At 33.7% G+C, this 112,129-nt stretch overlaps 13 protein-coding genes, 3 long non-coding RNA genes and 3 pseudogenes across 28 annotated transcripts; 7 read left to right on the top strand and 12 right to left on the bottom strand.

The window, feature by feature from the left end:
• Window positions 1-4,662: 4,662 nt before the first annotated feature.
• On the bottom strand, window positions 4,663-6,736 carry LOC109130012 (uncharacterized; annotated as a pseudogene).
• A 352-nt stretch (window positions 6,737-7,088) lies between these two features.
• Window positions 7,089-8,195, bottom strand: LOC104758444 (putative B3 domain-containing protein At2g27410 pseudogene; annotated as a pseudogene).
• A 991-nt stretch (window positions 8,196-9,186) lies between these two features.
• LOC104759952 (putative CCR4-associated factor 1 homolog 8) lies at window positions 9,187-10,083 on the top strand. Its single transcript, XM_010482813.2, has one exon. It carries the CDS (start codon window positions 9,202-9,204, stop codon window positions 10,081-10,083), a length of 882 nt encoding a protein of 293 aa, XP_010481115.2. The 5' UTR covers window positions 9,187-9,201.
• A 2,378-nt stretch (window positions 10,084-12,461) lies between these two features.
• On the bottom strand, window positions 12,462-12,940 carry LOC104759951 (DEAD-box ATP-dependent RNA helicase 34 pseudogene; annotated as a pseudogene).
• A 2,055-nt stretch (window positions 12,941-14,995) lies between these two features.
• Window positions 14,996-16,014, bottom strand: LOC104758443 (stress-response A/B barrel domain-containing protein DABB1). Its single transcript, XM_010481307.3, has one exon. The coding sequence runs from the start codon at window positions 15,835-15,837 to the stop codon at window positions 15,193-15,195; it is 645 nt and encodes a 214-aa protein (XP_010479609.1). The 5' UTR covers window positions 15,838-16,014; the 3' UTR covers window positions 14,996-15,192.
• A 2,044-nt stretch (window positions 16,015-18,058) lies between these two features.
• Window positions 18,059-19,094, bottom strand: LOC104758442 (cyclin-dependent protein kinase inhibitor SMR9). The gene has a single exon (XM_010481306.2). It carries the CDS (start codon window positions 18,841-18,843, stop codon window positions 18,475-18,477), a length of 369 nt encoding a protein of 122 aa, XP_010479608.2. The 5' UTR covers window positions 18,844-19,094; the 3' UTR covers window positions 18,059-18,474.
• A 2,434-nt stretch (window positions 19,095-21,528) lies between these two features.
• Window positions 21,529-22,708, top strand: LOC147924803 (uncharacterized). The gene is made up of 5 exons (XM_087496961.1): window positions 21,529-21,675; window positions 21,763-22,027; window positions 22,106-22,205; window positions 22,384-22,508; window positions 22,620-22,708. Exons 1-5 carry the CDS (start codon window positions 21,529-21,531, stop codon window positions 22,706-22,708), a joined length of 726 nt encoding a protein of 241 aa, XP_087353087.1.
• A 2,346-nt stretch (window positions 22,709-25,054) lies between these two features.
• LOC104758441 (putative plastid-lipid-associated protein 9, chloroplastic) lies at window positions 25,055-27,102 on the top strand. 3 transcript variants are annotated; one of them, XM_087493846.1, is made up of 6 exons: window positions 25,111-25,332; window positions 25,417-25,565; window positions 25,662-25,944; window positions 26,102-26,316; window positions 26,691-26,783; window positions 26,905-27,102. In XM_087493846.1, exons 2-4 carry the CDS (start codon window positions 25,483-25,485, stop codon window positions 26,234-26,236), a joined length of 501 nt encoding a protein of 166 aa, XP_087349972.1. In that variant the 5' UTR covers window positions 25,111-25,332; window positions 25,417-25,482; the 3' UTR covers window positions 26,237-26,316; window positions 26,691-26,783; window positions 26,905-27,102. The 3 variants fall into 3 exon arrangements, with proteins under 3 accessions (XP_019094706.1, XP_087349973.1, XP_087349972.1); XM_019239161.2 differs by having other exon boundaries at window positions 25,055-25,565; XM_087493847.1 differs by having other exon boundaries at window positions 25,082-25,565; window positions 25,674-25,944.
• Window positions 27,103-36,218: 9,116 nt separating this feature from the next.
• LOC104758440 (uncharacterized) lies at window positions 36,219-39,704 on the bottom strand. 2 transcript variants are annotated; one of them, XM_087495761.1, is made up of 9 exons: window positions 39,132-39,704; window positions 38,187-38,909; window positions 37,994-38,089; window positions 37,823-37,906; window positions 37,473-37,707; window positions 37,228-37,388; window positions 36,874-37,149; window positions 36,541-36,767; window positions 36,219-36,358 (listed from the first exon to the last, which is right to left on the bottom strand). In XM_087495761.1, exons 1-8 carry the CDS (start codon window positions 39,516-39,518, stop codon window positions 36,714-36,716), a joined length of 2,016 nt encoding a protein of 671 aa, XP_087351887.1. In that variant the 5' UTR covers window positions 39,519-39,704; the 3' UTR covers window positions 36,219-36,358; window positions 36,541-36,713. The 2 variants fall into 2 exon arrangements, with proteins under 2 accessions (XP_087351887.1, XP_087351888.1); XM_087495762.1 differs by having other exon boundaries at window positions 37,823-37,893; window positions 39,132-39,680.
• Window positions 39,705-40,112: 408 nt separating this feature from the next.
• On the bottom strand, window positions 40,113-43,202 carry LOC104758439 (protein DETOXIFICATION 42-like). Of its 2 annotated transcripts, none has more exons than XM_010481301.3 (12): window positions 42,758-43,202; window positions 42,553-42,674; window positions 42,230-42,454; window positions 41,961-42,145; window positions 41,746-41,881; window positions 41,561-41,657; window positions 41,373-41,473; window positions 41,119-41,282; window positions 40,964-41,035; window positions 40,757-40,873; window positions 40,452-40,669; window positions 40,113-40,350 (listed from the first exon to the last, which is right to left on the bottom strand). In XM_010481301.3, the coding sequence occupies exons 1-12, from the start codon at window positions 42,826-42,828 to the stop codon at window positions 40,308-40,310; spliced, it is 1,551 nt and encodes a 516-aa protein (XP_010479603.1). In that variant the 5' UTR covers window positions 42,829-43,202; the 3' UTR covers window positions 40,113-40,307. The 2 variants fall into 2 exon arrangements, with proteins under 2 accessions (XP_010479603.1, XP_010479604.1); XM_010481302.2 differs by having other exon boundaries at window positions 42,553-42,669; window positions 42,758-42,961.
• Window positions 43,203-43,318: 116 nt separating this feature from the next.
• LOC104758438 (protein DETOXIFICATION 42) lies at window positions 43,319-47,246 on the bottom strand. Of its 5 annotated transcripts, none has more exons than XM_087494526.1 (14): window positions 46,802-47,246; window positions 46,375-46,504; window positions 46,099-46,243; window positions 45,883-46,004; window positions 45,562-45,786; window positions 45,288-45,472; window positions 45,065-45,200; window positions 44,891-44,987; window positions 44,715-44,815; window positions 44,444-44,607; window positions 44,281-44,352; window positions 43,998-44,114; window positions 43,705-43,922; window positions 43,319-43,608 (listed from the first exon to the last, which is right to left on the bottom strand). In XM_087494526.1, exons 3-14 carry the CDS (start codon window positions 46,167-46,169, stop codon window positions 43,566-43,568), a joined length of 1,551 nt encoding a protein of 516 aa, XP_087350652.1. In that variant the 5' UTR covers window positions 46,170-46,243; window positions 46,375-46,504; window positions 46,802-47,246; the 3' UTR covers window positions 43,319-43,565. The 5 variants fall into 5 exon arrangements, with proteins under 5 accessions (XP_087350652.1, XP_087350651.1, XP_087350653.1 ...); XM_087494525.1 differs by having other exon boundaries at window positions 46,099-46,299; window positions 46,802-47,014; XM_087494527.1 differs by lacking the exon at window positions 46,802-47,246 and having other exon boundaries at window positions 45,283-45,472; window positions 46,375-46,668.
• Window positions 47,247-60,058: 12,812 nt separating this feature from the next.
• LOC104758434 (uncharacterized) lies at window positions 60,059-64,516 on the top strand. Of its 5 annotated transcripts, none has more exons than XR_015587269.1 (7): window positions 60,059-60,952; window positions 61,783-61,821; window positions 61,917-62,491; window positions 62,739-62,834; window positions 63,896-63,962; window positions 64,107-64,177; window positions 64,270-64,516. It is a non-coding gene; the product is annotated as an uncharacterized LOC104758434 (long non-coding RNA). The 5 variants fall into 5 exon arrangements; XR_015587267.1 differs by having other exon boundaries at window positions 61,899-62,491; XR_015587268.1 differs by having other exon boundaries at window positions 60,945-61,250; window positions 61,899-62,491.
• Window positions 64,517-67,464: 2,948 nt separating this feature from the next.
• Window positions 67,465-69,461, bottom strand: LOC104758433 (F-box protein At1g30790-like). Its single transcript, XM_010481297.3, has 2 exons — window positions 68,391-69,461; window positions 67,465-68,171 (listed from the first exon to the last, which is right to left on the bottom strand). The coding sequence occupies exons 1-2, from the start codon at window positions 69,270-69,272 to the stop codon at window positions 68,142-68,144; spliced, it is 912 nt and encodes a 303-aa protein (XP_010479599.1). The 5' UTR covers window positions 69,273-69,461; the 3' UTR covers window positions 67,465-68,141.
• A 2,945-nt stretch (window positions 69,462-72,406) lies between these two features.
• Window positions 72,407-73,886, bottom strand: LOC147924802 (uncharacterized). The gene is made up of 2 exons (XR_015587712.1): window positions 73,248-73,886; window positions 72,407-72,902 (listed from the first exon to the last, which is right to left on the bottom strand). It is a non-coding gene; the product is annotated as an uncharacterized LOC147924802 (long non-coding RNA).
• An 8,743-nt stretch (window positions 73,887-82,629) lies between these two features.
• On the top strand, window positions 82,630-83,487 carry LOC104759949 (uncharacterized). Its single transcript, XM_010482811.2, has one exon. The coding sequence runs from the start codon at window positions 82,630-82,632 to the stop codon at window positions 83,485-83,487; it is 858 nt and encodes a 285-aa protein (XP_010481113.2).
• A 2,849-nt stretch (window positions 83,488-86,336) lies between these two features.
• LOC147924801 (uncharacterized) lies at window positions 86,337-88,003 on the top strand. The gene is made up of 5 exons (XR_015585868.1): window positions 86,337-86,447; window positions 86,549-86,602; window positions 86,730-86,782; window positions 87,476-87,537; window positions 87,815-88,003. It is a non-coding gene; the product is annotated as an uncharacterized LOC147924801 (long non-coding RNA).
• Window positions 88,004-93,715: 5,712 nt separating this feature from the next.
• On the bottom strand, window positions 93,716-96,461 carry LOC147924800 (uncharacterized). Its single transcript, XM_087496960.1, has 6 exons — window positions 95,480-96,461; window positions 95,043-95,397; window positions 94,874-94,962; window positions 94,602-94,666; window positions 94,193-94,520; window positions 93,716-94,059 (listed from the first exon to the last, which is right to left on the bottom strand). Exons 1-6 carry the CDS (start codon window positions 96,459-96,461, stop codon window positions 93,716-93,718), a joined length of 2,163 nt encoding a protein of 720 aa, XP_087353086.1.
• A 4,606-nt stretch (window positions 96,462-101,067) lies between these two features.
• Window positions 101,068-103,114, top strand: LOC104758432 (alpha/beta-Hydrolases superfamily protein). Its single transcript, XM_087494063.1, is given in 10 exon segments — window positions 101,068-101,228; window positions 101,399-101,531; window positions 101,662-101,698; window positions 101,803-101,872; window positions 101,975-102,088; window positions 102,197-102,329; window positions 102,417-102,499; window positions 102,573-102,718; window positions 102,721-102,771; window positions 102,773-103,114. Coding segments are annotated over 10 exon segments (840 nt in total). The 5' UTR covers window positions 101,068-101,182; the 3' UTR covers window positions 102,800-103,114.
• A 5,037-nt stretch (window positions 103,115-108,151) lies between these two features.
• On the bottom strand, window positions 108,152-111,270 carry LOC147924799 (uncharacterized). The gene is made up of 4 exons (XM_087496959.1): window positions 110,988-111,270; window positions 110,692-110,793; window positions 108,369-108,502; window positions 108,152-108,283 (listed from the first exon to the last, which is right to left on the bottom strand). The coding sequence occupies exons 1-4, from the start codon at window positions 111,268-111,270 to the stop codon at window positions 108,152-108,154; spliced, it is 651 nt and encodes a 216-aa protein (XP_087353085.1).
• Window positions 111,271-112,129: the final 859 nt, after the last annotated feature.

Below are 112,129 nucleotides of genomic sequence, written 5' to 3'. Positions count from 1 at the left end.
TCCTACATTATCTTCATTGTCTACCTTCCGACTCTCGTACTCATCATCTTTCTGTCCCATTTCCTCTGCCATGCCTACGAAATCATCTACAACGACTTCAGGGGTCTTGGGTGTTGGTTCTGGGATTTTTGGTTTAACTTCCTCGAACAAGGTTTCACCAGATTTAGCTTCGATCTCAACGCATAGCCGGATGAGTTCACTCCTATGCTGTTTGAGAAAGTTCTGAAACTGCCGACCATTCGAAACAATCACCGGTGGCATATAACATCCGCTTTTTTTATATCTATCTAACATATAGCTCAACTTTATGGCGGAAGTTCTTTCACAGAAACCAAAGTCATCGTACACCATAGCAGTAAAGTCTTCAAACTTCGTTTATTTATCGGCAACTATAATCCTGGACCCTTTTGTAGTATCAACATCAAACAACCATCACTTTTTGTCTACCCTCCACCTCCCACACGCCAAAATGATATCTTGCTCTTCCATGGATGAACCGAGAGGAAAGATTTACGAAATAGAGTAGGAAAAAGACGTTTGCTCCGGCCGACAAACAGAACACGATTGATGAATCTGCTACAAACTTTATTACATGAACACCATAGATCGGAAGAACAGGAAAGGTGTTTAGATCTTCATCCAATAAGTCTATCGCATCGCTAGACTGTCTTTGCCAGCTCAAACAAATTCGTGTTATTCTGGTAAGACTTTACAGCTGTCAATCTTGCTTACTAAATCTACCACGGACAAGAAGCCGACCACAACACTATGAAAACAATTTCAAAAAACAAACAAAGTATACCAAAAATATCTGTAACGAGAGAAGGCTGTCGCATAAATCTGTCGCAACAGGCCATTAGTCTACCATAAATATCTTCTCACCCTTTTACGTTTGCTGCTACACGCGCTAAAAACAAAAGTCTATCATCAAAAGGAAATTCCTCTACCAACTTAATCTAACGAAACGATTTCATATACGTCGACCGATAAGTGTACCAACACTACAACTAAGTGTACCATCTACGTCGATGGTAAAGTGTACCAGCACTACAACTAAGTGTACCAAAAATATCTGACGTACACCTTTAATCAGTCCACCTGTATAAATCTACCATCAAAGGATCGGTAGGCTTAGTCCCAGTTTCCAATGTTTTTTTTTTTTTTACTAATGGCATTAGCCGTAATTACGTTTTTTCCCAACACTGGTTTCAGGGGTATTAAGGGTACAGAGTTTATTCTAGTAATTACCCACAATTGTGTGTTACTTTTGTAAAAAGGAAGCTTTTATGTAATATTCTAGTAACTCACCCTTATAAATATGATATTTTGCTTTAAACTTTGAAATGAGAAATATCTTATAAACAATAATTTTACATGAGAAATATATTAATTTAGCCAACCAAAATATGAATATAAGTTTAGCCAACCAAAATAAATAAAAAATATTAAAATTTAACCAAAAAAATTTTCTCTTGAAAGATAAATAAGTTAGTAGGAGGAATGAATTAATGTACAATTATTGGATAGGAGTTACATTTGAGTTAAATGGAGTTACATGTCTTTAATTATAAATAAATATTTTAATTTTTTATAACCTAAAATAAAAGGAATACCAAGTGGCTAAATCAAAATTCACGTGATTTGGTTGTTTGTTGATATAAACTCAACACTTGCACAATATTTCAAAATAAAAAATATTACTTTTGAAGTGACAAACTAAATTAGTTTTCTTATAAAATATATGAATTCTTCAATCTCAATAATTTTTAAAACCCCAAGGATAACTTATATTTTGTTTGGTTTTCACTCATCAATTTAATTTATAGTGTTAGATTTCATACTAATGGTTTCATCTTTAGAGAATTTAGTGAAATGATATTTTGAAAATTATATTTTATTTTTATATTTAAGTTCCAGTTGAATATGTTTTATTTTTTGGATCATTTTTTATTTTTATTAAAGACACAAAAAACCAATTGTTTAATTATGTTCTTTTTGTTTTCAAAAACCTCAAATCATAAAAAAATATATATTATATTGATCATTGCAGATTTATCAATTGGATCACAAAACAAAATAGTCTTTATAAATAGATAAATGGATAATTATATTGATCTTTATAAATTATTAAAAATGATACATGAATAGTGAGATAACCAGATACATAATAGATAATTAGATATGGATCATTTCAATTTTATGATATTATTGTGTGGTAAATATTGTAAGAAAGTATGAAAATAATGACTTATAAGATGTTAATATAAAATAAAAAATGGAGATAATCCTTTTAAAAGATTAATATATATATATAAGATATACATATCATACAAACTCTAAAACTAAGATTTTACAATGATATTTGATTTGATTTTTTATAACCCATACAACAACAATAACAAAAAAAATACAAAAAAAAAAAGATTTGAGAGTAGTGGAAGAAGATGAGAGAATGAAAGAGTGATAGACTAAGAGGATAAGATAATGAGTATTTATAGGAAGAGAAATGATGAAAAATTACATTTAGAAAATTGAGAGTTACAATTCTAATTTATTGTTTTGTTTTAATACAATTGATTAATACAACTTAGTGGAGAAATAAAGTTAATGCATAATTTACAAGGAGAATTTATATGATTTCAGTTTTATATTATGTGAGCTAAATGTAAAAATTAATTGTTTTTAAATTTGTGTTTTAATATAAATTTATTATTTTGTTAAAATTGCATTGCCAAGTGTACCAATAAGGAGAGAGTGAAACCTTACTTTTATATATATGATTTATAATTTTTCATCATAACTTTTCCTTCTAATAGTCATGCTTTTTGAACTCTCTTTATATTTGTCTCTTCATCACTAACTAACAAGTTCGTTGAATTTTTTTTTCTATTTTATGTTGAGTCTAGATAATTGAATATATTCTATAATCTAACTAAAATTTTAGAAATGATTATAGCAATAGAGAAATTTTATACAACTTAATATTGAATTTATAGTTCTGTCTATTTATCTTAACTTTCCGTTAAAAATTTTAATATTTAAACATAATAATAACAATCTGAATAAATGAGAACAACAGTTGCGACTTTTCGTAGTATTTTTTTGTAAAAAAATTGGTTTTATTTGTTCTTTTTTAAAAACTCAAACAGTTGTATTTGTTCATTGTAGAGTTGTATTTTTCACTATATTTTATTCATATTTTTTTATCACAACTTTTCGGTTTAATAGGTGTGTCTATTTGAATAGTCATATCTTTTGAACTCTCTATATATTTGTCTCTTCATCAATAACTAACAAATCATTGTTCGTTGAAACAAATTTTTCATTTTATGTTAAATCTAAATCATTTGAATATTAATATCTATTATTCAATGTTATTCTATCATCTAACTAAAATTTTAGAAATGATTATGTAATATAGAAATTTCATAAAACTTAATATAGAATTTACAGTTGCGTCTATTTATCGTAACTTTTTGTTAAAAACTATTTTAATATTTAAAATTTATTTTATTTCGTTCTTAAGAGTTGTATATTTTAATTTTACTTTTCCGTTGATACTGTTTCACTCATTATTAAATATATTTTTAATGATATATATTTAATAGAAAATTACAATACTCATTATAACCATTAGTTCAATATTCTCAGTAAGGATCACTTTGTCATAATGATTTTATTTTAATTGTAGCTCTTTATCATTATTATTCATAAAAATATTTAATATTTTTAAATTTTAAAACAATATGTTTTGCAAAGTTGCATATATTCTACATAACATTTTTTGTTATAAGTTTTCATTTTGATGATTGTGTTTTTAGCAACAGTTTATGTATTCAAACTATTCTATTACATTCAAATAATTTCATAATGTATAATTTTAAATTTTAAATTAATTTTTTTTTTCTAAAATACTTCCCCCCGCGATGTCGTGGGGGTCTGAGTCCTAGTTATAGACAATAATAATCTGAGTTTGTAGCATTGTTTTATTATGATTTTGAGTTTTAAGATTTATGAGATCAAAGTGATGACAAATATACATTGAGAAAATTGTTCAATCTACTTTTATATATTTTGATAATCAAAACAAACAAATAAATAAAGATGTCCAAAATGCAAAAGTCCATAAGGAATAGATAATCTCAATTGGTTAAAAAAAAAAAAAAAAAAAAAAAAAATCCATTACGGGCCTGTAGCAGCAACTAATCTTCATGCCTATGAAGGGAATACCAAAGATTGTAAAGACAAAGGCTTGGGATGGTTAAAGATAGAGAGATAATTGAGGAAGGTGAAATCTCACTTGAAGAACTCATGGGATGTTGGTTATGAGGAATATGTGAATAGTCAAATAGTCTTTAACCTGATTTTGCCACTTTAAATATCTGAACCATTGAATGTTACACCATTTTATACATTTTCCAAAAGAACGTAAGAGCTTTTTAAGAGATAGGAACATGTTTGCATTTTGGATTTAGAAAGACACATAAGAGGGATTCTCTACTCATGTTTGCATGCGTAATAACAGCTCATCACTAAACTGTGTCAGGTGGTTTGTCTTCATAACAGTCCTCAAGGGATTAAACTCTAAATCTTACCAAAACGTTCAAGATGAAACCAAACCAATTGGAGTAAAAACAAGAAGACAAAAATTGAAACAACAGATGTCAAGATGGTTGTTTATAACTCATCTGAAAATTAAGTTCTTACACTCTCTGCAAACAGAAGAAGGAGGAGTATATTGGACAGATGAATCAATAACTTCTTTAGTTACTGTTTCATCTGACGACATTTACAACAAGTGTCATCAATCTCAAAATCCCTAATAGCCAAAGACTAAAAAGCACTAAAGTTCTCCAAGAAAAATTGCATCTTTAGGCCAAACAAAATGGAGAATTGTCAAAAATGTAGATCCTTTATGTACGTGTGATCCTTCTGGCGAGCATGATCAGTCCATAGATACATTCACCGGAAGTAGAAACACTAAAGGTCGCCGCCGTGGCTAGCTTCCGTAGGTGGGACGAGAGCAAAACAGAGTTTACCACTTCCAGATCGGAAAGACCAGAGAGGAAAGAAGTCGTCAACCTGAAACCCATTAGCAGCAACCACATGGTTCCAACCAACAACAAAGACATAATTCCAGTTTCCACTCATCTTCCACTTCCTCGATTCAAGGGCATGTTTTTTCATCTGAGGATCAACCAAATCAACACTCACACCTTGTTTACGAAGCTTCATCGCTTGTTCATCTATGATCCTTGTCTCTTCCTCTGTCAAAAAGTCTGGATTTTTAACTTGCTTGAAAGGAACTGAGAGACGTCCTTGAATTCTACCGAGATCAGTCTTGTACAGTTTCCTCGTTGAGATCAGCTTCGGATTGTATCCCTTCTCTTCTCTCCTCATCACTTTCAAAAGCCAATCCGGTGGACTCGTTTGAATTGGTTCCGCCTCTAGAGGACGAACGATTCTGTGTTTCTTGCGACTTATGATCTCCTCCGTATTAATCTGAGGTAGAATACCTGAGCTAGCTGGTAACTTAGTAGAACCCATGTGAGTGATTGGGAGAAACTCACCGTTGCCAACCATGACAGCATCTGATCCTTCATAAGGGCTTACTTGTTGCAGGTTGTGAGGAGAGTTGGTGACATGAACCGTGGAGCCAGAATCAGGAACCCATTCATGTCCAGAATTAGCAGAGACATCAGTGATTCGCATCGCCATTAGAGCAACTGGTAAGTCTTCATGTTGATAGCTACTGTTGTATCTGTTCCAACATTTGAGTGCTGCATGACCCGGCTTTCCACAAATCTGACAGACAACCTTGTTCTCTGTATTGTAGCCTCCAGACGAGCTAGAACCCTGAGTGATTTGCTGGTGAAAGCCTCTTCCTTTTGTTGAGTAGAAGCCACCTCGTCCGCGAGAGCCACCAGACCTTCCATTTCCTCTGCCTCTACCGGAATGACTGGTGTAAAAGGCCATATGAGGTGAGGGTTCTTCACTGGTCGTATAGCTGGAGAGTCTATCAGCAAAGCTTGTCAGCCGAGACACAACATCATCAAAGGTAGGTGGAGGGATTAGATCTATCATTCCTTCAACTGAAACCTTAACAGGCTCATACTCTCTGCCTAACCCTCTCAACGCAGCAAATATCTTCATTTTCTCGGGAACAAGACTGCCTATGGACGCAAGCTGCTCACAGACATTCTTGATGTCTCTCAGGTCATAGACTTATCTTTTATCTCAGACCCTTGTAGTCTACCTTGCAGTTCGAATAGGCGAGAAGAAGATACCTTGTTGAAATGATTCGCTAAAGCTAACCACACGTCTTGTGATGTCTTGGTGCCAGACACTTCTGCTAGAATGTCTTCAGAAAGAGAACCAAGCAGCCACGCTCGCACGATTTGGTCTGCTTGGAACCACTCAGCATAGTCTGGATTTGGAACGGTAGTGGCTTTGCTCGTTGGATGAGTCACTGGAATGACTTCAGGCGGAGCTGGAATAGACCCATTCACAAACCCAAGTAAGTTCTGCCCAGAAAGAAAAGATTCAAACTGAGCTTTCCAGGATATGTAGTTCTTTTGTGTCAACTTGAGTGTGACACAATTTGTGATGTTTAGCGCAGGGTAAGAGTAGAGATCCATGGATTGATTGACCATGGATATGCTGTGCTCTGATACCATGAAGAACTAAATGAGGAAGATAAGCAACATGATTTTGTCTTTCATTATTTTCTTTAAGGTTCAACGGTTACATCACTATTCATATATATATGGGTGAGATTAGGTTAACATGTAGCCTCACCCTCTAAACATTGAAACCTATTGGTCAACACAATTTCCTTATTGGGACAGCTGTTCATGTTGCTTTTGCTTTTAGGAAGTTTCTGGAATACTTCCTTCTTCTTATCTTGTTTCTCACTTGTGTGTTGTTTTGCAGTTGGGCTTGCTATCTCCTTGGTGGGCTTTGCAGCTGCTGGACTCGATTCTGTCTTCTTGGGCCGCCAAACCATCTTGTTGGGCTTAGGTCCATCAGCTGACTTCACCTTGTTACTATCGGAAGAGGAATCGATCGGATCTTGATTCTTCAGTCTCGATTCTCTTTCTTCTTTCCTCAAGCTATCCGAGTGTGAGATCGCAGATCCTCTAGTACATCCTACGTGTGATCCCTCTGGCGAGCATGATCAGTCCATAGATACATTCACCGGAAGTAGAAACACTAAAGGTCGCCGCCGTGGCTAGCTTCCGTAGGTGGGACGAGAGCAAAACAGAGTTTACCACTTCCAAATCGGAAAGACCAGAGAGGAAAGAAGTCATCAACCTGAAACCCATTAGCAGCAACCACATGGTTCCAACCAACAACAAAGACATAATTCCAGTTTCCACTCATCTTCCACTTCCTCAATTCAAGGGCATGTTTTTTCATCTGAGGATCAATCAAATCAACACTCACACCTTCTTTACGAAGCTTCATCGCTTGTTCATCTATGATCCTTGTCTCTTCCTCTGTCAAAAAGTTTGGATTTTTAACTTGCTTGTAAGGAACTGAGAGACGTCCTTGGATTCTACCGAGATCAGTCTTGTAAAGTTTCCTCGTTGAGATCAGCTTCGGATTGTATCCCTTCTCTTCTCTCCTCATCACTTTCAAAAGCCAATCCGGTGGACTCGTTTGAATGGGTTCTGCCTCTAGAGGATGAAAGATTCTGAGTTTCTTGCGACTTATGATCTCCTCCGTATTAATCTGATCATTGTTCTTGAACAGGGTGACGCAAGAAGAAGACGAAGGTTCCGATTCTGATGCATTAGGGTTTTGTAGTACCGATCTTTGTTGTTCGATCACACGTGTCCATGGTGTTACCGTCTTGCGAGAAGAAGGTGATCGGTGAACTCTGTTCTTTCTCGGTACTTTATCGCCAAAGATTCTTGCTTCCATCTCTGTTTCTTCTTCGCCAGTGGTATTTGATTTGTCATCGTCGTGAGGACCGTACTCTTGATCGTAAACCATGGCAGCGACATACAACAATATGTCGAGTTTGGACTGTGAAACAACCCTAGGATCATCGGAGTTATCCATTGTCTTTCGATTCTCTGGAAGACAAGACGAAACTTTGAGAAGAGGGATTTTTTTCTGTACCGTTGTATGCACGCTACGGGAAGAAGGAAGAACTAGAGAGAGAGAGAGAGAGAGAATGAGAACGACAATGAGAGCGTAAAAGGAAAAGAGAAGCGTTGTTGTGGTGTATCCGTGTATGTAAACATATATATAGATGACGTCATGTTTGGTTCTTCAAAGATCACACTAAATCTACTAAAAGAACTTCTAACCCTTTAATTAGTTATATGACCGTTGTGTGATTTTCCTAAAATTTTAATCATGTGGCTATACTAAGAAAAAATTACCAATGTATATATTAGTAATTTTCTTTATATTATTTTGTTGATTTGTGACATTTAAATTTATTTCTGTTGATTAATATTTTTAATTATGGTGTACTACTGTATTAGATATTAGTATTAAACACAATTCATTTTATTTACACCATTTTGAGTAAATTGTATCACAATTAGAGTAGATTTCGATTCCGGCTATTACTTTGAGGAAACCTTGGACGACTGCTGCAAGATGAGCACTTGTGCCTCCGATTAACCAAAACTGTTCATTTCTCCACCATTCTTCCAGTTCGATTCCTGAGCAAACTTTTTCTGAGCAAATGCAAGACTTTCAAAAGTGATGACATATATTGAGAAAATTGTTAAATGACTTTTCTATCTTTTAATAACTAAAAATAAAAAAAAAATAAAGAAATTCTACTGAGAAGAGTGAGCTATCTGTTTCTAAAATTCTATAATGGAAAAGAAATTCTCTAATTGTAACAAAAAAAAAAAAAAAAAAGTTTCGAACCTCCCTATCTGTTTTTGTAAGAGAAATTGGTATTCATGTAATTATCAGAAAAAAAAAAAAAAAAAAAAAAAAAAAAAAAAAAAAAAAAATCCAAACGGTCATATAAAGTGGGGAATAATAAAATCAACAATACTGGAAAAAGGAAATTTTCCTTTTTTCCAAAAGTAATAAAACTATATATATTGTTTTGTTCTCTCAGATATTAGTATTTTCTCTTTGCTCGTAAAAAAGAAAGAAAAAAAAAAAGAAAAGATGAGTACGATGAAAAATTGCCGTGAGATTTGGAGTTGGAATCGTAACGAAGAGATGAGTTCGATCAAAGATTGTCTAAGAAACTACCGTTTTATAGCGTTTGATACAGAGTTTCCAGGTAGTCTAAGAGATACACCACAACACGCTTCGGACGATCAACGGTACACCGACATGAGCTTCAGCGTAGACAGGACGAAACTGATCCAATTAGGTCTAACTCTGTTCGACAGCAACGGAAGAGTCGGTGGAACTTGGGAGATCAACTTCTCTGATTTCGGAGATGTTGAAGACGCGAGAAACGAGAAATCCATCGAGTTCCTAAAACGCAACGGTCTAGATCTGAAGAAGATTAGAGCCCAAGGAATTGAAATCGAGGGTTTTTTCAGCGATCTCTCTTGGATTCTGAAGAGGACGAGGAACATCACTTGGGTTACGTTTCACGGGTCGTATGATCTCGCATATATGTTGAAGTGTTTCACCCGAGGAGAGTCTTTACCCGTGACTCCTGCGATGTTTGCAAAAGCCGTAGCTAGAACCCTCGGCTCTGTTTTTGATCTTAAAGCTATCGCGGGTAGATACGAAGGGCTTGGTTGCCGTTTAGGTTTAGAGCATCTAGCTGATGCGTTGGGACTTGACCGTGTTGGTACTGCTCACCACGCCGGTTCAGACAGCGAATTAACCGCTAGGGTTTTCGTTAAGATGACTAAGATCTTCCACGATGTGCAAGAGGCTGAAGGCTTTGTTTATGGACTCGACTATAGAATCATCTCTGATCGTCTAAAGCACAGACAACAACAGATCCACCTTGGGATGATGACCAGATGCTACGGTCCACCACCACCACCGCCGCCGTTTCCGCTACTAAATCCGATCTTTGTTCCTGGGTTTCCTCCTTTTGGTGATTTTGGCTTTGGGCCTAGCTTATGTATGTATTAAATCTCAAGGAAAACACTGCTTCATTAGTCTTTACCTTAACTTTGATGTGTTTAGTGTTAGTCGACAACACATCTCCTCATGTAAATTAGTAGTATTGTCTCAGTTGATGTATCTGTTTGTATCCGATTTTGATGAAAAGATGAGTTTTTTTTTTTAATTGTTTAATTCCACACTTTTGTCTTTCTTTCTTGACAATGAAGTCTCTTTGAGAGCTAAAATTTTTATAACTATCTCAACTCTCAAGACATGTTTTGTGTAATAAGATAGTAGTTAAACATAAAACAAGACAAGAAGTTTCTCTGCAACCAGATCACTCACTCAGGGTATATATGGTTTCTCCCAAAAATCAAGAATACAAATGTATTAGATCAAGATGTGCTTACTAGTTACTCCACCCCTTAAATTAAAGTACTAGCTGCCATACTTAGATCAAGATCACCATCCACGTCATCACATCAATTACTTTGTCTTATCCCCTGAAACCGGATTAAATCATTGTGAAGGCAAAACTAGGTACTTAGTGAAGTGTCATGTTGTCAAGTACTCATAGCCAACACAAACAGTCCTTCACAGCATTAACATCAGTTTTATTCTCTCTCTCTCTCACTTTCATGTAACTGTAAGACGAAGATTAGACAAACCAATCAACCATTTTATCTGATTTGGCAGACGAATCACAGAAACTGACAAAAGAAGCTTACAATTACCATCAGTCTCATATACATAGATACATTTTATGTTCTTTTGAAGTTGATTAGGAGTAAGGACTAAAAAAATAAAATATGTTTGCCTAAAACCATTGCCTCTGTAACTCTGTTCAGACCATAAGCATGTTACAGTGATTGATATGTACCAATTATTTCTCTGCAAAACATGATTCCCTTGCTAGCTTCTAGGATTTACTCATGTGCACTGAGATCAAAATCCTCTGAATCACTTGAATCAAATGCAGAAACTGAATCTTCTTTGCTTCATAACCTGAAACCCTTTTGATTCAACCTTGCCCTTACAACAATCTGTTTCAATAAACCAGAGCCTGAACATAACCTTGTTCGATTTCCTATCATGTCTCATATCAGCAAAACTTTGTGATAACCATGAGAAAAACATGCACAGCTACTTGATGCACTTTTTTTTGCTGTAACCTCAACCTGCAATGCTTCTCAAGCATGCGAAACTTCGCAACGCCAACTTGTAAGCTCCTGAGGCAAAACCCAGCCTTGCAACCACTCCAAGAAGTTAAATGGTTGCGGACCTTGCTTTTCCATCTGTGCCATGTAGTTTGTTCTGTGGCTTTGTTCTGTGGACATACTAGATACTCAATGTCAAAGCTTGATTCAACAGCCTTCTGTTGCAGAATGTGTTGAACTGTTTGCAGATCGAATGTAAATTTCCAAGAGTCTAAACTCTTTTCCTTCTGCATCAGAAGAATTGATTTGGTATTGTTCATCACATAAACAACTTCAAGAATAGTCTCAGGAACTAATAAGAACACGCCAGTTCCATTAGTGGACTGAAAGTTCTGAAATAGCCACCACAGAGGTTCTGATTTGTCCTGCAACTTATAGTTCTGGTGCTTCCTCACCCATCTAACAAACTGATCACAGATACGCTTACCCCACAAGCCAAACACACAAAATCTCATCGCTACTTTTAAACCATCCAGTTTTATGTAAAGAATCATAGTAGCTTCAACTATAGCCTCTAATGATTGGCTATTCGCATCCTTGTTCTTCCAACAGTGTCACACTAAAAGTAGACATTCTTACCATCTGTAGAGATTGACACATGATGTGAAGCTTGGTCGAACAGCTCCCACAGTTCTCTGTTTATATTTGAATATCCAAGACTTAGAACACTTCTTTGGTTTCCTTGTGACAGTAGCTACAATTGATTTCTCTCACCAAGATAAAACTTGTCTTGTAAATATGAAACTTCTCTGGATGTTCGTATGGGTTTAGTTCTCCATTTATGCCAAAGCCGGTACAGTAAAATACCACAGAGAAACTGTGTCTGCTTGTCGCCTAACTGATTTGAAACAGTCACAATTGGCAACAACTTCCCGGTGTATAGAGGAGTAGGAGCAAGCAGTCTAGCGTCAGAAAGCCATGTCCCTTTCTCGACATGCGGAGCACTCTGCATTTGTTTTCTCACTGACAAATATACACTCATGTCCACAAGTGGGAAGTACCATCTGTAGAGATAGACACATAAAGATATATTCCATGTTTGAGAGTTTTTCCTGCAACTTCTCATGCATATTTGTATAAGCTTCCCAAACATTGTCCCCTTGTAAAATGTGCTCCAACACAGCCTTTATCCCACAATCTGCAGCCTTTATCCTTCTTCAACTTCAGGCTTCATTGAAACGAAATCTTTTAGACAAGATCAGCTGGCATCTCGCGGATTTTAGTACCGTAATGCTTCTCAATATCCTTAAGATCAAAACGACCAGGAGAATATTGCAAAGTACCGTAATGCTTCTCGATATTGTCCGAAGATTTTACAAAGTTAATGGCTACACCTTCACGACCAAAACGACCAGCTCGTCCAATACGATGAATGTAAAGCTCCGGGTTGTTGGGTATATCATAGTTGATGACATGAGAAACCTAGTAGAATAAAGATTACTAATGTCAACTTCAAAGTTTTCTCAGTGACACTGATAGTTAAAAAGAGAGAGAAAGAGAGAGAGAGAGAGATATCATACTGTTTGCACGTCGATCCCTCTTGCCCATACATCTGAGGCGATTAAAACACGGCTTTTAAATGACCGAACCTGGTTCATGATTTCATCTCTCTCCTTTTGACGTTTGTCTCCATGCATTGATGAAACTACGAAATTGCTACTCCTCATCTTCTCAGTAAGCCAATCCACCTTTTATATATATATACATAAGGTTCTTATTGCAAGCTTGGAGTTTGAAGACGAAATTGTCGGGAGAATAACTGAAGAAAAAGTGTCTGGAATGAGAAGAAAGGGTTTTAGGTAGGGGTTGTTGGTTATTGTATAATTTTATGGTTCAATTCAATTCATCAAAATAAACCGGCCCTTTTTAATAACCGGGTTTAGAGTTCGGAACTCGCGTACCAATCTGGAAAATTAAGGATTGGCTAAATTAATAAAGGTTTTAAAAAGTTGAGGTATTAGCAAATGATTGGCTAATTAACTAATTCGAAATCAGTACGTATTACATTTACAATTACTCTTCTAAGCTGATCATGTCAGAATAATTAACGACCAAAATAAGCACCTCGCTAATTAGCCTATTATTATGATTAAAATTTTGAATAAAATTCGAAGTTATAAGTTTCTGACGCCGTTCACGTATAATTTAAACAACTAATCTTTATTGATATTTTTGAAATTTAAGAATTTTTTATATCAAAATATTAAAAGGAAAAAACAAGATATATTATAAATAAATAAATTTGTTAAAAATAATATAAAATTAAACGATTAATCACATAGCTGCAATGTACGTCAGGTCGTCAGCATTTATTTAAATTAAAAAAATTGTAATTTAAATTTAAATGAATAAATGCTATTATGTCAAACAAATGAATATCCTTTTTAAAAAAAAAAAAAAATCAGTTATCAACACAAAGAAAAATACGTTAATGTTAGAGTTAAAACTTGAGTTTTGTTTTCGATTAATTAATAAAAAAAAAGGAAAATCACTAAAAAACAAAACACCAAAATTTGCAAAGAGAAGTTAATCTTATGCTATGCAACATGCTATGCTAAATTTTTACTAGATTAAAAATCTGAATATGGTGACTTAAAGATGATGGTAGTTTTAGAAAGGAAAAATATTTTATTGTAAATTCCATGATTGTTTTTTTCCTTTCTAAAACTACCATCATCTTTGAAAATAGACAATAGCATTGTTGGCCATCATATCATATTTGCATCATTAGAAAATAGACAATAAAATAAATAAACTGGTCAAAACATAGTGATTGATGTAAAGCATGAGTCTTACGGTTGATACAATTTGAAATGGACAACAATCCTCATAAATTATGAAAATGTTTTAAGAAAAACACAAATATTCAAATGTGTACATCTTTTGTTATATTAATTTATTAATTTTTGCCAAAATATATCTTAATGTATATTTCATAGAAATTGTTTTACGAATGGCAAATAAACAAAGAAATTTTCTAAATACATTTAAAATATATCTAAATTTCAAATCGACATACTATTCGTTGATAGATTATAATTCTGAATGAGTGGATGCCATGGATGAAATGAAAAAATGTTTTACATATATCCTAATAACTTGACAACCATTTGTCCATACAGCGAAAAAGTATTCCCTAAACTATGGAAATGCTCTGACAAAAAAAACAAATATGTCGAAATTGATATGTATTTTGTTAATTTAATCTCTCAATTTTTGTCAAAATCAGTTATTGTTATTTTTCCATGCTCTATAGAATCAGTTATTGTTCCATTTCTCTGTAACTTTGAATTAATGTCTCTGTGCAATGGTGTTCATTGGTTGAATGAGTTTCATATTCTCTTTTCAGGTTTGGACCCTCTGTTTTCTACTTAGCAGTATGTCTCTCTGTTTTTTAGTCAAACCAAGCATGGAGTATTGAAACTAAAGCTCTTGTGAAAGTGACGTTCTTGTTTGTCTTATCGGAACCAAAACATTGAAACCTTGTGTTAAACCTTGTGTTGTTTCTTTTTAACACTATGATAAAATCAAACTTTCTGTTTCATGAAATTTAATTTTTTTCTTAAGAATTCCATTAGCAATTTAAACCATTGGAGGAGACAATACTTAAGAACTCCTACTCAAGTTTTTAAGTTTGTTAAAAACAAAATTTATGCTTAAAAAATGGTATGAACCCCATTTGGAGTTCTAACCAATAAAGATGGTCTTAGACCTAGTCCAACTGATAAAACCAACCAATTAAAGACTTCAAAAGTATTAAACAGGGATCTCACTAATGGGCCAACAATGGGTTTCATGAAAAAGCCCAATAATGTGTTTTTTTTTACTATATTCATTTAATGCATACGGCGACGAACCACTGTAATACGCCGTCGATTTTACAACCGGAGACTAAAGCCGTCATCATCTTAATCACAACTCACACAGAAGCAAGTTTTGGAGGCACTACGAACTCAACAACAATGGTATCATCGAGATAATCACGAATCTTATCATTTTCCAACTTCACCGGAGCCTCGATTTCGCCCAAATCCATAAAATACGAAATCGAACTGATTGAGAAACCTTTAGCTCTACCCGGAGAGAAGTTTTCTCCAACAGTGATCTGATCGCTTCCTTTAGATTTCTCCTTAATCACTTCCATAATCTCCGATTTCGCCTCTTCCGTGACGTTCTCTTTCACCTTCACAAGCGTGATTTTACCAATTGAACCAGGAGGCGGAGCTAGGATTCCGGGAACTTGATCGGCGATCCAATCAACGGCCAAGACGTCTTCACGGATCGATTCCGATTCCTTGACGACGCGGACGTGATCGGGATGAATTGCGTAAGCGTCGAGGTCTTCTTTAGATCTGTAACGGCTATGAAGGACGTGAGTGAAGGCGGCAGAAGCAGCGGAGGTGGAGCTAAGGCGGTGGATTGAACCGCATGAGAGGTGAAGCACCTGGTCGAGATTGATGAGTTCGTTGATGCCGTTGACCATGGAGCTGATTTTGTTGGAGTCAACGTCATCGTTGTTCTTGAGCTTGAAGAGGACGACGTGCTCGACGATCGAAGAAGACATGGCCACAAACCACGGATATGGGATTTGGCGATTTGGTTTCGTATTTGTGATTTTTCTAAGAGAAACTTATCTTTATTGGGCCTTAATGGGCATCTTCTTAAAAAAGCCCATAATGTGTGTTTGGTTGTGAGTGAAAATGAAACCTTGGATTCTTGAAAAGTTTTTTAATCAGCTTTTTTTACATGAAACGTACGATTAGCTTTATACTTTATTTGATTAGTTGATTTGATATATCTAAGCAAGGAGTATTATATAGTTTTAAATGATTATTATATTTGTATTTAGTTAAAGTTTATTTTTTGGGACGACGTATAATTAAAATAATACAAAGACAAAAAGAGAGAAAACCAAAAGAAATTGATGGACGTAAAATCAAATCCTCATTCCAATGTGTTTAATTTTTCCTCCACTTTACCTAATTCGTTTTTTGTTTGCAAGTGTGTGTGTGAATCGTGTGATACTGATATCCTTCACGACACACGTGCGAGTTTATATTATACCCACCACTACCACCTATACGTAGGTTTACCTTAATTAATTACTTTATGATATAAGAAATATTATTGTAACGAATGGAAGAACTTCATTAAGTATGATTTAAAACTAGCTAGGCCACCTTAGCTAGCTTAGCCATATGAGCCTACATATAATAGCCACTCGGGACTTGAGAGTGTACACGCAGTCCCAAATACGCAGTTAAAATATGTTGAAAGTTTTGCTTTTATTTTGTGAAAGTAATATTTTGGGTAAAAGATTATTAATTCATAAACAAAAAAGTAAACTATAATGAATAAATGAAATATAAAATAACAGAAATATAAAATATTTAGAGAGAGTCTAAGGACATCTCCACCAAGGAGTATTCATCAAAATATTCATAATAAAAAATTAATATAAAGAAGGGAGAGAATAAAAAAGGAAGAGGATCGATGTTCAGATTACTTTAGGAAAAAACGGTATTAAGAATTTTATGACAAGCGTCATTCAATTACTGGTTAATATTAATAAAAATTAAAAATATATAAGTTTAATTAAAATACTAATTTTTTTTTTTAAAGTAACCTTGTATGGTTTCGTTAATGATGGTCTAATGGAACAGAATGAAAAAAAAAAAGAGAAAGAATCTAATAGAATGTTGAAAAAATAAAGTAAATCGTATATAGTATTAAATCGATTTACTTTTTATAAAACTTAATAAATATTGTAAAATGAAAAATTGTTTTAAATTATATTGGCAAACCGGTTTTTTTTCTTTTTGTGCAAACCGTGTTTATGATTGCTTTTCTACTGAAGATTCTCCCATCGATGTTGTACATACATTCTCAAGTGACATATCCATTGACGTAGGAAACGAGTAGATTATGCACGGAGAGGTATAAGTTTTCTATTTTCAATCATGAGATTCGTACGTCATGTTATGATTTATCCACATTATTGAGTTCTGAAGATTTTATAGCAATAATTCGAAAAAAAATAAATGATGGCCAAACGAATTATTAAGTTACGTAGATTATATGTATATATATTTTTTTTTTGGGTGCCAAATTGCATAGATAATAGCACAGATGTTGTGTCGTCTTCTTACCTACTCTATTTATAGATATAGTTTTGGATTTAGACAATATTTTATAACATATAATTATTAATTTTGCTCTTAAAAGGAAGTGCGAGAAAAAAAGAAAAGAGAAAATGATGAGAAAAGCCGCACGAGTCCTTTCATTGGATTCCCTTCCCTTCGAAGATGTTATGGTCTCAGCTCCGACCATTTTGCCATCCCTTCGTTAAACATATATCCTTCCCCAAAAAAATTACACAAACAAAGTTCAATTTATATAGTTTACACAGCACAAATAGTTAGACGCAATTTTAAAAAAGTTTCAAATAGATTTGAAGAATTATATATTTCTCAACTTTTATAAGCTTTAAATCAAATAAGAAACAGTTAAATCTTTTTGTAATAACTTTGGATTACATCCAAAACTTTTGTATACATATTATTCTTCATCCACTATTTTTTTTTGTTTTTTTGGCTTTGGTAACTTTTTTTTTTCTTTTTATTATATCCAGCTTAAAAATATTTTGAATTTGAGCTCATCACTGACTCGGGTAAAAAATGGTATCAGTTCATCAATCTTTTATGTAACCCAATAAAAAGGAAAGCAATAGATTCAGAAGTACCATTTATGGAGTTAATTTGTTTGAATGAGGGGAACCAATAAAGTATGTATAAACGATAATCCAACTCGTAATAAACTCAAACAAAAATTACAAACAACAAAAATGCAAAGCTAAGAAGCCTCAAATGTTAGGAAGCACCAGTCAATTACAGAAAACAAAAATACATAACAATCAACTATAAAAATAAAAATAAAAAAGAGGTAGGGTATTTGATTAATTATACCCTACCACAAATTCAAACCCACCTAACTCAAAAATTATCCCAAAAAAAGGAACAAAGAGAGGGAGAAAAGCAAAATAAGAAGAAGAAGAAAAGAAGCGAAACATCACACTACACTCTCGATAATATACTTCAATATTATTGTATTTTAATCAAACTAGAAACTTTGAGATATTGATAATACTATATATATATAATAATAATAATAATAATCACAAAACCCTAATCATACACTTAGCTTATTTATTGATTTGTTGACCAAGTGCGAAAACGAAGAACATCTCTACATCTGGAGATGCAAAGAAAGCTATTTGTCTTCTCCTCAAAGCACAGTTTTGTCCCACTTTCTGCTTCTTCGGCGCCGGCGGACACGTGAGCATCTCCGGTATATGTGACTTCTTAGACTTCGGTGTACAACATCCACTCTCCGGTTGGAATGAAGATGGCGTGGCCGTTGATGTGGGTGAAGTAGTAGGTGAAGATGACGTCGAAGTGACGTCACTATTGATGATAGTACTACATGGAGGAGGAGATGGGTTCTTGTAATGGATTCTTTTACTTCTTCTTGTGGTTGTTCTTCTTATTGGTTTCTTTCCTTTTGATGCCATTTTTGAGACGAAAATAAAAGAGAAAGAAGAGAAGAGAAGAGAGAGAGAGGGAGAGAGCAAAAAAAGGAAGGAAATGGGTGAATGTGAATCTATATATGAGGAGTTTGTATAAAAAACCTTACTTAGTGGGAAGTTTTACTTTAAAATTTTGACTGGAAAAAGTTTCAATGAGAGGAGAAGAAAAAGCCAAGAAAGGAAAAGGTAAAATAAAAGAGAGATTGGCTTAGTATTTGGAAACTAAAGAGAAAGGGTTTCTTTTTGATATCAATGCATGTAAGTCACTGTGAAAGTGTGAAATGGGTACGCTTTATTTTCTTCTTTTCGTTTAAATATTCATATGTTGAACAAACATAATATCATAAAGTAATACTAGTCTTCTAGAATTATCAATTATCTCGTTATTCACAGTCGTTTAACACTTTTTGCTTAAGTCCATTTTTCTATCCATTTTTGATTTTTTTTTTTTATAATCAGAATGCTATTTCTATGATAAAACTGAATATGAATTTTCTGATAATTTAAAATATATATCAGCAACTCATCCTATTGTGTATTATGTTTGTAAATGATGTTTGAGAAAAAAGGTTATTATTTAATTGGTTACGTTGTCCCATAATAAGCTAAAGGAATCTATAGATGCAACATATCAAGAACAAGATAAAGGGAAAACAAACTAGCATGTAGATCTCCTTTTAACATTTACCAATATAATCTTTTCAACCGAATTATGTATAGTATTAAAATAAGAAGAAGACCCTTTTCTCATAAAAAGATGGTATCAAATTACGGAAGAAATTATTTGTTGTGAATTATTGTTTCAGATGCATTTTATGTTTGCGGTAAAAGACAAACACTAAATATATGTGCCATAAAGTAAGTGATATCTATATTAAAAGTCTAAAATGCATGTGAGACGTTAATTACATATAAACAACATCATTGTTTTACGTTGATATTGTGTATAAATATTATTACCCACACATATATTATATATATAGGCATGCTGTCACATGCATATACTATTTTCAATAATAAATACAATTACATCCACATCTAAAAAACATTTAAGCATGTATGTATTACTTAATAAACTAAAAACAAGACAACAACAGTCTCATTCAACTAAAAATGGGAAAAACATACTTCAAGGAAGAGAGAGGTGCCGAGAGAAGAGTCTCACATTTGATGATTAAGATATTTTTTTGGTCTTCAAAACACTACTTCTTGGAATTATTAGGTGGTAAGTACTGTAATCGTTTATGTACTTAGCTTTAAGATATTTTTGTCTTAATAAAGAACTGAAGAACACAGGCAGAATAAAAATATAAATTTTAACACGAAACTTTGATGTGTAATACAGATTCACGTGGGACGATGTTATTCAAAAATCAAAATCAATCCATATATATGCATGGGGTTTCCCGTTTCTACATACACTCTCCAACTAACCCTATTATTTTTAACCAACTAACCCTTTTTGGGTTTAGTTGAGATCCTTGTCTCAGCAGATTCTTTTTGAAAATGTGGCTGCAGTAAGTATAAATTTATACAACGGTGGCAATCGTTCGTTAGTAATATTAACTTTTATAGGAGAGAAATCATTATACATAGAACAAACAAAAAAAGAAAAAAAAAGGCTATATCCCTAAATAAAGTACACAGTCGTCGAGGCTGGATCTTAATCATGGGATCCAAAACATAGGATTCACTGTGCACGCACATACGGCGGGTTAGATTCTCAAAGGCCATACATACATACAGACAAACATATTACCACGGATAGGATAAGTAGTCTCTCTCTTTTAGTCAGCCTCTATGTTTTTAGGTAATTATTTTGTAGACGTCTCTACAGTATTTGTCTTGTTTCTGATATATTAAGGAAGTTTTTTTTTAAAAGCGGTGCACTGATTTTTTTGGTGTATTTTGGTTTTTGAGTTTGAGTTTTGAGTTATTTAGTTTTGAAGTAGATTTTAGTATTCCACAAACTTGAATCTATACTATTAAAGCAGAAGTACTCCCTAGAGTAAAAATGGACCATGACTTGGTTTTGGTAGGTTTTTCATTAAAAATGATTAGAGAATCACAAAATTTAATCTAATTAACCTATAGTTTTGATTTTAATAAATGACGAAAATGCCCTCGGTCGATCACTTTAAAAAAAACGGGTCGGGACGCGGATCCTTAAAAAAACCGAGAATAGAAGGAAAATAACCAGCGGATCTGTTTGTACTCGAGAATAATATTTTTCGGATCCAGTCTATTATTTCATTCAAGAATAGTTAATTAAGATCCCAAACAAACCCATTCCTTATAGGCAAACACCCTGATTTCATAAATTTTAATACCGAAAAATTTGAATATTTACTTAATTACCGAAACATATCATAACAAATTTCCTTTTAAAATCTTATAAAACAAATATTCATGTTACCAGATTTTGTTTAATTCCTTGATTTCCGAGGTTACAATTATGAACTAATCTTTTACGATCAAATTTTCAAAGGAATATTCGTTTAAAAAGAAAAACGAATCAAGCAAGTAAATATATTTTGCATATATTCCTGATGTCAAATCTTAACTTATAAGTGATAACCTAAATCAAAGAATTTCACTATAAATATATTGAGAACTTTCTATTGGATTATTATACTAAAATAATACATTTTTACTTCGTTACACCAAATGATGGCTCTACCCCTTTCTTACACTCCTTTGAAAGATCTAAAACCATACAAAAACGCTTGGCGTATTCAAGTCAAAATTCTCCACAGTTGGAAAATGAATACCGCTAAACTTGGTGAATCACTCGAACTAATTCTGGCTGACGAAACAGTATGTATTTTAAATATCAATTTATTATTCTTTTGCTAATAGATTAATATCAATTCATTCTAAGAGTATTTTTTTTGTTTTATATAGGGTGACAAAATAGGAGCTTATGTCAGAAAGGATCATATCAATAAGTTTGAATCTGAATTGAAGCCTGGATCTTGGAAAGTTATATCAACTTTTGGTTTGAATCTCTGTACAGCCTACTTGCGTCCTTCTCTTATAAAGTATAAGATCAGTACCATATATGGTACCACAATTTTTCCTTCTGAAAATGTATCTGATGATCATTACTTATCATTCACATCGTTTGATAGTATACTTGCTGGAAATCTTGACAAAAATCTCCTGCTAGGTAATTTCATAATACATATATTTTGTTACTAATATAGAAGGATGATTTTATTAATAGTTGTATTATTTATATCTACAGACGTTATTGGTCAAGTAGTCAGTTCTGGAGGTTTAGAAGAAATCACAAGTCGTAACAACATTACCAGGAAGAAAATTGAGTTTGAGATAAGAGACACTGAGTAATATTATAAATCTAAATATACATTTTTAGATTTTCTTTGTTCATAACAAAAAATATATATATATATATTTTCATGTTTATACGTTATACTATTTAAAATCTAAGAGATATAGATTTTCATGCTTATACGTTATACTATTTTAATATAATCTATGTTTGTTACAATTCTTATTTAGGGATAAACGATTATCATGTACTCTATGGGAAACCTATGCTGAAGCTTTAGATCGTGCTATCAATGATTCAAGTGATGGAATGGTTATGTGTTTCCTACGCTTTGTTAAACAAAATAGCTATAAAGGTAACAGTACGCATAATATTTATACATTTAATTTGTAGGGCACATAATATTTACCAAAAGCTATTTTTATAAAACATTTAACTACTGTATCATATTTATATTTTATTTCAGAAAAACGGTACATTGAGAATGCTTTCGATTCTTCTATCTTGATGATCAATCCTCAGTTACCAGAGATGGAGGCTTTTCAGAACATGTAAATTCAAATAGCGTTAAAAGTATTAATCAACAATATGTTTCATTATGATTTACTATTCCTCTTTTTCATTTTAGTCTTCCTGCGGATCAATTGGCTTTAACAATTACCAATTCTGGTGGAAAGAGAGTTTATAACCCGTCTCTCTCCAAGAGTGGTCTTGACTTTCCTTTGCAAATGATCGCTGACGTACTTGCTGAAACAGAGGTATTTTACATTTATTAATAGTCTAACAATATATTAACATAATCTGTTTTGGAAAATGTATGAGTTATAAGCTTAAGGATGTAATATTATTTTGATAGGTAGGAAAATGTAGAATCGCATGTACTATTTCAGTAATCGATACAGATTGGGGTTGGTTCTACATTAGCTGTCGAAAGTGTAATAAGAAGGTTGATAAAGAGGACCTGACAATCTCTTGAAAATGTTGGTATATACTTGCCTAGACCCGTTTTCTCACATGGTCAGTTATATGTAGCAATGTCAAGAGTTAAATCAAAGTCTGGATTGAAGATGTTGATAACAGATAGTGAGGGAAAACCTCAAACAAAGACAACCAATGTTGTTTTTAAAGAAGTTTTCCAAAATCTTCACTAGGAAATGGAATGGTACTTAATCCCTAAATTCTTGGTATATTATAATTTCGTTTGATTAATATATATGCTACTAACTCTATATTTATTCTAATTTGGTCTACAGGGAAAATACAAGACACGGTTGAATGGGTTAATGAAGGAATATGGTATTTTCATGACTATATGAGTCATTTCTACTGTTACTATTATTTTATTTTATTTTATTATTGTTTACTTTGGATATTAAACATTCATAAAACACAAATTATTATTATTGATTAGAATCTTAGAACACAAACCAACAAAACTATAGTCCAATATTGTTTTGTGCATAATCGATTACGAACCTACGATCCGATATTGTCGAATATATACCCTCTTACATAGCTACTATTCAATATACTCTTTGTCTGTCTGATTTTGTAAGCAGCTATATTATGCAAAGTATGAGATTATATAAAGCGACTGAATTAGTTTATTACCGATTACGTTTTTATTTTAACTTCGAAAATAAAATAGATAACCTAACTTAGACAAGAAAAAGGTTAAAAAATATTTAACCCCGTGTTGTAGCACGGGTTATCCCCTAGTATATCTTTAAATCTTGGTTTTCAGTTCTGTAATTTGTTTTGTAAACAAACGATTTTTAAGCTTTCTATAGTAATTTTTAGTTTTTGATTCCATATCTGAAAGGAAAAAAAACAATGTTAGTGTCTACGGCAAAAAAAAATTCTCAAAAACTTAGAAATTAGATTTTGGATAAAACGATCCAAATTTAGATTTTTTTTATTTCTTTTTGGAAAATCACTTTTCTAAATGTATTTCAAGCTATATTTCATTTTTCACAGAAGTCAATATATCATTCTTTATTTATTTGTTAAAATGTGAAAAAGAAAGACTAATTTGGGATATTATCAGAAATTAAATTTTTGTGGTGCAGTAGTTTTTTTTTTTTTTTTCACTAATCATATACCAAAATCAAACTGAGTATCTTCCGTTTTTCAAAGCCAATGTTCACATTTTTCAACAAAATATATCCAAAAACCTAAATCAAATCTAGGTTATACACCAAAATTAAACAAGGATCCTCCCTTTTTCATAGCCGATGTAATAGACTCCACACAGACAGCTAATGGTGATAGTGATAATGAGAGTGTTCTAGACGACGGTCACATCTGAGGGTTGCCAAAGGAATTGGATAAATCAACTGTGTAAAAAAAACGACCAGACGCATGAAGGCCTCACATTGACAGTTATATGCTGCTTTCACCAACACAGCTTCCATTCGGTTGTTCCAAAAGGCATGGTCTGCGATTAGCTTCAGTGTGATTCCGCTTAACGTGGGGATTTTGATGAACTCGGCGTGCGCGGCCGGAACAATGGTTTTTACTGTTTAATTTTTAGTATAGATTTAGTTTTTCGCCAACTTGAATATATTTTTAAATTTTGGTTTTTATCTACAATTTGAATTTTTTTTAAAACGATTGGTAAGCTTTCTATTGTAATTTTTAGTTTATGATTGCACATATTTGAAAACAATAAACAAGAATAAAAAAGAAAGAATTACTGAAATATTATCCAAAAGTTGGTTTATTACCCAAATCTATAAATCTTTTGAAAATTACTAGAATGTTTAGTGCCCTGGGTGTAATTACAATTTACCCCTTGGGTTTTGTTTTTCGAATTGGAGTAAAAAAAAAAAAAAAAAATACACATCAGCAAATTAAAATACACATCATATATGATTTAACACGTCACTAAGCAGTTTTTTTAAGATCCACATTTGTTTTTTCTTGTTTATATCAAAGAGGAAAACAAACAGTTTTCCACTGTTCATAGGAAAAAAAACACCTCTCTCGTCGTCTCTCCTTGATTTTGTTGTCATTGTTCTTGAGCGGACAAATAAAAAGAAAAGCTTCTTCGTATGAATCCCACACACAGAGATCTAATTATTGTTTCCCGTTGGTAAAAGTTAAGACTTTGTTCTCTTTCTTGCTTCTTCGAGTCGTTTCATATTCCCTTTCAATTTTTTCAAGTTTTATGTAATTAGGTATTTCTCGTTTACTCTCTAATACAATACGATTCTTGGTCTGAACTTGTAAACTATTCAACCCAATCGATTTTATAAAATCAGGAGATCTACTTCAAGTTAACGGCGGAAACATGGCGATGAGAGACCTTGTTAACGGCGGAGCCGCTTATGCAGTTCCCGGTTCTTCTTCTTCTTCTAATCCTCTCGGAGCCCTTACCAACGCCCTACTTGGTTCATCTTCCAAAACTCAGGTTAGCTTCCTGATCATACCGTATTTCAATTTGGTATGAATCTAGTTCGTGAATCTCTCTGCTCTCTCGTCTTCTGCTACCTAACTCATACTTCAGATTTCTACGCAGCAAAAGAAAAGAATCAATCTTTGATCTTCAAATGGCACTGATACAACTTGGTTCGGTTTCTGGGACCTCTGCGGTTCAATTGAGCTTCTTATCCTCCGTATCACCACCATTGACGACGAAGGTTTCCCTCAGTTTTCAGCCGGAGAAGAAAAGTTGGAGAAACCGGAGAATGATATGCAGAGCTATGGTTCAAGAAGCTGTTCAAGGGATTCCTTTGGTTTACGCTAGGGAAATGGAACGTCTCTCTGCTAAGGAGTCTTTGATTCTCGCCGTAAGTTTCTCTCCTTTCTTCGAATGTCTTATAAAAATTGAAACTTTCTTAGAAATTGGTGAAGATTAGGTTTGAGTTTTAGTATTTTGGTATTTGAGATTATTTAGATTGCTTAGATACGTGAAAGTTTGTGTTTTTTGATTTCTCTCTGTTACAGTTCAATGATGCTGGAGGATTTGAGGATTTAGTTACAGGGAAGATCACTGATATACAAAGGATTGATGTGAATGAGAGAATAACTTCACTTGAGCGGCTTAATCCAACTTCACTTGAGAGATTCCGTTTTAGGTAAAACTAGTTGATTTCTCGCCAGGTGAGAAATATCTGGTAACTTACCATAGCCAAGAACGAAGCAACCCACGAGATGCAAGTGTGAGTGCATCTTTGCTTCTCTTCTTTCCAACTTTTATTTGTATATCATTTCTATACAAAGGATTCTGATTTCTGTCAAACTCTCAGAAAGTAGAAGTTAAGGTCTTTGATCTTTACAGCAACCATATAATCCGCACTACCTGAAATCAGTAGAAACCATCAGCCAGTTAAATTCATGTTCATTTTGCCTCTAAACCATATCTCAAAGTTTCGTTCTTTAATCGAAGTTCTTCTCTCTAAAACTGTAAATATTTGAGTTGTATATCGAATCATAAAAAGGGAATGTTGCAGCTGAATTGTGCATTGTGCCTCTAAACCTGATCTCAAAGTTTTGTTCTTTAACCGAATCTCCTTCTATTTTATGCTACGCACAGGCTCCACAACTGCACGCAGAGGTTCACAAACATGGCCTAGGCTCACAACCAATGGGTGTTGTTGAACCTGCTGCAGCGTCTAGCTCATCAAAGGTATTATCTTTTTATATTTCATTCTCATCATCACATTTCTTTTTTCCAGAATGCATCCACCTTATAAGATAATGTGAATCTCATGATATATCATGTTGTTGATGTAAATTCCCCAAAACAGGTAGTGAAGAATAAGAAAAACAGTGATGCAAAGTCCGATTTGATGGGATGGGTGATTCTAGCCATTGGTGTCGTTGCTTGGGTCGGTTTCGCGAAAGCTAATTGTGCTTGTATAGAGTATGTATCATCATCATGCTAGTTGTGCTTGTATAGAGTATGTATAAAACCATAAATTAATTAAGAACACAGCTTATACAAATTGCCATCTTTCTATATAACACTGAATTGAGGCCATATGATACATATCTCTGTAAATTGAGGCCATATGATACACATTGAATTGAGGCCATATGATAATATTGATAAATATTAAAAAAACATATATGTTATGGCTGAGTTATGTACTTCGTACGGCTGAGTTATGGCTGAGTTATGTACTTGTTACGGCTTCGTTTGGTCTTTCGTGTAGTGCTTCGATATTACAAAAAGTGTTGTTGGAGAAATCCAAACAACAATTCTGTGCCTGCTGAGATCCACACGCGTAATAAATTTATAAAGTTAGTTTTTTCACAATATATTATACAAATAATTAAAAAATTGAACTCAAAATTCGAATAAAAAATAAAAAAATTCCGACGAAGTGACTAAGTGATAGCTGAGTTATTGACTTACACGGCTGACTTATGAAATATTTGTAAATTTATATTATTATAACTTAATATTTAAATGTACAATTGAAATATGAATATTACAATTATTATAATCAATAAAAAGTAATAATTACAAAGAAAGATTGATTTTTACACATTCTCACCAGAATGTGTTAAACATACAACACATGACGTTTAGGGATTAGGGTTAGGGTTGGGGTTTAGGGTTTGAGATGTAGGGTTTAGATGAGTAACATTATTTGTTTTTTGGTTTTGGTTCTAATGTGTTTTAATGTGTTTGGTTTAAGGTGGTAAATGGATATACTAATATTATTACCATTTGAATATATTTTTAAAAAATCAAAAACATTTTTGGTTATTTTCGGTTATGGGTTGGTTAGATTAAAATATAACCATAAATAACTCAAAATATATTGTAATTAAGTAGATTAGCCTAATATAACCAAAAGTAAGCCGAATATAACCGAAATTAACCAAACATACCAATTCAAAAATACCAAATTGGAAAAATTATTTTTTTCGGTTCGGTACGGTTTCGTCGGTTATTTAGTCATTCTAATTTGAGGGTTGGCTGAGTTATGGTAAAGTTATGGCTGAGTTATGCAACAGATATATTAATTTATTATATACCTTCTCGAAAATACAAAAAGTGTTGTTGGGGAGACACAAACAATAATTATGTTTATTGTTAAGAACCACACACGTAATAAATGAGATTTTAGCGATTTTTTATTTAAAAGGAATTCAAAATTTGAATTTAAATTTTTTTTAATAAAAGTATTTCTCAAACAATTGACTGATATGGCTGAGTTATCGACATAAACGGCTGACTTATGAAATATTTGTAAATTAGAATTATTATAACTTAAAATTAAAATATAGAATGAAAAAATGAATATTACAATCATTATAAGCAATAAAAAGTAATAATTATAGACAAAGATTGATTTTTACACAGTCTGATCAAAATGTGTAAAACATTCAAAACATGACATTTAGGGGTTAGGCTTAGGGTTAGGATTAGGGTTTGAGGTTTAGGGTTCATATTTCTAACATTATGAGTTTTAATATAACAGTTTGGTTTTTGTTATATTGGTGTTTGGTTTAAGGTGGTAATTTTGGATATACAAATATGATAACCATTTGAAAATTTAAAAAATTTTGAAATTAATTTTCGGTTATTTCCGGTTATGGGTCGGTTAGATGAATATATAACCATAAATAATCCAAATGTTATCCAAATTAGGTGGATTAACTTAATATAACCGATAACAAGCCGAATATAACCGTAATTAACCGAAAATAATGGAAAAGAAAATGTGGTTCGGTTCGGTTTGGTCGATTATTTAGTCATTCTAATTTAAGGGTTGGCTGAGTTATGGTAAAGTTATGGCTGAGTTATGCAACGGATATATTAATTTATTATATACCTTCTCGAGAATACAAAAAGTATTGTTAGGGAGACACAAACAATAATTATGTTTATTGTTAAGAACCACACGCGTAATAAATGAGATTTTAACGATTTTTTAATTAAAAAGAATTCAAAATTTGAATTTTTATTTTTTTATTAATGAAAGTATTTATCAAACAATTGACTGATATGGCTGAGTTATCGACATAAACGGCTGACTTATGAAATATTTGTAAATTAGAATTATTATAACTCTAAATTAAAATATAGAATGAAAAAATGAATATTACAATCATAATAAGCAATAATAAGTAATAATTATAGACAAAGATTGATTTTTACACAGTCTGGTCAAAATGTGTAAAACATTCAAAACATAACATTTAGGGGTTAGGGTTAGGGTTTGAGGTTTAGGATTCATATTTCTAACATTATGAGTTTTAATATAACAGTTTGGTTTTTGTTATATTGTGTTTGGTTTAAGGTGGTAATTTGGATATACTAATATGATAACCATTTGAAAATTTAAAAAATTTTGAAATTATTTTTCGGTTATATGGGTCGGTTAGATGAATATATAACCATAAATAATCCAAATGTTATCCAAATTAGGTGGATTAACTTAATATAACCGATAACAAGCCGAATATAACCGTAATTAACCGAAAATAATGGAAAAGAAAATGTGGTTCGGTTCGGTTTGGTCGATTATTTAGTCATTCTAATTTAAGGGTTGGCTGAGTTATGGTAAAGTTATGGCTGAGTTATGCAACGGATATATTAATTTATTATATACCTTCTCGAGAATACAAAAAGTATTGTTAGGGAGACGCAAACAATAATTATGTTTATTGTTAAGAACCACACGCGTAATAAATGAGATTTTAACGATTTTTTAATTAAAAAGAATTCAAAATTTGAATTTTTATTTTTTTATTGATAAAAGTATTTATCAAACAATTGACTGATATGGCTGAGTTATCGACATAAACGGCTGACTTATGAAATATTTGTAAATTAGAATTATTATAACTCTAAATTAAAATATAGAATGAAAAAATGAATATTACAATCATAATAAGCAATAATAAGTAATAATTATAGACAAAGATTGATTTTTACACAGTCTGATCAAAATGTGTAAAACATTCAAAACATAACATTTAGGGGTTAGGGTTAGGGTTAGGGTTAGGGTTTGAGGTTTAGGATTCATATTTCTAACATTATGAGTTTTAATATAACAGTTTGGTTTTTGTTATATTGTGTTTGGTTTAAGGTGGTAATTTGAATATACTAATATGATAACCATTTGAAAATTTAAAAAATTTTGAAATTATTTTTCGGTTATTTCTGGTTATGAGTCGGTTAGATGAATATATAACCAAAATAAATAATCCAAATGTTATCCAAATTGGTTCGATTAACTTAATATAACCAATAGCAAGTCGAATATAACCGTAATTAACCAAAAATAATGGAAAAAATAGTTTCCGGTTCGGTTCGGTTTGGTCGGTTATTTAATCATTCTAATTTGAGGGTTGGCTGAGTTATGGTAAAGTTATCGCTGAGTTATCGTTTAGGGTTTTCTCAATAATATTAAAACGTATTTTTCTTTCTTTCCTGGGTCTTTTGTTTTGTCAGATTCCTAATAAGTATTAAAACGTCTCTCGATGTCACAAAAAGTGTTGTTAGAGAAGCGCAAAAAATCACTAATTCCGTGCTTGCTCAAATCCACACGTATAATAAATTCATCAAGTGAGCTTTTTTCACAAGATATTATTTTCTGGGTCTTTTGTTCTGTCAGATTCCTAATAAGTATTAAAACATCTCTCGATGTCACAAAAAATGTTGTTAGGGAAGCGCGAAAATCACTAATTCTGTGTCTGTTCAAATCCACACGCATAATAAATTCATAAAGTGAGCTTTTTATCACAAGATATTATTGCAAATAATTAAATAATTATTATTTGAATTTAGAATTTTATTTTTCTATAAGTATTTCTCCAACAACTGAATATTAAAATTATTATAACTCAAAATTTAAATTTAGAATGGAAGTATGTCTATTATTAGGTTAACTGATGGTTTGACACCAAAATATCGCTTTACGGCTGAGTTATAATCATTACAGGAAAACGAAAGGTCATGTGACGGCTGAGTTATAGTGAGTTATGGCTGAGTTACCACAAGAAACAATCTGAAAGTAAATGGATGATATATATGACTTTACGGCTGAGTTACAATATTTACGGGAAAACGAAAGGTCATGTGACGGCTGAGTTATAGTGAGTTATGGCTGAGTTATCACAAGAAACAATCTGAAAGTAAATGGATGATATATATGACTTTACGGCTGAGTTATAATCTTTACGGGAAAACGAAAGGTCATGTGACGGCTGAGTTATAGTGAGTTATGGCTGAGTTATTACAAGAAAGAATCTGAAAGTAAATGGATGATATATATGACTTTACGGCTGAGTTATAATATTTACGAGAAAACGAAAGGTCATGTGACGGCTGAGTCATAGTGAGTTATGGCTGAGTTATCACAAGAAAAATCTGAAAGTAAATAGATGATAACATGTGTTACTATTGACTTAAGTTGAGTTATGGACTTAACTCAAATTTTATTCAAAAATGTTACCAATCACTAACAAAACTAACTTTTTTAATTAGTTATTTTATTTCTCCTAAATTATTATTTTTTATTATCATTTGAAATGAAAATAGACATAGACCTAAATTTTATTCAAAGATATTACCAATCACTAACAAAACTAATTTTTTTGAAGTTGAGTTTGAATAATCATGTGTTATTGTGGATGTACAAGTTTGATGTATATCCTTTGTAAAATTGTTAACTCAAAAGATTATTCAACATCATGGAAATTTTCATGAGTTAAAGATGTGGTAAGTTGAGTTATCTATTTTTTTTAATTAAAAAAAAACGAAAATTCAGTTATATAATACAAAAAAATTATTTTCTCGTTTTTATTTAATTCATATATCAAGAAAAATAATTTTTACTGTTTTTCTTTTATTTAATAAAATTTTTAATTAGTTATTTTAAAATTGTTAACTCAAAAGATTATTCAACATCATGGAAATTTTCATGAGTTAAAGATGTGGTAAGTTGAGTTATCTATTCTTTTTAATTAAAAAAATGAAAATTCAGTTATATAATAAAAATATTATTTTTTCGTTTTTATTTAATTCATATATCAAGAAAAATAGTTTTTACTGTTTTTCTTTTATTTAATAACTTTTTTAATTAATTATTTTATTTCTTCTAAATTATTATTTTTTATTATTATTTGAAATGAAAATAGACATAGACCTAAATTTTATTCAAAAATGTTACCAATCACTAACAAAACAAATCTTTTTTGAAGTTGAGTTTGAATAATCATGTGTTATGGTTGATGTACAAGTTTGAGGTATATCCTTTGTAAAATTGTTAACTCAAAAGATTATTCAACATCATGGAAATTTTCATGAGTTAAAGATGTGGTAAGTAGAGTTATCTATTTTTTTAATTAAAAAAAAACCAAAATTCAGTTATATAATACAAAAAAATATTTTTTTTCGTTTTTATTTAATTCATATATCAAGAAAAATAATTTTTACTGTTTTCTTTATTTAATAAAATTTTTAATTAGTTATTTAAAATTGTTAACTCAAAAGATTATTCAACATCATGGAAATTTTCATGAGTTAAAGATGTGGTAAGTTGAGTTATCTATTTTTTTTAATTAAAAAAATGAAAATTCAGTTATATAACAAAAAAATTATTTTCTCGTTTTTATTTAATTCATAAATCAAGAAAAATAATTTTTACTGTTTTTCTTTTATTTAATAAAATTTTTAATTAGTTATTTTAAAATTGTTAACTCAAAAGATTATTCAACATCATAGAAATTTTCATGAGTTAAAGATGTGGTAAGTTGAGTTATCTATTTTTTTAATTAAAAAAATGAAAATTCAGTTATATAATAAAAATATTATTTTTTCGTTTTTATTTAATTCATATATCAAGAAAAATAGTTTTTACTGTTTTTCTTTTATTTAATAACTTTTTTAATTAATTATTTTATTTCTTCTAAATTATTATTTTTTATTATTATTTGAAATGAAAATAGACATAGACCTAAATTTTATTCAAAAATGTTACCAATCACTAACAAAACAAATCTTTTTTGAAGTTGAGTTTGAATAATCATGTGTTATGGTTGATGTACAAGTTTGAGGTATATCCTTTGTAAAATTGTTAACTCAAAAGATTATTCAACATCATGGAAATTTTCATGAGTTAAAGATGTGGTAAGTAGAGTTATCTATTTTTTTAATTAAAAAAAAACCAAAATTCAGTTATATAATACAAAAAAATATTTTTTTTCGTTTTTATTTAATTCATATATCAAGAAAAATAATTTTTACTGTTTTCTTTTATTTAATAAATTTTTTAATTAGTTATTTAAAATTGTTAACTCAAAAGATTATTCAACATCATGGAAATTTTCATGAGTTAAAGATGTGGTAAGTTGAGTTATCTATTTTTTTTAATTAAAAAAATGAAAATTCAGTTATATAATAAAAAAATTATTTTCTCGTTTTTATTTAATTCATAAATCAAGAAAAATAATTTTTACTGTTTTTCTTTTATTTAATAAAATTTTTAATTAGTTATTTTAAAATTGTTAACTCAAAAGATTATTCAACATCATAGAAATTTTCATGAGTTAAAGATGTGGTAAGTTGAGTTATCTATTTTTTTAATTAAAAAAATGAAAATTCAGTTATATAATAAAAATATTATTTTTTCGTTTTTATTTAATTCATATATCAAGAAAAATAGTTTTTACTGTTTTTCTTTTATTTAATAACTTTTTTAATTAATTATTTTATTTCTTCTAAATTATTATTTTTTATTATTATTTGAAATGAAAATAGAGATAGACCTAAATTTTATTCAAAAATGTTACCAATCACTAACAAAACTAATTTTTTTGAAGTTGAGTTTGAATAATCATGTGTTATGGTTGATGTACAAGTTTGAGGTATATCCTTTGTAAAATTGTTAACTCAAAAGATTATTCAACATTATGGAAATTTTCATGAGTTAAAGATGTGGTAAGTAGAGTTATCTATTTTTTTTAATTAAAAAAAAACCAAAATTCAGTTATATAATATAAAAAAATATTTTTTTTCGTTTTTATTTAATTCATATATCAAGAAAAATAATTTTTACTGTTTTTCTTTTATTTAATAAAATTTTTAATTAGTTATTTTAAAATTGTTAACTCAAAAGATTATTCAACATCATGGAAATTTTCATGAGTTAAAGAGGTGGTAAGTTGAGTTATCTATTTTTTTAATTAAAAAACGAAAATTCAGTTATATAATACAAAAAAAATTATTTTTTCGTTTTTATTTAATTCATATATCAAGAAAAGTAATTTTTACTGTTTTCTTTTATTTAATAACTTTTTTAATTAATTATTTTATTTATTCTAAATTATTATTTTTTATTATTATTTGAAATGAAAATAGACAGAGACCTAAATTTTATTCAAAAATGTTACCAATCACTAACAAAACTAATTTTTTTGAAGTTGAGTTTGAATAATCATGTGTTATGGTTGATGTACAAGTTTGAGGTATATCCTTTGTAAAATTGTTAACTCAAAAGATTATTCAACATCATGGAAATTTTCATGAGTTAAAGATGTGGTAAGTAGAGTTATCTATTTTTTTTAATTAAAAAAAAACCAAAATTCAGTTATATAATACAAAAAAATATTTTTTTTCGTTTTTATTTAATTCATATATCAAGAAAAATAATTTTTACTGTTTTTCTTTTATTTAATAAAATTTTTAATTAGTTATTTTAAAATTGTTAACTCAAAAGATTATTCAACATCATGGAAATTTTCATGAGTTAAAGATGTGGTAAGTTGAGTTATCTATTTTTTTAATTAAAAAAATGAAAATTCAGTTATATAATAAAAATATTATTTTTCGTTTTTATTTAATTCGTATATCAAGAAAAATAGTTTTTACTGTTTTCCTTTTATTTAATAACTTTTTAATTAGTTATTTTATTTATCCTAAATTATTATTTTTTATTATCATTTGAAATGAAAATAGACATAGACCTAAATATGATAAGATTTTAAATGTTATGGCATGCATTTAGTTAATTTTTTAATTTGCAACGTAACAAAGAAGTTTAGTTAACAATGTAACTCAGCCACAACACGAAAAACATTACAGTAATTAAAAAGCAAAAAAAATTGCTGCCAAACTCAGCCGCTTCATGAACTGAAAATATGTAACTCAGCCGTATCGTTTGATAAGTCAGCCGTAACTGAAAAACATTCTAGTAATTAATCTTTTGCCAATAAGTCAGCCGTCAAATGGCTGACTTGTCGATAAGTCAGCCTATTACGGCTGAGTTATAGTTTTTTACCATAACTCAGCCGTAACTACATCTCATAAGTCAGCCATTTTTCATAACTCAGCCAGTCGGAAAATGGCAACTCAGCCGTGTCGTTGTGATAACTCAGTCAAAATTTTGACAACTCAACCGTGTCGTAGCGATAACTCAGCCAAAATCTTGACAACTCAACCATCAGGTGAAAACTCAGCCATTACTACAGCTGAGTTATGCGCATAACTCAGCCAAATTTAATAAGTCAGCCATAACTCTTGGCTGACTTATAAGCGTAACTCAGCCAAATTTTCATAAGTCAGCCGTCCGCTCTTACTCAAATGTTTTTTTGAGTAACTCAGCCGCAACATACCTATAATTCAGCCGCAACATACTCTGTATCGCGTTACGGCTGAGTTATGGTACACGTCAGCGATTTCTGACGTGGCGTCTGACGTGGCAATGGCATTTTTGTAATAACGTTTTTTCCGGTAACATAAAACAGGAGTACGCTGGGTATTTTGAAAATATCCGAAATATTCTAGTAATAAAAACTTTTTTTGTAGATTCTGGTAATATTACCTAAAATGAGTAACATTTGAATAATTCACCCAATAAAAAACTATGTTACTGTTACGGCAAAAACGTTTTCAAAACACCCTCAAATATTCCTGTTTTTTATTTTATTTGTTTTGGTCATCAAAAGTCAATATATTATCCTTTTCTATATGTTAAAATGCGAAAAGGAAAGATTAATTTGGGACATTATCAGAAATTATTGGTATTGTCGAGAAAACAAATTTACTGATACAAAATTCGGATGTTTTTGATACATTTTTTTTTTTTATAACAAAAAGATGTTTTTGATACAATAAACTCAGATGTTACAAACAAGTGAAGTCCTTTCAAGGCAATAATAAAAACAAAACAAAAATGTGTTGGTTCTAATCTAAACTGTGGCACAAGTAATAATAGTACAACTCTTTCTCACTGCTTTCACCTGCACACACAAAACTAATTTAGTTAAACATACAGAACAGATCATCATCAGTATTTAAAACACATCAAAATCTCTATATCCTATTATGATCAAGTGTTCGGTGTACACTGTTCCAGTTTTCAGTTACGGCCATTTCGAGTAACCAGAAATGAAAGAACAAACCCGAGAAAGTAAGCAAGTACCTGTTGAATCATAGGTGTGTCTGGTACTGGAGAGATAATAGATGATCATGATCATAAACTATAGGCTCAGTCTCTGTTTGCTATATATGCTGGACGTTGAATCAAACCTAAATCACTATTGATATGTTCAAATGTATAGTCTGTAGGATTGGGAAAAGTAATATTTCTGTGGTTTAGTAGTTATCGCCAAAAGACATGGACTGGCCTAATACGGTTTTGATGCGAATCTGCAAAGCAAAAGAGATTGAAAGGACATAGTTGAGTCATTAACAAGTAATAGAGAGTAAACAAGGCAATCTAAAAGAGTCCTAAGGTTTCCTCTTTTTTTTTTACCTTAACATCGAGGCAAGCATCGTTGACCATGTTCTTTAACTGGGGAATGATACCCGCACTTCTCAATTTCACATGCCGATCATATGCACCGGGACTTGAAGGACTAATGAGGTTTATAATAGTCCAGACTGTTGCTGACCGTAACTGGCTCTCATCACTCTGCAAAAACTTCAGCATAAAATTCTCTGATCCAGTGGCTTGAGGAAACAGCTGCTGCATAACTGCTTCTTTATGTAACTCAGTCCCACTCGCTACATTCGTGAGCACATACATTCCCTGGGGGAAGAAAAACATTTTACATCAGAGATTTTGTTACTCTATTGATATGGTATACATTTTTTTCATCTTAGTCACCTGTATTGCCATATGAGCTTGTGGACCTTTCCTCAGTTGCCTCCCAACAGTATCTAAGATAAGACCATCTTCATCAAATACAAACTCGATTGAGCTGATACACCCATCAACAAGATTACGGAGGAGGGCCAAAGCTTGCTCTTGCACTGGAGGCTCAGAATCTGAGTGCAATGAGTTTGTTTTGTTAGTCCACATAAGAAATTTCATAAAAGATTAATCATATGATTATGGTCTGATGAGATTACCACTAATGAGGCAAGCAAATCCTTGAGCATTGACGTCTGAAATAAAGAGTTCTTTACGTTTATTGTCGGCAAGGAACATGAGGTTTCTTAAAGCACGTAAAGCGCTACACCGAGCATCTGGATCCATTGATTTTGACAACTCAATAAGCTGTTTTATCCCTCCGTACTCTATAAATGAAGACTTTGGTGACGAAAAATCCAATACTATATTGCTAAGAGCACCAAGAACTGCAACCTGGTCCACAAAATACAGGTACATTCACATTCAATTAGGTTGTGCCGTATCCTTATAAAGAAAAAAAAATCACATCCGAAACTAACAAAATGCGGCATCTTATGCGACACAGTACCTGGACAGACGAAGATGGATCATGCAATAACTGAACCAAAGGAAGCATAACATGATCGCTGTTGAATCTTCCTGCACTCAAATTCTAAATGACATGTGTCAGGGGGATTCCCACTTAATACAAAGGCAGCTGAAATACTAATAACATGCAGAATATATAATGTTAACTAACCTTGACTGATCGAGAAGCGTTTCTTATACAAATGCATGCGGCAGCTCTTACATCAGCATCTTTGTGTCTTAGTGCATTAATCAGCAGGTCTAACACCTAGTAGAAGGAAATAAAGACAAACCAATTTAGCATACTAAACAAAATATACTAAACTAACCGGATATACAATCAGAAACGGCTTGTTGAAACACACCTGCAATGACACGAAGCTACACCTGCAATCCTCAAGCTTTGAGCACAATTCAGCTAGAGACAAAAACAAACCCTGAAGACGTTTAGGCTGGAGCTCACTATCTATCTTCAAGATGTCAACAATATTCTTAATCGCATTGGCCTCGTAAGCTAACTTTTGTAAATCCTCTTTTCCCGCAATCAGACAAGATAAACCCAAAGCAGCATCATCTCCAGATTGACCAGGGTCGTTGAGCAGCTCAAGCAGAGTAGTTATCAATCCCGATTTGGTTCCCATGTTCACGAAATAAGAAGGAGAAGTGTTGTATATAACAACTAAGCAGAGACAAGAAAGCAGCCTCGTTCTCGGATACCTATCCTTTGTTAACTCAGTTACAGAATTCAAATATCTCCCAGACTCAAGTCCAACAAAATCCGAAACAGCTTCAGGGTTGTTCTTCAAAACCGTGGCTAAAGATTCAAGACAAGCTTCTCTTTGGCTTAAAGAACCATCAAGAAGGATAACAAGCTTCTCCAAGACACCAGCTTCACAGAGAACCCGCTGCTCTACACTTGTTCCACAAGCATGAGCAATGATGCTCGCACCAAGCCCACTAACATTCTCATTCTCACTATTCAACAACGAGAATAGAAACTCCATGTTTTTCTCTTGAAGAAAATCGTACTTTGGAGCTTGATTAGATTGAAATATCATTCTAAGCGAACGAGCCCCCGCATCTACTACCTGAAGAAACGAAACAGAAGCAATAAGGAACCAATTCACATAATTCAAAGGCCAATGCTTTACTAGTTCCTCAGATGCAGACAATTCAAAAGGTGAAAACTTTAAACTCCTAAATCGTTCAAGCTTCTTGTCAAGAACCACGTAGTAATTCTAATCTCATTTCCCAATCTAGACTTTAAGAGAAAAAAAAAAAAAGTCAATAAATGTTTGAAAAGATTTAACCTTTTCGTCAGGATTAGTGAGAAGACGAAGAAGACGAGGGAAAACACCGGCATCAAGAACAGCTTGAACTCCGGCTTCAAACCCACAAGCGAAACTCCCAAGCGCCGCCGCAGATTGGACAAGGATGTTATTGCATTTGTTCGAATCATCTGCATCAGCGAGAGCAGAAGCTATGGCGGGAACAGCTCCGAGTTTGAGGAAAGAGAGCTTCTTTGTACGGTTTCCGATAATCTGGTTTTTGACCTCACGAAGGGCCTTAAGCTTGACTTCAGGGTCAGATGAAGCCAGACGAGAGAATACATCGGCTTGACGATTATTATTACCGGAGCCGGATGCGGATGTGGAGATAGAGGAGGATGAAGCGGCGGAGGTTGTGGTGGTAGGCATGGCGGAGATTTAGTTTCTCCGGCAAATCGGAAAACAAAAAAAAAGAAAAGGCTAATTGAGATTGGAAAAGAAAGGCAGAGGAGTTCCGTAAAGGTTTCAGGTTTTTTTTTTTTTAATTTCGTTTAATAAAAAGATTGGGTTTTTACTTTTTGTTTTTAAACTAATAATTGAGAGTAGCTATGAACCAATCATGTTAGAGAAGAGATTTTTCTAAACATAGGTCCTATTTAGTTTTGTTTTTTTCTTCTATTATTTGGGAATTAAATAGAAATATACATTTTTTGTTTTAATCAATCAATTCAGATTCAATGTTTATATAAGTTTGGGTAAAACAGATTTATGTATTTTATGTAAAGCCAAATTATAAATATTTAATATTTATTATTATGAATTTTATCAGTCTAGTTAATAAATAAGTAATATGAATAAAACTACTACTGTTTTCATAAATCTGATTTGTACAAAATGATATTTGCTATGACACAAAAATTACGAAAAATGTCTACATAAACTCCAATCTAAAATAGAAGTGAAAAAAAAATATACTAAGGTAATTCGAATATTTTATATTTAAACTAACCATAATTGATAAAATTTATTCAACAAAAAGTTTTTAAATTAAAATCAAATCTTAGATGGGGGTTTACAAGTGTAACCGTAATAATCGCATAGGATTATAACAGTTGTATATCCTGACTCAAAACTTTGTATATTTTTTTGTTTTATCTAATTACAATCTCATCAGAAATAAAAAATTTAAGACAACTTGAACATGCTCATCCCTTTAACTCAGCTCCTAAGAAAAGACCAAGGTCCAGTTCCTGTCCCAATCCTGTAACAGTCACGTTTACATTCTGTTATTAAAAAAATTAAACAGTTTTTTTTTTTTAACCTTTTTAACTACAAGAAACAGAGAGTTTCATATTTTTTTACCGCCAGAATCCAACGGCTGCTCTAAGGCTCATGTAGATAGTGAGACCAAACCAAAGTCCAATAAAACCAAGAGTCGATGAGAGGAAGAGCAAACACAAAATGCTAACTATAGCCACCACTACTAATGAAGCTGCGGCGTAACCGAAATCGGATGCTCCAAAGTTAACTCCATCAAATACAAACGCTAAAGCATTGATCGGTTGTGTTCCTGCCACAAACTTTAGTAAACAAGAACCGGAATTAGTCACAGTGTTATGTCATAATCTTTGTTTGATTATAGAGTTAAGGGGATGTAAAGTAATCACCGGAAGTCCTATGCTAATAAGGTGTAACACTTTATCATCTTTTGTAAATACTCTTGCTCCAAAATGCAACGCTGCTCCAAGTATAGCCGCTAGTAGAAACCCGAGAACCAATCCCAACTGTCACAAGATTTAGTCCTTCAGTGTTCGGTTTAGTTTCAAATTGGTCGAAAACAGAATCTTTTTAAGCTTAAACAAAATATGCAGTACCTGCAGTACACGAGAAGCTGTAGCTGCAGCTCTTTTGTAGTCTTTGTTGGCAAACGCGCTCGCTAGTATTGCCTTCAGAGAAGAAAAGCAGTTGTTAATACTTTAACGCGCTTAATCGAAAAAGGTTATGAATGGAGTGATCATGTGTTAAAAACCTGGCCAGCTACGGCAAACCCATCTGCAAGAAGTGAAGTAGCTAACCAAACCTGCAAGCAAACTTGGAAAGCTGCCATGGAAGTTGATCCTTCTCTTGCAGCTAGTGACGCAGAAAGAGTCACACAGAATGTTACTGCGATTACTCTCATTAGTAATAGCAAGCCTGAGAGAAAGAATCACATAGAAATAAAACAAATGGTTATATTTCACCAGAGATCTCACTATGAACACACTTATTAAGTTTATGCAATACCATTTTTCATGAATCTACATAGTTGAAGATGTTTGGTACTCAGGTTGAAGATATCGACTTGATCCATCAGTTTCCACAAAAGTATTCCACACATAAGGTATCTAAATATGAGCATAGAAACCGCTAGTAAATTTAAAGTAAGGGTTATTATAAGATTAACCAAGCTTCTGATTGGAAATTAAACTCACTGTGACATAACATGAGCAATGGCTGCTCCTGTAACGCCTAGGCGGAACACGAATATGAATATTGGATCGAGTATTATGTTTGTAGCATCTCCAATCACTGCATATATATGAGATAATTTGTAAAAATGGATCATCAGTTTTGTTCTGTTTCAAAGACTTTGATCATATTATACATGAGGCATTACCAGTTGCATATAACGGAGTTGTTGTGTCTTTAAAACCGCGGAAAACACCTTGTGTCGCAAGTGAGAGAAGAACAGCGGGTGCACCGAGTGATCTTAGAGATAGATATCTCTGAGCAGGTCTCAGCATTGGAGAATCCTGTAATAATTTAAAAGCATTCTTAGTAATTTTTTAACCTCATAACATCAATAGAGATCCCGAGAGATCGATACTTAACGTGTTTAACTCCCATGAAACTCAAGAGAGGTTTCGCTGCGGATATAAGAAACACAGCTTGAAGAAGGCCAAGAATGCTTCCAATGATTAAAGCAGATGAAGCTGATGGAATAATTCTTTTCCTTATTGGAGATTGACTGACGTTAAAGATACTGCTACTGGTTTTAGATTCATCTGATATAGAATCTGAACAAAAAAAATCAAACAACCTAGTAATCTTTATTTACCTCTGACAATAAAATAAAAGCAGAGAAGGAATTGACTACATACCTTTATTGTTTTCAGGAATCAATTCTTGAGCTTCCTCCTTTGTATTGTTAATACCAGCTTCTTCAGTACACTCTTTATTATCTTGAACAGAGTTTTGCTGAGAACTATATGCATCTTCCTCTGCTACAAATGATGTTGTGATGCTAACGAGTGGGAAAATTGCGATTCTTGAAACTTGGTTGAACAAAGCTATAGAAACTCCAACTGCAGCAAGCTCCACAGGACCTGAACTCATCATAAGTTATAACAAGAACCAAAGATTTAAACCAATAATTTCAATTATGAAAAAAAAAAAAGACAAATGAAAGACTTATTGTTCTTACCAATTTGGCCAATGAAGGCTGTGTCAACTAGAGATGCGATAGGGTCAGCTGTTAAAGCAAGTGCTGCAGGGTAAGCAATTCGTGCTATCTCCAAACCAAGCTCATCAAATTTCAAAACTGACCTGATACATCAATGTAAACCAATTCTAAGTTTCTTTCTAACAATGATTTCAAACAGAACTACACAAAAAAAAAAAACGTTTACCTGAAATCATTAAAGAAGATGCAAAGAGGGTTTCTTGGAAAATCTGTGTTGTAGCCATTTTCAGACATCATTAAGAGATTATGTAACTGAAGCTTTCTTGAGTTTTCTGAGTTTCACAAGTACATAAAATAATTTGTCTACAAAAATCAGACAGATTTATATACATAAATCATCTCAGTTAGTTACGTACTGTTACTGTAACAGTGTTACACTTCATTAAATGCCCCCAGGAAAAAAGAGAGCTTATACAATTCATGTTCAGGAAAAAAAGAGAGTTTAATGATGAAAGTAATATTATTAAGTCAAACTCTAATTTAGATTGAATAAAAAAGCCTAAAACCTATCCCCATCTTCAAATAGAGAAAATGAATAGGGAAGTAAACGAAATACAAGTAGAGAAATTTGGTTACAACAAATTTTCTATCACTGAAAGTTTGGTTAACGTCAATTACCAAAGAAAAAACAAAATTAAAATTTGAAGTCAAAGTGACAGAAAACAATTTTATGACAAAAGAGGATTTTCAACGCGTGATAGAGAATATGAAATCTGTACCAATAAAATTTGATTTCAAATTAGTTTAAAAATTTTATATCCGTTTTAATTTCTATGTAATTTACTACATAATCTGAACTACCTCTAATTTTGGGATACAACTTGAATACACTTACAAGAGCAGCAGTAAAATCGCTTAGCATTATTTATATCTCCAGACTCATACTCTTTGTTTTTTATTTATTTAATTACAACCTCAGTAAAGGTTTTAAGAACAATTAAAAACATGCTCCTCCCTTTAAAATTCCTTCTTTATCAGCTTCTAAGAAAAGACCACGGTCCTGTTCCTGTCCCAATCCTGTAACAGTCACATTCTGATTTATTAAATCTTTTTTCCTTTTACACCTTACTTTTCCACTACAAAAAAACATAGAGGTTTAGAGATTTTTTTTACCGCCAGAATCCAACGGCTGCTCTAAGGCTCATGTAGATGGTGAGACCAAACCAAAGTCCAATAAACCCATGAGTCGATGAGAGAAAGAGCAAACACAAGATGCTAACTATAGCCACCATTACTAGTGAAGCTGCTGCGTAACCGAAATCAGATGCTCCAAAGTTGACACCATCGAACACAAACGCTAAGGCATTTATTGGTTGTGTTCCTGCCACAAACTGTAGGAAACTTTAGCCATATATTATCACATAATCTTGACCTGATTAGTGGTTTAATAGGAACTGATTAATTACCGGAAGTCCTATGCTAATTAGGTGTAAAACTTTATCGTCTTTTGTAAATACTCTTGCTCCAAAATGCAGTCCTGCTCCAAGTATAACCGCGAGAAGAAAGCCGAGAACCAATCCCAACTGTCACAAGATTCAGTCCTTCAGTTTTAAAATGAATCTTTATATGTTTCAGTAGACATATTAAGTGGTTCAACTAAATACACAAATCTTAATTAAGATTTCTTGTTTACTGTTTATTGTTTGTTCTCATGTAAACACAAAGCATAAAATTATAAATTGTGTGTACCTGCAGTACACGAGAAGCGGTAGCTGCAGCTCTTTTGTAGTCCTTTTTAGCAAACGCGCTCGCTAGTATTGCCTTAAGGATAGAAACATTTGTTAATGCTTTGGATCCGTCGCTATAATCGAAAAAAATGATGCAATGAGTAGAGAGATCATGAGCTAAAAACCTGGCCAGCGACAGCGAAACCATCTGCAAGAAGAGATGTAGCCAACCACACTTGCAAGCAAACCTGGAAAGCTGCCATGGAAGTTGATCCTTCTCGTGCAGCTAGTGACGCAGAAAGAGTTACACAGAACGTTACCGCAATCACTCTCATAAGCAAAAGAAATCCTGAGAGAGAAAAAATCACCCAAGAAAACAAGAACCAACGGTGTTATTTTATCAGAGATTTTTTCACTGTGAACACATTGAATATTTCAAAAGTATTGTTGCAATACCATTTTTCATAAATCTACAGAACTGAAGATGTTTGGTACTCATGTTGAAGATATCAACTTGACTCATCAGTTTCCACAAGAGTATTCCACACATAAGGTATCTGAAAATGACAATGAAAATTGAAGTTCAGGTCATTTTGAGATTAGCCAAGCTTCACATGTGAAACTAAACTCACTGGGATATAACATGAGCAGTGGCTGCTCCTGTTACGCCTAGACGGAAAACGAATATGAAAATCGGGTCGAGAATTATGTTTGTGACATCTCCAATCACTACAAAAAAAAAAGTTATAAAAATGATTGTTCTGTTTTTAAGGATTTTGAACTTTGTTATATGTAAGTGGCGTTACCAGTAGCGAATAACGGAGTTGTTGTGTCTTTGAATCCGCGGAAAACGCCTTGTGCCGCGAGTGAGAGTAGAACAGCAGGTGCACCAAGTGATCTAAGAGATAGATATCTCTGAGCAGGTCTCAGCATTGGAGAATCCTGTAAGAAATTTAAAACCATGCTTAAAAGATTTCATCAATATATCTCATAACATCATATATATAGCCAGAAAGATCGATACTTTACGTGTTTAACTCCCATGAAACTCAAGAGAGGTTTCGCTGCGGATATAAGAAACACAGCTTGAAGAAGGCCAAGAATGCTTCCAATGATTAAAGCAGATGAAGCTGATGGTATGTTTCGTTTCTTGGCTGGAGGTTTACTAACACTAAAGATACTGCTAACAGTTTTAGATTCATCTGATGAAGAATCTGAAATAAAAATGAAGAGCTAGTGATTATTACGATCAAGAAAACAAATAAACAGAGGAGTGATGATGTTGCGTAGAACAAATAAGTACCTTTACTGTTTTCAGGAATCAATTCTTGAGTCTCTTCCGTTGTATTGTTGTTAGTACCACTTTCAATACATTCTTTATGATCTTGGACTGTGTTTTGCTGAGAGCTACAAGCATCTTCCTCTGCTACAAAGGAAGTTGTGATGCTAACGAGTGGGAAAATAGCGATTCTTGAAACTTGGTTGAACAAAGCTATAGAAACTCCAACTGCAGCAAGCTCTACAGGACCTGTAAATAGACAAGAACTGATCAAAGATCTAACCGATGATCTCCATTCTTGAAACAAAAAATAAGCAAATGAAAGACTATTGTTCTTGTTGTTACCAATTTGGCCTATGAAGGCTGTATCAACTAGAGATGCAATAGGATCAGCTGTTAAAGCAAGTGCTGCGGGTAAAGCTATTCGTGCTATCTCCAAACCAAGCTCATCAAATTTCAAAACTGACCTGATACATCAATCAATGTAAACCAATCTTAAGTTTCTTTCTGATCATGATTTTTACTATATACCAAAAAAAAAAAAAAAAAAGAAGCGTTTACCTGAAGTCACTAAAGAAGATGTGAAGAGGGTTTCTTGGGAAATCTATGTTGTATCCATCTTCAGACATCATTAAGAGATGTTACTGAAGCTTCCTCTTGTGTCTCCAAGCTTTACAAGGTACATATAAGAATCTGAATGCAGAATCTAGCAAAGTAAATGATTCTCGGTTAGGTAGGTGACAATTCATTAGAGAGATGCCCCTAGAAAATAAAAGAGAGAATTATTTCATTTTCAGGAATAAAGCTGTTTGAAGGCTATCCACACATCACAATTACCTTAGTAATTCAAATTATTGATGACTTTAAGTCAAACTCAAACTCCAATTTTGTTGTCGTCTCCAGAAATCTAGAGGGTTCCAGAAATACCAAAATTTGTTCTAATAACAATTCTGCTTTGGATCAAAGGCTGAAAAATATTAAGAAATTAAAGAAGAATGATCAGAGAAGAGATTAGAGAAGAGAAAGTTGGTTATAACCACAAATTGTCTATCACTAAAAGTTTGGTTAATGTCAATCACCAAAGAAAAATCGAAGAAAATTGATTATAATGACGTTAGAAAGGTACCAAACAATTTGATGAAAACTTTACGAAAGAAAACAAAGAGAAAAGGAATTTAACTTTTAATCCAAAATGTGTAGAATTCGAAAAGGTGATTAAGAACGAAGATAACCAAAAAATGTAACGTAAAAAGAATTAACCTACCTTTTTTTCTGAACCAAGAGAGGTCAATAATGTATGTCTCTTTCTTTTTACTATTTTTACGATACAATTTCCCAGCAAAACTTTCACAAAACAATTTGCCAGAAAATTACAAACCAACAAAAAGAAAAAGAAAAAACTCAGCGAACTAAAATACTCAGTTTTTTGTTGTTGTTGTTCTGTAGCTGTTTGGAGAATGTTACACTTTGTTTAATTGAAGTTTGAACCAAATGAAAAGAGTTTATATAGCAGCCTTGAATATAGGGTTTTGGTAATAAATCTCAATGAATTTGAATGATATGATGAAAAGTATGGAAACAATCAAGGAGTATGAAAGTTGACAGTAACCAAAAAAGAAAAGCAAAAATCAAGGAGTAGAGAAAATATGGAATACGAAAAATAAATGGTTGAGACTACGCCGATGCGTGTAGGACGGAAGGTGGAACGTGTTTTAAGTTGAAACATAGGAGAAGATATTAGAGATTTTTGTTTATTTTTTAATGTGAAAGATGTACTTAATAAATAAAAATCGATAAGATGTTCATCATTTTATTCCACCTGTATAAATATTTTTTTAGGATTATACAATACTGACTTAATGAATTTAGATTGTACATCTTGGTAGATTAGATAGAATATAAAAAAGATAGTTTTGTCTTATCAACGTTAGATAAAATAATGTTTGAATATGATATGCAAACATTTAATTTAAATTAAAGTAAAAATGATGTCTTTTTAGAATATGTACACTTTTCTAAACAATATTTGTTGTATATACCCTCCTAGGATATGCACTAAGACGTTTAAATTAATTGAGTTTAGACAAATATCAAATGCTCTACTTTAGAGAATTTGATTGCACTTTCTAGAAATAAACCTTTCCCATATGTACCTCTAAGGCTAAGCTACCTATGTGTAAGTAGATTTTTGGTTTTTTTTTTCTTTCTAACGGTGGGATTTAGATTTTTTTTTTCTTAAGTAATTTGTTTATAATTAATTCTTTGAAAATTAGGAAATTTTTTTTTCAAAGATATAACAAAAAAAAAAAGTAGATTGACGTATTGATGTTTTTATTTATTTTTTACATGGGATGAATTTGTTTTGTTGTCGTATGAAATGTATAATATTACAAAATTCATACTTACGTCAAGGAAAGTGAGAAATCGAGTTTAGTCTTCCCTTTTAGCATAACAACTGCATAAATAGAAGACGACGGAAATCGAACAATCCCTTTAATTAAACGAAGGACCATATACATGAGAGTAGGAGATAGACAAAACAAAGACCTCTACCCATGAGAGTCTTTTAACTCTTAACTCTTGTTGCCACCTTACTCTCTTCTATACATAGTACTAGTAGTAACAAAGAAGCTCGAAAAGGGTAAGAAAACAGTGGTCACCCCAACAATCCTCTTAAATAAAGCTACAAAGAGATATTATTGTTGACATAGGAGCATAATAGAGAGACACGAAAACAAGTTTTGAAAACACAACTAACACCATCACAAATAAGTATCATCTACGAATCCTTCAACTCTTAACTCTTCTTTCCATGAGGAAAGCTCAAAAGGATCAGAACAGAAGAGTGGAACATAGACGATCTCTCCAGCAGCAGTGAGCAAAGCTAAAGCCCCACAACATTAAAGTGGTAAAAGAAGGAAAGACGCAAGTCTTCTTTGTCGTCCAAACTTGATTCTTGACATCATCAAGAACCCACAAAACAAAACAACCACCATCAATAGAATCATACGCAGGTAACTTCCCAAGGTAGTTTGTTAGGACACCAGAAAAAAAATTCAGGTGTATTAATGAGACGTAGCTGCTCGGACAGTCAGACCCAACATGGAAACTACTCACTCTCATACTAGCGTATATGATATATATATCCATGGTTCCCAAGCTAGATTCGCAGTACACAACTCCATCAATGCATAATCCGTTTTAGCTACAATCATAGTAAAGAACACTGCTTTGATGCGTTGATATGCTCAAATTTACCCTAGAGCTACTCTTTCAAATTAAGAGATCACTGCAGTACTTAAGGGTCGAATTCCACAAGGACTCAAGACTACACAATAAATTATAGAGTTTTTCAATTATGCTAAACAAATTGATTTAAATAAAGAAAAGCAATGCAAAATATTAAATAAAAACTGTTGTAAATTCAATGGATCAAAAAGCTAGGTCTAGAGAATTTCTCAGGAAATTATGAATTATAAATCAATCAATAAATTAGGATTCAAACAATTAAGAACATATCTAGAACTCTAAACACTTTTGTAAAATAAATCAGTTCTCACTGCAAATATTATCTAAATTTAAAACCAGAAAATCCAAATCTCTTTGTAAAATTCTAGGTTAAAAATCAGCAATAAAATCAGGTTTAGATTGTTCACAAAATTATTAAATCAAATCTCTTTGCAAAAAATAATTTTGCTCATCAAAAGGTTTTTGTCAGGAAAATCAATTATATTCTCATATCAATTTATTTTCCTAAAGTATTAATTCTAGATGGTCAATCAAGGATTAATATGAAGAACAACCTAAGATGAAGATCTAGCAAGATAAAGAATCCTAAATAATCAGATCTAATAATTCATAAAATCCCTGTGAAAAACCCTAAACCTAACAAGCAAACTACTCAGACATAATCAATGAAGAACAAGACATCTTTCTGAATAATAAGCAATAGAGATTAAAAAGAATAAGAAGGAGTTCAAGAAATTCTTCTCTCAAAGCAGATCTGATCTCTCTCTCTCCAAAAGCTCTCAAAAATCTCTCAGGGTTGCAGGAAAAATAAAACTTGCTAGAATAAAACTTGATAGAATGAAACTTGAGGGTTTGGAAAACCTAAAAACACTATTTATATGTCCTAAAACACGTCAGGGACTTATGTTGCAAATGTGGAAAACTTTGGGGCAGATTTGTAAATTTTCCAAAACTTGGGTCTTGAGTCGGCATAGATGAGTGTCGATCGATGCCTCCTATCTTGGTGTCGGTCGATGCTCCTGCTTTCATCCGAGACCAAATTGATTCTTCAAGATTTATGCTCCAAAACATCCAAATTGCTCCATTTTGCTCCTTCCATGCTAAAAACCTGTAAAGACTCAAAAACAATCTAGAAAACAAATCAAAAGACTCTAAAAGACTCTTTATATCATGGTTAAAAACCACAAAAACCATGATATATCAACTCCCCCAGACTTAGCCTTTGCTTGCCCTCAAGCAAAACATAAGCTTAGACATGTGAAAGAGGTTTGAAAACTGGGAACTCACTCAACTGCATAATGATTCTTATTTGCACTCTTCATTTACCTGACTCAAGAACTTACTTCTTATACTCAACCATGATAAGCATCAACATTCCTTACTCAAATCCCACAATCCTTTGGAATCTCTGAAATCTCCATTGTCATCTCATTAGTCAATATTAAAGCACAAATAAGGTGAATTCTTACCTTGGGTGTATTGATCAGTGACACATGGACTCTCTTCAGGCCAAGACATTCTTCTTACATCTCCTTTCCTCTCCCTTTTCTCACTTCCATTTTTTTCTTTTCTCTCTTTTCTTATTTTTTTTCTTCTAATCAAAGGTGTAAGCGAATACCGGGATCATCGGTAATTTACCTACCTCTCGCTTCCAAGCTTTGTGTGATCATTTGACTCAAGAGTAGAATAATGAGGTCACAGGTAATTTACCTACCTCTCTAAACTGATCAAAATCATTTCATCTTTTATTCTCTTTTTTTTTCTTAAAGCACTGAAGGGAAGAGAGAGGGGAGACATACTTTGAAAAATTGCACTGTCTTGTATGGCCTGAAGAAGAAGTCTAGTCCACTGATTTCCAACCCCAAAGTAAGAGATTAAATCCGGTTAAAATCCTGATAAAAGTTGAGACAACGTTAGATCAATCAGATATCCATTGAATAAGGGCTTTCAGGATTGTTGATAAGGCTCATAGTCTTTCTAAGCTTCAGTTCTGAGATCAAGCATAAACAAATAATCATTAGAGTGTTAGCCAAATAAGAGAAATCATTAGTCAAGATCATAATTCCCAAAGATAAAAAGAAAAATTTTGAAAAATTTGACTCAAACTTTATGGTTTTGACTGACACAACTGAAACTCAAAAACAGAAAACATAGTTAGTAACTAACCTCCCCCAGACTTAAACAACACTGTCCCCAGTGTTATCAAGCAAGAGGAAAGCAAAAATAAAATAAAATAAACAAAAATCAAAATCAAAAGAAAAAGAAAAACCTACCAGTGGGTTGCCTCCCACTAAGCGCTTGTTTTCAGTCATTAGCTTGACTGTGTTGGAGCTCATGCATCCGGAGGATCAGAACATGGCATTGAAATCCTCTTCATCCAAGGCGGTGTATAAGCGTTAGGTGCATGAGGCTTGCCAAGGATGTTAGGAACAGGACCAGGGCGGGACTTAGGTATGGGAGGGTATCTTTTCTGTCCTGCAAAATCATCAACAGAAGAAACAAGCGCTCTACGATAATCTCGTGGCTTGGTTAACTGAAAAACAGTTTTTATCTCTTTGAAATTCTTGTTGATGATAGGAGGAAGTTTAGGAGAAGAAGATGCATACCTTGGCCTTACCTGAGGGCTCTGGAGTGTGGAGTGATGACTCTTCTGTTTGGGAATAGGTTTCTGACTTGGAGCATCAGTTTTGGACAAGCTTTGTCGCGGTCGTGGAGGGGTGTCGATCAATACCCTCTTGGTGGCATCGATCGACACTGAGCCTGATGCTCGCGTTGAAAACTTTTTCAACAGAAAAAGTCTGTCCATCAATAGTAGAAGCCCTCCTCAGCTTATCCATCTCGAAATTCAAACTCAAACCATCCACATTTAGTGCTATGTGTCCCTTCTTCACATCAATGATGGCACCAGCTGTAGCCAAGAAAGATCTTCCTAAGATGAGAGGATCTTTAGGCTCTTGATCATACTTCAGCACCACAAAGTCAGTAGGAATCATGAAGTTGCCAACCTTAACTGGAATATCCTCTAAAACACCTTCAGGAGTTCTTCGGGAGCGATCAGCTAGGATTAGAGAAATCTGAGTTGGCTTGAATTCTGTCATCCCAAGTCTCACAGCAACAGAATGTGGCATCAAGTTGATGCTAGAACCAAGGTCACAAAGTGAGTATGCAAACCTTCCTGTAGAGATAGAGCAATCAAGAACAAAGCTTCCAGGATCTGGTAACTTCTTAGCAGTCTTACATTGAATGATTGCACTCACTTCCTTAGAGACAACCACCTCCTGCTTCTTCTCTTTCTTCCTCTGTACAGGCTGGTTCAACAGAATTGCACTGACATCTTTTGTAAGAAGTGCTCCTTCTTCAGGGCTCAAACCATTGGATACCATTCTCCTCACATACCGCTTAAGAGGTGGTGAAAGCTTTACTGCATCAATTAAAGGCATCTCAATCATTACCTTGTCCATCATTGCTTTGCATCTAGCTTCCTCCATCTCTTGCTTAGACTTTCTTGGCTTGGGAAAAGGAACCTTAGGCTTGTAGACCCTTTCAACTGTTGGAACCTGAGATTTCGCAGCTTTTGGTTCCGTCTGAGATGAGTGTCGATCGACACCCAGGTGGTGTCGATCGATGCCATCATCTGAAACCGAGAGATTGGCCGATTTTTCTCCTTTTTCTGCAGAAACAATCTCACCAGCATCTTCATCTCTCACTGATATGGCATTGCAAGCATGTCTAGGATTTGACTCAGTTCTTGCTGGAAGATAATTCTCTTGCCGTTTTACAGACCCAGCAGTCTGTGCAACTTGAACCTCCAGCTTCTTAACATGAACATTCAATGCATCAATCTTCCCATTCAGCTCAGTGTAGACATTGTCAATCTTCCCATTGAATGTCACTGTCAATTGCTCCTGTCCTTGCAAAAGCTGCTCAAGCATGGCTTCCATTCTACTCTCTGAAGAATTCTTAGGAGGTGGAGACTGATAAGATGAGTTCCCATATGTCCTTGTATAGCCATTGTTCTGTTGTTGCTGCTGATACTCTGGCTTGGAAGTGTAGCCTGAAGAGTTCCCACTGTAAGGCCTATTGCCTTGCTGATTTCCAAACCGCTGTCCCTGATTCCCATACACATAGTTCACATCTTACTCTTGGTGTCCTTGATCAGGTTCTGGTTCATATGTCTCAAAGCAGCAAAATGAACAGATTTCTTTCCCATAAGGAGATTATGCACTGAATCCAGCTTAGCATTAACAGAAGCTAACTGGTTTGAATCAAATCCTCCATGCAATCTCTTCCTTTCAGCATCTGCTCCCTTAGTGCTATTGCTAGAAGCCAAATTCTCAATCAAAACTTCAGCATCTTATGGCATTCTTGTCTTAAAATTCCCATGACTTGCAGCATCCAAAGCTAACTGATACTTCCAGTCACACCCTCTGAAGAAGATACTCAACAGTTGTACCCTTGAAAAACCGTGGTGTGGACAGTCCCTCTGATAAGCTTTGAATCTCACCCAAGCTGCCTTGAAAGCTTCCTCTGGTCTTTGCTTGAAAGTGGATAACTTGACTCTCAACTCATCTGACATTGCATCATCATAAAAATGGTTGAGGAAAGCCACTTTGACTTGTTGCCAAGATGTCAAAGATCCAGCTGGCAACTGCTTCAACCACTGAGATGCCTCTCCTGCAAGTGAGTATGGGAAGAGCTTGCAGAATATGAAGTCCTCAGTTACTCCATTAGCCTTGATACTAGTCACCAGATCCTCAAAATACTCAATGTGATCCAAAGGCTTCTCATTGGGCAAAGCAGAGAAAGGTCTCTGCCCAACTAGTTGAAAGTACGCAGGCTTCAACTCAAAATCATTCCTCTGAAAAGGGGGAGGAACAATAGCAGACCGGTTCTCATACACCAGATCATCCCTATTGTAGTCAGCAATGGTCCTGATCAAGTCCCGGTTGTTCTCCTGTCGTCGAACTGGGTTCTGTACGTGGTTGGCAGCTCCACGCACGTCTGCAGGTGGGTGTCGATCGATGCCACCTGGTTGGTGTCGATCGACACCGTCGACACCATCAGCTGGTTCGTCGACAACAGCAATTTCAGCAATCACATTGCCCTCAGCATCAATCTTTTGGCCCTGCTCATTGCGCAAGTGGCCCTCTTGATCCCTCAAAGCACCATCCTCATCTCGCATCAGAATGATTGGGTTAACCATCTTCAGAGATTTGGCTGCTTTTCGGTTCTCACGCTCAAGTTTTCCCAACTCTTGGTTTGAAAGCTTCAGGATTGGACCAGTCTTGTTGCTCCTTGTGTTAGGCTTATTAGGCATACACCTGAAACACACAAGAGAGAAGAAAACAAAAGCGTGTTAGTTTGAAAATAAAAAGAAAAAATCTAGACAAAATCAAAAACTCAATTCTAATGGTAGATCAAAGAGTCCCCGGCAACGGCGCCAAAATTTGATATGCTCAAATTTACCCTAGAGCTACTCTCTCAAATTAAGAGATCACTGCAGTACTTAGGGGTCGAATTCCACAAGGACTCAAGACTACACAATAAATTATAGAGTTTTTCAATTATGCTAAACAAATTGATTTAAATAAAGAAAAGCAATGCAAAATATTGAATAAAAACTGTTGTAAATTCAATGGATCAAAAAGCTAGGTCTAGAGAATTTCTCAGGAAATTATGAATTATAAATCAATCAATAAATTAGGATTCAAACAATTAAGAACATATCTAGAACTCTAAACACTTTTGTAAAATAAATCAGTTCTCACTGCAAATATTATCTAAATTTAAAACCAGAAAATCCAAATCTCTTTGTAAAATTCTAGGTTAAAAATCAGCAATAAAATCAGGTTTAGATTGTTCACAAAATTATTAAATCAAATCTCTTTGCAAGAAATAATTTTGCTCATCAAAAGGTTTTTGTCAGGAAAATCAATTATATTCTCATATCAATTTATTTTCCTAAAGTATTAATTCTAGATGGTCAATCAAGGATTAATATGAAGAACAACCTAAGATGAAGATCTAGCAAGATAAAGAATCCTAAATAATCAGATCTAATAATTCATAAAATCCCTGTGAAAACCCCTAAACCTAACAAGCAAACTACTCAGACATAATCAATGAAGAACAAGACATCTTTCTGAATAATAAGCAATAGAGATTAAAAAGAATAAGAAGGAGTTCAAGAAATTCTTCTCTCAAAGCAGATCTGATCTCTTTGCTCTCCAAAAGCTCTCAAAAATCTCTCAGGGTTGCAGGAAAAATAAAACTTGCTAGAATAAAACTTGATAGAATGAAACTTGAGGGTTTGGAAAACCTAAAAACACTATTTATATGTCCTAAAACACGTCAGGGACTTATGTTGCAAATGTGGAAAATTTTGGGGCAGATTTGTAAATTTTCCAAAACTTGGGTCTTGAGTCGGCATAGATGAGTGTCGATCGATGCCTCCTATCTTGGTGTCGGTCGATGCTCCTGCTTTCATCCGAGACCAAATTGATTCTTCAAGATTTATGCTCCAAAACATCCAAATTGCTCCATTTTGCTCCTTCCATGCTAAAAACCTGTGAAGACTCAAAAACAATCTAGAAAACAAATCAAAAGACTCTAAAAGACTCTTTATATCATGGTTAAAAACCACAAAAACCATGATATATCATGCGTCTCCATGAGTACGAAGATGGTTGACCACTTCCCAACCTGCATACACTATGTTTAATAGGTGAGCCAGAGCACTTAAGCATCTCCAGGCGCAATACCTTGTATTAATAGTTGCTTGGGTCGTATCCCAAGTACATATAACATTTATAATCAAAGCTCTTATCGCCCAAGTTTATAACTTGTTTAGTGGTTGGATTACATACCACGAACCGACACCGGAGGGAAGAACAGAGGAAGCCACGAACTGAATTACTCTGGACTATGTGAAAAGCAGATCTGACTGTAGTCTGTGGGCATCGTCAAAATGTTCTTTTTGGCTGCTAACATTGACGATGATGATGGAAAGTAACAACTTTGATGAAAGTAAAGAGAAGAAGAGGTCGAGACAGAGACAGGGACATGAAAGCGTCGGCGAATTGTCGGCTAACGATTATAGAACACCATGTCTTCGACACTGATTTGGCGCCCATACTGTGGTACTCGAAAGGCACCTTTACCATCTTAATAGCGGTATACAGCTTTTTAGTTTGGTACTTTCGTTTGTTCTTTAAAAGTAGATCATGGTAATTTGTTTTCCTCAATTGTTTTGTAGCAGTTAGTCTCTTATTCACCATGGTGTATAACTGCGGATCAGTCCAAGCGCTTATCCAAATTACTTCGGCTTATAAAAGTAAGTTTTAACCTTTTTTTTTTTTTGGTTTGATTTCTGGTGATTTTATGTATCATGGCTAAAAAAAACTCGAAACCGTGATGTTGTGTATGTCATCTCATTCGGGAAGAAGGAATCTATCGCACTCACAGAGCTCTGGACACTACTTTCTTTATTTGTCATCAGTTTTTAATAATATTTATATTTATATACCATTGTATTTTTGGAAAAATACAATTAACACCCAAAATTAAATTCTTATATTCTCTTTCTAACTTAATTATATAATTTAATTACATTTTCATAAAATCTTCAAAAAGAATTTTAAGAATTCTTTGTTTATATGATATGATAATATAAGATTGATGTTATAATAATTCTCACAGGTTAAATTTTAATTATTATACAAAATTTTTATATATTTTTTTCTTATAATATAAATATATATATATACTATACAATCAAATTTTAGATTTCAATTACCGATAAATATAATAAATTTTGTAGATAAAAATTACAGTAAAAACGTTTAATAATTATTTTATACTGCACTATGTGGTTCCTAATATATATATATATCTATATGACTTATTAATATATATATATATATATATATTTTTTTTGCTATGAATCAGGTTGATGATCCTAAGGACATCCAACATCTTCTTGGGAGTGGAGGAGTTCTTCCCGTTTGTCTCCATTCACTGACTCAGGGTTCAAAAGACACAACAGAGGTAATTAAGTTGATTGATTAGTTTTGTGTTAACCCTCTTTGAAATCTGATAGATATAGTTTTAAGGATTGTTATATTTTGTCGTTGAAAATTATGTGAATTTTGAAGGACATTTGAGGTTTCTAGGGTTAATTTATGAATGATGAGGAATAAGAGAATCTGAAAAATTCTGATTAGATTCCAAATGTTACTTATGATTAAAGTTGGTTTTGTGTTGTCGTTCTTGTGAACTTTGGGAATTTAGAAGTTGAAAGGTTTCTTATCTAAGCCAAAACTATCAATTCGTGTCTATGGTTTTGTAATGAACTCTGATGATGTGGATTTGTCTAATTCTCGACTTTGACAGTATTTTAGTGGAAGATGGTTTTTTTTTTCCTTCTTTCTCATATGATTTCGTGCTAATCCAATGCCTCGAGGTTAGGAATCCAGTTTCTTATTTTACAATTAGCTTGGTTGATCAATGTGTTTAATCGGATGCGATAATTTTCTTAAATTTGATCAAATAGTTTGAGTGTACGATTGAATTTGGTTTGGATGCGTTTAAGTTTGGTTGGGTCAGTTTTTTTTTCTTACTAACCGTTGTCTTTTTTCTTTTGTTGTCATGATAGCGTTCCTTGTACATAATCAGAGCATCTTATTAAACAAAGTTGGGTTTCAGTATGTTACAAGTGAGGCCGAACTCAACCTCCCCAAGGTATATAGTTAGTTCAACAATTTGGTATACTGTTTTCCTTAGTTTAATTGCATATCAATTTAATCATTTTGAACCATATTTATCTCATTCACAGAGTTTGTCGAGCATTGACACATTGTCTCCCTCAATCCTTACGTGATATGACATTTGCATCTCAGATTCCGGTATATTCAAACTCAAAATGTTTAATTGGTTTTGTTTGGCAAGCAAGAGAAGATTAACACCCAAATTTTTTTTGGTATTTTCAGATATATAGTGGTGTTGCTCTAGAGAATTTGCTCCAAGCTGTTTTTACCAAGGATCAACAATAGAGTCGGCTCATTTACGAAGACCTCTCACCTCTTATTTCCTGCTTTTCTATAAAACTGTAAAGAACAATAACTACATATGCTAAATGCCACTTTCTAGATATAATAAATACAATAATAGCCAAAGAGATTACAAAAAGACTAATCATATTAATCATGAGTGTGTTTTCATGCAGCTGTTTACTTGTTTTGAATTGGAAAACTGGTTTGGTTTTATTTTAATTTTTATTACATCCGGTTTAGTTTTTGGTCTTTTTTTTACACAAGTTTAATTTCGATTTAACTTTGGTTTAAATGACCTTATTGAGGTGCAGTTTTGGTTTGGTTTAATACGATTTCATTTGGTTGTATTTGATTAACGTTTGAAATCGCTTACGATTAGTAAACCAGTGACTTTAGAATCCAAAATTCAAACCGTTTTATAAAAGGTTAATTAAACGGCTAGGTGAAGATCCGGTTAAGTTTTATTTAGATTCGGGTTTAGACAATTGAACATTGTTTGGTTGATCGATTCAAACTGGATTCAGTAGGTTTCAGTTAACTATAACTGCAGACTGGTTTAGCTCATAAAGCTAATCGCATGCATGGTACGTAAGTTGATTATACAACAAATTTTTGTTTTTTTTCCTTTTTTTTTTCCAAAATAAAATAGTAGCTACTAGCTTGATAGATAGAGAATAATATATTAACTTAGCACTGCCAGTCAACAACTTATACAGTCGTATGCATGCATGTGATGTGAGCTAGCCATATATGAGCAGAAGTGTGAAAATGAAGTTAGAAACATAATTCGTGTTTTGATGATCACGTAATTAGCTTTGCAATCATACTCACTACAATGTTGTAAAGCTCCACGTTATCTCTATTGCATATGGTGAATACGTTAAGCTACGTACGTAGGTCTATTAGAGATGGTGGATAGATAAAGCTATTTAAACTAAACAACCACATAATATAAGTAACTTCCACGTAGGTCAATGTTGACATGAATTTTTTAACCATCATCCAAATTAAAGTGACACCTATTTTCACATAAATTATTTATTTATTTTTCTATTAAAGTGTCACTGCAAGAAAATATGGTTATTGCCACGATATTTTTGCTATAATTTTATTCGTTACGAATTTGTAACTAATTCTGCTATATTTTTGCAATGATTGAATGTACATCACAATTTTATCACAAATTTATTGCAAACTAATGACAAACCTGTTTGTTGCAGTTTTTCGTTACAAATTAGTAACATTATTATAACATACAAAAATGTCTTGCAAAATTTGCAAGAATTATTTAACGATTATTAGTTGTGTCTATTTTGCAAGAAAATTATAGTAAACTTATGTGGCAGGATATGTGACATATTTGTCACTATATATACAACAATTTATAACTCTTTTGCGATATTTCTTTCCATAAAACATTATGTTAATATATATATATATATTATATATATATAACAATGAGGCTGACAGTAGATTATTTGGATTTGATATGTATTTTTTTATATTGATATATGAGTCTAAATTATAACTTTTTTTCGATTTAGTTGGGTTTTCTTTTGACAACATTACCAATTATACGCTTCTCATTGAGAGGGACCGGGTTAGAACCCAAATTTTGGTGAGAAAACAACATAGGTGAGTATCAGTGGTCCATTTGCTCCTTCTTCGGTTAAGTTGGTTTAGTCCGGTTTAGACCAAACTATTATTAAATTTATAAATATATACTATATCTAATATATTAATTTGATTGCAAAACATTAAGGGGGTGGTATTGGTTTGAGATTTATGAAGATTTTTGAAGAGTTCAACAAAATCATTAAAAATGAATAAGTGAAAGATTGTTAAAGATTGCTAGAGAGTTTTGTTGATTAGTTTTCTAAAATTTTGTAAAGTCCTCCAAACAATCCTTGAATTTTTATGATACTTTCCATGACTTTATTTTGTAAAGAAAGTGTCTAAAATCATAAACCAATAACATAATAATTGAACTCATTAACAATCCTAGATTCTTTTGTTTTAATTGAATAACACTAAAGTTTTAATGACTTTATAAAAGTCTGAATCCAATAACTCAGATTTGTTAAGATTTTAAATGACTTTTTACAAATCACAAACTAATAACACTAAACTTTAACAGACTTTAACAAAATCTTGATCTAATAACAACAGATTCTACATAACATTTAAAATCTTTAAAACTCTATTCAAATCTTAAACCAATAACCCCCACTAAGTTTGGTACATTTTTTTTTTCAACTGATGTTATTGATAGACTTGGTTCCAACCAAGGTAGGATACAAGATAGAATACTATGCCCAAAAGAGAGGAGGCTTAAGCCGGCGGACTACAAAAATGTCCCCGGAGACAAATATCGGAGGAAAACAAGATTTCCCCGAAAACTATGTAAAACCATACATAACAGCAGCATTTGATAACGAAACCAAAAGAGGACAACAACCTTAATCTAAAAGCAAAGGCAACCGGCCAAAAAAACTTAAGGGAAACAATAGAACCAAAAGAGCAAAGAACCTCTTCTTCTAACGCACAAACAAATGAGATTTACCCAGGATACCCACGGCCAACTCAAGAATAACATCAACTTTGATTTTGGAGAGCTAGAACCTAGAAGTAGCAATTGTTCTGCAAGGTGTTACGTAAAAGTCACAAAAGTTATTCGCCTCAAACTATATAATATGTATATATAATCATATATAATTCACCAAGCGTCGATAGCTCAATTGGTAAAGACTCTCTGGCAAAGTCTAGAGGTCGCTGGTTCGAGAGACGGCGCTTGGGAGGGGACCATATAAAATGCTCTGGTCCCTGGCCCGAGAGGATGTACGGGCCTAGGTCCGGAACCTCTTAATAATTCAAAAAAAAAAAATAATCATATATATAATAGCCCAGTTTTCTCTCATTTGAGAGTGTCCACGTCAGCAGCAAAACAGCAAAAATTATCAAATTCGTTGGGTTTTATATAAGCCCATTAAATCAAATGATATCAGCCCATTAAATAAAAAAGCTGGACAAAACGTTGTCGTCATTTTCCTGATATCTCTGCGGAGATTAACGACTCTGCTTCTCTGGATTTTTCTTCGTCAAGGTCCCATGGCTTGGTAAGTTGTTTTTAGTTGAGATTCCTCCTGATTGCAGTTTTGAAATTGAAAACAAAAGTTTTTCCTGCTTTCCGATTTCTCCTGATTGCAATTTGGAAGTACGAAACAAAATTACAAATTACAATGATCCTTCTTCTGGGTTCCTTCTTCCGGAATATCTTGCTCTGGATTTTGCCTCAGTTATGGTCTTTTTTCTTTCGTGATTAGCCTGATTTGTAGGATTAACAGGATTATCATGTTTAATGATTTTCATCCTCATCATCATCATCATCATCATCATCTCGATTTATGAATTAAGGTGCTTTTTCAGTATTAATAAATGGGTATTGTGGAGTTTCATTTCTATGTGTACTTTTGGTTCTATATGATGCTTTAATATGTTGTTATGCTCATCATATATCGGGTTCGATATAATGATTGTCAAGAATAAAATTATCACATGTTTCAATGTTTCATTAATTCACAATTTTTCATATTTATACATATAAACCATGATATTCGTATCAGATTTTAATTTTGTTGGTTGGATTTATGTTCATGTTCTTTGTTTTCAGTTTATTTGTGTGTAACTTTTTGGTTATTGTAAAATCAATTCAGTTTTGTTTTTGTCATGTCTGCTTAGTCTTAACATTTGCTGTTTGTTTTGTCTAAACCTAGGAAGATAGAAGTTCTTTCAGACATTGAGTTCTTTTTTGAGTTCTTCTTCTATATATATAAGCATTTTGATACACAATGAGCTTGGTTTCATTTATGTTTATAGAGTTTCATTTATTCTGTCTTCCAGTCGGTTCTCATATGATCCATATAATTGTTTCATCTGGTTATTTCAGATTCAAGGAGGGCAAGTGCGTCAGTGATCAGATACAATGGTAATATATGCATTGTAAAGATACATTTTGAATTTTGTTCAGTCTTTCAGCGATTTGAGCTAAGAGTTATTTTTCAGTCTTTTGGATAATCACAGTCAGCTTTGTTCAATTTCCATTCATTCCTGACGGTGGTGCTGCTTATGATCTGCACTTGCACTTATCTGAAGATGCAGTTCCTTGCTGTTTTGGAGCAAAAAACTGGGTTAGTAGAATCCATGTTATAAAGGGTGAAAAAGGTTATCCATTCCACTCACCTCTCATTTATTTTGGTCAACTAAGAAAATGCATCATCAACATGTCATCAAGCGTTATACACATTTAAGATTCTTAGATTCGTATATTCATTTATATTCTTAACTCCACTACTTGACTCTTATATCGTGCTTGAGATTTTAATTTTCTACTATTGAAACGGAAATTGGACTAAACCATTCTCACTCCAAATTTTGTCGTTTAGCTTTTCTATAGGACTACTATAAATCCTATCACACCACCCACAAACACGAATTCATCCTTCCACCTTGATTAAAAAAAAACTGAAACTTTATATTTTGAGAAAATGTCTTACGTTGATGTTGTTGCCATTCCTGCTGAGCCAAACCATGTTAGCTTTGTTGGCCGTCTACTTCGGTTTTGGGATAGTAATCATCTGGAATCAGCACTTCAGCAGGTAAGCCATGATATTCGTTTCAGATTTTAATTTTGTTGGTTGGATTTATGTTCATGTTCTTCGTTTTCAGTTTTTTTTTGTTATTACTTATTGGTTTTTGTAAAATCATTTCAGTTAGGTTTCTGTTTTGGTCTGATATTGGTTGTGGTTTGGTCTGATTTTTTTTTTTTTTTTGTGTCTGTTTCCGTTTTCCAAACCTTGATCAGTTGATTAGTTATTTTTTTTTTTTTTTTGCTTTGATCTGTAGATTGAAAGCTCTGCAACATGGCATCAAGGTCAACAACCCATAATAAAGAAGGATAATGAATCTATGGGAACAAACCTTATTTTTCTCGATGAACAGGTTAACCTTCTTACATGTTTTCATGTATTTCTAATCTTCTTACATGTTTTATGTTCTTAGTAGCTAAAGAGAAAGCCGTAGCTGGAAACAGAGGATAAATAGATGAAGAAAAAAGAAAAATATATACAGAAACAGAGCAAAGCCAATACCGTCACAGAAAAAATAGAATAAGAAGTAAATTATTACAGAACAAAACCCACAAAACAAACATAATAAGCAAAAATATCAAATACTAAAATAACAAATAGGCTCATCAAATGGGAAAAAAAAATGTTTTCGATAATTGCCTAACACACATTTAAACCAAATGGTAAATCAGACAAAATACTATCATATATAATTGTACAGTAAAAAAATAGAAAATTAAAGTAAATACCACTTTCATGGGAACATTTAATTTCAAATATATTTTTTAACCCCCAATTTATAATTTCAAGCCGGGGTTTCACAATCAGTGCCAACTAAGCACATGTGCTAAGAGTGTAAAAACACTAGATTCAAAAAATAAAATGTAAATTATAATAATTTTATAGAATAGTATATATGTAGTTTTTTAATTAATGATATACCTCTGAGTTTACATAAAAATAAAATTAAAACTGATTAGCATACAACCCCGCGCAACGCGCGGGTTCTCATCCCTAGTCATATATAATTCACTATTAATTGTCTAATACTCTAATGTAATCATATATATATATATGATTACATATAACATTAAAGCTATCAATATGTATAACAATATGTATATATAGTCATATATAATATGTCTGAAAATTCATAAATATATAACACGAAAGCTAACATTTTTTCTTTAAGCTAAAATTTTTTCTCCTTTGTCATTTGGATTATACAAATTCAACATTTGCGTTCAAACAAACTAATCTTATTAGTTTCGAGTATATTATTTAACATATGTGGGAAAAGAAATTAAGATTCCCGCTTCTTTCCGCTTTTTTTTCTTTTTCTGTTTTTTTTTTAATAATATTTTGTAGATTTTGCTTAATCTACTATTATTCAGTATCTTTGAAATGATTTTATTTTACTTTGCTTATAAATAGGTAATAGGTTAAGAATGTGCTTCTATCAATACAACACGTTAGTAAGCAAAATCTTTTTTCTCCAAAGGTAAACAAAGTTCTCCATTACCCAGTTTTGTTATAAGATCTGATAAGCATTTAGCAATATGGTTTTTTGTCGTTAAGTGGTATAAGTTCTGTTTTAGTATTGATTTCCTTATTTTTATGAACCCTATGGAAAATACTTGAGAAGGAACTCCGAGTGTTTTAGGTGTTTTTAACATTCCATCAGCATCAAGATTCAAGACTGAATGAAACGTTGTGGTAAGAAAAAATAAAAAAAAATTTAGACTCTTATTTTTTTTTTAAACAATTATTTTGCATCATATATGTAACTATTTTGATTCTTTTTGCAGGTTCAAATCAAACGTAATGAGATAAGAATAATTATTTGGTCTAAGTTTTCTGGTCTATATCAAAATTATTCAACTACCGATAAAGCCAAAAAGCTAAGGAGAGAAGCCAAAAACTTTTCGAGAGCCGGATGTTTGATCGAAATGGTTTGAGATCTCATAAGCATTTAGCTAGTTCACTTTCATATGCCAAAGTTGCTGAATTTTAATATTTGATTATTTAATAAAATCAAGTTGTTATTTTTTATTATCAGAATATATTTTTTATTTTAAGAAAAAAAAAAGAAAGAAACAATTTTGAATTAATATCTAATGTGCCGAACAGTGATATTGCAAAATTCAGAGATTAAAATTAATTTTGCAAAATAAATTGCAATCTTACGAATATATAATGACTATATATTTGTCTTAATAATGCAACAAAAAAATTGCAGTGAGTATCGTCATAAATATATGCGACGAGCATATATTTAAAAGTAATTACACAAATTTGTAATATTTTTTGCTTTATATTTTATGTAGCATTTATTTACGACAATATATAGTTGCATTAAAATGTCGTGATTATACCACTAATTTCCTGCATAAATATTGTTGCATTAATACAACACATATAGCAATATATTACTTCGTTGCAAATTTGTAATAATATTTGCTATATTTTTTCTGTGGCGATAATTTGAAACAAATGAAAGTTGCAAACATACGTCACAATTATACGACAAATTTACTACAAAAATAATGTTGCATTAATACGACAATATAGCAAGGAGTGTATTTATTGCAAACTTTGCAATATATGTGCAACAAATACCAATTTGCAACGCTCAAATAGCAACACTAGAAAATGTGTCTCAGTTTTATTGCATTTTCAAATTTACAACAAAATATGGAGTTATTGCAACAAATTTTAGCGTAGCTATAACACTATTTTCTTGTAGTGTGTGCTCTCTTTTCCTAATTAAGGAAAAAAAGTTTGGTACAATGTTTGTTGTTTTCACCTCTTTTGCATCATCAAGATTGGACTGTAGAAGCTACCCATCTGAACCTATTACAAGTAAGATTTGTTGATATTGTAATAGTCATTAGCTCAAAATTAACCGGCCGACTAATCAACAAACCTTACTTGTAAATTGTAATAGTAGTTCAGATGGGTAATAGTCGCCTCCAGAAATCTAGAGGGTTCCAGAAATAACAAAATTTGTTCTAATAACAATTTTGCTTTGGATCAAAGGCTGAAATATATTAAGAAATTAAAGAAGAATGTTACACTTTGTTTGAAGTTTGGACCAAATGAAAAGAGTTTATATATCAGCCTTGAAATTTGAATGATGTGAAAAATATGGAAACAATCAAGGAGTAGGAAAGTTGACAGTAACCAAAAAAAAAAAAAGCAAAAATCGATAAGATGTTCATCATTTTATTCCTGTATAATTTTTTTTTTAGGATTATACAATATTGACTTAATGAATGTAGATTGTACATCATTCTTTAATTGGTAGATTAGATAGAATATAAAAAGATAGTTTTGTCTTATCAACGTAGATGAAATAATGTTTAAATATGATATGCAAACATTTAATTTAATTTAATGTAAAAATGATTTCTTATTAGAATATGTACACTTTTCTAAACAATATTTGTTGTATATACATACCCTCCTAGTCCTAGGATATGCACTAAGACGTTTAAGTTAATTGAGTTTAGACAAATATCAGAATGCTCTACTTTAGAGAATTTGATTGCACTTGCTAGAAATAAACCTTTCCCATAGATACCTTTCCCATATGTACCTCTAAGGTATAAGCTACCTATGTGTAAGTAGATTTTTGGTTTTTTTCTAACGGTGGGATTTAGAATTATATATTTTTTGTCGTATGAAATGTATAATATTTCAAAATTCATACTTACGTCAAGAAAAGTGAGAAATCGAGTTTAGTCTTCCCTTTTAGCTTAACAACTGCATAAAAAGAAGACGACGGAAGTCGAACAATCCCTTAGTTAAACTAAGGACCATATACATGAGAGTAGCAGATAGACAAAACAAAGACCTTTACTAGTCCTTTAACTCTTAAGTCTTTTTGCCACCTTAGACCATCATCATCCGAGAACTGTCTTCTCGTTACTTAAAGTAGTATATTTTAATTATTTTATTTTAATATTATTATATATTTAAATAATAAATTTGAAAATGAAAAATTAGTCTATACTAAACTAACACATGGTAAGTAACGATTCTTAGAATACTTTAGGAAGTAATGTTACTCTTCCTTTACCTCTCTTTATTATTATTTTATTATTACTTTTTAATTTTTAATTAAAAATACTCCTAAAAGAACTACCACTAATCATGCTCTTACTCTCATCTTACATAGTACTAGTATTAACAAAGAAGCTCGAAAAGGGTCAGAAAACAGTGGTCACCCTAACAATCCTCTTAAATAAAGCTACAAATAGATATTATTGTTGACATAGGAGCATAATAGAGAGGCACGAAAACAAGTTTTGAAAGTACAACTAACACTATCACAAATAATTATATATTATCTACGAGTCCTTCAACTCTTAACTCTTCTTTCCATTAGGAAAGCTCAAAAGGATCAGAAAAGAAGAGTGGAACATAGATGATCTCTCCAGCAGCAGTGAGCAAAGCTAAAGCCCCACAACATTAAAGTGGTAAAAGAAGGAAAGACGTAAGTCTTCTTTATCGTCCAAACTTGATTTAAGGCTAAGCTACCTATGTGTAAATAATTTAAGGTTTTTTTTTTTTTTTTTTTTTTTCAACGGTGGGATTTAGAATTATATATTTTTTCTGAAGTAATTTGTTTATAATTAATTCTTTGAAAATTAGGAAAATATTTTTTTCAAAGAATATAAGAACAAACAAAAAGAATAGATTGACGTATTGATGTTTTTTATTCACATTAGGATGAATTTGTTTTGTTGTCGTAAAAAAAGCAGCGACTGAAATACGTCTCCTCCGTTCATCTTCTACAACTGTAACAGATTTCCAGCGTCCTAAAAATCTTTTTTTTCAAGGTTGTAATTTTGTCTTTGTTGTAGTCGCTGGAGATAGTCGCAGCGTTCACTAAACGAACATGGCCATTTCAAAATTTCATACTTGCGTCAAGAAAAGTAAGAAATCGAGTTTAGTCTTCCCTTTTAGCTTAACAACTGCATAAAAAGAAGACGACGGAATTCGAACAATCCTTTAATAGTTTAGTTAAACTAAGGACCATATACATGAGAGTATGAGACAGACAAACCAAGACCTTTACTAGTTCTTTAACTCTTAACTCTTATTGCCACCTTAGTATAGTAGTAACAGAGAAGCTCGAAAGAGTCAGAAGACAGTGGTCACGCCAACAATCCCGTTAAATAAAAGCTACAATTAAATAATATTGTCGACATAGGAGCATAATAGAAAGGTACGAAAACGAGTTTTGAAAGTAGAACAACTAACACCATCATAGATTTCATCTACGAGTCCTTCAACTCAACGCTTCTTTCCATCTTCTTCTCTACATCGTAACAGAAAAGCTCAAAAGGATCAGAAAAGAAGTGTGGAACATAGACGATCTCTCTAGCAACAGTGATCCCTGCAAAGCTAAAGCCCCGCAACATTAAAGTGGTATAAGAAGGAAAGACATAAGTCTTCTTTGTCCAAACTTGATTCTTGACATCATCAAGAACCCACAAAACAAAACAAACCATCATCAATAGAATCATACGCAGCTAACTTCCCAAGGTAGTTTGTTAGGACACCAGCAAAATTTCTAGGTGTGTTAATGAGACGTAGCTGCTCGGACCCAACATCGAAATTCGAAACTACTCACTCTCATACTAGAACATGCTCATCCCTTTAACTTCAGCTCCTAAGAAAAGACCATGTTCCTGTCCCAATCCTGTAGTCACGTTTACATTCTGTTATAAAAAAGTTCAAACAGTTTTTTTGTTTTTTTTTATAAAGAGGAAGACTGAATAGATCAACCCTTAAATTAAAACTACAAATAGATAATATTGTCAAAGTAACAACATGAGACATAGGCAAAACAAAGACTTTTTCTAGAAGTACAACTCCTAACCACATCACCTACGAGTCCTTCAACTCTAACTCTTCTTACCAGCTTCTTCTCTACATGGTAGAAGAGAATCTCGAAAGGATGAGTAAACAAATATGGAACATAGACGATCTCTCCAGCAGCAGTCACCCCAACAAAGTGCAGTTTTAAATCCAAGAGCAACGAACGGGTAAAAGAGGAAAAGACACAAATTTTTTTTGACCAAACTTGATTCTCAACATCATCAAGAACCCACAAAACAAAACAAGTAATGTCTTCAGAGAAATCGTACGAAGCTAACTTGCCTAGGTAGTTTGTTAGGCTAGCTACAACCATAATTTCGGGTGTTTCAATGACACGCAACTGCTCAGACGCAACATCAAAACTACTCACTACCAAAGTAGTACAATCTGGATCCAAGTTAGCTTCGTAATACACAACCCCATCAATGCATACTCCATTACGATGAAAATAATAATAAAGGATACTGCTTTTGATGCGCCTCCATGAGTAAGAACCAGAAACACCTCCCAACGTGCATACACTATGTTCAATAGGTGTATCAGAGAATTCCGCCATCTCCAGGCGCAATACCTTGTACTGATCGTTGCTTGGGTCGTATCCCAAGTACACATAAAAATCCTCACAACGACGGATAGGGTTATAGTCTTCCGGTAAGACTATGAATTGTGTTGTGGTTGGATTACATACCACGAAACGACGCTCCATGTAACAACAGACGAACCCACGGACAGAGTTACTCTGCATGATGCAATCATCAGATCTGACTTTGGGAAGTGTCAAGGTGTTTTCTTTGGCGGCTAACACTGAAGACGACGATGAAAGATCACAACTTTGATGAGCTAAGGAGAAAAACAACAATTGGTTGTCGTCGCAGTTGTTGAAAGCAAGGAGAAGCCGAGGTCGAGACAGAGACAGGTGCATGAAAGCGTCGGCGAATTGTCGGCTGATGTCTTCGACACTGATCTGAATCTGAAGAGAGATTTCGCCGGCAACCTTAGCAGGATCTCGATCGTCAGATCAAGAGGGATGTTATATCCGACGGTTGTCATCGTTTCTTCTTCCTCAGACTACTTCTGTTTTTGCTTGCCTCTGTTTTCCAGAGGACACACAAATCGAAGATTCTAAAAATACTTTTTTGAAATAATTAGGGAAAAAAGCTTAAAAATACTTCATCTATTTTTTATTTGGACGTTTAATACCTAAACTAATACCTAAACTAATAAATCTTGTTAGTTTCATACCTACGATTTTTTTGACTAAAATAAAATTCCGTTTTTACCCTTCTTATATCAATTAATTATTAATTTTAAATGATATGACATTAATTTATAAGTTTATTTGATTTAAAATTAATTTTATTTGAATTAAAATTAATTTGATTTAATATTTATTTTTATTCAATTTGTTTTTACAAAAATACAAATTTTGTTTAAACAATTAATTTATAAGATCTTAAGTACTTTCAAATCTGCTTTCTTTCTTCAGAACCGTGCATTAAACAAAAACATAGGAATATATGAATTCATGATTATATAAGTTTGTACAATTGATCAATGCCATCAACAACAGACCAACGGATTTATGAATATATTCAGTTATTAAAAAGATAAATCAAATCGGAACAGTCATCTCCGTCGCATCACCGCCTATCTGTTTCACATCTTCTTCTTTCAAAATCTCTTCAAGAAACTTCCTCTTAGATTCAGGAACCAACATAGTGAAAACAATCTCATGAAATGTAATAGCATCAATAATGAGTTCAAGAAACTACCTCTTATAAATTAATTGTTTAAACAAAATTGTATTTTTGTAAAAACAAAATTGAATAAAAATAAATATTAAATCAAATTAATTTTAAATCAAATAAACTTATAAATTAATGTCATATTATTTAAAATTAATAATTAATTGATATAAGAAGGGTAAAAACGGAATTTTATTTTTGTCAAAAATTCGTAGGTATGAAACTAACAAAATTTATTAGTTTAGGTATTAAATTGTACGTTTTAATTAAATGATGTATTTTTCTTCCAACCAAAAAAGACGAGGTATTAAACGTCCAAATAAAAAATAGATGAAGTATTTTTAAGCTTTTTTCCCATTTTATATTTAATGCATTGATTTTTACCAAAACTTTAAAATTAATTATAAGTAATATTTAAAAAAATAAAGAAATCTTTCTAACTCATATAAATATATGATTCTCTTTCATTTTTTATTTGAATTTATATTTTAATTATCTTAAATTATTTTATACTATATTTAGTTAATAAAAATTGTGATTTTTTCCTGCATATGATGTAATACAAAAATTTTAAAACGGACATATATTACTCAATAGATAAATAAAAAAATACAGATACAATATCCTACATAGTCTAAAAAAATTGGGCAATGGTTCAGAGTCATACTAAAAGAGACCAAAATGATTTCGAATACAAATGAGTAGAAAGCTTGATTTATCAGGCATTCAAACTTTAAAAACTTTTATTTGGTTTATTCCGCTTCTTTATTTTAAAGATTTTTAAAAGGTTAAATATGAAAAAGATTTAAAACTTTTAGAAAGTTAAATATGATAAATATTATACCATAGATACACAATAAATGTTAAAAATTAAGATGATATAGTGTGTGTTAAAATATCTCGGGACGGGTTATATAGCGGGACGAGTTTTATCGATATTTATATAAATTAAAAAATCATTAATTCGGTGTTACAAGGATAAAACATTATTTTATTATTTTGTTAACTCTGTCGATATCAAAAAATAAACATATCTAATTAAATTGATTAAATAAATATTATGTAAAAAATAAATTATATTGCGATATTATATTTTTATTTAAAATTATAATATAATTATAACATATTTAACCAACAAATACAATTTATAATTTAAATATTTTAGTTATAAATAATTTTATCTCGCGGTATACTGTGAGTCTTAATCTAGTTAGTATTATTATTAAACCCAATAGACGGAGATGAATCTACGGTTGCTAATGTTGGAGTCTTGGAGATCGGAGGGTTGAATATACGGCGGCTAATAATATAGCTTTGTTTGATGATATAAATTTAATCATACTATCATTTACAATGTACAATGTACGGCGGCTAAGAACATTAAAAAATTAAATCATGCATTTTTTTTTTTTTTTTTGTTAAAAAAATTAAATCATGCATTTACAATGTACCACCATTGAATGATTATGTTTGATGTTTCCAGACTTCTAATTTGCTTTCTGGCGTGTTAATTTTTCTTTAGTTATAGTGGTTAAGTTGGTTTGTCGAAATTACTTGAATAATCACTAATCAAAACCACTAAAATTTCATGATACGCAGCGATTATAACAATTAACAACATAGTCAAAAATTAATTTCTCATAACAAAGAATCTCGCTATAATTATGCACATTTTAAACATTAGTTTGGTTTAATCAAAAGCACAAACTAGAAATGCTTACAAATACTCATCCATCTAATATATTTTAAAGTATGAAGCTTTATTTAAAAAATATGAACTTTTTCCTTGCAGCAATCAAATTAAAGCACAATCTTTTTTTGTTTTGTTTTGTAAAGTGACAATAGCATTAGAAATAACTATTTCATATATTTTATGGCTTTCGTTAGTCAAAACCATTTTCAATCTCTTCATATTGACATCGGTTTTTTTTTTTTTTTTGTCATATACATCAATACAATAAAAGAAGAAGGTGATTCTCTCCAGAGCATGACTAAATAGAAGAGAACCGACGGAGACAGTGTTTTATCTTCTCCTTGATTTCTTCTGCTTCATCGTCGTCGTTTTATATGAAACAGAGCGTGTTTATTTTCTTAAGATGAATCTTTGTTCTTTTTGTTGTATATCTCTCATCGGAAAATTTATCCATGGCCGCCGCAACCGAGAAGCTCCCGCAGCTCAAATTTAAATTTTTTTATTTTGGAAATAGTATAATAAATTCTCAATTGATCCAGTAGGCAAACAGAATTGTGATTCTATGCGATCTGTATATGCTAAAGATACTTGGTTCAACATATCTATGCGACCTGTATATGCTAAAGATGTCAATATATTTCTTTTTGCTTGTACATACACTTATAGAGGGGGTTATGACATGATACACTGAGAATGGAATGAAGAATGCTCAAGACACTCTGGTTTAAAAACAAAAGTAGTTTCTGGATCACCAGATTACAGCAGATATGTGTCCTAAGGACTTTTTAACCACAACAGCCACCTCCCTGAGAAATTGCACCATCCCTGCCTCCTGCTGCACCTTGAGTACGCATGTAGCCAACCTTAATGCCCGATGACTGCAAAATCCAGAGAGATTAAGGGAATTAGATCACATTGTAACACAAATGGTTAAATGCAGATGCTTCTAAGAATAGCAGGCCGTGTTCCTTGGCAAACTGTTCTCCTTCCTATTTGCTAACAGCTCTCTTGTGAGCAAGATCGCATTTTCCCAATTAGCATAATACTCATATTAGGATTTGCATGTTGCCGAGCATCCTCCAACCAACTTGCCAGATGGTTAAATGTCTCTCTCCTGCAACCAAAAGAACCAGACTTTTGAGCTTTGAGGGCAGAAAGATCAACACATGATAAAACTCTTGCAATCCTTCTTATATATATCGTTCATACTTGTGAAAAATTCCAAAAAAAAAAAACAGAGTAAGAAGATCATTTTAAGTACAATGCTAAGATGTATAGTTAACTTAACAAACTCCCAAAAGAGCATTGCCAGTATCAATCATATAGCCAAAACTTTATGCAAGATCAAACGTAAATTCCCAAAACTTGTATTTATGATGAAAGTACCAATTTCCAAAACCTTAACAGCAGTTCTAAGTTTATTAGTTCACGAAATAAAGAACCAATAACTTGCCAAAACCTTTGCTGATGGAAGAATTCAGAAAATTGGAGCTGATCATATACTGTTGCAAGGAAATACTAATCTGGTGATGTCATAAACCAGTAAAGCTCCGGCTGCTCCTCTTTAATATGATCTGGTGATGGATCTAAAAGACTCTTATCCAGCCTAAACATCATACAATTGGTTAAATCATAAACGTATCATAGCAAACTAGAACCAGAAGGCACCAAAAAAAAAAAACATAAAACAAGTCCAGCCCATACATCATCCAACGGAAAAGATTAACAAGTCATACAGCTGAGTGAAAAAAAAAACGAATCAAAGACTATTGACGAGAAACAAGGAGACATGTGAACTCAGCTTCTATTTCAATAAGAAGCCTATGATGAAACTTAATCAAGAAACCCAACTTTGAGTCTCTGGCAATGATTTTAAATTATACAGTATTTGTTACTTGTTAGCAAATTATAGTAAGACATTGTTTCTATAAAGAATGAGAAAAATTGTTACTGATCATGACAATTAATCTTCATAATAATCAAAAATCTAGCTTAGGTCAAAAAGGCTCAAAAAAAATCCTAATCGATAAAAACGTGATTAAGTTCTTAAGTGGACCTAATTAGACGAAGAAAGGATAAAGGACGAGAGAGAGAGAAAGAGAGAGCATAAGCGTATGGTGTCCCTGTTGGGGTAAGCTTCTAGAAGATTGTCTCTTGAAGTCCAAGATATCATTAACAAGTTGGTTAATGACAAGATAGGCTAAAAGGAAAAGTTCCAATTTTATTAGGATTAGGAAAAGAGAAGTTTTCCATTATCAAAATAGGAATAACAGAGTTGTGTTATGACTATAAATATCTTTGATTGAGTTGTGATCAAAGGTATGAGAGATTGAGAGCTTTGGTGTTTAGTTTTGAGTTATTTTCTAAACATAATAAAGAGAGTTGTTCTTTATTCAAGCTTTCTTAATTTCTATATTTGGTATCAGAGCTTCTAGGTTAGTCGATCTAAGAGAGTCAAAAGAAGAAGACATAACCAAGCTATGGAAGAGGTCGATACTCTGCGTTCAAAGGAGTTTGCTCCGTCGTCAATCCAATGTCCCATGCTTAACGCTACAAATTATACTGTATGGGCCATGAAGATGAAGGTGGTGTTGCGAATCAACAAGGTGAGGGAAACCGTTGAAAGTGTGTCAACTGATTCCAACAAGAACGATATCGCAATTGGATTGTTATTTCAATCCATCCCGGAGGCTCTTATTCTGCAAGTAGGTGAACAAGATACTCCTAAAGGGATCTGGGATGCTATTAAATCCCGTCATCTTGGTGCTGATCGAGTCAAGGAAGCTAGACTTCAAACACTAATGTCGGAGTTTGAAAGAATCTAGATGAAGGATACGGACTCAATCGAGAGCTTCTCGGGGAAGTTATCATAGCTAGCGTCGAAGGCAGCCTCACTTGGACACTCCATTAAAGAGGTCAAACTTGTGAAGAAATTTCTCAATGGTCTACCAAAGAGCCGATATATCCAAATTATTGCCTCCCTCGAGCAAGTCCTTGATTTAAACACAACCCCTTTTGAAGATATTGTTGGAAGACTTAAAACTTATGAAGAAAGAATTCTCGACAAGGAGAATCATGGAGATACGCAAAGCAAGTTGTTATTCTCCAACTTCGAACAACAGAGCTTCACGACATCACAAGGGAGAGGACGCGGTGGAGGAGGAAGAGGAGGATATAAAGGACGAGGAAGAGGAAGATTCAATTTTCAGGAAAGAACAATAAATCAATCGGACCATAATCAAGCTAAGGAGAAGAAGGATCTTTCTAAAGTAATTTGCTACCAATGTGACAAACCTGGTCACTACGCCTCCACTTGCCCAGAAAGAACACAAAAGTTACAAGAGGCACATAAAACTGAGACGGAAGAAACGGAAGAAGCTGACCCAGCACTTTATATCCATGAAGTAGTGTTCTTAAACGAAGAAAATGTGATACCAAAGAACTACGAAGCTGAAGACGGTACTTGGTATCTCGACAATGGAGCAAGTAATCATATGACCGGTAATCCAACGTATTTCTCCGAACTCAACAAGAATATAAAAGGGAAGGTTAAGTTTGGAGATGGCTCATGTGTTGAAATAGAAGGGAAGGGATCTATTCTGTTTCAAAGCAAAACGGAAGAGCAAATTCTTGTCACTGATATTTACTACATTCCCGATCTCAAGAGCAACATTATTAGCCTGGGACAAGCTACAGAAGTCGGGTGTGATGTTCAAATGCGACAAGATTATTTAACTCTACATGACAGTCTCTTTGATGCGCTACGAAGGTCAAGCAGAAAACAGGGAAGCCCTTTCGACCTCGTGGAAGATTGATGGTTAAAGTCACACGTTCAGCCAATAGGCTGTACAAAATTGGTCTAACAGTTGGAAAACCAATATGTTTACACACGAACATAGAAGATGATACTTGGAGGTGGCATGCAAGGTTAAGACATGTAAGCTTTAAGACAATGAAAGCTATGTCCAAAAAAAAGATGGTCTACGGCCTACCCGAAGTAAGAGAAGAAAAAAGGTTGTGTGAATCGTGTTTAGTAGGCAAACAAACACGTCAAGGTTTTCCAAAAGCAACGATGTACCGAGCATCAAAGCCCCTACAGCTCCTGCACGCTGATCTCTGTGGACCGATAACCCCATCAACATTGGCTCATAACAAATACATATTTGTTATTATTGATGATTTTTCAAGATATATGTGGATTATCTTGTTAAAAGAAAAGAGTGAAGCGTTAGGTAAGTTCAAGGTATTTAAAAGTGTTGTGGAGAAGGAACTTGGGAAAGAAATCATGACACTAAGAACCGATAGAGGAGGATAATTTGCTTCAAGAGAGTTTCATGATTTTTGTGAATCAAACGGGATCAAGTGGCATCTTACGGCACCTTACACCCCACAACAAAACGGTGTTGTCGAAAGGAGGAATAGAACACTATTGGAGATGACAAGGAGTATCCTAAAAGCTATGATGGTACCAAACTACCTATGGGGAGAAGCGGTTCGACACTCTACATACGTAATCAATAGGGTACCAACAAGAGCTCTTGAAAATATGACTCCTTATGAATGCTTGCGAGAGAAGAAACCAAGTCTTGAGCACTTAAGAGTGTTCGGTTGCTTAGCATATTCGAAGGTTGAATCTGCGAACCTCACAAAGCTCGATGATCGATCAAAGCCTCTAGTCCACCTTGGGATTGAGCCAGGATCAAAGGCCTATAGACTGTACAACCCAACGACACGGAGAATCGTTGTTAGTCGAGACGTGGTTTTTGATGAGAAAGCAAGCTGGACTTGGAATGAAACAAGAGATGGATCGAGTAGGGATCCCGGGATGTTTCACATGAGGTGGGGAGAAGTAATAGATGCTGGAGAAGGACCTGTCATCATCGACAACACTCAACACCATGAACATGATGAGACCGAGAGTAATGACGATGAGAGTGATCAAGAGGATGGAAATAACGACGAGCAATTTCCACATGAGAATGACGAGAACGTCATTCAAAATCAACAAGAAGTACAACCTCCACTAAGAAGGTCTGGACGGCAAGTAAACAAACCAACTTATCTTAATGACTATGTTTTACAAGCTGCCGTAGAATGTGAGAAACTTCTACTCTCGATCGACAATGAGCCAAGGTGTTTTGAAGAAGCAAAGGGTTCAACAAAGTGGAGAGAAGCATGCAAAGAAGAGATTGTCTCAATCAACAAAAACAAGACATGGTTTTTAATTGATAGACCGAGTGGCGCAAAGGTGATTGGTCTCAAGTGGATTTTCAAAATCAAGAAAAATGCAGATGGTACTATCAATATGTATAAGGCGCGACTTGTGGCTAAAGGATACGTACAAGAATCCGGCATAGATTTTGATGAAGTTTTTGCTCCTGTTGCTCGATTGGAGACCATACGGCTGTTGATTGCATTGGCGGCAATACATGGATGGGAAATTCATCACTTAGATGTAAAAACAACATTCTTACACGGAGAGCTAAGAGAAGATGTTTATGTTGACCAACCCGAAGGATTTGAGGTAAAAGGTGAAGAACACAAGGTTTATAAGCTTTCGAAGGCCTTGTACGGTTTAAGGCAAGCTCCACGAGCTTGAAACACGAAGCTAGATCAGATTTTGAAAGGAATGAGATTCATAAAATGTTCAAAAGAAAACTCTGTATATCGCAAGGAAGAAGGAGGAACACTTCTCATCGTTGCCATTTACGTTGATGACTTGTTTGTGACCGGAAACACATTAAAAGTCATAAGTGATTTCAAAGCTGGGATGTCATCTAAGTTTGAGATGTCAGATCTCGGAAGGCTCACTTATTATCTCGGGATCGAAGTGCTCCAAGTCGAAGACGGAATCGAGATCAAACAAGAGGGATATGCTCGAAGAATCTTAAGGGAAGCTGGTTTAGAAACCTGCAACTCAACTCAAGAACCTATGGAGTTTGGATTGCTAGTTTCTAAAGCTCAAGAAGAAATCGAGATAGACACGAAAAAATACAGAAGGAATGTAGGATGCTTGCAATACTTACTACATACACGACCAGACCTAGCATTCTCTGCTGGAGTTACTAGTAGGTATATGCATAGTCCTCGTAAATCTCATGGTGAGGTAATGAAACATATACTACGGTATCTTATAGGAACTATAGGTTTTGGTCTGAAGTTTAATCGTGGAGGATCTAAGAAGATTGTGGGGTTTAGTGATAGCAGCCACAATATCGATCCGGACGATGGAAGAAGCACAACGGGTCACGTGTTCTATTTTGGATCCTCACCGATAACTTGGTGTTCTCAGAAACAGAATACGATTGCTCTCTCGTCGTGCGAAGCAGAGTTCATGGCATCAACGGAAGCAGCCAAACAAGCCATTTGGCTCCAAGACTTACTAAGCGAGATCACCAGATGGAAGACTGAACAGATCACCATTCACATTGACAATAAATCAGCGATAGAACTCACTAAGAACCCTGTCTTCCATGGTAGAAGCAAACATATTCATAAACGCTATCATTTTATACGAGAGTGCATTGAGAACGAGGTTGTTGATGTGGAGCACGTACCGGGAGTGGAACAAAGGGCAGACATACTGACTAAAGCATTAGCACGGCTCAAGTTTAAAGAAATGAGAAGCTTGTTAGGTGTTCAATACCTCACTAAGAAGAACTTGAAGCTTAAGGGGGTGAATGTTGGGGTAAGCTTCTAGAAGATTGTATCTTGAAGTCCAAGATATCATTAACAAGTTGGTTAATGACAAGATAGGCTAAAAGGAAAAGTTCCAATTGTATTAGGATTAGGAAAAGAGAAGTTTTCCATTATCAAAATAGGAATAACAGAGTTGTGTTATGACTATAAATATCTTTGATTGAGTTGTGATCAAAGGTATGAGAGATTGAGAGCTTTGGTGTTTAGTTTTGAGTTATTTTCTAAATATAATAAAGAGAGTTGTTCTTTATTCAAGCTTTCTTAATTTCTATAGTCCCAAATTTGAAGTTTGATGGGGCGTTCATCGACGGTGACCAAGAGAGCGCCGAACTTGATAACGACGGATTTGATGAACCGATGCTGCCGGTGGAGTACGATTTGATCATCCGATGGTTTCGAGTTCACTCTTCCCCAAGTAGAGAGAGACAAGAATAAAAGTCGGGAAAATAGAAAGAGAGTGCAAAAAAAAAGAAAAATTTCCCTCACCCAATCAGAAAGTGGCACGTACAGGTTTCTAAACGGTTCTAAAAATCGTTCTATAAGGGCATCATTATAGGAGGAACACTTTTGGGTGTTATTAGAGTAAAAATATTATAAAAATAATGTAAGATCAGTAGTTTAGATCTTTTGTTAAGAAGTTAGTTATTGAGAGAACATGTTTAAGATCATAAGATTTAATAATATAATATTCTTAAACATATTACAATTATAAAAACTTATAAATTAACATTTAAATTGCATACTTATAAAACTTTTACTAAAATTCAAAATACAATACCAAATTTTTATGAAACAAAAAAACATTAAAGATAAAAAAAAATAAACATATTACTTAATTAAAGTACACAAACATTTTATTTAATTAATACATAGTTTAATGTCCAAATTTATTCCATATATTCTCAATCAAATCCTCTTTTAATTTGTGAAAATTGTTTGCAAAAAATTGTATTCATTCACAGCTTGCCACGTCAGCTTAGAATTGAGCCAAAAACAGTTCTACATCAAGAACCAAAAAAATATTCTAAACCCACTGTTCATTATTTTCTAATTTTTTTGGGCTTAGAACACCCTTGGTGTTCTCCCTATAAAAATGGCCTAAAGCATCAGACCATTATTTAACTCACATTTGCATATAATTATTTTCTTTTATTGTTAAGCAACTTTGCCATCTCCATCTAAATACCACCAATGGAGATGGTCTAAATGCGTACTCTTTACTCGATCCAAAAAACAGCAAATGCACTAACAGATATTAATTATTTGCAAGACTGCTCATAAAGTATTTGAGGAACATTGGTATTATATATCGCTTTGTAAATTTATGTTTGTTGTTGCTGTTTGGTAATATTTTACATTAATATTTCTATTCTGGAATTGGACTTTGAATAGGCAGTGGATAGTGGATACACTTGAGAAGATTATATAAAATTACAAATAACTTAATAGTAAATTCTAATTCCAAATAATTTATATTAAATTTTTATTTCAAAAAATAAGAAACAAAATATTATACCAAAAAAAAAATCTAAAAACAACCCGCGGTGTAGCGCGGGTACTAACCTAGTTTTATATAATAAGAGAATGTTTTTCCTAACTTTGTCTAACAATGTGACATTTGGCCCTCTATATTTGTGACACATGTCATTCTCATTAATTTTAAATTTTAATATTTTATTTACTTTATTTTATTTGTATCTTATATAGTCTATAGTTTGTTAAAAAAATATAATTGTTGTATATTTTGCTTTTTGAATTTCAACATTGTTACAAAAATATCTTCCTTCCGTTTTTTAGTTTTAGCATCTAACATAGATCATATTAGTTCTCTGTAATGTTTTTTTTACATCATTGTAACTTATGATAATTATATAAAACAAAAAACCAGAAGAATAAATTGATTTATGTTTTTATACTACATAATCTCAAAACTAAATGGTGTATGTATTTATACATATATCTCACATTTCTTATTAGTTCATATTTTATTAAATTAATTTGGGTTAAAAAAGGATAAAATATTGAATTTTGGGTGAATATGATGCAAATGCACCTCCTGCACCATGTCATCAACCTAGGTCTGACTCAATGGGGCGGCGGGAGGTCTGACTTCAAGTTGATATATGTTGTTTACTCATCAATTAGGCTCAAGACCAAATTTTTTGCATTTCCCTAATCATATTTCATTTGGTCTAGGTATATTTACCAAGATTCACCATTTGAACATCATCACCAATATGCTTCTAGCTCATTGTTGATATACTTTTCTTTTTAAGTAACAAATATAGGTATCTTCAGTATTGGTTATAGTGCTCTGATACCACTTCTAACGCTCCAACCCCCACCTCTTAGTGGCCCCATGTCCACTCCGAGTCCATGGGCCCACTTTCTCTAATGGGCCTCACGTTCTCTCACTAGGCTCGTGAGCCTATCCATATACGATAGTCGGTTTCCTATGTCCGGGAGGCTTTAAAGACTTGTTACCGTCCCTACGCACACAGTTTCGATAATCACTTCCCGGAAGGTCACTCATCCTAAAACTACTCCAACTCAAGCACGCTTAACTCTAGAGTTTTCTCAGGACCCTTGACCAAAAAGATAAGTGCACTTTGGTGACATAGGTGGCCAAATAAATTCTTTTAAACTTCTTTGCAAAACGGGGTGTCACAATTCACCCCCACTAATAGATTGCAACGTCCTCTTTGCGCACCAAGACTATCACCCCCGACGGTGTGAGCCCCCTCAACTCCACAATCGTCTGGGTTCAGCTCTGATACTAGTTGTAACGCCCCGACCGCCACCTCTTAGTGGGCCACCTTTCTTAATGGGCCTCACGTCTTCTCACTAGGCCCGTGAGCCTATCCATATCCGACAGTCGGTTTTGCTACGTCCAGGAGGTTTTAAAGACTTGTTACCATCCCTTCAAATCACCACATGATCTTTCCCTGTGTTTTGTCCTCACTTACACAGTTCCGACAGTCACCTCTCGGAAGGTTAACCATCCTGAGACTACTCCAGCTCAAACACGCTTAACTCTGGAGTTTTCGTAGGACCCTAGACTGAAAATATAATTGCATTTTGATGACATAGGTGACCAAATCAATTCTTTTTAAATGCCTCCGCAAACTGGGATGTCACAGTTCACCCCCACTAACAGATCGCAACGTCCTCATTGCGGACCAAGACCGTCACCCCCGACAGTGTGAGACCACTCGACTCCACACGCGTCTAGGTTTGGCTCTGATACATTATTATATAAAGTTAAGCACGGGTGCAATATTCGTTTTTGAAAATGTTAAGTGATTTTTTTTACTTTTGTATTTTCTAAACTAATCAAAATACACAGTTTGTTTAGGTGTATTAAATCCAATCATCATAATTCTATTTGGTTTTAGTTGCATTATAGCACATATATGATATAGATATATCTATTTTGAAACAGTAAACATGTCACATTCTCTCCCGCCCCGTCCATTCTCGTCCCATCATAAATTTTATGTCTCATAATCATTTTTTTATAAAATAATTAACTATTAGACAATGTTTATAAAAAAAGTTTGGCTAAGTAATTTAGACAAAATAAATGAATTCTCTATTTAAATATTTAATTTATATTTAGTTTGTGATTTCATACCGGTACTATTATCCAAAATTTATGACCAGTTTTTTTAAAAATCGTTTAACTACATTTAATGTTTGTCACTATATGAATTACCCGTTTAAAAGTATATTTTTAATTATTTTTTAAATTTTACGGCAAAGAATTTTTAATCCATCTTTTGATTCGGTTGAAATTAGATAGTTTTTTTAGATCTTTGGTCAACATATAAAGTTAAAAACAAAATTATATTATTTTTTTTCGATCTTCTGTCAAAAACAAAATTAGTAGAATGAACTATTCTTGTTTCTGATATTTAAAAATGTTCGTAATAACATAAAAGTCGACTAAGATGTTATCCCTATTATTAACATCAAAAAAGTTCTAATGTATTTTTTGAACATAAATTTTTTTACAAATAACATTGTTTAGTCACTATTTAGATAGACACATTTTTTTTATTTGTCTATTTAATCTGTTTTACATTAATATAAGATCTTTTACATGTTACTAGTTAGTCATTTGGGTTTAAGAATACAAAAGAATGGGTGACTCTTGGGCTTTGGCGGTGTGCGATCAGGATGACACGATGGTGGATAGCGGGGAGAAGGACCGGCCGTCAGACGATCCCCCGGATAATCCACGTACATGGGTGCAGAAAGTGATTGGTGGTGGGGTAGGAGGGAGACCGACACCGGCGAGGTTGTTAGATGATGAGTTTGTAGATGCAAGGGTACATCTAGAGTTCCTGGATGGCGAGGACGGGGAACCGGTGGTTACTATTGGATTGGAGGTATTAGAGGTGATGAATGGGATGTGGAAGCAATGTATGATTGTGATGGTGCTAGGGAGAAACATCTCCATTGCGGCGCTAACTAGAAAGTTAAGAGAGATGTGGAAACCGAAGGGTGGAATGTACGTGATGGATTTACCGAGGCAGTTCTTTATGATTCGCTTTGATCTGGAGGAAGAGTATTTGTCAGTCTTGACTGGGGGACCATGGATTGCCTTTGGGAGTTATCTTTTGACAAAGGTATGGTCACCAGATTTCGATCCTCTACGGGATGAAATCGTGACGACACCAGTGTGGGTTCACTTGTCAAACATCCCGGTTAACTTCTATCATCCGTCGATCCTGATGAGGGTGGCTCAAGGGCTCGGGAGTCCCCTTAGAGTGGATGTGACAACCTTGAACTATGAGAGAGCTAGGTTTTCTCGGATCTGCGTTGAAGTTGATTTGCAACGACCTTTGAAAGGGACAATTATGATTAATGGGGAGCGTTACTTTGTTTCTTACGAAGGCCTACCAAATATTTGTTTGTTGTGTGGATTATATGGTCATTTAGTCCATGCCTGTCCGAGTGGGAATACGGGGGAGAAGGGTAGAAAAACAGGCGGATAGTGCAGTGAGACTGGCAGCATCGGTGGCTGCGGAGACTGTTGGTCCCAAGGAAGGGGATGACGGTTTTACTATCCCATCGAGTAGACCATCAGGCAGGTTTGGGAAGCTAGGTCAAATGGGTTTCCATATATAAACCCCCTCTTTCCCTAGCTCGCAAACGAGCATGCCGCAAACCCTCAAACCAGAGAGCGAGAGCTTCTGTGAGAGAACTGAGCGACTCAACATTTTTCTTCTTGTTTTGCATTTTTATTTTGTAGTTTTCTTAGATCTTTATCCCATACTCTTTCTACTCTACTCTATCTTTTAATATAATGTCATTTTCGTTTATTATGATTGCTTTGTTATTCGTTTCTATGTCCGAGTAGTGTAGCAAAGTTTCTAGGGATGGGATAGATGATTAGGTATTCTTGATCGGTTAGGATGCTTTAGTTGATTGTGATGATTGATAGATTTCCTTCTAGGTTGATGTTCTTAATGCTGTCAACAGACCAAAATGTTGAGATTAGATCTAGGGCGTTTACAATACTACAGGCCGAAAGGAGTAGATAAAATGCTTGATTAGGTCAGTGCTAGAGGTTTACTTAGCTCTGAGTGACAAAATCAGATGAGTTTAAGTCTACTGAAAAAAATGAATTGTTCTTAATGTCTGCTTGTTCATATTGCTAGTGCGGCAGTGTGGTAGTGTGTTCAAGGTTGATTGTTGCTAGTGCGAAAGTGTGGTGACAAGGTCTTAGAGGTTCATTGTCTAGGAAATAATTGCTTGAGGCATGTAAGGCATCCATACTGGTCTAGAACACTTAGGATTCGATTACCTCCATCCTTAGGAACTTTTGTATTTCATTTGTTGCATTTTCTTTACTTACTCGACCACTTACCCGATCAGGTACATGATAACCTGCATCGAGTAATACCTCGAGCTGTTCATATCTTACTTGCATACTCGATCACCCCACTCGATCCTGTACTCGATTGCTTGCATCGAGTGCTTAGGTCGTGTGGTTTATTTGTCTATATTCTTTTACTTTGTTTATATTAGGACTGTTAGAACCCAAACCTTAATTGTTTGGCTTGACTTGTATTGTACTGATCATATTCTTCCTGCTAGCAATACACAACCATTTGGATTGATAACCATTTGTACTACAACTGCATAGGGGATTGATACCGTGGGTGAAAACCTGTCTATCAATTTAGCGCCGTTGCCATTTGGTTGTTTTAGTTTTGCTACGTTTAGGACATAATGAAATCATACATCATAGAACCTAAAAAAAAACTACTGATCAACCCAACTAAAAAATATAAACAAATTGAAACCAAATAAAAATAGAAAATGGTTTCATACTTTTAAAGTAAAAACTGAAACCAAATTAACTTATGATAGAATAATTTTAAAATATAGAAGATTTTCAAATATATATATACAAATCATATTATATTCAATAATCATATATAATGTATTAAAGACACAACTCAAATTTGTATTTAATAGTATTATAGTATAAGTTACAGTTTGACTGTTTTTAAAACATATGTACTAAAAAAAATGGTATCATAACATAATTGTTTTATCTCCCCCAAGAAATAATAGAAAACAATAGTTTCAAAATTAATTTCTTGTTAATTTTACTATTTATATTTTAAAATGATTAGAAATAGAGACAATTTATAGAAGAAAAAAATATGTATATTAAATTTGACACACTTTTATTTTCATGAATTATTATAAAAAAATTAGTTAGACTTAGAGTATAAGATATATGTTTTGTGATATCATTTTAACAAATTATTTTAAAATTGACTTATCATATTATAAAATTATTTGTTGTTAACTATTACTTTTAGATATGAAAATAGAATTAATATATAGGACAACAAAATTTATCTATCAAAGTAAGGTATTACAGTTGTTTTTCTTAGAATACTTATCAGTCTTTTTTTCAAAAAAAACTATAAATAATTTAATTTATCATAATTATTTAACGAACATACAAAAATTAATTAACTTTGCTGTAACTAATTGTCCTATTACTATAAAATGGTTTCATACATTTCAAAGTAAAAACTGAAACCAAATTAATTTATGATAGACTAATTTAATATTAAATATTTTCTAATATATAAAAACCTAACATTATGTTCAATAATCATATATATTGTATTAAAGACACAACTCAAATTTGTATTTAATAGTAATTTATAAGTTATATTTTGATTGTAACATAACATAATTGCTTTATCACCCTATGATATAACAGAAAACAATAATTTTAAAATTTAATTTATTGTTAATCATACTATTTATGTTAAAATGATTAGAAGTAGAGACAATATATAGAAAATAAAAAATAAATTAAATTTCACACACTTTTATTTTCATGAATTTTTATAAAAACTGGTTAAACTTATAGTATAAGATATTTGTATTGTGATATTGTTTTAATAAATTATTTTAAAATTGACTTTATATAAAACTATTTTTTGTTAATTATTACTTTTAGATGATGACAATAAAATTATTATATAGAAAAACATAAAATTATCTATCAAAAAAATTAGGTAAGATCTTACTCTTTTCTTTCTAGACTACTTATCAGTTTTTTATTTTTCAAAAAAGAAAAAAATATAAAAAAATATAATTTATCTTAACTATATAACGAAAATCTATATATATAAAATTAACTTTACTCACTCCTGGTGCTGCCACATCAGCCACCTCCTCTATTTAATAAGGCCAAACAACCCAATAAGCAATTCATTTTTCTTTGTTTCATATTTCTTTAAAAGCCCAGTTTCATATTTCTGTAAAAACCCAATCCAATAATAATACATGTTTTATATGCTGTTGAAATAAAACCCTTCTCCAGGAAGCTCCACTCCGCCATCCGCCGTTGTGCGATCTGAAGCGTCCCTCAACAATCCTCTACACCCTTTCGCTGTCTTCCTTGACTTCCATCTCCATCGTAACGTCTTCCTCTATTGATAGTTGTTGCTTCATCTCCCCTCTAATCAAACTATATATATCCCACGTTACCTCAACAACCTTTCTCTCTTCAATGTTCAGTGTTCAATCTGCTGGACGACGGCTAGGTTTTAGTCATTTTTATGGGTTATGAAGGTCTTTACCCTTTCTTTGTTGATATGATTTTCATCTTTGGCTTGAATCAGTATAATCACATGTGTATGAACATCTATATATGTGTATTGTGTACATGTATTAATAGTTATATCTATTTAATTTGCAGAAAAGAGGAAGGCTGAAGCTAGAGGATCTGGGTGACACTCTCACTAAATTTGGGTATTTCTTTTTCTTAATCAGATTTTTGTTTGGTTCTTTACTACTTTTAAATCAAATGTAAGTATGTTCGTTTATGTATCAACGTATGATGTAAGTATCCCTCCCCATAACACATGTGTCGACGCTGTCATACATGGTTTGTAAATAGTTTCGGTCTCCTACCAGAACATATCTGCTTTACCGTTGTAGCTCAAGTCGGGGCCACTTATTTCATAGTTGCTTGGTTTTGATGGTTCGCTCAGTATATTCTATGTTGAGGCTCTAAGTAACAACTCCAATGAGAAATTTGCGTGCTTTTTATAATAAAAGTATACACATCATCCTAGGTAGCTTTTTGGGTCTTTAAAATATAGGTCTTCCAGTTTTTCTATTACGATCCGTTATCAAGCTTCAAGCTACATGAATCCATAAACATTCATAGCTAGATCAGCTATTTGTTTCCATGTTGCACTAGAGATTATTTTATTCTATGGTTATGTCTATGTAGTTCTCCAAAGAATACTAAAATCGAGATGATATTATATATTTCGGTATTTGATTTTGTTTAATTTCCATGTACATTATGGTATATAGTAGAAAGAGTTAAGAACTATGTTATATCCTTTGTGTTAGTTCAGTTTTCATTGCCTCATTTATATGTTTAGACACATCAAAAAACTTTAAGATGGGACGAAACAATTGGCATACGTGCAGGTTATTCAATGAACAAGATCATATGAATATCAAGCTCAAGTGAATCCTCATGGTTTAATGGTGTAAGTTAGATGTAAACCAATTTTGTAAGCATATAATGCCTTTTCACTTTGCTATATTGTAGTTAAAAAAGGCGTAAGTTCAAGACCTCATGTCCAAAACCTGCTTATTATCACTCTTTCGAATTAATCCTACTATAATTAAAGTAGAATATGTAACAAGTTCAAGCTTCACTTGGGAGGTTTATTAGTTTCCTTCTGACAACAATTACTTGAATACTGTGCGTACATATTTTTCATGCAATAATTTATGATTCATGCTAATGTTTGTTTTTCTCAGTCGTAGTGTAATCGAGCCTATGCCAGGAAAGCAAAGAGTTCATGTCATCCACTCAACGTTCTCAATTATGCAGTTTCCATTGTAATTGCTTGTCCTTTTCATATGACTTTCTTTAATCCAGAAAGAAATGAAGTGTTTACTAAAGAATTTAAATACAAGGGTCAAAAGTAATTTATGACGTGCTACACATGTGTTAATCTTTGCAAAGATGGAATTGTCTTCATCCTTTTTAAGAAAGATCAGGACCACTACACGAAAACACGGCGTTTGGGACTACTGGAATCGTCTCAAATCAGTCGCTAAGTCGGTATGTGCGACTATTAAAGGACTGTTATATTTGGTCGCAAATATTTGGTCGCAAATTGTTTTGGTCGCAAACCAGTCCCTTATTTGCGACGCATTGGAGACAAGGCTAATGGTCGTTAATTAGCGACTACGGACAGACCAAAATGTACTGTCGTAATGAACGACTCCATAGTGACTCATAGGCGCAGTCGTAATTGGCGACTACGGACAGACCGAAATATACCGTCGTATTTAACGACACTATAGTGACTCATTTGGGCAGTCGTAATATACGACTTGGTTCAGACGACATGGTAGTCACAAATTAGCTACGTTTGGAAGACTGATTTAATACCACAGTGTTGAGGATAAACTTTAAAAATCTGAAATTTTGGTCCTAAAGTAGTCGCTGTTTAGTCACAAGGTAGTCGCAAAGGAGTCAGAATTGTTTGTGACGGACTGAAGACTAAGTTTTTTAGTCCCAAAATCGTGACATATACACAACGAATTTGGTACTTGGTTTGTGTTTATTTAAATTATAAATGGTCGCAAATCAGTGAAAATATACCTAGTAATTTGGGACAGTATACAATAAATTTTGAAAAAAAACCTGAATTTAAATTAAAATCCTGATTCTGAATGATATTAACCAAAAACATACAAATCATTCAATGATCATATAGAGAAAATAGTTTTAGGCTAAGGGAGATAGAAACACTACTACACAATCCAAAAAATAGTTATAGAGGCTTAAGAGATATAGAATTAGTTAGTTAAGCATGAGAGGATGATACTGACAAAGGTGAAGTGGTTGGTGAAGTGGTTGGTGCAGTCGCAGGTGAAGTAGATGGTGAACTAGCTCCTGAAGTGGTTGTTGCGGGTGGGTTGACATTGGTCGCTGTGGCTGGAGTGATGTTGGCTGCTGGTGCTGCTGTGGTGAATGGCGCATGGGCTGGTGGTTGAGTAGACAAGAATTCTGCAACCCCCGGATCACTAGTCTTCAAGTAGGATACAAGCATCTCCAAGGTTGCAATGCGGTTTTGAGCGTTACGTTGCTCCTCATCACGTCTAGCATCTTCTCTGGCACGTCGAGCATTTTCTTCATCTTGATCAGCGAGCTTACGACGAGCAACCTGGAGTTGTTCTTGAATCTCTAACAGCGAATTTGGACTAGAGCTTGGATAAGTAGCCTTTCTTTTCCCTTTGGTGATTATCTCCGAGAGACTTCCAAGTCAAAGGGGGTTCCCTTGGCATCTGTTACAGTACACTAAGACAAAAGAAGAGATGATCATTCACAAAACAAACATAACAAACAGAAATATCACACAAACCCAGATAATCAACATCGAGTATTCTCAAGCATCAATCAAAAGTATATCAATATCAAGGATTCTTAAGCATCAATCAAAATCAGATACTTAGCTTAGCAAAATAAGACAATTATCATAGGCACAACAAAGACAATTGTACTGGAAATTACCTTTAAGAAAATGTCATCTTTTTCTTGAATGGGGAGGAGGGTTGCATGAGGAGAATCTGGCGAGGAGTGGTCTGTAACATCAGACTCCATTTGAGACATTACCTCCTCTATGTTCTTCTCATATGTCTCCACAACTTGTTTGGCCTTCTGATCAACAAAACTTCCATCTGCCTTTGTATGTGTTGCGACAAACACCTCTCCAAGCGAGACAGGACGTCCCAATTTTTCTTCCTACAATGGATAGAAAGAATGTTAATTGTGGAAAATGAAATATTTAAATGAAATAATTAGAGTTAGTTTAGAGCATTTACCAACTCTTGTTGAATTCGCAAGTAAGATTTCTGGCCGGATAGATGTTTGTGGATTCCAAGACCTTCACGATCAGAATTAAGGGCTTGGGATGCATTAGAGCTCTTCTCCTTAGCTTCGGGTGTGTCCCAATGCTCCCACATTTGTTTCCAAAGTGTAGGATTGATCCAAATCGGTGGCTCATCATACGTCTTTGCTTGACTTACAATTCCTTTCATTCTGTTTTTCGCTATCTTCACAAATCCTTCTCTCACAAGCTCAGTAATCGCAACATCCCAATTGTATTTCCTCTACACAGTACAACAATGTAAAGTAAGTGTCAAGTAAGTAAACAAAAGACAAACTCATTAACTTAGTTTAGTAAAAAAAGAAACTGTGTCACATATTACCGCAAAGGATCTAAAATATCTCTCCCATATGTGTAAGGGCGTAACCTTCCAGCTGAAGTATGGACCATCGAACTTTCTCCTTAAAATCCCAGAAATAACACGAGATAGCTTTCCTTTGTCTCGTCCAAACCTGTTACATAAATATGAGAGTGTTAAGTTATAAAATATAAGCCATCAAACATAAGCGAATGAATCACAAAACAATAATCTAATGGAAATTGAACTAAACTTCACAACACAATACAACAAAACACAACAAACTTTGAAAACAATTAAGAAACTTTGAAAACAACTAAGAAAACGAACCAAACTTTGAAAACAATAAGAAACTGAACCAAACAATAATCTACTTATTTATCTAAACGATAACACAACACACAAAGCGTTCTTCTACTTATTTATCAAAACGATAATCAAATGATAAAATAAAAGAAAAAAATATTTTACCATATGCTTTGAGTGTCGGGGATGGGATGCGGACTCAATATCGGGAGATGGTGTCGACCAGGAAGTGCAAGCAACTCATCCAGTTGCTGTTGGAAGTCTTGATTCAGAGCTGGTGGTGGATGCTCTTGACCGTCCTGATTCGGAGGCGGCGGCGGTTGGAATCCTTGATTCGGAGGAGCCGGCTGTTGATACACCGGATTCTGAGGAGCCGGCGGCAGAAAACCCAGATTCTGAAGCGGCGGTGGATAAGCCGGATGGTGAAGCGGTGGTTGATATCCACCGTTGTGAAGCGGCGGTTGGTATCCCGGATTCTGAGGAGCCACCTGTTGATACACCGGAACATGAGCATGCGATGGTGGTGGCTGCTGCATCTGGGAGTGGAGCTGTTGTTGAAAGCCTGGTTGTTGTGGTGGAGGAGAAGCTTCTCGAGGATACTGGGGAAATGATGCTTGCGTATACCGAGATGGAAGCGACGGTTGAGATTGTTGGGAGTGTGATGAATTTTCGTAGTGAGAGGAAGGGTTAGAGGAGTGAGACGACGAAGCGACATCTCTACTTCGTCTTGCAACGCCGCCAGATCCACGACCACCACCGCCAGATCTAGCACCACGACCACCACCGGATTTAGAACCACGACCACCACCGGATTTCATCGGAGAAGAAGTCGGAGAAGAAGTCGGAATTTGAGTAAATTAGAAAACGAAAAGACAGAGAGAAAAAAAAAAAGAGGGTTTCAGGAAATTCTGAGGGTTTCGTTATTTACTAAGAGTGTTACGAGTTCAATTTGATGGGGGGAATAATTAATCTGGGGGGAATAATTACCGCTAATAATTTTCACTAAAATTTGGGGAAATTTTTAATCCGTAAGAAAGTAGTAGTACTTTAAGACTACTTTGTGACTGTCGTAAATATTAAACAAAAACTATACTTAGTGGCAAAACAGTCGCAAATTATAAACCCAGTCACCCATATGTCTCAATTTGTGACAAAACAATCTACTTAGTGACAAAACAGTCGCAAATTTTAAATTCAGTCACAATATAGTCTCAATTCGTGACGTCTTTGTGACAATAAAATATTAGTTTAATTTTGTGTTAAGATTTTATAACCAAAAACATATTAGACATGACTCTTTGATCATGTATACTCTCATTTAAGAGTTCAGTTTTGATAAAATATCAAACATAATAATTTTTATATGTTTTTGTATATATATACAACCTTCACTACTCTAACTTAATTAAACACATGTAACCTTAATACATGTGTTGGAGGATATAAACATAATTGTCTAATTTGGTGTTTTATTTATGTGATTATAGAAATTTAGTCAATATTAGATGTCACATATAAATAGAAATGTATAAGTTGACATTTTTTGTACTCAAATTTGTAAAATTCTAAAATTAATGTAAGATAGTCGCTAAATAGTTGTACTTTAAGACTCTATTGCGACTGACAGAAACAGATGCACAATCTATTTAATGACAAAACAGTCGCAAATTTTAACTTCAGTCACAATATAGTCTCAATTCGTGACGTCTTTGTGACAATAAAGTATTAGTATAATTTTTTGTTAAGATTTTATAACCAATAACATATTAGACATGACTCTTTGATCATGTATACTCTCATTTAAGAGTTCAGTTTTGATAAAATATCAAACATAATAATTTTTATATGTTTTTGTAAATATATACAACCTTCACTACTCTAACTTAATTAAACACATGTAACCTTAATACATGTGTTGGAGGATATAAACATAATTGTCTAATTTGGTGTTTTATTTATGTGATTATAGAAATTTAGTCAATATTAGATGTCACATATAAGTAGAAATGTATAAGTTGACATTTTTTGTACTCAAATTTGTAAAATTCTAAAATTAATGTAAGATAGTCGCTAAATAGTTGTACTTTAAGACTCTATTGCGACTGACAGAAACAGATGCACAATCTATTTAATGACAAAACAGTCGCAAATTTTAACTTCAGTCACAATATAGTCTCAATTCGTGACGTCTTTGTGACAATAAAATATTAGTATAATTTGTGTTAAGATTTTATAACCAAAAACATATTAGACATGACTCTTTGATCATGTATACTCTCATTTAAGAGTTCATTTTTGATAAAATATCAAACATAATAATTTTTATATGTTTTTGTAAATATATACAACCTTCACTACTCTAACTTAATTAAACACATGTAACCTTAATACATGTGTTGGAGGATATAAACATAATTGTCTAATTTGGTGTTTTATTTATGTGATTATAGAAATTTAGTCAATATTAGATGTCACATATAAGTAGAAATGTATAAGTTGACATTTTTTGTACTCAAATTTGTAAAATTCTAAAATTAATGTAAGACAGTCGCTAAATAGTTGTACTTTAAGACTCTATTGCGACTGACAGAAACAGATGCACAATCTATTTAATGACAAAACAGTCGCAAATTTTAACTTCAGTCACAATATAGTCTCAATTCGTGACGTCTTTGTGACAATAAAGTATTAGTATAATTTTTTGTTAATATTTTATAACCAATAACATATTAGACATGACTCTTTGATCATGTATACTCTCATTTAAGAGTTTAGTTTTGATAAAATATCAAACATAATAATTTTTATATGTTTTTGTAAATATATACAACATTCACTACTCTAACTTAATTAAACACATGTAACCTTAATACATGTGTTGGAGGATATAAACATAATTGTCTAATTTGGTGTTTTATTTATGTGATTATAGAAATTTAGTCAATATTAGATTGCACATATAAGTAGAAATGTATAAGTTGACATTTTTTGTACTCAAATTTGTAAAATTCTAAAATTAATGTAAGATAGTCGCTAAATAGTTGTACTTTAAGACTCTATTGCGACTGACAGAAACAGATGCACAATAAAATTATAATAACACAAGTGTTTGCGATTTCAATAAAATTACAAATACACAAATATTAAACTTGAAAATTATTCATATTCCTCATTTTCATCTTCTTGATCTTCATCCTCATCTGAAGACGAAGACGAGGACGAGTAGTTGCCACGAAATTCATCTTCTGGTTCAGCATCGTTGATCTCAAAATCAATTTCTTCTTTAGGATGATTACCATCTACGAAACTGTCAACTATGATCTCCTCTATGGTATTTGTCATTCCATCATCAACTGTTTGCTGCAATATAACAACCTCCTTTTGTTTTAAGTTCCCTTGTACAGCATGCCTTGGATTAACTTTCAGAACGTTGAGCCAAAGTTTTCGAGGTCGTTTAGTGTGAGGATATGAAAGATAACAAACTTGATCAGCTTGAGAACCTACACATAAAAAATGGTTCTCCAATTAGACGTATATATATATATCTATAAATATATATTTAAAATAGAACATTAACTAATATAAACGGTTCATAATGTCGGTATCTCCTTAATGACAACACGTCAACAATGCCTCCATCGCGTATTCGAGTGCCTTTGTCAATTGTAGAGTCATACCATTCACAATAGAAAAGTGTGACCCGTAAATTCAAAAATCCTGGATAGGTAAGCTTTATGATATTTTCAATGGTCCCGTAAAAATCGTCCTCGTCAGATGAATCGGAATAAGTTTGTCCTCGGACACATACCCCATAATTCATTGTTTTTTTAGTGAGACCGTGAGCTTTTGTGTGAAACAGATAACCTCTTGTAAAATATATAGGCCATGACTTAACTTTATTTTCAGGACCGTCCACGATTTCATGGACCCATGGAGGAAAACTTTCAAAACCACCACGCACCTGTGCAAAATATATATACAAAATTTTAGATCACAATATTTATCATGTTGATATAATAAATTGGTGGATAGTAAAACATACATATTGCTTAATCCATTCATGGAAATCTTCTTCTCTTTTCGACCTAACATCTTCATCAGATAGTTCTGGATATTCATATCAAATTTGCGCCTCCAACAATCTGTATTTTATCAACAAAAAGTAAATATTTTAAAGTTTACCTAGGAATATATGGTTATAAATATACTTGGTAAATCAAAAATACCTCTCATGTTGCTGGAGATAGGCACAATTGCGCAGAACATATGCGTGTGCACATTTATAATCTTTTTCAGTTAACCAAAATTCACTACTTTTTCCGCCTGGACGACCCACTTGAGTGAATATATCTGGTACTGGTATAGGATATACAGGTACTTCACCTTCTTCATGCCGAATTAACCTGTAAAGTTTATTTTGTAAAACTTTTTCACAATTTTAGAAGTTGATAGAAAAATTCAATAATCATATTTGAAGTTTTACCTTCTTCTCCTTGCTGTAGAAATGTGTGAAGCGAAATAGTGTTCTGAGAAATAAGATATCTCATCATTCAAGTAGGATTGAACTATTGAGCCAGCTGGATATCTTTTGTTCTTCGCTTTCCCTTTTAAACGTTTAAAAAACCTTTCGAAAGGATACATCCACCTATATTGCACAGGACCACCAAGTTGTGCTTCATAAGGTAGGTGAATTGGGAGGTGCTCCATTACATCAAAGAATGAAGGAGGGAAGATTTTCTCCAAATTACACAAGATCATGACAATATTATCCTTTAGAATTTCGAGGCGGGATTGCTCCAATGTTCTACTACATAGGTCGTGGAAAAATGCTCCAATCCCTACAAAGTTATAACATGTTATGTTGTTATATATAAATATAAAATCAACAACTAAACCAAACTAAATGTTTAATTTATATACCTGAAATTGCCAGGTGGACATTACGCGGTAAAAGCTCTGCAAATATGAACGGAAGCAATCGTTCCATAAACACATGGCAGTAATGACTCTTCATTCCCGAAAACTTTCCATTTTTCATGTCAGCACAACTAGCTAAATCTGCGACATATCCGTCTGGGAATCTAACATCTTCTTTTACCCATTTTAATAAAGCCTCTTTCGCTTTGGTTTTCAATCTCCAAATAGGGAATGGGGCTCTCCCTTGAGCATCTAGATGTAAATCTTGTCGGGAACAAAATCTTGCAATATCCAATCTTGACTGCACGTTGTCTTTCGATCTATCTTTTACATTCATAGTGGTGTACATCAAGTTATCAAAGACATTTTTCTCGACGTGCATCAAATCCAGGTTGTGTCTTAAATTCAGATCGACCCAGTACGGTAACTGCCATAATATGCTTTCTTTATGCCAATTATGCCATCTTCCGTAGCCTTTAACTTTCTTTTCGTGACCATTCCCACCGCAAACAGATGTTTTAGGTGCTTTGGCTTTCCTTATACGCTCATAGATAGCTTGACTACTCAGAGATGCTGGTGGCTCGTCATTCAATGAATCTTTTCCCTTCAGAAAGTCTTTTTTATTCTTCCGCATCGGATGACTTGTAGGAAGAAATCTCCTATGACAGTCAAACCAACATGTTTTCCTCCCAGCTGGTAATTGAAAAGCACCAGTATCATCCATACAAATTGGACATGCTAATCTTCCATGTGTCGTCCATCCCGACAACATACCGTACGCTGGAAAATCGCTTATTGTCCACATAAGAACAACTTTCATGTTGAAATTTTGATTTAGTGAGATATCATAAGCCTCAACCCCATTATACCATAACTCCTTTAACTCATCGATTAATGGTTGGAGGAAAACATCAAGGCTGGCTCGTGGGTGGTTTGGTCCGGAGTTCAGAATCGTAAGAAATAAATACTCGCTGTTAATGCACATATCCGGAGGTAGGTTGTATGGAGTTAAGATCACAGGCCACAAAGAATGATTTTTGGAGACCCCAAATGGATTAAAACCATCTGTACATAACCCAAGGTAAACGTTTCGTGGTTCTTGCGCAAATGTGGGATGTAAATGTTGGAAATTCTTCCATTCAGGCGCATCAGATGGATGACACATTACTCCATCTTCTGAATCATGCTCAGCATGCCATCTCGTTGATGATGCGGTCTTCTCTGATTGGTACATCCTCTTCAATCTATCTGCAATAGGTAGATACCACATATGACTGAAGGGTATTCTAGTTCTACCCCCACTAATTTTGTACCTTGGCTTCCCACAGAACTTGCAATGCTCCAAATTCCCATCTTCTTTCCAAAAGAGCATACAATTCTCTATACATACATCAATTGTATGGTATGGCAATCCTATCTTTCGAACTAAAGTCTCTGTCTCGGAGTATGAACCAGTAGCTTGATTACCCTCTAGTAAAACCTCCGTAAACAATTCAGCCCAATCGTCCATGCATGCCTCAGACAAATTATTATCTACCTTGATGTTCATGAACCTAGACGCCAATGATAGTTGCGAATGACCTTCATGACATCCATCATAAAGTGGAGTATTTGCAGCATCTAACATGTCGTAGAACCGTTTCGCCTCTTGAGTGGGTTCTTCATGGATATGATCATATCCATGATCATATCCACTTTCATACTCATGATACTCATTAAAAGGCGTGGTACCATGAAATGCATCATTCACCATCTCAGCATATACATTTCCCTCAAATCCTATTGGCTGACTACTAGGTTGACTACCATGCTGACTACTAGTACTAGTATAATTTGTATTAGGATAATGACTACTAGTTCCTACCCCTAGCACGTCATAATCTTCACCATGTTCAGACCATACATAATAATTTGGCATAAATTCTAGATATTGTCGTACCTCGCAAAATAACATCGTTCTGACATTTTACGCAAGGACAGTAAAACCTACCTCCACTGTTTTGTGCCATAGGCTGGCTGTTTGCGAAATTCATGAACTGCTCAACTCCCGCCAAAAATTCTTTAGATATATTATTTGTTCTTCCATCGATCCGATTATACATCCACTCTCGAGATGAATTCCACATAGCTTTTTTTTTTCTTTTCTTCTAAAAAAATAAATCTTCTTTTTCACTTTTTTTTTCTTCTCTTCTAAAAACAAAAAAAAATTCTTTTTTTTCACTACTTTTTTTCTCTTCCGTCTCTTTTCTTACAAATGAATGAGAATGATATGAATGGAATGGTGAGAGTGATGTGCTATATATAATATAAATTTTGTGACTACTTTGCGACTACAATTAAAACAGTCGCAAATAAGGACTCCTTTGTCACTAAAAACCACATAATTGAGACAAATTAAAGCTCGAAAAAGCTTAGTACAAATGCAAACTGAAACATTTATCACGTTTTTTACCGACATCACTAAGCGACTGCTTTGCGACTCTTTTGCAACTACGAACGAAAGCGTCGCACATTACGACGGATTTGTCACTCTTTTACCACGTAATAGTGACTCAAAAAAGGGTCACAAAAGTTCAGTACAAACCCACACTATCACATTTACCACGTTTTTTACCGACATAGTCACCGTGGCAAATACGTCGTGATTTGAAGACAGCTTTGCGACTAACTTTACTGACTTAATCTTCAGTTTATAGTTTGTCATAAATTGCGATTATTTTGCGACAGTTTATTTATTCTCGATAAAATTTCCCAAAGTAGTCGCATAATAGCAACGAGTTAGCGACTACATTTAGGCGTCGTAAATTTGCGACTGTTTTACGTCCTATGTATTCGTCATCGTTAGTCCGTCGCAAAAGTGTCACAAAGTAGTCACAAAATTTTGCGATTATAAATTCAGTCACAATAAGTAGTCCCAAACGCCTTGTTTTCGTGTAGTGGACCGGGAAGCGAGTCAAATCACCATTAGACAGATGGGCATATTGAAGATTCATGAGTTTCTTATTTTGTTAGATTTTCCATAAGACATAGTTTAAACCCCTTAAGAAATGAGTTCGGTTCAATATTTATAAGACCATCTTTAATGAGAGAGGACGTTGCTTAAGTTGTTTTGGGTAGAAACATTGCTCATTCTTTTTCTACAGCTGTCAGTTTGTTATTAGTAATATATTAAAATATTAATTTTTTTATTTTGTTAAGCAACGTATCAGCGTTCTCCGTTGGTGATGCTCTAAGTTGCTCTTAATTTTGTTCCTTTTCGCTTGAATTTAAATTTATTATAAATGTTCAATTTACTAGCTACAAACCAATGAAATGATTTTCTAAAGAGGAAAATAGCCAAGTGGAACAAAGATAAAAACGTTAAATGTGAAATGTGTTGAGGCCCTTCAAATCTCATGTATATGAAATAACCAACTCAACTCTTCTAAATTGTCCTTTTTAGTCTATATTTTATTATAAACTATTGATATATGGAAGCTCATATTTCTGAAAGCATGTATAATTTCATACTCTTATGTTGTGACCAAAAGAATAAGATAATCTAAACAAAAAAAATTCAACATTTTCACAGAAAAAAATACATAAAATTACTCAAAACAATTTGACCGTGCGTAGCGCGGTTAAATTCCTAGTATATATATATAGAGAGAGAGGGAGATCAACCACTGTACAACATAAATTACTTCGCCTGGTTAGGTTTGATAAATTGATACAGTAGGCGATGTCAAAAAAATATAATAAAATGTTTTTTCATACATCAGGTAATATAAATTTGGTCGGTATAATATATTATATTCCCATGCGTAAAATTAATTAACAGAGTGGGTGATGTAAAATGTAAATGCTAAAGCTATATATATATATAGAGTAAGATTGGGTAAGGTGAAGGGGGTTATGTCAAAAAAGTTATAATGAAAATTACCGTAATCAAACTCACTACATATATTTGCACCCAAAAAAAAAAAACTCACTACATAATTGTGTCACTGAGAGATATATTATAACAAAACCTACTCGTAACATGAAAATTTCTATGGTATGTAAATAAACTAGATGTCCATTTGTAGTTTTCAGCTTTTGCCAACCCAGAGAGTCAAATACCACTTTGTAGGTTTTCCTTCACTAATTTAGAGGCCAAACAAAGAATTTTTTATCTTTTGATTGATGGAAGTAAATAAAAGTTTTGGTGAATGGAGAGATCTATAGAAGATGTCAAATGATTCACGAAAGCCTCAGTGCATTATTTCGCTAGCTTTCTAGTAACTAAGTGAATTGATGAATACTCTCATTTCCAACTGTTATCAATCTATTATTTTTAAATCAGTTAAAAATTATTAGACGTTGGTAAATAAATGTTTTCCAATGAAATTTCGTGTCGGTTTTAATTTCCTTAGCGAAAAAAAAACAAAGATTTTTGACCTTTTGTTTCAAAGGGACAGAGAGAAAATAAATTTGTTCGGTGAGTAGAAGTGGAGATGGAAATTTTCATAAACGGAAAAAAAACAAAAATAAAATTCATAAACGATTCGCAGTCCGCAGAAGCCTCATTGCGTTATTGCCATTTCTAGTAAGTGGTTCATGAATACAAAAACTCTCATTTCAAACTGAAGACTCACTTTTTCTGACGCACTATATATTATTGGTTCACAACCCATATAATATATCTTTCTAACTCATTTTGAAAAGAAAAAAAATTAAACCAAAGGCAAAAAAAACCCTAGAAATCTAAAAAGAAAAAGTAAAAATAATAAACAACTCAAGTTAGCTAACACATGTCTGGTGTGTGTTAGAGCATATTTACAAATCCAAACGTCCTAGTTAGTTTTTTTGAAATGCTTCGTTGAAGTAACTTGAATCACCAGTCCAAATCACTTAAATTTCATGATCCTTGCTATATCATTTTGCACCATTTTTCTGAACTCCACCGCTTTCGGCTAAACGAAGCAGAATGCAAATGCTGAAAATTTTGGTGTAAATTAAGTGACTAGAGCATTAATAGTTAGAAAGATTCGATATGGTGAATATAAGTAAAATGGCTGGGGTTAGGTAAAAATAGTAGTAAACACCTTTGTCGAGAGGATGATATGTAAGAATACTGTGGTATGTAAGTTAATAAATAATTCTTGAATTTTAAGCTTTAATTATGAATAAGTGAGTCAGAAACAGGGTTGCTTTTAGCTCGTGGAAACCACATACTCGAAACTTTAAGGTTGTTATGGGCATTTTCCGCATAATACCAAAAGATTAACAATTATTAACCATTGGTAAAAAATATGAAACCTCTAACTTAGTTGTTTCCTTCTAGTTAGTGACATAATAATAATTATAAATAAGAATTATTTGGTATGTAAGTCGATATATAATTCTCGAATTTTATCAAAAAGTGACTCAGAAATATCAACAAGTTGCTTTTAGATGTTGGCAACCACAGATAGTCGAAACTTTAAAGTTCTTATGGGCCTTTTATTTTTTTACTTTCTGAAAAATAGCAAAAGATTTAAAAATATTTACCAATTGATACAAGGGGAAAGAGTTGAGAGAGAGAGAGAGAAGGCAAGCCAAAGTCTTCAAACTTGTGTCTCGTATACCCAATTGGTCTATAAATTACAACTTGCACTCAAGCCTTCTCTTACATTTTCAATCCATAAGATAACTTCAAACTTTTTGAAAGAAACTCTGAAGAGCGTTTTAGAAAAGGAAAAAATCATGGCTTCTCGTATGTTGTTTTCTTCTAAAAAGAGCATGGCTTCGGGTCTGTTTTCATTTCTTTTGTTCCTGATCTGATTTTGATATTTTGTTATTCTGAAATGTTAGTAATCAGTGTTGTTTCTTGTTGTTATCAATTTATCATGTCATGATCGAGAGATACATATTTATATTTAGGTTAATGATGAGTTTTAGTTTTGGTGAAATCATTTCCAGGCAGTGGAAAGGCTAAAGTTACTCGTTACATTAACACTGGCTATGGAGACACAGAAGCAGTTACTGTGAATCCTACAGAAAAGCATCAAGCCACAATTGTGTGGCTTCATGATCTCAACGGAACTGGCTATGAGTAAGCAAAATTCTTTTTTTCTGCTAGCTGCTTTGTCTTGAACGATTAAAGCATTCTCTTGTTGTCAAATAACAAAACTACATATTCTCTTCTAACTCTATTAATTCTTTGTGTCTTTAATTTGTTGCAGAGCCTCTGATTTTGTAAAGAGTTTCTCGCTTTACAATGTAAGGTTTCTTCATTCAAATTTTCTATCAACCTCACCAATTTATTATTTCAAGTTATTTTATTTTAATTGTTAAGCGCACCACATATATATATATATATACAGGTTAAGTGGATCTGTCCCAATGCTCCTTCGATCTCCGACATGGGTTTTTATGGAGAACCAGCAAGGGCATGTAAGATCAGTTTGCTTTAGAAAGAAACATTCTTTCAGTATTCATGAGGGTTAAAACAGTTAAATTGGTTTCGTACGAAACATTCTTTACTGAACGAATCAGGGTTCAAGGTCAATGGATTGAGTACTAGTGGCCCGCTTGACCCCTACGAGATAGATGATTTAAAGAATGCAACTGCATATGTTGCCAGGCTTTTGAAGAATGAACCAGAACATGGTAATAACCCTAAATTATAAAGTTTAAGAATGTTGGTACATTATAATATTACATGCTAGCTAAATCAGTAATAGTGTTTCACACTTGCCATTCTTCTGGTTTTTATAGTGATGAAGGGCGTAGCAGGTTACGGTATTGGTGGAGCACTAGTTCTCCACATAGCGACTTGCTGTGCACTTGGAAGTTTCCCAATTAAAATACGAGCTGTAGTTGGGATAAACTGCTGGCTTCCCAATAGATTGTATTTCTCTTTCAAGTCCTAATAATATCAAACTCTCTTTAATTATTGTTTTCTTTTAACTGATGGAAGCGTCAATAAACTTTTCAGCAAGTTAGAAGATCAGATGAATTCTACAACTGGGGCTACATCGCGTGCTGCAGAGCTTCCGATCTTAATTACGCATGGATATAGTACGAGTAACAAGTTATATGCATTGATTTCCCTCTTTATATATACATATAAAGCTAATTATTCTTGTCACAGATGATAAAATGGTTCCTTTCGGAACTGGAGGCTTATCTTCTGACATACTTTTCAAGGTTGGATTTATACGAAGGAAGCTAAAAATAATCCACATGTATAAACCATCAACTACAAATTTTTCTTTCTTTTTCACAACAACTCTACTTCCGGCCATTTGGTTTATCTTTTCATTAAATTGATTTCTTCATGTGCATCCAGGTGTGACCATGCAATCAATTTCCAGGTAATGACCGATGTCAGTCTCTGGTTGACAAAGAAGTTCGAGCTGGAGGGAGAGCCAGATGAAGATCCTGCAGTATAATTGTTTAGCAGAACACTAAAATAATAAGACTTAAGGGTTGACTTAAAGCTTATATTTTAAAATCTAAGAAAAATACTATAATGCGAGCGTATGACTTATAAGTTAATTTAAAGGGTTGTTTTATGTTCTTTCTAATTAATATTCCTTTCTTTGTAGTTTTGTCATTTATCTTCTTCGTTTGTCCTTTTTCTCTGTTGTTGGATTCTTATATATGAATAAATTAGTGCTTCTTTTATTAAAATATCTCTTCTTACCAAATGCAAAGACTTTTCATCACTTGCCCGTCGAAAAAATGTAGACATCAGACATAAAAGCATGAGATTATCACAAAATTCCCCATGTTACTTTTTGACCATAAGGAGGTTATCTTATGAGTAAAATCGCATGCAAAACGTACGTTTTTTTTTGTTTGGGTTAAACGACTGCAACCAAAACTGGCTCGTACAGATATTTTAACTACATGTTGAGAGTCTTCAATGATGTTAATGATAAATAAATTCCGATTAACCGGAATAAATGGAGATACGACAGAGGAGAGATGAAGCTCGAAGAAGAAAAGAGAAACGTGATTCTCATTCAATCAAAGGATAAAAGTTTGTTACGAAGCTTAACCCAGAATTAACAGCTATCTTAGTCTTTATACTTAGACTAATCTGATCAACTAGATAACCGGGATTAACCAATATTTAATAATCAGATTTAACCATCTAATACGCCCCCCCTCAATCTTTATTTCCAAAGTGTCTGGTTTGGAAAATAAAGATTTGACAAAGACATCTTCTGCAGCAAGTGATGGAAAGGTCCTAGTTGTAGAGGTTTGGTCAAAATATCGGCATGTTGTTCTTAAGTGAGAACATGTAGAGCTTTAAGAGTATCTGCTTTGAGTTGATCACAAACTGTATGGCAGTCGATCTCTATATGCTTCGTTCGCTCATGAAACACAAGATTCATTGCAATATGTAGAGCTGACTTATTATCACAGAACAATTTGGCAGGTGCAACCTCCTTAATGTGTAAGTCTTTGAGCAACTGCTGAAGCCAAATGATCTCACAAGTAGTCTGTGCCATACTACGATACTCTGATTCTGTACTGCTTCGACTTGCAACAGCTTGTTTCCTAGATTTCCAACAAATCAATGAAGAACCAAGATAGATGCAATAACCTGTTATTGAACGTCTTGTCTCCTTACAAGTTGCCCAATCTGCATCTGAGAACCATTCAAGCAAAGTTCAGAGTGTGCCGAATAAATTAAACATTGTCCTGGATTTGTCTTGAGATAACGAAGAACTTTGTGTGCTGCTTGAAGAAGTGTATCAGTCGGAGCCGAGATAAACTGACTCAATTGATGCACTACAAACGTTATATCAGGGCGTTTTATAGTTAGATAGAGTAAGCGTCCAATAAGCTCTCTATAAGACATAGGAGAAGATAAAAATGTTCCCATATCCTTGGTAAGATGTAAGTTTGGATCCATTGGGACTGAACTTGGTTTACAACCAAGGAGACATGCATCCTCAAGAAGATTCTGAGCATATTTGCATTGAAAAACTGAGATCCCGTTTGATGTTCTTGATATTTCCAAGCCGAGGAAAAAGCGAGCTGGACCAAGATCTTTGATCTTGAACTCAGACTTCAAAAGTGATTTTAAAACTTCAACTGCAGCTGCATCATTACTTGCTATCATAATGTCATCGACATAAACAAGCACGACAACAATGGAACACTCGCCGGTAGGAAGCATAGAGAAATTGACAAAGAAAGTGTTATCAGCAGGAGATTGAACATAGTTCGCTCCTAGGAAAACGGAAGAGAGACGCTTGTACCATTGACGAGATGCCTGTTTCAAAGCATATAGTGATTTGAGTAAATGACATACCAGATTAGCAGGTAGAACTGTATTTGGTGGCGGTGTGTATCCTTGAGGTAGACTCATGCATATTTCTTCTTCCAATTCACCATGGAGGAAAGCTTTTGAGACATCCATCTGAGTTAAAATTCATCCTTTCGCAGCAGCAAGACCTAGAAGAACTTAACACTAGTGAGTTTGGCAACAGGGAAAAAGGTCTCGAGATAATCAATCCCTTCCTGCTGAGTAAAGCCTTGGGACACCATTCTAGCTTTATACCGCTCAATGGAGCCATCAGAATTGTATTTGATGGTGAAAACCCATTTGCACCCAATAACATGTTTTCCTGCAGGTAGTGACTCAACAACAAAAGTCTTATTAAGCTCAAGAGCATATAGCTCATCATTTGCTGCATTAGTCCACTTTTCCGATTTCATAGCTTGATGGAAAGTCTTTGGCTCTGTTTCGGTACTATAAGAGAGGATATAGGATTGAACTAAAGGAGTGTATCGATCAAGAGTACAGATAGACGAAAGAGGATATGGTGTTGTCCGTTTAGGTAAGGAATGAGGTGGAAGGAGAAGTGGTGTTGGCTGTTTAAGTGATGGAGGAGATGGAAGGAGAAGTGGTGTTGGCTCTTTAAATGATGGAGGAGATGTAAGAGGAAATGGTGATGGCTGTTTAGGTGATGGAGAAATTGTTTCTGTAGGTGGTAAGCAAGATATAGATGGAACAAGTGAGCAATGATACTCAGAAAGGTAGCTAGGGGCTTTAGACTGCCGCTTTGGTTGAGCAGTAGAAACAGATGAAACACCTGTCATAGACATACTAGCAGTACTAGCAGGAATGGTACTATTGTCACATTCTAATGATGCTAATGACGAGGATGATGCAGATGGTATAGTAGGAATGAGTGAATCTTCATCTATAAGCGGCATGCTTTCAACAAAATGCAGAGGAACATGCAAAGATAATATAAAATTGGGAAACATATCAACAGCAGAAGACAATAAAGAACTAGTTTTAAAAGGAAAAATTTCTTCTTGGAAAGTAACATTCCTAGATATGGAAAAAGAATTTGACTCTGATAGTAATTGGATTCAAATAAACTCTGATAGTAATTGGAGATAGTGGCAATGATATATTTTTCTTCATACACTGGTGTTCCATCGGGACCTTCAATGACAAATATATTGTTGATAGCATTGCGTATTTTGTTGTAGCATAAAAGATCTAAGATGGGGATCGACGCTTTGGTCACGGTTTGCATTCCAAGCTTCAGAAACCAGTTTTTGACCTCCGGGTTCTCTTAATCTTCTGCCAAAGCGGAAAATTCCATGTTTCTTCTTTTGTTGTGGATCAAAGGAGGTAACTAAGGTGCGATGGTCAGATCCTTTAAAGCGTAGATATTCACTTCATCCTGAAGGGTAAGCTAGAATCCATTCACTGTTTGCCATGACCCGATCAAACCTGCATCTAACCAAAAATTGGAGTTAAACGTGAGGAGTTATAGGCGTTCGTTAGAATCAAAGTGAAATGTGAGAAGTTATAGGCATTTCTTTCTGGACAAATAACTGCAAAATCTGTAAACTTAAAAAACCCTAAGAGGCTGTTCCGAGATAGGTTCTTCAAGGTAACATTTGGAGGTCATAAAAATGTCTTATCAGTCAAAAACTTTGTGGAGTTCTTCATGATAATACTAGCTATGGATCCAACATAGGGATTGTGATTTTAGCAGTTAACTGTGATTTTACTCGTGTGTTTATGAGGCTTGTTTGTATAGAGTAAATGATGACGCATTTTAATGTTTGGTTTGAAAAACAAGGTTGGATGGAGCTGAAGCTTTGTATGAGCATTCTTGAATATTAGGTCTGACATTAAAAGAAAAAGTAGAAATGAGTTTTATCATTTTAGTGGCAAAGGTGAAGGCGGAGTTTGTGGAAATACATTGGTTACTTTCTAAGCATATTTTTCATGAGTTGGTCGTATAGGCTTGGAAACTACGTGATTGATTAGGTCTATTTTTTGATATTGCGTGCTATGATATGATGATTAGATGTATGCATGATAGTAATGTATGATGACATGGTATGATGATATGCATAAAAATGGGTTCATATAAAATGATTATTCATGTACGATGAGTATGATGATATGAATGAGATTATGTGTTTGGGGCGCGAACATGAGATTTTTTCGTGTCTCGTGATGGGCGGACTTGATATTGGTTCGTACACAGTGTATGAGTATGGGATTGGTTCATGCATGGTAATGGGAAAACTTGAGATTGGTTATGTGCTTGGTGATTGGACAAGTCTGAGATTGGTTTCGTGCCATGCTAAGTCGATAAGATTTTGGTTTAGCTTTGTTAATGAATGTGTGTCTCGATGAGTATGTTGGTTTTTGAATATGGTATAAGTAATATTATGATTATGCGATAGGTTGAGATTATGTGAAAGGTTGAGATTATGTGATAGGTTGAGCTTGTTCGTCGTATGTCAAGAATGTGGAGTCTGATTTTATGCTATACATTGATTGGTGAATGTGAGTAGATTGTCGTCGTTGTATTTTAGTGGGTATTGTTGACCTTCTCATTGAGTAATTAATTGTTTACAACTGATGAATTTATTGTTGATCTTTTGTATTTATTTTTCCCAGACTTTTGTGTTACAACTGATGAATTTTAAAAGAAAAAAATATTTTCGCAAGACCATTTGAATAACACGTCGTCCTAACTTGAAAGGCGGGACAAGTGTTTTTTCAGTTTATTCAATCAAAAAAAACGTTTTTCTTTAAAATATTTGCGGCCTTAAAGAGAAAATGACTTGATAGTTCGATCTTAGATCATAATGTTACTGAGGGATTAGTAACGGGAGGCCAACTATATGCAGAAACCGTCCCCTAGCCGAGAACATGATGAATGTGTGAGAGTGCATAAACGGTTGCGAATAACTCGATTAATAAACTGGACTAGCTGTGTTGGGAGGGTTAGGAGCTCTGCGGTGACATCGTCCATTGCACTCACACCAGATAGAATGAGTTACGGCTTGAAACAAGGTATACAATACTCCCAAATTCTGTCATGTATCACGATTGCAATAACCGAGTCGTTAAAGTTTCTCAAACAGTTGACCAGAAGGGGGAAGAGAAGAGCAAGTGATCACGTGTTTCCCATGGGTCATTTCAAAGAACACAACTTGTAGATACGGCCCCATTCCAAGCGTGCATTCTATCTCCCGTGGTTAAACGGTTAAGAATGGCCAGCCAAGTGAGGAAGGCAACTTGAAGCTGGCCGTTATGATATTTTGCCAACCTTTCCTCAATCTGATTTAGAAACTCCACACGGTGGTGCTGCCGTCGACGACAAATAGCATCAGCAACAGTTTCAGAGCGGCTAATCCCTAGGTCAACAAAACCGAGATCGCCTAGAGTCATGTGTAAGGACCCAAGAGAGCACCAGTTATCAAACCAGAAAGAGGTTTGCTGACCACTCCGCACTTCCTTTCAACAGAACTCCCTAGCCTGATTTCTATATTTAAGGATTTTCCTCCACATTCAAGAGACTGATTGTGAATTCTGCTTTAACGACTAGAATGACTCAGACCGAAGAATTTCCCGCTTGACCCAATCAACCCAAAGGGAACTTACCAAGATGATACGCAAAATAAGTTTCAAACAACTTACTTTGTTGGCTTCTACAATCGATTTCAAACCTAAACCACCATCTTCTTTAGGCCAACACACATCTCTCCAAGCCACTTTTGCTTTTGTAGAACCCAAATCTGATCCAGATCAGAGGAAAGCAGATCAAATCTTTTCGATTTTTTTGATAAATCTACTTGGCAACCGAAAAGCTGAAATCCAAAAATTAGTCAAGCTATAAATTACTGAATTGAGAAGTTGTAGACGGCTTGCATAGGAGAGTAGCTGATTCTTCTATAAATTGATGTGTGATCTAATGTTTTCGAGCAAAGGTAGAATCAGATAATGACATTCGCTTTGTCAGTAGTGGTAATTCCAAATACCGAACAAGTAAAGCATGATATGTCTATATTTTGTCTCCTTTTAGCATATGTTTATCATGCATTTAGCTAGGACAACTGATTGTTTTGCAACATTTTCTAGTCTTTTCTATACACTTTGCATGTCTAGGTAGTTCTTGCATCATCCTTGCATACATTGTGCATTTTGGAGTATTTCAGGTATCTAGGAGACGTTGGGAACACATCGCTCAGCATCGTCGTTCGATTCGCTGTTCGACATCGTTTGAGTCACCCACTCGAGCAACACCTTGACCGTCGATCGAGTCGTCACCCACTCGAGCAACACCTTGACCGTCGATCGAGTCGCCATTCGAGTTGTCCTTCGAGCCACCGGTCGGGGGATTCAGATTTTGACGTCTTCATCAAAGTTGTAGAGAATTGATTCATCTTTCCAATGCCGTTTATTTCAAGCTAATCGGAGCTGTGGTTCAAAAGTTATCATCCTTTTAGTGGAAGCGTATACATCCAGCTCGAGTCGCGCTGTCGTGCCGTTCGAGTCGTGCCGATCAAGTCGCGCTGTCGTGCCATTCGAGTCGTGCCGTTCGAGTCGCGCTGTCGTGCCGTTCGAGTCGTGCCGTTCGAGTTGACGTCACTCCACTCGAGCCAACGCCATCACTCCACTCGAGCCAACGCCATCACTCCACTTGAGCCAACGCCATCACTCCACGTGAGCCAACGCCATCACTCCACTCGAGCCAACGCCATCACTCCACTCGAGGCAACGTCATCACTCCACTTGAGCCAATGCCATCACTCCACTCGAGCCAACGCCATCACTCCACTCGAGCCAACGCCATCACTCACTCGAGCCATTACTCGTTCGCACATGTCAGGAAGACGTTCCATCTTACACGCTTCAGGAGATTCCCAAACCGACTCTTCATCTTGTCGTTTTAAGTTTTAGGGATTTTATGTCTTTACTATAAATACGTTTTGTTAAGTCTTTGCGACATCATCTTAGTTTTTATCTTGTTTTGTTTTCTAAGGTTGACCTAGCCACCAAAAACGTATTCCGATCTTGTAATCCAGATAGCTTTGATTTTATTGAGTTTTTGCATTGGATTTCTTCTACAAAGTTGTTCTTCTCATTTCTATCTATCTACTATGCTTTGTTCAATATTTTCTGGATTTGTAACTTTGGTGATGATTTTCGGATCTGAGTAGTGTGTTAGTTCTTGAGGATGGGATAGATTAGGTGGAGGATCTTAGGATGTAGAGTGTTTAAGTGTTGATTGTATGATTCCCTTCTAGACTAGAGTAAGAAATACTAGTTTCTCTCTGATCAATTGGGACTAGGTTCGAGACATTTCCACACCCAAAAGGTGTTTGATGAAATGTCTGACCAACTAGTGCCAGAGACTTACGTTCATAGCCTAAGAGATTAGTTGTCTAGGATGTTTGTTGACGTGAATGAACTTGTTTTTCATGCCTGCTCGACCATGTTTCTCTAGCGAGAGCTAGGTATGGAAGTGGTTGAGACTGAGTAGCTTTTGTCAAGAGATTGGATTAGCTAAGTTGTGATGTTCATTGTTTAGGGATAGTTGCTTGTGGTATGTTAAACACTCTATAGACTAGGATACTCCACCGACATCAATTACTCCCATCCTTAGGACTTTTATCTTTTTGATTGATATTACATTTCGAGACTGTTTCATTTGTTCATGCTTAGAATCGTTTTCGGTTTTGCTTATTCTTGCTTGCTTCTTGTCATACATTTTCGTTTCTGTTTCTGTGACTCATTTCCGTTTTGTATTTTGACAATTATAGGATTATTAGAAAAACACTCTTCTTGAATTGGCTTGACTTGTGATTGCTTGATTGCATCTTGATTGTTAGCAACATCTCATTTGGATTGAAACCTTAACTACTACAACACATAAGGTTAATTGAACCTACTAGGAGATACAAAAATCTTAGTATCAAAGCACCTCCTTCAAAAGGGAACTGGTGTAGTATCTCCTCATGGGCTAGGCCTGCAACTCCCGCGAGAAACATAGTTGACTTCTCTAGACTAAGACATAGATATGAAGCTACAACAAAGCCATTAAAAACCCCCAGAATACGATCCATGGACCTTGCTTTTCCATCGGAGAACAACATAATGTTGTCAGCAAAACATAAGTGTGTTAGTTTCAGATTCTTGCACTTCGGGTGAAAACCAAAACCTCTTTCCACCACAGATCTATCCAACATTTGTGACAAAACATTCATATAAATGACAAACAAGTAGGGTGAGAGGGAGCATCCTTGACGAAGGCTTCGCGTACTTCTAGAAAAACATGTGAGTTCCCCATTGACTTGCACAGAGAAAGATGCATAGATATACAAAGATTAATCAACTGAATGAACTTAGGTGGAAAATTAAAAGCCTTGAATATAATAAGGATGAAAGGCCACTGGACAGAATCAAAAGCCTTCGATATATCTAACTTCATCGCACAACGAGGAGAGATGCCTTCTTCATAATAGTCTTTTACTAGTTTACTTGCAAGAAGTAAATTCTCCATTAGAAGTATATTTTTGGTGAAAGCAGTCTAGTTATGAGCAATAAAGCTAGGCAGAAGAAGCTTAAGTTGATTTGCAATGATCTTGGATATGACTTTATACAAAAAATTACAGCATGATATCAGCCTGTAGTTCTTCATTTCTTTAGCATCAATTTTTTTTCGGAATTAGTGCAAGAATAGTAGTATGCAGGCCCTTTGGTAAAAAATCATAGACAAAGAAGGATTGAACCGCAAGAGTGAGCTCTAAACCAATAATTTCCCAAGCTTCCTTAGAAAACTTTATTGTATAGCCATCTGGCCTAGGCGATTTGTTCATTGGCATAAAAAGTATCACTTTCTTTACTTTAACCTATGTTACCTTAGAAATGATCTGGTCTTGCTCTTATATAGAACAGTGGAAAGGGACTAAGTCTCAAATAAACTCAGTAGTGGCTCCCACAAAGTCAGATGGTTCTAAAGATAGGAGCTCCGAGAAAAAGCGGACTGCCTCCGCTTTGAGGTCAGCAGAACTAGAGAGCCTCAAACCTGCAGGAGTAAAGACCTCATGAATCGAGTTTATAGCTTGTCTCTCTTTGACACCATTATGGAAGAATTTGTTATTCTTATCACTAACTTTGACCCAATGCAGTTTGTATATCTGCTCTAAGAACTTCTCCTCTAAGCTAGCCGTTTTTTCCCATCGTTCATACGCTTGAGCTTCTTCTCTAATCGCTTGGGGACTCATATTGGAGAAAGTGTTCTGTTGAAGCACACAAAGGACATCATAAGCAGTGGCTGCACGTCTAGAGATCTTTGATAGCTTATTGCGGCCTATCTCACATAGAATAGGGTTTAGAAGCTCTAGTTTCTTAGAGAAACG

The sequence above is a fragment of the Camelina sativa genome, chromosome 17, assembly GCF_030686135.1.
Source record: "Camelina sativa cultivar CO46 ecotype springtype chromosome 17, ASM3068613v1".
NCBI lineage: Eukaryota > Viridiplantae > Streptophyta > Magnoliopsida > Brassicales > Brassicaceae > Camelina > Camelina sativa.
The sequence above is the reverse complement of the archived record's forward strand: the minus strand, read 5'-3'. Positions and strand labels throughout refer to the sequence as shown.

Bases quoted from the DNA above. Each gene is read 5' to 3' on its own strand.
- LOC104759952 (XM_010482813.2), top strand. From the start codon at position 9,202: ATGAGTTCGATCAAAGATTGTCTAAGAAACTACCGTTTTATAGCGTTT.
- LOC104758443 (XM_010481307.3), bottom strand. From the start codon at position 15,837: ATGTCTTCTTCGATCGTCGAGCACGTCGTCCTCTTCAAGCTCAAGAAC.
- LOC104758442 (XM_010481306.2), bottom strand. From the start codon at position 18,843: ATGGCATCAAAAGGAAAGAAACCAATAAGAAGAACAACCACAAGAAGA.
- LOC147924803 (XM_087496961.1), top strand. From the start codon at position 21,529: ATGGCTCTACCCCTTTCTTACACTCCTTTGAAAGATCTAAAACCATAC. The intron at 22,028-22,105 runs GTAATTTCATAA...TTATATCTACAG, and splicing joins TGACAAAAATCTCCTGCTAG to ACGTTATTGGTCAAGTAGTC. The intron at 22,206-22,383 runs GTAATATTATAA...ATTCTTATTTAG, and splicing joins TTTGAGATAAGAGACACTGA to GGATAAACGATTATCATGTA.
- LOC104758441 (XM_019239161.2), top strand. From the start codon at position 25,483: ATGCAGTTCCCGGTTCTTCTTCTTCTTCTAATCCTCTCGGAGCCCTTA. The intron at 25,566-25,661 runs GTTAGCTTCCTG...CTCATACTTCAG, and splicing joins GTTCATCTTCCAAAACTCAG to ATTTCTACGCAGCAAAAGAA. The intron at 25,945-26,101 runs GTAAGTTTCTCT...TCTCTGTTACAG, and splicing joins AGGAGTCTTTGATTCTCGCC to TTCAATGATGCTGGAGGATT.
- LOC104758440 (XM_087495761.1), bottom strand. From the start codon at position 39,518: ATGCCTACCACCACAACCTCCGCCGCTTCATCCTCCTCTATCTCCACA. The intron at 37,907-37,993 runs GTTAGTTAACAT...CATGTCATTTAG, and splicing joins ACGCTTCTCGATCAGTCAAG to AATTTGAGTGCAGGAAGATT. The intron at 36,768-36,873 runs GTAAAAAAAAAA...TTTGCTTTGCAG, and splicing joins ATGCTTGCCTCGATGTTAAG to ATTCGCATCAAAACCGTATT.
- LOC104758439 (XM_010481301.3), bottom strand. From the start codon at position 42,828: ATGATGTCTGAAAATGGCTACAACACAGATTTTCCAAGAAACCCTCTT. The intron at 40,874-40,963 runs GTACTGCATATT...ATCTTGTGACAG, and splicing joins CAGCTTCTCGTGTACTGCAG to TTGGGATTGGTTCTCGGGTT. The intron at 40,351-40,451 runs GTAAAAAAATAT...TGACTGTTACAG, and splicing joins GCAGCCGTTGGATTCTGGCG to GATTGGGACAGGAACTGGAC.
- LOC104758438 (XM_087494526.1), bottom strand. From the start codon at position 46,169: ATGATGTCTGAAGATGGATACAACATAGATTTCCCAAGAAACCCTCTT. The intron at 46,005-46,098 runs GTAAACGCTTCT...TTGATGTATCAG, and splicing joins ATCTTCTTTAGTGACTTCAG to GTCAGTTTTGAAATTTGATG. The intron at 44,816-44,890 runs GTGAGTTTAGTT...TGTCATTTTCAG, and splicing joins ACTGCTCATGTTATATCCCA to ATACCTTATGTGTGGAATAC.
- LOC104758433 (XM_010481297.3), bottom strand. From the start codon at position 69,272: ATGCACCTGTCTCTGTCTCGACCTCGGCTTCTCCTTGCTTTCAACAAC. The intron at 68,172-68,390 runs GTAAGAAGAGTT...ACGTGACTACAG, and splicing joins ACCATGTAGAGAAGAAGCTG to GATTGGGACAGGAACATGGT.
- LOC104759949 (XM_010482811.2), top strand. From the start codon at position 82,630: ATGGGTGACTCTTGGGCTTTGGCGGTGTGCGATCAGGATGACACGATG.
- LOC147924800 (XM_087496960.1), bottom strand. From the start codon at position 96,461: ATGTGCATTAACAGCGAGTATTTATTTCTTACGATTCTGAACTCCGGA. The intron at 94,667-94,873 runs GTAGTGAATTTT...ATGAATATCCAG, and splicing joins GGGTCGTCCAGGCGGAAAAA to AACTATCTGATGAAGATGTT. The intron at 94,521-94,601 runs GTATGTTTTACT...TATTTTGCACAG, and splicing joins ATGAATGGATTAAGCAATAT to GTGCGTGGTGGTTTTGAAAG.
- LOC147924799 (XM_087496959.1), bottom strand. From the start codon at position 111,270: ATGGAGAATTTACTTCTTGCAAGTAAACTAGTAAAAGACTATTATGAA. The intron at 108,503-110,691 runs GTGCTTTGATAC...GATCTGGATCAG, and splicing joins CCAGTTCCCTTTTGAAGGAG to ATTTGGGTTCTACAAAAGCA. The intron at 108,284-108,368 runs GTAAGTTCCCTT...ATTCACAATCAG, and splicing joins TTATTTTGCGTATCATCTTG to TCTCTTGAATGTGGAGGAAA.